Source organism: Equus asinus, chromosome 24, assembly GCF_041296235.1.
Source record: "Equus asinus isolate D_3611 breed Donkey chromosome 24, EquAss-T2T_v2, whole genome shotgun sequence".
Classification (NCBI taxonomy): domain Eukaryota; kingdom Metazoa; phylum Chordata; class Mammalia; order Perissodactyla; family Equidae; genus Equus; species Equus asinus.
Window position 1 is genome coordinate 43,558,964 of NC_091813.1, and position 143,728 is coordinate 43,702,691.

Genomic DNA, 143,728 nt, shown 5'->3' on the forward strand with positions numbered 1-143,728 from the left:
GTTTTATTGTTTTCCTAAGAAACCTATAGTTTTGTCTTCCCTCCCTCACTGGTTTCCTTCTCAAGCAAACCAACCTTAGCTCAGTATTCCTTCCCAACGTATTTTAATATTGTATTTGATTCTCCTGAGCGGTTCTTACTCTTTTTTTCCTGCTGAAAGGAAATAAACTCGGCAGCCCTGCTGAAGGGAAATGACTGGAGCCCAGGGTATGCTGTTCCCTGTACACTGAATAGCTCAGAAGGCTGTTCCCTAACCAGTGGGCTCCCTGGCTAGGCCTCGCCCCTCAGCCACATGGAGCCTCCTTGGCTTGTCGAGTCCAGTCAGCACCTGAGTGGGGCAGGCCCAGAACCCCAGAGCCATCCCCCAGTTGCATCCAGGGTGCACCCTACTGACATTATTGCGGGGGGGATACCTAGTAGTAACAGCATAGAGTGGTCTTTGCCTCAGTGATACAAATCTGGGGAGGCTTTTTTTTTTTTTTAGACCAAATTTTTTTTTTTTAAAGATTTTATTTTTTCCCTTTTTCTCCCCAAAGCCCCCCCGGTACATAGTTGTATATTCTTCGTTGTGGGTCCTTCTAGTTGTGGCATGTGGGATGCTGCCTCAGCGTGGTTTGATGAGCAGTGCCATGTCCGCGCCCAGGATTGGAACTAACGAAACACTGAGCCGCCTGCAGCAGAGCGCGCGAACTTAACCACTCAGCCACGAGGCCAGCCCCTGGGGAGGCATTTTTAACCAAGCAAATGTAGTAGTTGATACTCTCCCAGCCACTTCCAAAGGCTTTTCCAACTACAGTGTCAGGAAATACACACACACACACAAAACCCACATCTTTTACCTGCCTTCTTCACAAAGCGAATAACGTGCTTCGTAAAATATTTAAAATGCCTTAGGCAATGGAACTGTCTCTAGATTTTTTTAAAAGTGTTTAACAGACAGGCATAATTGGAAATGTTTGGAACGTGAACACACACACACTCACACACTCTAATTGGGAATTATGCAGAACGACATCATTATTTGCCACAACTGAAGCGAAGCTATGGCGATGGAATACCAGGTACGGTATCAACACAAATGTGAGGCGTTTGCATGAGAGTGACACACGTGGCCTGACTCTTCAAGGTGCGTTTAGAGGAAATGGCCTGGCATGTTTCACATTTGCTAAGCTAGTTAGCCGCCTGGTTTGACAAGATTTTTGAAAGGGGTGAAAATTAATTATAATTGCGGTACTGCCATAATAATTTGGTCGGCTAATTGCATTTCAGTGCAAAAAACAGGCAGGGAAGAATTTCCTCTCCAGATTAGTCTCTGATATGGCAGCATTCACTTTAAGAGTAATGAGATTTTTAAAAAGTCGAGCCTTAAATATCATGGCTTCAGCAATCTGTCCCGCTTAAAGTTTAATGCAAAATGAGATAGCACCTCTGTGAGACAGTTCCACAGGAACACGGATCCAGTTTTCTCTTAGACTTGAGATGGGGAAGTATCTCTCCCTTGAAAACTACTCAAAATATCTTCGATGTTGGAGTATGATTTTAATTTGGGGGCACCAAGGTTCAGGTTTTTGCGGTGAGGGAGCCATTAGTGAGGCTGGGTAGGAAGATCTGCAAGACTCTAAACAAGACACATGCTGGTGGAAGAGGCACCACAAGTTTTAGCATTTAGCAAAAATAGTGGCGTGAGAAACCTGGGCTGTCCTGCGGTTTTCTGGACCTCACTGTTTTCACACTGGCAGTTCTGACGACATAAAGTATCCATGGCTTTTTGAGTGAGATGATCTCATTCCAGACCAGCAGTGAGCACTTACAATTATCAAACTTTGACGGACAGAGTCCATTTATCACTTCAGAATCTTTTAGACTCTTTCCCAAGCCCTGATTCAGGGCCGTTTGGTGAGGGGCCAAAACCAGCAGACATTAAGCCCTTCCAACCAGACGACTCAGGCTCAGTTCTGTGGAAGGTTTAGGACTTTCTCCTCCTTTCCTTCTCTGTCATGCCTGAAGTCCAGCCACTATTTGTGTGTCTAAAAAGGCTTTTGCTGTGATGTGCTTTCTCAAATATTGCTCCTCAAAGCAGGTCTAACAGCAGGGTGTGAAATATTTATCATCTTCGTCTAAGTTCTAACTGACTTACAGAGGATCAATATGCAAATCTACCCAGGGCTGCCCTCGAGTTGGTACAGGTCGTGTCCTGCACAAGGGCACCCAGCTGAGGGGTGAGGGAGCTGAGTCCCACCCTGCTCCACTCACCAGCCGAGACCCCTGCTCAGGCTGCCTCCCGGAGGAAGGTGTGTGTATTCTAATCTGCATTTGGGCCAAGGGAGGCCCTGAGTTTCCTTTTGATCCTCACTCTCCCAGAGATCACAAAGGCTAGTATTCATCTCCTCACCTCCAACTCTATGGATGTTTTTTAAGGAAGAGGATATGCCCATGGCAAAGCTGAATTCATTTTGAAGATATGTTTCCTGATGAATGAGAGAGAAAGAAAAAAGGACAGAGGGAAAGAGAGAAAGGGAAAAGATAAAAAGAAGGGAGACAAGATTGCCCTTCTGCCTAGTGAATTGTGGATTCATCGTCCTTCCCTGGACACAGCTGCAGAGGGGTAGAAAATCAATTTTTTTCTATTACGCCATAGTGAGGAAGGAAAACCTATTTGTAAATTGAATTAAACCCAATAAGAGCATGTCTGTGTATTTGTTGAGGACTAGAAAAATTAACCACAGATACAACTACATAATCCAGCAATGTAACTAGAAATCAACACTCTCCCATTTCAAAGCTTAGTTGAGACATTTTTCTTCCTCTTTTTTAAAGAAAAACTCATGGATAAATGTCACCAAGACTCTTCAGCGTGCCAGCACATCGACACCTCAGTAAGGACTCTGGAAGGGAAGGAGCTCCAAAGTCCCATCTGGGAAGAATGTACTTCCAAATTCTTGCCTTAGCTGCATGTGCGTCTCAGTCAGTCAATAACGATTGGATATGAACTAGAACCTTCTAGAAGACAGTTTCTTCCCAAGTTGCAATCTGTGGTGCTGACTGTGGAATAAATTCCCTATGTCTGTGTGAGCTAGATCTTGTTCACAGAAACCCTAACCCAGCCACCGAGTACCGAACTACCAGGCTACTGCAGCGAGGGTCTCCAAAATTCATTAGCAGTCTGCCCTCTAGTGGGGCGACACAGTACTTCAGATAACTGAGAACAGAAAAGATTTTTCTTCTCTTTCAGAGAGCAAAAGAATTCAAGTTTTCCAGATAGTGCAAGGTGAGGCATTTGTCCTCAGAAGACAGCTTCCAGAGCTGAATCAAGCGAGGCTCACAATGATAGGTCCCCGGGTCAGCGGCACAGACAGGTGATGCTGCGGTGGGCGTCCCTGAGGAGCCTCAGAGACAAAGGGCCTTTTTGCATCTTCTCTCATCCTTCTCCTTGAGCGATAACAATCAGTTCCCCACTCTCTCGTTATAAAAATAGGACCCACTCTAAGAGCAACCAACCTATCTGGGATGTTAAAAACAATAGGGCTGGTGGGGGTTTTTTTTGCAATTTTTTGGCAAATCATTAACACAAAGGAGCCTTTCAAAAGGGCCATGTTGAATTTTTTTAAAGGCAAAGACGCACAAGTTTTATAAAAAGACCAAGTCTTTGTGGCTGTTATTTTTAAGAAGAGAATCTACTTTGAGATGGTGGCCGGGTGTGGGTAAGGCAGAAGATGATCTTGAGATCTCTTGTCTGGACTTTGCTTCAATCTTTCCAAAACCTTCAGAACTTGGCTTGCTTCAGCTTATCAATATGGTAGCAGAGTTTCAGCGCAGGTCCCAGCTTCAGGCCCAAGTATTTCATGATCATGTCGCTCTTCAGCAACAAGAGTGCGTTGCCATCAATCTCCTGGTGGAACAGGATCAGGAAAAAAAGAAAACCGGGAAGATGGTCAGAGCAATCGAATTGGGGCTATGGTTAAAGTGCGGTCAGGGGATGAGATAAGGAAATACGGATTTGCCATACATATTCTCTTAGTCCCAAGGCAAGAGCTTCTTGAAAAAATAAATTAAAGCAAACAAATGCTATGTGCTCCTCTTCCCATGATCTCCCTGGGGTCATTCGATACGCTGGATCTTTCCTATTCCTGCTCTCTCCTGATTGAAGGGACCAAACATAACCCCAGCCATGTTCCCAATATCCCTCATATGATGTTTATCTCCTCATCCAGTCTAGAGCTGAAGGAGCCAGAAGTGTCGATGGACCGAACGTTTGTGCCCCTGCCCCCAAATTCATGTGTTGAAATCCTAACCCCCAATGTGATGGCACTTGGAGGTGGGGACTTTGGGAGGTAATTAGGTCATGAGGGTAGAGCCCTTGTGAGTGGGATTTGCCCCCTTATACAATGAGAACATGGCAACCTAAAACCCAGAAGAGGGCTCTCACCAGAAGCAGAACATGCTGGCACCCTGATCGTGGAATTCCAGCCTCCAAAACTGAGAAATAAATTGCTGTTGTTCATAAGCTGGCCAGTCTGTGATACTTTGTTATAGCAGCCTGAACTGACTAAGATAAAGTGTCATCCATTAGACCCTGAAACGAGCGGTTTACCTTTCCATTCCAGGTGCTGGTATAAGGCCCTCACTTCCATCCATCACTCTAATCTGTTTCTTTTCTTGGTAAGCCCACCTACCTTTAGCTGACTACCCAATTACTAATTATGCGCTGTGAGAGATTTCACGTGTTTTTGGCCCTGTCGTACAACTAAATAATGCACCTGCCTCATCCCAGGGCTCAGCACAAAGAACTACTAAAGGAACGCCAGTGCCTTGAGGTCCTGGTATTCCGCCCGTTTGTCTCTGAGAATGGTAGCCCTCCAGAATGCAGGTGGGATTCATGAACCCAGTAAGGCTGGGTTTCCTTGTTCCCCTACACTGCTATTTTCAGGTTACCAAGGACAATGGGTAGAAATTTGGGGTTGCTCAGATAGGGAGAAGATGCATAGTTACGGGACTCATGTAACTGTGCAGGGGTCCCCAGCCCCTCTCTTTCATCTCTCCAGCCAGCCAGCATTGAGGAAGTACCCACTCTGTCATGCACTCTCCACGACCTTGGCAAAATGGCAGAGTGGGTGAATCTCACCTGTGGGCCTCATTGCCTAATGGTCTCTCTTCACCCCACCTCCTACACTTCCAGCGTCTCCTACCACTCTGGAAGAGAGCCAGACTCCTCCACCCAGATCTCTCTAAGCATAACCCATGCTGTGGTCCTTGCTCTCAAGGCCCCACTGCTAGGCGGGGTCAAATACATCCCCAATAAAATGTGAGGGTCGGGTTAGATGAGGATCCTCCCCAGATCTGAGCATACGATTTCGATGACAGAATCACCAAAGAAAATGAGAGAGAGAAAGGAAAAAAATAATGGTACCTATGGCAGGCAGAATCATGCTCCCTCTCATCCCCCTAGATGTCTACATCCGAATGCCTGAAACTTGTGACTACGTTAGGTTACCTGGCAAAGGGGAGTTAAGACTGCAGATAGAATTAAGGCTGCTACCAGCTGACTGTAAAATAGGGAGAGTATCCTGGATTCTTGGGTGGAGGGAGGGAGGACAATATGACCACAGGGTCCTTAAAAGTGGAAGAAAAAACCAGAAGACCCAAAGAGCTGGCAGCCTGAGAAGCACTCTGCCTGGTGTTATTGGCTCTGAGAATGCGGCTAGGGGGATAGGAGCTGAGAAATAAGAGTGGATTGAGATGCTGGAAAGGCAAGGAAACGAGCTCTCCCTGGAGTCTCCTCAGCCTTGCTGACACCTTGATCCTAGCCCAGTGAGACCCCCGCTCAGATTCTGACCCATTGACCTGTAAGATCATACGCTTGTATTGTTTTAAGCTCCTATGTTTGTGGTAACGTGTTATAGCAGCAATGGAAAACCAACATAGCAAGCTTGGCAGGTAAGGTATTAATTCCTACTTTTTTTTTCATTTACCGTCTTTGTATATTGCAGACTCTCCTAAATAATTACAAGAATATCTGCTAACTGAAGGTTCTCTATTAGCCAGGCCCCATGTTGAACACTTCATGTGCATTTTCTCATTTAAGCTTCAATGGCTGAGGAACAGGCACTATCAGTCTGCCTGGCATATTGTAGGTGTGCTATAGATGTTTGCTGAAGGCACAGACAGACGGATGGAGGTGCAGGAAAACAGGCACTCCTGATAAAGTTCAAAATGAGGAAAAAGATGGAACAAGTGTTCCTTAAAAACAAAAGTAAGTGGTCGTTCTGCTCTGAGAAGCCTGTGGTTCCGTCTGGCCTCCCTTGAGTGTGCCCCAGGACTTGGTTCAGACCCCCACCCCACCTGCACAGCCTGCAGCTCCCTCCTTCCATGCCTCCCCCTCCCCTACCGCCCCATCCGGGCCAGGCCCACCACCAAGCGCATACATGCTTTCTGAAGAGCTCCACATGAGGCCCCAGAGCCTGTGGGTCGGCGTCTTTCACGAACCAGACCACGTCCTCCACGGTCCAGGTGGAGGGGTTCCTGCTCCTCGGCTGCCTGGCGTCCTGCCCGTCTGGAGAAGGGCTTGAGGCTGGATGGGTGAGGACAGAGAGGGGAGCCATCAGACACTGGGAAAAGGGCCTCAGCGCCTACCTGGTGCTGCCTGCTCCCACCTGGCCCTCAAGTCCAAGATGGTGGCCTGAGTGACCTCCTGTGACAGAGGAAGGCTGTGAGTGGCTACTCTCATCAGGGGCCTGGAGCACGGGAGGCCACTCCTGGAGGCAGACCCTCCCCATCTATGCAAAAGCTCTCTGCTCTCCCAGGGAACGAAGCATTAGAAAACGGACCTCCCTCAACAGCTGAAATTCTGATTCACGCTAGAGTTTTAAAGACCCCTTTGCTGAGTTCTGTCTCAGTGCGTCCTGGGCCTCCTATAACCAGATACTTGGTGACCAGAGAAAGCTTGCTAAGATGAATGTCCAAACGGGTCTTTCTAGAGTTATGAGGCCAAAATGACTTCGAGTCCTTTCTGCCTCCACTGGCGTTACACTGAGACAATAAAGACGCGGCAGAATTGAGGTGCATTTTGGTCCTCCATCTGGGTCTCTGATGCCACGTCCTTGGATGCCCAGTCTGTGAGGGGTCCATTCCCTGCTCCGCATGTGCAGAAAGAAGCCCTCATCTCACTCACCACCCCTGGTACACACCGAGCGCCTCCACTGCCTCTGGTCTGGAGAGCACTTACTCCAATCTCCCCACTGGACAGCAAAGGGCCTAATCCTGTGCCTGATCCATAGCTTGTCCTTGAGAAATGATTGGTGCATGAGTTGCACTGTGGCATAAAGCGTTTCCCACACGGCAGATTAAAAGATGCCGGACAAGTGAGAGAGGAGGAGAGTAATGAATCAGATGCCCGGCAATATTTAGAGGTGACGTTTTTTTCTATGTCCCAAACTAACTCCTCCTCTTTCCCCAGAACCAGCTTCTCCTCCTCTCTCTCATGTTTCTGAAACCTCTGTGATGTCTCTACCTCCTGCGCCTGATTCGCTCCTCACATTCAAGTCTTCTGAAGCTCTTGGAAGGATGCCTCTCACACCGCTCTCCTCGTTTCCAGCTCTGCCCCAATCCGGGAACCTCTCTCCCAAAGCCCCGCAGTGGTTTTCTAATGGGTCTCCCAGCCTGGGCTCCTTTCCTTCTGGAGCAAAACTGCCACTGCCTCGTGCTCTCCCTCCACTCAGCTCCTCGTGGATGCCCCCTGCCTGTGCAATGAGTCCATAGCTCAATGTCAAGGACCCTTTTTCCTTCCTACATGGAGCCGAAGGGCTTTGAGACAAACCCTGAAGCTGCCCTTTGCTAGCGATTTGGCCATGACTCAGCTCATTAGCTGTAAAATGGCAATGCTCTCCACCTGGAAGGGCAGGTGTGAGGACGGAAATGGGCCTGGCCCTATGGCTGACCTGCATCAGGTGCTCCACAGAGGGAAGGAGGCACCTGGCACCCTGCCTGCCTCCCCTGCCCTGCTGCACAGCCCGATCTGGGCACACTGGTTGTGACCTGAGCACTGAATCTTAACCACTGGACCACCAGGGCTGGCTCTCTTCCTTTAGCTGTGCCTCTCTCTAGAAGGCGTTTACCCTTCCTCCTTTCCACAGAGGTTCCACTGGCTGTGAAAGCCCAGGTAGACCCCTTCACAGGCAGCATTTCTGTGTCCTGCCATCTGGATGCCACCTTCCTCTACCTTAAACCCCCAAATCTTTGTTCTTCCTTTAAGATGCTTCCTATGTTCCACATATTACAATTATGCATGTACTTGTCTGCAACCTCCAGCTGGATTTCAATTTCTTGAGGATTTTATGAATAGCAGCTGAGCACTGTCTAATACAGTGCCAGAAAGGTGAGAGGATGGCAAAAAAAGACCAGGCAGGGTTCTGTTCTGCTGTGCACAGGGTCGCTAGGAGTCGGAATGGACTCACCACGATCATTTTCGTCTGCCTCTCATTCATTCCACGAACATCTACTGAGCATCTCTCTGTACAGTGTACTGGGCAAAGTGGCGAAAAATGAGATCCTCTCATCACAAGGGTTATAATCATTGGCTCCTCCATGGCTCTAAGTAAATACGTTTGTAAATATGAGTTCGATAAATGCTAAATGAATCAATATGCTTTGCAGAAACAGTACAAATAACTTATGTATGGATAATTCTTAATCCCATTTTCAGGCCAGAAAAAGCCAAGGCTCTGAGCACCGAGGCAGCTTCCCTCCGGAATAATTCTGAGGTGGAAGTTGAGAAGCCGTCACTTCCTTTTCCCTTCTAGTCTCAGGGTGCAGCAGTTTTCTGCCATCTCTGTTTTCCTTTTTTTCAATGTGCTTGAGAATTGCACAGTTCTCCATTGGTGCTGAGAAAAGCACAGCCTTGCATTTCTGAGTCTGTCCTACATACATAATGGTTTGGTCGAGAATCGGATTTACTTTGCGATTTTCCCTGCCTCTTCCTTGTTGGACCTGGAGGGGTCCCCTGGGGTGGTTTGGCATGGGGCATTTTGCTGGGAAACTGTTAGGGCACCCTGTGGCCAGCTGAATGCTGATGCACGCCCATTAGAGATGATTTCACTGCATTTGAAGACATCTGCCCTCAACGTGCGGACGAGGAGTCACGGGAATCGCGTTCGCCTTTGGATTCCACTCCATCGGAGTGTCGGCGTTAATCAGGGTGATAATAGATGCTCTGATTACAAAGGCTGGAAGTCTTCAGTACTAGAATGATTTTAGAGTGATCAGAGCAGAGGTCAAATCTAATTTCCTGTGTTTGATGGGAAGGAAGAATACCAGACCGATTCGCAGCACCACCCACGGGAGTCCAAGTTCCCTCCAGCCAGGTCAAAGAAGTACTTTCCCATCAGCCACAATCATTTTGGGGCTGAGCAAGGGGGCTGCTGTGTCTTTATGCAGGAGCTCTCCGGGTGATGGCTGCGGAGGGAGACAGCCCAGTCGGGAAAGTGGCTTCGCTCCTGATGCCTGGTGCTTGCTCTGGGCATTTTTCACTTTTCCAGGACGGAGCAGCAGCAGCCGGGCTCGGCTCAAGAACCTCTCTGAGGGGGTCCTTTAGTCATACAAGACAGAGAGCTGCAGGGAGCCTGCCACGCCTCCATAGTGGCTCAAGATCCAAAGCACGTAAACTCGCTCTAGAAATGAGACTTTCCAGTGGCAGGTTTGTAAAGCCTTTGCAGTGGTCTGTGCTCACAAAGATAATAAAGACACTGGCCCCCTCCAGCTGCTGTGAAGGTGTCAGGAAGACACCTTCTGACACCACCAGGCCAGGCAGATGTGACTGGACAGCGGTAAGACATGATGGATGTGAAAAAATGTTGCTCCTAAAGGAACAGAGCATGCAAAGCGCTCGCCCAACGCCCTTCTGGGAAGGCGGTATTCTCGAGCATGGAGAACGTTGTGTATGGTCATATGTGTTCACCGGGCTGCCAGAGACATGTGAAAAGTGACACCCAGTTGTGAATGGATGTGTAATTAAAGAGAGTGGTTGTTGTTTCTAAAGCTGAACTCACATTCATCAAGAATAGGATGACTATGACTCAGTGTTTAAAGCAATCTGGGTCAATTTCACAGCACAGGTACTCGTACTGCCCTCCGTGAGTCTGTCTTGGTCTCACATACACCCACAAGCACACACATAATTTCCTTTGCTCGTTTGTAATTCAGAGACAACTTTTTAGCTAACAGCAGAGTTGTGTGGAAGAATGGAGTGAGCAATGAGCTGGGAGTCAGAAATCCCTCCCTGCCACCAGCTATGTGAGCATCTTTGTGCTTCTCCAGCGTGAAATAAGGCAGTTGGGAGGGGTCGCTAAGGTCCCGCCCTCCCGCCTGTGATGCTGGACGGTCCCTTCACACCACAGGCTGTCCTGTGCAACATGAAAGGAGTTACCTTCTCACACTGAGTCCGTGTGCAAAGCACACTGAACAAAAAGCCAACAGCCAGGCTTCTAGCCCCTTCTGGGCCCTGATCATGCTCTTTGGGCCTCGGTTTCTTTGTCTTGTTTCTCAGGAGTATTGAAGGAATCAAGTGACTATGTGGCTTTGGGCTGGAGCCTGACAATTGGCATCTAGAAGGGAAGCCCGTCAGCCTCCAAGAGTGACCCCTCCGTGTCCTTCATCAGGCCAACTGTAAGTCCCTCGCCCTCTCAGCCTCTCTGGCAGCTGGAGCTGCGTTGGGAGGGAATGGGCGTGAAGGCAAGGGGAGGGTAGATCTGTTCTCAGCTCCTCTGAGCGACCTGGTCCCTGCAGGATGTATCCATCCTAGAAACAAGGCCATATAGAGTGTGTGAGGTGCCCAGGCTTGCCCACAATCTGGGCAACATCAGATAGTTTGAAACAGTGTGTTTTTCATTATTTCTAGTCCAATAATTTTCAAGACACTAAGAGGTGAGAGAGATGGGAGATAGAAGAGAGCCTGACCAATCCTTAGATTTTATTCAGGTTTTTCTTTTATTCCTTCAAAGCTGACATGCCTGCATCAGAAGAAAGGATGTCTTTAGAGACAAGGAGAGACCACAGGCTTGAAATGAGGCCAGGCTGGGCTGGATTCCTTCTCTGCCACCAGAGACACTGTGAATTCTGGGCAGGCAATCTGACCTCTGCCAGGAAGCCTCCAGCCACCCCTTTCCCCACTGCGCCTGCTGAGCTTCGCCTTCCAGGTGGCGCCACTGTCACTTCTCTGGGAAGCCTTTCCTGACTTGTCAGAGTAGGCTCAGTGACTCCCTCCTTGAGGGAGGGGTTCTCAGATCTGATTCTCTCAAGGCATCCATTCTTTTCCTTTGGAGCAATAGTCATGGTTGTAAGTTTGTGCAATATCATTTGTTATTAACGTTCGTCTCTTTGGAATTACACACTGTGAGAGAACAGGGCCCACACCTCTCTTGCTCACAGCTCCATCCTTAGACCTGAGACGAGCCCCTAGCATATTGTGCTCAGTAGGTATCTGCTGGCACGGACTGACCCAAATCTCTCTGAATCTTAGTTGCCTCACCTGTCAAACACCTACCATGTTGGGAGGATTAAATGGAATCATGTGAAACATTAAACAGTAAGAATTAATCAAAAGGTGGTTGCTATTCTTCTTCTTCTTATCATACGTCATTCCATAATCACCAATACATTTATCTTCCTATATCCTGTGGCCATCAGCTCACTTCCCTGTTCAGAAATGTCTGGTTTCCACAGACTAAAGCCCAATATACATGACATGGACCCCAATCTCCCAACATGATTTCCCCCAGCATCCCTGCTCAACCTATTTTCTTTCCCCAGCATAAAGAAACCCTTGCCACACCTTTTCATTCCACCTGCCTCACAGACAGCACTGTCTCCATTCTTCTTTTTCTGGCTAAGAAGACTATCCATCACCCAATGCCATACCCTATAGAAGCAAAGTCCAACCCATGGGAAACACTTGGGTGGCAACGACAATGTCAGATTTACTTTGTATCTTGATTCTGAACCTTGGACCTGGTTGTGGTTGGGAATTCTACAGCACATCCTGTTAAATGCAAAAATCAGGAAGCTTTTGCTATCCAAAACCTCTTTATAGCTCTAGGTGATTATATCTTGAATGAGAGACAGGGAAGAGCTCTCGAATTTTCACCTGAGTATCAGCAAAAACCAGGGAAATGTGTCCTGTGAATACATCCCTTCAGACTCCACTGGCTGAGGCAGCAGGTACAACACATCAAGACAGCAGGAGGCCAGGGTAAGCATTCACAGAAGAGAAGGCTGAGAAGTTTGTCATGTCACTGACACCGCCCCTCCTTCCTGCAGCCTCATGCAGCTTTCTGGCTTCTGTGGTTTTAAACTATTTTGATTAGCGCCGTGGGGGAAAATCCATTTCTAGGTTCCTTCCAGGGTTTATGACTTGGGTCAAACCCTCTTAAAGAGGTATGGTTTCTTAATACCAACTGCTTTCACTTGGGATGCAATTTCAGAGCAATACTGAGCACTTCTTTGGGCGGAAGGAAAACTTAATAGCCCTCCAGAGGGTCCACAGCAGGCACCCTGACTGGCAGCCAGGTGACAAATGGGTAAGGAGGCCAGTGATTTTCTCTCCTACTCTAATATACTGCCGCTCAGTTCAGCGTGGTTTATCTCCACGACTTCCAAATGTATTTAACTGTGCAAACTTTGTTCAGGCAAAGCAGACAGAGAACCCCACCCTGCAAACGTGAAGAGGCCCTGCTTAAAGAGGGTGGGGCGTTGGGGTCCTGTCTGCTCCCATCCCCTCTTCCCCGTCTCCTAGAACTGCAGAGGGGCCCCTCAAAGCCCACTGAGCATAGTTTGAAAATCCCTGGGGTAGTTTTGAAAGACACAAGCTTTTGGGGCAATTGAAGTCAAATCCTGGACGAATACTTGACTGACCTTCTCTTGATCTTCACTTTCTTTATCTGTAAATTGAATATAATAATACCCCCTGTAATAATATACACCTACTATAATAATAAATTGTAAAGTATAACTCATATTATGTCATAAATAATGTGTGGAAAATGTCTGGCCCATAGTAGGTGCTTAATAAATAGCTATTTGATATATGCCTCAAACAAGCAGGCCCCTTTTCTGGGGCTGTGGAGGATTGAAACGTGAGCAACAGACCTCATGTAGCTGAGAGTCCAGCTCCTGCAATGGCCTAGGAGAGAGGATGCACTAGAGATGAGGAAACAAGTGCCATGGGAGGAAACAGGAGGGAATGAAACTTTCTAATGAGGAGGAGTGGTTGAGCCTGCCAGTGGTCTCCCCAATATCTTTTGTCCACTTCTTCCTTTGTAGTAGAATTCCTGATTTCCAGCTGGGATCATGGTTGGTTAGAACTGAAACCATATTTTCCAGCTTCCCTTGCAGCTAGTGGCCATGTGACTAAATTTCGGCCAATGGGATGTAAGCAGAAGTGGAAAATGATGCCAGCACTGCCCTCTGTCCTCTTATTCTCCCCACCCTCTTCTGCCATCTTGATGCTGAGAATGTGCCTGGTTGGCTGGCTCTCTCCAGTATCTGTGGTTCTGCTGAGCACCCTGAAGAGGGCCCTGACTGGTTAAAAGGAATCTTTGGAGCATTAAGGAGTCAATGCACCTATGAAGGGGGAATAGCTTCATTCTTCTTCAGTGTATCACAAAGGCTCAGCAATGAACTTCCACTGTTACATCCCTCAGCAGCTTTATTCCAAGAAGACTGAGTGGCTGTGTGATTCTGAACGTCCCACAGCCCTGTGGGGTCCTACTGGTTATGAACAACTCTCATTTTCAGGGTGTCAGGCAAAGTTCTCACTAATGTTTCTAATCTGTAAAGAGATAATCAGCATTCAGGATACAGTTAGGGGTTTGCTTAGAGTGGAAGGCAGCAGGCACTGGCGGGCTCTGTTTCTCTATCTCACCCCAGATCCCGAGAGGCAGAAGTCCTCAGCTAGTGGGGCTCTTCTGGGGTGCAACCAGGGCTCTGCCAGAGAGGGTTTTCTCAGAACTGGTTCCCAGTGAGGGTCTGGGCCTCCCGTTGGACAGATTACTCAGACAGTTGAACAGGGTCTAATTCTAAATAAGAGAACAAAGGGCTGGGGAGAAAATGAAAATGAGGGACAGGAGGGTTGCTGAATCTGGGATGGGAGGGCATCCCAGGGCTTCACTGGAAGGAGGCAGGAAGGACTGGGGAGGGGAGTGACCTTGAGACACCTTTGAAGGTCCTGGTTTCCCCCTCATCCAGGGGCACCAGATGGAGTGGGATGGAAAAGACAATTCTTCAGCAAGTGATATATGTCCTCTCCACCCAAATTGTGTCTTCCTCCTACTGCTTGAAACCCTACACTTAAGACACAGGGACGGTGAGTAAATATCTCCTTTTTGAAAAATGACAACACTCTTAGGATTGTGAGTCAACTGCATCAGTGTGGTGTCCTGTGATCACCACCCTGAGCAAATGGGAATTGGGCTGAGGAGAGGAGGTTGAGAGAAAGAGACATGTAAAGGGCAATGGGACGTGAGGATGAGAGTTTTGACAACCAGGGGCAACATGAGGACACTGGGCACTGTGGAGTGGGGTGGAGGGGCACAGAGATAATGAGCATTTATTGAACACCTACTATATGCCAGAAATTATGCTAACTTTGGCGATAAACCTAGGAAATAAATGCTGACCCCCATTTACTTTAAGATGTTGGTTTGTGCCAGATCTTGTTCCTTTCTCTTGTTCTTAGAAATCATATGGAACAATGTCTCTCCCCTCTGGAAAATGGGCTCTGCCCACTCACATCTTCCTCCTGGCCAATGGTCCTGGGTGACAACATTGGGGAGTGGTCTGCAGGGCATCTGTACACTTGGCAAGAGCCCCCATGCCAGAGGGAATCTGTGCCCTGCCCTCTAAGAACTGCCCGCCTTTCAAGGGGCTCCTGCTCACCTCTCCAGTCGCAGCCAGCAGAGGCTGGTCTGGGATGGGTGAGGCTCTTCTGGGGAGCGTGTGGGAGATCTTGGATCATACACAATAGCTCATCGCTGCAGCCTGTCAGGGCTACTGGTAGAGAGATCCGAGACTCAGAACAGAAATGTGGCCTGCCAAAGAAAACAGCCAGGCCACTGGCAGGCTGTGGAGGGGTAAGATGAAGACTCCTTGACTCCTTGGCCTAGGGCCTCCTTTCTTCTGCAGTTCTCAGGTACGGAGTTGATGGGCTGTGATCTGTTGAGGGGTGTGTTCACGTGACCTATGACTGCTAACATTCATTGAGCTCTTACTGTGTCCTAGGCCTTCTATTACATATGCATAGGAACACCTTTCAGCCTCCCAACAAACCTGTGAGGTCAGTGCTATTGCTATTATTCCAATTTTACAGGTGAGGAAACTGAGGCACAGAGAAGTTCAGGCTTACAAAAGGTCACACAGGCAGGAAGTGGCAGTTCCAGGATCTCAGCCCAGGCCATCTGGCTCCATAGTCCATGTGATCATCCACCATGCTCCACAGCTTCTATTCATTAACAAAATACTGAAGCTTGAAAATGATTTTTTTTGTAGGAAGATTTGCACTGACCTAACATCTGTTGCCGATCTTCCTCTGTTTTTGCTTGAGGAAGATGAGCCCTGAGCTAACATCTGTGCCAATCGTCCTCTATTTTGTATGTGGGATGCCACCACAGCATGGCTTGATGAGTGGTGTGTCTGTCTGTGCCCAGGATCTGAACCCGTACACCCCAGGCGGCTGAAGCAGAGCATGCCAGACTTCACCACTATGCCATGGGGCTGGCCCCGAAAGTGATTCTTTGAAAAAACATAAATTAGAATGGACGCCAAGCCATCCCTAGAATGGCATCACTTTCATACATCGGATCCCTCAACATATCTTTAATGGGTGAGACAGTGGCATTACAATCAGCGTTGTGGGAATTTTGCTTAACTCTGGTTCTGCCCAGTATTTGTATCCTGCGACTGTCACCCACTCTGCAAGAGAAAACTCTTCACCGACATCTGGTCTCCGTTTTCCTGGCACAGAGCTGGCCTACACCTCTCAGAACCCCTTAGAGTTAAGAGTGGCAGAATGGGCAGTTCTTGCTGATGAAATGGGAGCGGGCATGACGTGCATCACCTCCAGGCTCCAGGGCAGCACACATGCCTTCTGCACTCACTCGCTCTCTTTCTACCTGCTAGATGCCTGGGGCACGGAGGCCGTAGGGGATAGCAGAGCCACAAAATGGACAGAGCCTGGGTCCCTGCACTGGGACTAACTAAGAACACCCACCTTGACTCTTGAACAAAAAATAAACTTCAGTGGCATTTGAGCCACTGTATGTTTTGGAGTCTGCTTATTCCTAAAGCCTAGCCTAGTGTAACTCACCATTTTCTTTGCTTCTGGTCAAAAGTTGAAGTCAGCTGCCTTCAAGAACAACAAAATTCCATGAAGGAGCTTGTGGAAACTTCTAATTTCTCAGTGTTCCCATGTTCTAACAGCCACAGCTCCCCCCCCCCCCGGCCCCCTCCACATGCGGTGGTCCCAGGGGAGGGCAGGGGAGGTTAAGTCACCGGGAAGCCAGCAGGGAGGGGAGGTTAAGTCATGGGGAAGCGAGCGCATGCATTACATTACCGCATCTGTTTCCTTCTAAAGAGGTCCCGTTTCTCTTGGGGCTGGAGCCTGGGGGCCTCAGCCCAGGTGCTGAGGGGCCTCCAGAGGACATGGGGCTGGTACGAGGACCACCAGTGGTGGTGGCTGGGCCCCCAAGGTGGCCTTCTCCAGAGTTCTGTCTCTTGCAGTACAGCGAGGAGGAGGTGGGCAAGGAGCCCCTGTGGCTAAAGGCGGAGGTGGAGGGGTCCACGCTGTAGCGGTTCATGCTCACAGGGTTCACCAGGCACTCGTCAGTGTTGACTGTTTTTGCTAAGCAAGAAGGCAGGACAGAGAAACAGAGATCAGAGAGCAGTTCAAGACGCCACCTGGCGCTCAGTCTTGGCAAACTTTTCCCCAGCAGCACAGGTGCCACTGTCTGTGGGGAGGAGGAATGGACCCCATGGCACAATCCCAAATAGCTTACCTCTCAGCAGGCTGAGACACCTGCCTCACCAATTAAGCATATTATGTAGGGATTGGGAGAGGAGCTCCTCTGTGTTCAGAGGAAAAGTGATTGTCTTGGTTATTGATGACTTGGAAATAAAATTCAAACAAAGGTCTTTCTCCTTCCATGGCTCTGCCCCTCTGACAGTCTCTGCCAGCTTGTCTGAGTCTCCCTGCTCCCTCTTCTCTTGCCCACCACCACTGCCTCCCTCACCTGGCCTGGGATTCCTGGGAGAGATCCAGCAGGAGTCCCAGTGTCCCAGAGTTAGGAGAAGGATCTTTGGCCTGGGTGGTGATAAGGTGTGATGGTGCTTCCTCCCCCACACTATTAGTCCCAATACCCATGATGGCACTAACCTTCCACCAGCACTAATAAACTGGGGACACAAATGCTGATCTGCACAGCCCCATGCCCCTCCCCAAACCCTGCAGATGAGAGATAAAGAGCCAATCTAAACTGTAGTGGGAATAGAGGACCTGAAGAGTCTGTCAACCGCATCATCAGCTTCCACCAAGTAAATCAGGACTTTCTACACTTTTAAAGCTCAATCTTACAGCCTGTTGAACTTTGTCTGTAACTATACCTGTGGCCAAATGGTGTGGAGTGTTTTGTTTTATTTTTAAGGACAAAGTCTAGAGAAATTATGGGGATAGAAAGAGGAAGGAAAATATTGTAGTAATTCCTTCTCTCCAGTCCCTCCCACTCCAGACAAGATCATATCTGCCTACTCCCATCAATAATCATCTATATACTAGGCATGACCAAAAGCAGATCTTGATATCCCTCAAGAAAATGTACTAGAGTAACAAAAACCAATAGATCCTCCATGGTTAGCAATCAGGAAACAAAATTGAGGCCACAAGATCCAGATATCTTCTTCATGTATGGATTCCTCCCATAATATAGATATTGAAAGATTAAGACTTGATTTTATTAGAGGGGCTAGCAAGGCTTCTCACAGATGGGGATGCATATGGAGCTTGCCTGGAAATAAAAGCCATTACATATGGGATGCAGCAAAAGCAGTGCATAGAGAAAAATTTATAGCTGTAAATACTCATATTTAAAAATAAGAACGATCTCAAATTAACAACCTAATGTTCCACATTAAGATACTGGAGAATAAAGAGCAAACTCAACCTAAAACAAGCAGAAGGAAGGAAATATTAAAGATTAGAGCAGATATTAATTAAACAGGGACTAAAAAATCAATAGAGAAAATCAATGAAAGCAAAAGCTGGTTCTTTGAAAATATCAACAAAATTGACAAACTTTTAGCTACAAAGGCCAAGCAAAAAAAGAGAAGACTCAAATTACTAGAATCAGAAATGAAAGAGATGACATTATTACTAATCTTACAGAAATAAAATGGATTATTAAGGAATACTACGAACAATCATATGCCAATAAATTAGGTAACTTAGAAGAAATGGACAAACTGCCAAAACTGACTCAGAAAGAAATGGACAATCTGAGTAGACTTATAACAAGTACAGAAAATGGATTAGTAATTTAAAAAACTGCTCACAAAGAAATCCCCGGCCAGATGGCTTCATGAATGAATTCTACCAAGCATTTAAAGAAAAATTAAAACCAATTCTTAAAACTCTTCCAAAAAATAGAAGACAAGTGTTATGGACTGAATTTTGTTCCCCAGAATTCAAATGTTGAAGCCCTAATCTCCAGTATGACTATGTTTGGAGATATGGTCTATAAATGAGGTCTTAAGGGTAGGACCTTAACCGGATAGGACTGGTTAGGTAGACAGTACTGAGAAGAAGAGGAAGAGACACAAGAGTGCTCTTGCTCTCTCCACCACATACATGCACAGAGAAGAGGCCACGTGAGAACACAGTGAGAAAGTGGCTGTCCACAAGCCAGGAAGAGAGGTCTCACCAGAAACCAACCCTGACAGCACCTTGATCTTATACTTCTGGCCTCCAGAACTGTGAGAAAACAAATTTCTGTTGTTTAAGTCACCTGGTCTGTGGTATTCTGTTATGGTAGCCAAGCAAACTAATACAAGGAGGGAATCCTTCCCAACTCATTCTATAAGGCCGCTATCACCTTGATACCAAAACCAGGAAAAGACACTGCAAAAAAGGAAAACTACACATTAATATCTCTTATGAATATGGATGCAAAAATCCTCAACAAAATACCAGCAAACTGAATCCAGTAACATATAACATGATTTATACACCACGACCAAGTAGGATTTATCCCAGGAATGCAAGGTTGGTCTAACATTTAAAAATCGATTAATGTAATACACCAAATTGATAGAATAAAAAACAAAGATGGTAAATTATCTCAATAGATGCAGAAAAAGCATTTGACAAAATCCAACATCCTTTCCTGAAAAAAAAACACAACACATTATGAGTAGAAGGGAAGTTCCTCAACCTGAGAAAGGGAATCTGCAAAACACCTGCAGCTAACCTCGTAGTTAGTGGTGAAAGACTGGATGCTTTTCCTCCTAAGATAGGGAACAAGACAAGGATGGCTTATTCTCACCACTTCTATTTAACATTTTACTGGAACTTCCAGCCAAGTAAGAAAAAGAAAGAAAAGGCTCCTAGATTGAGAAGGAAGAAGTAAAACTATCTTTGTATGTAGAAAATCCTAAAGAATGCACAAAAACACTATTGGAACAAATAAACAAGTTCGGCAAGGTTGCAGCACACAAAATGAATATGCAAATATCAATTGTATTTCAGATTAAACAAGCTGAAAATGAAACTAAGAAAATTCCATTTACAATAGCATTAAAAAGAATAAAATACTAAGGAATAAATTTAACAAAAGAAGTGTAAAATATATTCTAATAACCACAAAGCATTGTTGAAAGAAATTAAAGAAGATCTAAATAAACGGGGGAAAAAAATCCCACGTTCATGAATCAGAAGACTTAATTATTGTTAAGATGGCAATATTCCCTAAATTAATCTACAGACTCAATGTAATTCTTGTCAGAATCTCAGCTGACTTCTTTGTAGAAATTGACAAGCTGATTCTAAAACTCATATGGACTTCAAGGGACCAAGAACAGCCAAAACAACCACGAGGAAAGAAGAACAAAGCAGAGGATTTACACTTCCCAATTTCAGAGTTTACTACAAAGCAATGGTAACAAAGACAGTGTGGTACTGACATAAAGATAGACATATAGATCAGTGGAATAGAATTGAGAGTCCAGAAATAAACCCATGTGTCTATGTTCAACTGATTTTCAACAAAGGTGCCAAGATCATTCAATGGGGAAAGGAATAGTCTTTTCAACAACTTGTTCTGGAACAAGTGGATAACCACACGCAAAACAATGAAGTTCGACCTTTACTTCACACCATACACAAAAAATTAACTCAAAAGGGATCAAAGACCTAAATGTAAGAGCAAAACTTATAAAACATAGTGGTAAACCTTCATGATTTGGATTTTGCAAGGTATTCTTGTGTTTGACACCAAAAGCATGAGCAACAAAAGAAAAAATAGGTAAATTGGCTTTATCAAAATTTAACACTTTTGTGCTTTGAAAGATACCATTAAGAAAGTGAAAAGATAATCCACAGAATGGGAGAAAATACTTTCAGATTATATATCTAATAAGGGACTTGTATCCAGAGCAACTCAACAATAAAAAGATGATCCAACTTAAAAATGGGCAAAGAACATGAATGGACCTTTCTCCAAAGAAGATATACAAATGGCCAATAAGCACATGAAAACATGTTCCACATCATTAGTCTCTGGGAAATGCAAATCAAAACCACAATAAGATACCACTTCACACTCATTAGGATGGTTATAATCAAAAAGTCACATAATAAAAAATGTTAGTGATGCTGTAGAGAAATCGGAATATTCACACACTCCTGGTTGAAATGTAAAATGGTGCACCCTCTTTGGAGAACAGTCTGGCTCTTCCTCAAATTGTTAAAAGTGAAGTTACCATATGACCCAGCAATTTCACTCCTAGGTTATACCCAAGAGAAATGAAAACATATGTCCACACAAAAATTTGTACATGAGTGTTTACAGAAGCATTATTCATAATAGCCAAAAGGTGGAAACAACCCAAATGTCTACCAACTGATGAGTGGATAAAGAAAATGTGGTATATCCATACAGTGGAATATTATTCAGGCATGAAAAGAAATAAAGTACTTATACTGCTACAGCATGAATGAGCCTTCAAATATCATGCTAAGTGAAAGAAGCTAGTCATGAAAGACCACGTATTAAGTGATTCTGTTTATATGAACTGTCCAGGATAGGCAAATCTATAGAGACAAAAAGTAAATTAGTGGTTGCTTAGGGCATGGGGGTTGGGAGGATAGAGGGTGTTAGCTAAAGGGTGTGTGGTTTTTGAGGTGTTGAAAATGTTCTAGAATTGTGGTGATGGTTGCACGTATCTGTGAATATACTAAAAATCATCGAATTGTCCACTTTAAATGGGTAAATTGTATGATATATGAGTTATATCTGAATAAGGCTGTTAAAAAAAGTCATTGCAGAAGCCCAGTGTTAGGCGTGAACACATTCTCTAGAGCTTTGTCCAGTCAAGTCTGACAAATCCTGCTTTGGCCAGTAGGACGCAAGTAAGCTGAGCAGCCTAAGGGAATGCATGCACTGTGCTCATGCTTTGTGGCCAACGGAGTGCAGCAAGATTCTTTAGGAACCTGGAACTCTGCACCTTGGCCTCATGGCCTCTACTGCATTTCTTCCCTCTGGGTCAGAAGACATCCCGGGGAAGATTCTAAAGAGGACCAGACTACAGACCTATATACTAGGCTGCTTCCTGAATAGAGGGAGAAAGAGGAAAACTAATATTTTTTGAGCACCTACTATGGGCCAGCACCATTCTAAGCCACTAAGCAGTAGGGCTGTCTTTATAGTCCTTCTATTGGAAAGTTCTCATAGCCTGGGATACTAATCCTTTTTGCGTTCCCAGGGGCAGGTGCTTTGGTATACGTGAGGAAGCTACTCACAGTGTCTGGCATACAGAAGGCACTCAATAAATATTTATTGAGTAGACATTTGGGCGAGTGTCAGCAGTGAGGCAGCTGTTAAACAGAATATGCATTAAAATCATTAAAATTCAAATTTAAAGGACCAAATATAAATTCTTCATGTAAATGCATGATAAACAGTGAAAAAAAAGATTTAACTAAAACGTTTATTCTTTTTATTCAATGTTTTAAATCCAAATTAAATATATCTGGGTAATCCTGACTGTCTAAGGTAGAAAATGCAGGTAATTCACCAACCTGCACTGTGGCTGGAAAATACAGATGCAGGGGAAAGATCGTTCTCCTTTGACGACATGTGGATATGGGAAACAAAGGATCATGGACTTAGTTTAAAAATTGCTGACAACCGTGGGTGAGATCAAAGGTAATGAAAGCCAGCTTCTGGGCTATGAGCCAAGTGAATTCATCGGAAAGTGAAAGCAACTTGAGAGAGCATCAGGCAACAGCCTCTACCCAACAAAGGATGCACGGGTGATTCCCAAGTCAGCCGGGTGGACAGCCATGGAGACAGATCACCAAGGCTCAGCCGTGGCTCTGCACAGCCTGGAGCTCCCAGGGAGCTTGCGCGTGAACAGCACGTTCAGGTGCACACACCAGGGTGCCGTTCAGAATTGATGAGATGCATCTGCTCAAACCCAATTAAAACAGCCTTTTCTCACCTTCTTAAATAGAGGTGCTGACACTTACATCATACCTGAGTGTAAAAATGACTGATACAAGGAAGGCCATCATCTTTCAACCACAGGACTGAGAAGGACCTTCCCAGAGCACCCAGCCCAGCATTTCCCCAAGTGTTACTCGTGTCCCACTGGTGGGATGGGGGGTGAGTTTAGGCGGTACTTTAGTGTGTTTGTTTCCTAAGGCTGCAGAAATTACTGCCAACTTCATGGCTTACAACAACAGAAAGGTATTCTCTCATAGTTCGAGAGGCTGGAAGTCTGCAACCAAGTTGTGGGCAGGGCCACGCTCTCTCTGAAGACTCCAGGGGAGGACACTTCCTTGCCTCTCCCTGGCTTCTGGTGGTAGCTGACAATCTTTGGCATTCCTTCGCTGTAGACGCATCACTCAATCTCTGCCCCTGTTGTCACATGGTGTTCTCCCTGTGTGTTTGTGTCTGTGTCCAAATTTCCCTCTTCTTAGAAGGACACCAGCCACTGGATTAAGACCCATAATCTAATATGATCTCATCTTAACTCAATTACACCTGCAAAGACCCTATTTCCAAAGAAGGTGCCACGCACAGTTCCCGAGGTTAAGACGTGAACATTTATCTTTTTTGGAAGACACGACAAAAAATGAACATTATATTTTTATAGTCTTATATTTGGTGTGCATCAATAAAATATAATTAGCTCACCACACTCTGATTTCACTGATATGCTGTCATTGCTTAAGAAGACTAAAGGCTAAAGATAAAAGAAATGAATCCGTTTAAAGGAATATCTTGCGTAAACACTTTTGGGGTATTAATATTGGGATGCATTGAGCTGGGCCCACGCCCTGTCTTCAGGCGGGATGGGAGCTAGAGAGGAAAATAAGGTAAATAACTGAGACTCTTATTTAAAAGCTTCCTCAAAGAGATTTTACAATCTCCCTCACAGTGATGTCATTGTGCTACAAATCTCATTGCCTGAAAGTTTGTCCTTGCATCTAACCTCAATTCCTTTAGCTTCAGTTTAAAAAAATGACTGCTGGGGCTGGGCCCGTGGTTGAGTAAAGTTCCACGCACTCTGCTTCGGTGGCCTGGGTTCGCGGGTTTGGATCCCAGGCGCAGACCTACTCTACTCATCAGCCATGCTGTGGATGTGTCCCATATACAAAGTAGAGAAAGATTGGCACAGATGTTAGCTCAGGGCTAATCTTCCTCAAGCCAACAAAAGAGGAGGATTGGCAACGGATGTTAGCTCAGGGTGCAAATCTTTCTCACCAAGAAAAAAAAAAAGACTGCTGCATGCATACCCCTTATATCATTCAAAACCATTAAGTAATCCAACATACAGGCAGATGAATTGTAGGTATGTAGAACTCCCTGTAGCTTAAGAATTTAATAAAGTGTGACACATGGATTGTTTGTTACCTAAACCCACTATTCAAAGTTGGTAAAAAGAAGGACCAAATCTGTACTTGGAGAGGGAACTACACTTTTCAAGCGGTTTTGTGGCTGACTGGTGAGTGAACACCAGATGGGGCCAGCAGACCTGGGATGGTCTGGCACAAGGGCCCTGCACGGATCCTGCACACAGGCTTGCAGGGAACCACAGGGCTGACTGCTTAAGACGTTCATGGCCCTTTTCTCCTGGATTCTTGGAAAATCCCTCTCCTCTGAGATGAGCTGTCTCATCACCTGGCACCTCTCATTAAACACGAGGACCCTTGGGGCCTGGCCCCATGGCCGAGTGGTTAAGTTCGAGCGCTCTGCTCCAGGCAGCCCAGTGTTTCATTGGTTCGAATCCTGGGCACAGACATGGCATTGCTCATCAAACCACGCTGAGGCAGCGTCCCACATGCCACAACTAGAAGGGCCCACAACGAAGAATATACGAGTATGTACCAGGGGGCTTTGGGGAGAAAAAGGAAAAAAATAAAATCTTCAAAAAAAAAACAAAAGAAAACCAGGAGGACCCAGCCCAGCCTCTACTCAAGGCCATTTAACCTCTGTGGGGTCACCAGCTCAGCCAAGTGGGGTAAACAAGAAACAGGTTATGCACTTCCTTTCTAAAATCCCCTGCCTCTGTCCAAGAGACCAAGGATGCCCCTCGTGAATCATTACATCTTTCCTTCAAAAAAAGGAATCAATCATCTGCTTTTGTATGATCACGTGAGCGTGCTTAAAGAGAAGGGCACGGGCACAAATGGCACATTCAAAGCAGCCTGCCACGTCTTCAGGGTTTCATGCCTTGGGAACTTTCAGGAGAGCCTGACATTTTTGTTTCCCCAATGCTAATGTTTGTGAACTATGGTTTCCTGAGCCGCTGTGTATAAAGCCTGTCCATTAGTGAGGCCAAAGAACACACTAGAAGAGTTCAAACCCACTCAGTCTTCAAGGGACACCTGTTTGCTTCCAAATCTGAACCGTGTCTAAGGCTCCCTGTTGGGGAACAAACTCCAGGGTCAGGAGCATGTGGGCTGCTCCCTCCTCCCTCACCCCTACAGAGGCCTCTGCAAAGCCTTCCAGCCCACCTGGTGCAACCCATTCCTGCTGCAGCTCTGGAGGGTCAGGCATGAGCACCTGGAATGCGGAGAACCTCCAGAGAGAAGCAGGAAGAGGCTGAGGGACAGGAAGAAGAAAGCCAAGAGCCATAGAGAGAAAGAGAAGGTCCCCAAGCAGCCAGAACAGCCGAGAGGAAAAAGGAGGCCGTGGGTATCAAGCTGTAGACACTCCAGAAGGAGTTTTGGTTCAGGCTGGTGTTGACCCCTTGTCATTTCGGACACAAGACCTAACTGTTAAGTGAACTTGGACCATTTATTTTATTAAGAAACAAAACTGGCACTTTACTTGGATTCTCTAAGCAAATGAAGCCCTGAAAATCAACAATGCCACCGTCTGCAAAATTATTCTCAGATAACACCTATTCATGCAAGAATAACCCCAGAATTCCAGAGCCCTGGACACTGCTCTTCCCCAGTGCTAAACAGTTGTCTCGTCCTCTCTCACACACACACTCACTCTCACACACACTCACATGCTTCACATGCACACCCAGTCTCACACACACCCATACTCACATATTCTCACACTCATTCTCATACTCCCATATGCTCACACTCACCCTCCACTCCCACCTTCTCTCCCCACTTCAGTCATAACCGCCCAACTGAAGGAGCAGCCGCACAGAGCGAGCCTTTCACAACCATCCTGCCACCTTCCCCCGGGCTGGGAGCCATGGCCTTTCTCAGGATCCATTGCCAGCAGGTCTGCCTGGCCCAGCAGGTCACACAGCCCTGCCCAGGCTGGCGAGAGGGTCAAACCACTGGAACAGTGTCCAGAGGGCTCCACGTGTGAACGGCCTGGCTGCTTAAAGAGACAGCAGCACTGCTGATGCCCAGTCCTGAAACCCAGGTTAGAAAAGGAGGTCATACAGTCAGCCGAGAACACCACCACTCGAATAGCTGTGGAACAACTATTCCCCGATGCTTCCCCAGGTACCCCCGCCTGAGGAGCACAGCCAGTCGGCTCTGGAATACAGAGAGAGACCTGCAAGGAGAGAAGCAGGAAGAGGAAGACGGGAGGGAGAAGGCCCCAGGAAACAAGAGCAGGGCCCCAGTGATCTGCCCCTCCCCTGCTCAGAGACGGTGACACAGGGGCATTGCATCCTACCTCGGGTGGCTGTGTCTCTGCCACCAGGCAGCCTCACGCACGCTCTTCTCCAGCACTGCTGGTGCCCAGCACGTGCTCAGTGCTGCGGGAGGCAGGCGGGACCTCTAAGGGACTCTTTGGGGGCAGAAACCAGGAGATTTCCTCTCTGCCCTCTTGCAGCCTCTCACGCGGCTTTCACTCTGGTGGAGGTTTACAGATTTTCTTTTCTCAGGCTCAGTCCCGCCCCTTGTTCTTGCTCAGATAAGCTCGTTGTGTTTTCCCTTAGGGCCCTCTGTAGCCTGCTGTCCCAGCCTTCCTGGTTCAAAGGGCACCAGGCCACACCACCTATGAGGCTGAGCATTTCATTCGCTTCAATTAAATTTTCCATTAACCTGGTCCTGGCCAGTATAGATTTTCTCTTCAAGCTTGTCTCTAAGTTCAGATCACTCAGCCCTCGGAGTCAACCTTATGACTCCCCTCTGGTCCATTTAAGGACATTTCTATTTTTTTCTCGCTTAATGAGATGCACAGAAACCAACCATAATTTTAATGTCTGACACCTGAACTTCTTTAGTCCCACGGGATGCTTCTGCTTTGCCTAAGACTTTGTTCTAAGTCAATGGGTTGATTTCCTCCTGTAGAAATTTGGCCCAAAGGCAATTTTGCCCAAACCAGCCGTTTGGAATAATGACCGTCCTTTCCGTCTGCAGAGGAGAGCAGGTTCCACAATTGCCCTCTGGACGGTTTTGCAGCGTTGCGAGCCACCGCCTCAAGGCTTACGGGAACTCCCAAGAGGTAGGGGAGGGCAGAGGTGGGGGGACCTTCCGGAGGCATGCTCTGTTCCCTCCACAGCCCCCACACCTTTTGGTCTTTTATAGAACTTTGCGGAAATTAAAAGTGGTCCTTAATCAGGAAAATGTTGGAGTCCCTGGAATAGAGGATGCCTTGTAAGTTTTGGCTCTAAAGGGACATCCTGACTTTCAGGAAGGCTCACGGTCCTCTCCAGGATTCCTCACACTAGAGAAGCAGGCTGCCATCTTGGGAGATGCTCTGTGGAAAGGACTATATGGCAAGGAACCAGCAGCTCCTGGGAAACTGAATCCTGCCAACACCTGAGCTAGGAACTGGATCCCTCGCTAGTTGAGCTTTGAGATGCTTGCAGCCTTATGAGAGACCTGGAGATAGGGGACCCAGCTAAGCTGCACCTGAACTCCTAGCTCAGAAACTGAGGGATGATAAATGTTATTTTAAGCCACCAAGTTTGGGGGTAATTTGCCACAGAGTAATAGATAACTAATACAGGTGGGAAAAGGAGATTATTTCATTCCCCTTGACTCTGTGTATCCAGATCGGAAGCTGTAATTATTAATTCCATAGCGGCCAGGATGTACCTGCTGTAGAATATCTGCCCATTTCTCTGCCAGGAAGTTTATGGGGTATTTTTCAGCAAAGAGTTTAATGCTTATTTATGAGACCCACAAACTGTCCACTAATAGGAGAGAGTTCACGAAGTTTACCTTAGAAGCTTCTTGGTTTCCTAAGTTGTTCTGGATCCTCTTGGCATGCTTTGCCATTTTAACCCTAGTTCTGATGCCTGGTCAGCAGGTGGTGGGATAGGTAACCTGCAGATATTACCTGAGGGCCCACTCCAGGCGCTCAGGGTGTCTGTCCAGGGGAGCAGCCCGAAGGGATGGATAGAGTCTCCAATTACAGCTACCGTGAGCCCTGGAGATTTGGGGATGGCTACATCTCATATGCTCGGCCCTTTGTTTCCAGCAGTCCTATGCTTTCTGTGTTCTGATGTATAGATCAGAGAGCTTGGTCACCATCTCCTTGGATCTCCTTAGAAGCCTGGCCCATCCCTCAGGCCATCTATTCTTCCATCATAGGTAGGAGGCTCTTTGGATGGGCCCACCAGAGACACAGAAGGCCTTACGCCGCTGACCTAGGAGTCCCCAGCATCATCTGGCTTGCTGGAGAGTGGCTCAAGGGGGCTTGATGGGTGGGGGTGTCACATAAAGGACAGTTAGCCTCGTGGAACAAAGGAGCAGATTTCTGGTAGATTTTTTACCTGAAGAGAGGGCACGGGGCAGTGGGAGGGGTGTCTTTCAGAGAATTCCTGAGACTAGCCTTGTAGGAAGAAAGAGTCCATATGGCCTCTTTTTTGTTTTTAAGTATTTTTTCAGCTAAGAGTCTTCACATGCCCCAGCTTTTTCTTTTTTTTAAAAAACAGCTTTATTGAGATATAATTTACATGCAGTGTAATTCACCTATTTAAAGTGTACAGTTCAATGGCTTTGACTATATTCACAGGTTTGTGCAGCCAGAGGCATGACTCTTAAACATGGCATATTCTTTTTTTGCTGGCTGAACAAGGTGTCACAAGTATATGTCTGGTTTGGGCTTTTTTTTTTCTGCTTTGCTTGTTGTGTTTTGTTTCAATTATTTTATTGAGATCAGAGAGGCACATATGTATGGTGATAGATAAAAATTAGACTACTGGTAGTGAGCATGATGAAGTCTACACAGAAACTGATAATAATGTACACCTGAAATTATACATGGCCTCTTTCTTTACAGGCTCTTTTCCCCTCCACACTCCCTCGCAGAAGGAGCTCTCCCAAATAGTAGAAAGCCTACTGGGGATTTACCATCATCATCATTCTTCTCCTCAAGTTTTGGGTGTTGACATCTTTAATACACAAAATGATTTTATTTCTGATCCTAGACAAGAAGGGTGTTGACATCTTGAATACACAAAATGATTTTATTTCTGATCCTAGACAAGAAGGGTGTCATCTTAAGTTCTTTTTGTTTCATTTTAATATAGACACTTTCTGTTAAAATATTATCAAATTGGTCAACATGATTCAATATTATGCTCTTTATCTCATATTTAAAGTACCTTGGGAGGTTCCAACAACTTAACTGGAACATTCATTCATTCATTCAAACCAATAATGATTAAATAGCTATCTTGTGCTCCCTCAATATCTACAGGACTTGAGAGAGACAATGCAAAGGGATCAGTAAATTACTGAACATTGTAAAAATCTATTTTAAATTCTACAAAACCTGTGGTTTTCTCTAGAGGTTATATTTTTCCCTTTTAGCTCAGCATTTTAAAATATCTGCAGATATTCTATTTTAATGAATGATATAATTGAAAATATAATAAATAGCACACAGGCAGAACTAAGATAGGAATCCTACACTGGGAACGCTCCGTGCTCCGTGCTGCAAGAGCTCTCGCTGGGCTTCTCCTGCACCTATCTGTCTGAAAATATATGAAAGCATTTGTATTTGCTGCAGAACTTGTGGACGCTTCTTTTAACCTTTCCATCAAAACTTTCTGTGAGGAATCTTAAGAATTGAACTTGACGCTGACACTGTGTTCTCCTTCCGAATGACCCCCTCTCCAACTCATGGTGTTCACATGGCCCATGACTGTGACAGGACAAACGTCGCTCCAAGATATTCCAGTCACTGGCCTGCACTGGGACACCGGCAGCTGCAAGGAGTCCAGAGTAACACGCCTTCCTTCATTTCTTTTTTCCCTTCCACCATTTTCGTATATTATTTTAAATGCTGGCTCAAACGAAGCCCAGTGTCATGGAGTAGGCTACTTTGCCTGGTTTTGTAGAGATGAGAAAGTTCTCCCGGTGTCTAGAATGACGGGCTCTGCCTGCCCCGTGGATATCATCCAGCAACAATGTAGCCCGAGAACAAGGACAAGGACAAAACACTCCTTGGGGCCGAGATGGGAGACCGAGAAGGAGAGAGAGAATCAGTCCACTCGGAATGCAGTTACCGCCTCCGCCTTGCTAACGGGGGTGGGGGTTTGTTTTGTTCCTTTACATCTTTGCTAGAAGTGACACAAGTGTACCACAAGCCACTTGTGAACATCCATTTTGTGCATTTGACTCAGAAGTCAGGCTTCTGAGCTGGGAAACAGGACACACACCCCACCCAGCAAGTGTTGGGTATTAGGGCCAAACCCACAGACCGGCTTGGGAGGAAAGGCAAAGGGTCAGGGAGGAGAAGACCTGGTCTCAGTTTCGTCCCCTCTGCTGCCTTTCTGTGTGACTCTGAACAAGTGGCCTCAGCTCTCTGGGCCTTAGCGCACCACAAATAGGGGAAGCTTAATAAATGTTTGCTGACTGACTGAATGATGTTTCTGTATAATGGAACTCATGCCATTTGATAAACTATTTCCTTTTGGAAATACACAATCTTTCAGAAAGATATTCTCTGTATAGTCATTCTCTGTAGAGCTATTACGTTAGACAAATTTGTAGTTCAACAAGGAAGAAGATTCGATTTCTAAATGCTGGGTATATAGGTTCAACCATAATGGAACACACCGTGAGCGTCTGTTACTCCAATCGTTTTCTGGTGTCTGGTCCAAAGACCACCAGCCAAGGAAGAAAACAAGCCTCAAGAACAAATGTCCTTCCTCATCTCCCACCCGCAGCCATCTGCGTACGAAAAAAGCTACTCATCAAAATAAACAATTTGTTCCCTTCATGTTAAACCTTCAAAAGGCAGGAAACCAATCACTAAATTAGATCTTGCAGAAGAGTTCAGCTATCACATTTGTGGTTTCCAAAGACTATCTCCCCTACACTTGGTGAGCAGACAATTTGTTCTGTCGCGTTGCGTTTACTGAATTGTCAGTAAATATTTACTGCAGATTCGTTGTATCTCAGGCTCTGCTGGCCACTGCGTGGCCTTGCCCCCAAGTCTGTCTAGCAGGGAGATGAGATCTGGACCCAGATTCTTGCAATATAAGGTCCAATTAAGCGCCATTGACGATGTACAAGCAAGGATTGGGAGAACAAATGGACACCTTGCAGGGATGCAGGGAAACTTACAGGGCGGCAGACACTCTGCCGCAGGTGGCGGCTGGGCCACACTGAGAAATTCGCCCATCTTCATTCTTTCCTTTCTTTCGCCCTCCTCCCCAGGACTGCCAACCTCCTCTTTCTTACCTGGTTTTGCACACATGCCACCTCACCTGACCACTCTGCCCCCTCCCGTCCCCTCCTCTCCTCCAGCACATGGACACCCCCACGGGACACTGGCTCATCTTAAGTCGCAACATTTGTACAGGGGAGGCATTGTCCTAGCACAAAGAAACTTACTCTGCTGAAAACCTAGAATAAACTTCCCTAAGGGAGCAGGACTCTGCCAGTGCACACTTAGTCACTCATTTGAAGTTTGGTCCCCAACCAACAGCAGCACCCATATCACCCAAGCACCTGTTAGAATGCAGACTCTCAGGCCCCACCTAGCCTCATGGAGCCAGAATCTGCATTTTAACAAGATGCCCAGGTGGTTCCTGACCACATTAAAGTTTGAGAAACACCGGCTAAAGCTTATTTATAATTGAGATTTTTTTTATTAACATTCAAAGGTAAGGTAAAATTCTCCCCGTGATCATCTCATGACTTCTGACATAACCACAAATGTTATCAAATCCGTATTTCTGCCTCCCTTCTCCTAAAGCACCAGGAGAGCTGCTCTGCTTCCTTAGACACAAACCACATGTGGCTGTTGGTTAACAGCATTGAAGGAAAACGACCGAAGTTCCTGATCCCAAGCCAAGAACTCCACCTTCCAGGCTGAATTCAGGCAGCGAGTAGGTCTGACGCCTGGTTTTCCCCGGACACTGGAGAAAGGGCATCCGGCTGGAGAGTTTATAGTTCAAAGGTCAGGGAAGAGAGTTGGAAGAAGCCCTCTCTCTGCTCTGATGAGAGCACCCCTGTCTTGGCATCCTCACCTTTACCACTAGGGGCGCCCTCACTGGGGTTCCTGGGGCACTTGGACCTCCTGCAGTCCAGGGCTGTCCTCTGCCACCTCCAGCCACGACTCTCAGCCTGGAAGGGACCAGAGAGGACATCTTGCTCCTACTGCTCTGGATTGTCAGAGTTCCCCCAATGGCCCTAACCAGTGGACACCTACACTTGTCACCAATGACGGGGAGATCACGACCCCCAAGCAGCCCCTTCTGCTTGTGAATGGCTTTGACTTTTCAAAGGTCTTTACAGTGTCACCTCCACCTGACTCCTGAGGGAACTATCTTCTGAGAGTTCCAGCTGGTTATTCAGCTGCCAAATTCTCTACCTGGGAGAGTAGTCCTTAAGTCCATGCTTCTCAAACTTTAATGTGTCTTCAAAACACCTGGGATCTGTTTTTAAGCTTATGGGAGGGCCACTGAGCTTTTGCCTTTCTCAGGTGATGACAATGCTCCTGACAAGAGTTTGAGTGGCAAGACCTCAGGTTTCATTAAATCTACCTTCAGGACCACAGAGTGCAAACCCACATGACCTGCTGTCATAAAGTGGAACAGAAAATCATGTCTTCTCCGAATCATCCATTTTTCAACCGCAAACATCATAGTTTATTTAATAGTTCCTTACGTGTCATGGCTTTGCATTTTCTTATCATGTCATGATCTATCTTCTGGAAGCACTCTAATGAGTGTTGGCAAACCCTCTAACTGTGTGGCACCCAGCCTAGAACACTCCAGCTTTGACTGAATGACCTTGGGACAGAGCAAGACCTGGTTCAAATGAGCTCACAGCTATAATCTTGTCTAGGAACAACCAAACAGGGTCCTATGGATGGATATGGGGCCTAACATCAACAGAGACCTCCATTCCTTCCCTCTTATAAATATACTTGCCTTTTCTTGACACAATGGTGAGAAAGTGAGTGATAAACTAATTCCTCATCTAAAGTAATAATAATCTGATGGATTACCCTCTAAGGGAGCTTTGACAAGGCAATGTCTTAATCTAAAGGCAAACTTCCTAATGTTATTTTAGGTCCCACGGCAGACCGGTGGGGAAGACACGTGGCAAGGGGGCCGCTCAGGGCATACATGCCATAGCTGCTTCCTCCACCCTCCCTGAGGCTCCCGGACACATCAAACATGCAGCTCTCAGTTCTGCCACACCCAGGACATGAGGAATAATTTCAATGTAGTTGGTTGATTTGGAGCAATTCATTTTTTCAAAGCAGCCGTGGGTTAGGGAAGAGCTCCCGAAGACAATGGGAGTCATTTCTTCCAAAGCCAAGCCAACTAGGAAGGAAACCAGCTTTCAGGTAGAAATCCCTGCCTCAGTCAAGGGAAGAAGTGAGGCAGCTATACTACTCCAGGGAAAAGACTGGAACTTCATTCAGCATGGTGAGTTTGAAGGGGAGAGAATAAAGTGGAAACCAAGGCAAGAGTTTTCTCAGTGATCACTTAAGGAAAGCTGAAGGGGGCTCAGGACAGGATGTTAAAATGAGACTATTTTAGTTTCAGTTTTGGCTGAGGCTGCAAAATAAGACACCCCATACCACAGTGAAGTGTGCAGACCTTGCAAAAACGAGATGCTGGAAAGCTGGGTTTACACCTATAGATGACCACCCTCGTCCAGCCTGCAAGAGAAATTGTAGAGGCTGAGAAACAGGCTGCCTAGAAGATGAATTATGGAGACAGCTGTCCAGTGTGTTCCCAAGGGCTTCCATGTGGCCATGTGAATAGCTTGATATTGGTCCCTGGAGCTTGAGAGACACAATGGATTATTGTTTGATTCCTGTGAGAAATCTAAAATTCTGGCTGCTCTGATGGCAGAACCAAGGGGAAGTGCCTGCAGGGATTGGCCTGCGCGCCCGGTTTGTTTAGGTAAAGGATGTGTGAGTGTTTCTCAGAGACCAGATGCAGGCCGTCAGAAGAGAGAGCTGAAGTGGGATCATCTTAGTTCCTTCTCAGAGGACTGTCTGGAGGCACAAAGGGGCCTCAGCAGAAAGAAGCTAGAGATTTACCCAAAGACGCCTTGAGGCTGTGGAAGGAATCCTAAGTGACCAGCCAGAGAAGAGTTACATTTGTCTGTGTCAACGAAAGTGCACATGAAAGATGGTAGAACACGAAAGGACCCATGTAAGAGCCCACAGGGTGAAGAACCAGCTTTAAACACCTGCCAGAACCAGGGAGCATGATGCCAACTCACAGCAGGATTAGTCAAATAAAAATCCTCCTAACTCTGACCTCTCCTCCTTTCCCGACTCTGATCGTGAAGGATTCTAAATCATTCTTAGCTAGGTATGAGAGGGGACAAAAACACAAGGCTGGGTGGGGGTAGGGGGTGGAGAGAAGCCGATCATGCTCTCCTTTACTGCTGCAGGCAACTGGCCTGAGGTAAGTCTGAGCTGGGAATGGGGAGTAGTTATACCATTTTTTTTTCCTGAGGAAGATTAACCCTGAGCTAACATCTTGTGCCAATCTTCCTCTATTTTGTATGTAGGAGGCTGCCACAGCATGGCTTGGCAAGTGGTGTGCATGTTGGCGCCTGGGATCCGAACCTGAGAACCCTGGGCCACTGAAGCAGAACACACAAACTTAACCACTACACCACTGGGCTGGCCCCAGGGAGTAGTCATTCCTTTGAGTGTAATTTAAGGTTTGATTATCACTGATCTGGACATATGAATTATTGACTAGAGAATGTTTTGTTACCTGAAAGGAGCCAGAAAAGTCGCAAGATTTGTCCTAAATTTCATCCATGGACAAGGAAGAAGTGGTCACAAAGGCTACATTTAAAGGAAAATGGGAGACATGAATTATGTGGCTTTATGATTATGTCCCATGGGTCACGCTTGTTCAATGGAACAATGATTCAAGGGTTTGCCAAGTGAAATCAGACCATTCTGCTATTCTCGTTGCAAGATTCACTAGAAGATACGTTAGCTTTAGAACACGTCTCTGAGTCAACTACGGTTTACAGGAGAGACCAGATTCACAGACTGTCAGACAAGAAGGAGCATTATATAGGAGCAACTCCAACCCCTCATTTAGGAAACTGAGGTCTGGAAAGATGAGAAAACTTTCCCAAACTCACATATATAGAGACATCAAAAAAAGCACAGAGGTATACAGCATCTGCTCACACAGACCGTATTTAATTTGGCACCTTTCTTTGTAAAGGCCAAATTCCTTCCTGTTTCCCAGCACTCAGAGAGGTTAAAGAAAAATTGTAGACAAGATTGTTGACAGTATCGGAGAAAATCTACGCTAAGAATCTAAGTTTATCCTGCCCTGCTGTCTTCCTGAGCTTAAGACATAGCCGCTCTAATTATACGTGTCCTTGTCTTGAACGCTCTGAGCCTGTCCGTGAGCACACACCTGCAAACAGATCAGTTTCTCATTATTTGTAATGGTCACTCAGCACCTCCAGAACTTTCCTAAGCTCGGGTATTTGTCTTATTCCAAGGCAGAGTCTCACACAGTGCTTGGAACAGAAGAGCGTCCATCAAATGTGTGCAGAATGATGTAATTTCTAGATTCCAGTTTCACTATCTGCGTGTTCTTTATATATCAACAACACTGCTTCTGGAGAAAGCAAACAGGCAACAGTTATGCTCATCCTTAGGAATCTGGAATCCAGAACCTGGAGTCAAGTTCAACTCTTTGCAAATCCGTAACTCAGGGCTGCCAAGTGGGGAAGGAGCACCTCCTGCTGGCGTCTAGCCCCTTGGGCAGACAAGGTTGCAACAAGTTTGCCCATGTGGCCTTGCTGCCCTTCCTGCCAGCCACTTTCCTATGCTGAGCTGTTCCGGGGCTGTTGGGACAAAAGGCGCTCAGCCCCTGGCTCACTTTCCAAGCTGTGATGAGAGAGAAATGATAACTCCTACTGGAAGACGTATTTGAGTCATGGCCCGGTCAAATTCCTGCCATAATAGACACCTTTTATGAACATGATAGGCACCTGAGGCCTCCAGGTAGGACCAACATAATTGGTTCCTTAGCCCTAGTTTTTCTAGGATTTCTTAGTTCCTTAGTTTCATAGTCCTTCAACTACTCAACAATGATGAATAAGTGCCCAAAAGTCTTAATTAGAGGAGAGTGAGGAAAATCTCTCATTTATACGTGATGTGGTCTCAGTGTCTAAATTCTAATAACACAGGCCTGAAAGCTGTAATGTCGGCTCTCAGTAGCTGGAGCAAGCTCTTCTCACCACAGCCCGGGTGGGAACGGTCTAGGTATCCTTGGTCTTGGCCAGCCCTGACTGCTCCCCGGGCACCCAGAGAGGCAGCCCAAGGGCCTCCAGCAGCTGAGCTCCCAGGAACTGTGGTGGCTCCCTCAGCAGCAGCTTCACCTGCCCGGGGAGGGCAGGGACACCTGAGACCACCTGCAGGCGTGGGAAGACAGACAGACAAACCCTACCTGGCTCCATCCTGCCTTCCTTGGTCTCCTGGGCTTCCTCGGAGGCACTGGAGCCCCTGGGGAAGGGCTGGTGGCTGAAGAGGTCATCACACAGGAGGCTTCGGCACAGCTTGGTGAGGAAGCGGAGGACATACCCGATGCTATTCACCACGGGCAGACTCCGCAGGTGCTGTTTCCCATCAAAGGATGCCGAGACTGGAAAACCACAGACAGCAACTCAGAGCAGGGCACTGGAGAGAGCCACAGTCCGTCAGCCCCAGGAAGGAGGTTTCTGTTTATTCACCTTTGTTTTGTTTTTCCCTAGGCTTTATTTGGATCTCACCTATTTTTTCACTAATGTCCTGTTTCTGTTCCAGTATCTCCTCTCAGAGACTGCTTGGCTTTAGCTGTCATGTCTCCTTAGTCTCCTCTGGGTTGTGACTGTTTCTTAGTCTTTCCTTGTTTTTCATGACCTTGACAGTTTTGAAGAGTACTTGTCAGGAATTTTGAAAAATGTCCCTCACTTTGGGTTTGTCTGATTTTTTTCTCATGCTTTGACTGGGATTCTAGGTTTTTTGGGAGGCAGACCACAGAGGTGAAGTGCCCTTCTCATCGTATCACATTACAGGTACATGATATCCATGTGACATCACTGGAAGATCTTTGGCCAAGATTGCGTTTGCTACATTTCTCCTCTGATTTCTCCATATTCTACTCCCTGGAAATAAATCACAAGGTACGGTCCACGCTCAAGGACAGTGGAGGGATTAAGCTTCACCTCCTGGAGATGGGAGAGTCTATATCATTTGGAATTCTTCTACGAGGAAGAACGGCCCATTCTCCTCCGTTTCTTTCTTCCTTTCTTTGATCATTTATTGATATCAGTACAGACTCAATATGTTTTTTTTGTACTGTGGGGTATCCAATAAGATCTTACTTATTTTGTTGCTCAAATTTTTCCAGCTTTTGCCTTTGGGGGCTTTCAGGTTGACTCCTGTGTCCCTATGACATGCCCCCAATTTTTTTCTTTTTAGCAACTCTTTGGTTACCGACACTTTAAGATACTCCAGCTTCATCTTGTATTTTCCCTGCCCCATCTCCAAAATCAGCCATTTGCCCAACAGCCCTGGTTCCTTTTATTGAAGAGTGATATTTAGAAACCGAGATTTGGGCACTGGATGTGCTCATTGCTACTGGGGTGTCAGTAGTTCTGGGCCCTTTCAGTGGAGAGAGCTAAGAAATGTATGTATGTATACTATCTCATTATAATTATTTCTCTATCTAGATCAATCTCTTTAAAATTAGATAGATCGATCTAGATCTATAGATATATTCAAATAAATCTGATTGTGTTCCGAGTTCTCCAACTCTAACCCAGCCTCACAGAGTCCAGGGTTCATTCTAGCTTTCTGAGGAAGAGTCTTTATAGAAGAACAAAAATTTCTCCACAGTGATGCTGTCAAACTCGATTTCTATAGGGTGACCCGAATTTAGAAGAAACACCAGTTTCTTCCAGCATGTTCCCTTCTATAATCCTCCTCACAGCCCTCTCTCGGCCCCTGAAGCTTACACACCTGCTCCGGTGTGAAGAACACACGAGGAGATCCCAAACAGGACATTCTGCTCCCACCTAGGCCTCTGCCTCATGGCGGCCACACCCAGGCGGCAGATGGTTTTTTTTACACTGTATCTCCCAAAGGCTAGCACATGGCAGGGGCTGGGGCAGGGGTGACCAGAGCTAGTTTTGATTTCAGAACTAAAAAAAGACAACACCCATTTTAATTAGGAATTGAAAGAATCCACTTTTGCGTAGCTCTTTAGAGTTTGGCAAGAGCTTTCCTAGCTATCCCCTCATTTAGGCCTCATGACCATCCTGCGAGGACAGTAGGCAAACAGTTACAACCCCATATGACAGATGAGGAAACTAAGAAGAGGGCCTGGAGTGGTTTTTCCAGCTCATATGGCCTCTCTGTGGCACTTGCCTGTTGTTTTAATACTCCAAGTGACTCTGATTGGGAGAGTCAGCAAACAGCTGGCGAGATGCTCACTAAATGGGTCCCTTTGGCCACTCAGACACTCTGGAAATTCCCTCTTAGTGTGGGCCCTGCTGCTTGCCTCCAATACCTTAAAAACTAGGTGTGATGGAGACTGAACCCACAGCAGGAGGGTCTGGGGCATCAGGCGTCCCGTAAATCATTGTGCACACATTCCAGGAGGTGCTCGGAGGATGACAGAAGTGGGAAAAGTCCGCTTCCTGAAGGCAGACATGGAGTTTGCGAGATCATAAAGTCCACCCCTCTGGGAGGGTGTGGCTGAGGCCAGGCACCCCAACAGATGTGCTGGGAATGGGTTCTGGGGTGCTGTGGTACTGTTTCCCTCAGCCCTTGGGGTGGCCCAAGGCCCAGCCATGGCAGTTTGGTTCCTCTAGCCAGTGGTGCCAGCACCAACGTCATCGTTTGCTATGCACTATGCCTTGGGAATGTATGGAAAGCGGTGCCCTAAGATCAGGTTCCAGGTGGAGAGTGGGAGAGTCTGCTTCTCCTCGAGTCCCTCCCTAAACACCTTGGTACCACCACAGCCTTGCTGAGCTTCCATATCAGTGTTAGCAACATGGAAGCCACATTGCCACCTTGCAACCTCAAGGAGGCACGAGGAGTCCCCTCAGTGCCACTGCATTCTCCAAGACAGTGAGGCCAAGCGCTCAGCTCTGGCCTTCCTGGGAATCCCTCAGCCAAGGGAAACTTGGCAGGGCCCCGCCCAGTCTTGTGTTGGTGCCAAGCACTGCAGAACGTCCTCCCCAGGGCCAAGGCTCCTGAGGTCACAGAAGGGCTGAGCAAGAGAGCAGGGAAAATGGGGTCAGCTCTCCCTGCTTAGGGGGCAGGACCATAAAGCACTCAGTTAGATGGGATTCGCTCAAGAGAGTGGGCACACAGTGCAGGAGGGGCTTTCTCTTATTGCCAGGTCTGTGTCTTGAGCCGTGTTATTTAGCAAGGAGAAGGAGAAGGTCTTTACCTCTGAGGGTAGCCCAGGACGGAGAACCCGGTTTCAGACAGAAAACAGGAGAAGAATGGCCATGGGGCTCTCGGAGGGCCAGAAACAGGACTCTCCTCCTGGCCTCTCTTGATGCATCGCTTCTTCCTCCTGCCTCTGTTCGCATCTGCTAAAGTCTCTTCAAAGTCACCCTGGGTCAGACATATGCCCCTCGGCCTTGCCAAGTTCTATTTTAATCAGTTACCAGCAAGTCAGACCCAGCTTCACGCTCACAGGGAGCTCCAGAAGGTGGGCTGAATCAATCAGAGCTGGGGAAGCCGTGTTGGACAACCTCCCCACCCCTAAGCCCTGGGCATCCGGAGTGAAATAAAATGCCCCTGCTTTAACTCTTCAGGACACAGCTGCATTAGAGGCCCCTCTCCTCTGAGGTTCTCATAGCTGGCCAGCAGGGGCACCAGTGCTGCACCGCCCCAGGGCTGGGGAACCTTCTCCCATGCCCATGTCCATGATGCTGCACCAGAGAAGACACCAGGCGGTCCCTTTGAGTCATGACATCTTGCAAAGGCCCGGTGCTCCAGGGCTTAAGGGCAGGTGGTGACCCCCATTGTGTAGAGAGTCTGGGGTATCACAGAACGAGCCTCTGCAGGCAAACACTTGAAAAGGACAGAGCTCCCAGCTCTGCCTTTCACTTGTGCTGACAACTTCCACTCCCTCTGGAAGCTGTTGGGTTGGGGCTGAAACTGGAGGAGGGCAGTGACGATGGGAGAAGAGATTAACCCTGAAGCCTCTTGTGAGACGCGGTTGGGCCCATGAGCTCTCCCCACTGCCCTGCATGGTGATAAGTGCTGTGAAAAAGGAATGAAGCAGAGTGAGGGGGAACAGATAGTGACTAGGGCTGATATTCAGACCCCGTGGCCAGGAAAGGGCTCTCCGATAATGTGGCATTTGAGTAGAAACCCGAAGGAAGTCCAAGAGCAAGTCACATGGACAGCTGGGGGAAGATCATTCCAGAAAGGGAGAACAGCACGTGCAAAGGCCCTCAGGCAGGAGTGTGGCTGGAGGATACAGGAAAAACAAGGAGGCCAGCATGGCCAGAGCAGAGCGGGGAACTCCAGAGAAGGGGCCAGGAGATCAAAGAGGTAGCCAGAGCCAGGTCACATGGGGCCTGTGGGCTCTTGTAAACATGTGGGCTTTTTCTCAGAGTGACATGGGAGCCACTGAGAGTTTAGGGCAGAGAAGGGGCATGATCTGACTTAGATTTTTAAAAAACCAGAGTGGCTGCTGGGTGGTGAGAGGTGGCTAGATTCTGGATGTATTTTGAAGTTAGAGCAGTAGGATTTACTGATGGGTTGGAGGTCGGATGTGGGAGAAAGAGAGGAGTTAAGAGTAAGGATTCAGAGGTCCATTCTTCTTGTCCAGGTCTGGGAGAGTCTTCTCCTCGAGCCCTGAGAGAGGCCTTCAGCACACAGGCTTATTTAAGGCCCCTGGAGCCCAGCAGATGGAGGACGGACCCTAGCCACACCACTGTCCCCCAAGCCTGAAGATGGCACTTTCCTCTTCAGCATCAAATGATTTGGTTATATCAGTTATGAAGATTGTACTTTTCCAATTTTAATCCATTAATATTAAAACCTATATTATTGCATTTTAAAACATTAATAAAAACTTGTATTGTGAGATGATCTTAAACTCATAATTCATAAGGAAGATTTGCCTATAGTTTTCTTTTATTTTTTATGTCAGGCATTGAGGTGTAATTTATAAACAATAAAATTTACTCTTTATGGGGTGTTGGGTTTATGAGTTTTGACAAATGTACACAGTCACGAAACCACAATCAAAATACAGAAACCACAGCCCTCCTAGTACAACCCGCCCCAGGGCCTTACCTGACACCATCTCACCACCATAGCCCTGCTTGACCAGGGAGAAGACCAGCTTCTGCTGGTGGGCGCAGTCGATGCACGCTTGCACGGCCTGCTGCAGGACCGCCGACGGCCTCTCGGGCCCGAAGTGCTCAGGGAGCTGCTGCACCTTCCTCCTCTCCAGGTACGGCCCTGCGTCGGCTTGCTTGTTGATGTAGAGGCAGACTGTGGAAGCAGAAACCCACAGAGCCCTCAGCATCGGGGACCCATCAGGCCAGGGCGCTACTCCTGTGTGCACGGGGGATGCCTCCGCCACGCCTCCTTGACCCCGGCCTTGGAAAGCTAAAAAGGCCACAAATGGGACCAATTCTTCCTAATTTAGGAAGTAAAAGAGGCCAAAGAGCCAATTACCTTGAACTGCCAGGGCTTGCTCTCAAGAGAGGCTCCTGGTCAGGAACAGATGGACAAGAGGGTCCTCTCTGATCCTCAAATCTGAATCGTAGACATTATGGAGGCCCATGTGGGCCATGTGCATAAATGTATGTCCATGCTGGGCATGCACACATACAAAATCCTCCCTCCTCCTTCAAAGGAGCTATTGAGCTACACAAAATATTGTCTATCTTGATCACACATTGTGTATCTCGATCAGACGATGCTGATTACTCCAAGGAGTATATATTCAATGAAATTCTGAAGACAGCGCTATTTACAATCTCAGAGATAACAAGCACTCAGCTGCCCATTTAGTTGAGCCCAACCAATGGTCCCCACACTTTCAAAGTAATATCCCCCATCGGTAAAACATTTTTGAGCACGCACCCCAAAATGTGTTTATTTATAGGTTATATGCATTCTTAACTATATTAATGTATTGCATACATTTTAAAATGTAACCAAAAAATACAAAGTTTTAAAGGATAAGATAAAAATAAATATCAGTGGTAGGTGATATTTTCTTCTGTACACTAACGGTTGCTCTTATGTCTTCCCCACCCCCACCCGGGGTATGAGCATCTTACCTTGGGGGCCACTAGTCCGAAGGAGTGTTGAAGAGGGGCTGTAAGAGGAGACCAATAGCACTTTGGAAGGATTAAATAGTAATGGCAAAGGTGAAGAAAATTAGTTTTTATTGAGCATCTACTACATTCCAGGCACTTTATGTACTTTATCTTGTTCGATTCTCAAGAGAAGCCTGGGAATTATTACTTCCTTTACTAATGAGGAAACTGAGGCTTAAAGTGGTTAGATGGATGCTCATAAAGTCTGTAATTAGTGATGCAACAGTGATTTGGACTCAAGTCTTTCTGATGTCAAGGCCTGTGCTCTTTTCACTCATGCCAGACAACTGAGGAAAATCTAATTAATAAGGGACCTTCACGCCAGGCACTGTGCTGGCCTACAGAGAAAATGGCAAACCAAATCTACATGGTCCCTGGCTTCTCAGAGCTTAGGGCCCTGGAGGGGAGGCAGACACACTCAGAGAATCACAGGATGTGATATGGGACCGTGGCTGTGAGAAACACTAGGGAGGTGCTGGGAGAGCCCGTCCTGGGGACCCTGGCAGGAAAGCCAGTGAAGGTTTTCTTCAGGGAGGGAGGACTGAGCTGACACACAAGGGAGGAGGGGGGTGACAAGAGGGGTGATCATTCCAGATGGAGGGAAGAGAATGTGCTAAGATCCTGTGGTGGGCCCTAGGGACTGAGAGGAGAGCAGCGAGCTGCAGGGCCTTGTTGGCTGTATTAACAAGTTTGGTCTTTACCTAAGAGCAATGAGAGGGGACTGAAGGGGTTTAAGTGGGACGACAGTAGGGGGTTGTTCGTGCTGAAGGAGGACCGTGTGCACGTGTGTGCATGTGTGAGAGAGACATCACCCGATTGCTGTTACTCTTATGAGGGAACTGTTGGCTGGTGGACGCCCCATGAGAGGGACTGGGCTGAGCCCGACTCTGACTGGATTGGAGGGCGCCAGGTGGGATTAAGGGAGATTAGGATCCTTAGGAGATCTGGAAGTCAAATACAGTGGTGGAAACTCTTCAAGGTGAGCAGGCTCTCTATTGGTGTAGAGGAAAGCTGGCTCTGACAAGAAAAATCTAGGCTGCCAACCACTCTTTCTAGTCCTACCCCAAAGCAACCAGCTGAACCTAAGATGCATTGAAAACCAAGTTTCATATAATCCAAGCTGTGAGACACCTACACTCATGTTCTCAGAGGATTTCGTCATCCTATCCGCTGTCCAGCTAACACACTAAATCCTTCATCTGAGCTATCACAGTGGCAGCTCTTTAGTTCACAAAGTGATGCTAGATGATGGGCAGGCCATCACAGCCTTGGAGTTCATTGCTTGACCTACCTGTAAGAGCCTGTGGGGCCCCCAAGCTGGGTATGGTGGCTGCATCCTGAGGGATGGAGCTGAGGTCGGGCTCTGGCGTACTCCGTGGAGGGGAGAGGGCTAAAGGAGTCATGAGAACCCGAGACTTGAGCTGCAAGAGAGAGCCCATTTGGTCAATGAAAATCTGGAAATGTTCTCTACACCTCCCCATCTTTCCTGCATGTCAGTTAACCACTGCTACTCTATCCTGCTTCCACACCTTTCTATTGGGCAGCTTTGGAGGCTGAACTTCAGATTCAAGTTCATGATCAAGGTTCATGTTTGGGGTCATACTCAGAGGTCAGGTCTGCACCCCACCCTTACAGTGGAGCCACCCAGGAAATGACTGTCAGGCAGTGGGTGTTGGAGCACATAGAGGTGGGAAGAGGTGAAGCCTGCAAGCCCTCAGCGTCAGGATGCAGGATAGGGGTCAATTTCCAGCCTGAGCCCCTGTGCTCCCTAGAATCCTGTGGACAGGGTTTTCCCCACAGCTACCCAGAGTCTGACCCCGAAGCTCTCCTCATTCTCTGAGCTTTCTGCTTGCAAAGATCACTGGATCCTGCTGGAAAAGAGCTCAGGAGCCATTCCTGCAGGGGCTGACATACTGTTTAGTGTTTATTTTCTATGTGGAGATTGTCAAAGGCAGCCTGAGTGTGGACATGATTGTCTGGTAAAAAGAAGCAGCCACCTTGAAGGTCTCACTTGAAATAATTAGTGAGGGGCTGAAAATTGCTGTGATGGAATAAGGCGGAGACAACTGGTTGATGATGTCAATACCAACAAGTCATTCTCCATACCAAGGTTTGATAGACAAGTTTCTAATCTTAGCTCTCCACCCCAAAATAATGAATAAATGAATTACTCCACCTCTTCACCACTGACCTTCGTCTGGACCCCACTCTAGACCAATTAAGCCAATCTCTGGGGGTAGGACCAAGGCATCAGTTTCTAAAGATATTCAGATGATTCCAATACACAGTTGATGTTGAGGACCACTGCTCAACAACAGTGCTTTTCAACTTTAAGTTGCAATCAATCACCCTGGGGGGTAGGGAGCGTCTCATTAAAATGCAAATTCTGATTCTGGAGGTCTGGGATGGGCCTGAGATTCTGCATTTATAGCAAGCTCCCAGGTGGTACTGATGCTGCTGGTCCATGGACCACACTTTGAGTAGCAAGGATGTAGGTTCTGTTGTTAATATACTTGCAGTCCCCATCCATATCCTAACTTGCTTTCACGGTTTTCAGGATAGAATAATAACAATAGTCACAGAGAAGTAGTATTCCTACTGCTGGTTATCCAAACATTCTACATTCTTTCATTCATTCATTCAACAAATATGTATTGAGAGCCCATTGCAGGGCAGACACCCTTCTAGCTGCTGGGATACAACAGGGAACAAAGCAGACAAACATCTTTGGCCTCGTGGAACTGACATTCTATTGGGTGGAAGCATACAATAAACAGAATAAATAAGTAAATGATGTAGAATGTTATAAGGTGATAAGAGAGCTGAGGGTGAAAATAGAGAAAGGGCAAGGGAAGCACAACTGAGGAGCTGTACTTTAGGTTGAAATTTTAAAATAGGATGGTTAGGGCATTTCTTGGGTGACATTGCACAAAGATTTGAAGGAGGTGTGAGAGCAAGTCATACCAGTGTCTATGGAAGAATATTCCAGTGAATGAGAATATCAAGTGCAAAGGTCCTGCGGCAGGAGCATGCCTGGAGTGTTTGTGCAACCGTCGGGAGCCCAGAGTGAGACTGGAGAAGTAATAAAGCCACAGGGCTTTGCAGGACACTGTAAGTTCTTGACTTTTACTCTGAGCTCTTTTGACCAGAGAAATTACAGGATCTGACTGATATTTTAAGAATCTTTCTGTTGAGAAACATTCTTAACTGTTGTGTTGAGAAGAGTTAGAAGGAGCGGAAGTGGGAGAAACACTAATCTAGAGGAGATAAGAGATGATGCTAGGTTGGATCATGGTGATAGAGTGGAGGTGATGAGAAGCAGACCGGTTCTGGACAGATCTTGAAGGTGAAACCTGCAGGAGTTACTGACACACTGGATGTGATGGGTGAGAGAAAGAAAGAAGTCGAAGATGACTCCAAGGGTTTGGGCTAGGAAGGCTGCAAGTGGATAAGGCTTTTTTGAGGAGGCAGTGAAGAGGGGTAGGGAAGACGAGGGGTTAGTTTGGGACATGTCAAGTTTAAGATGCCTATTAGACATCCAAGTGGAGATGTTAAGTAGGCAGGTGCATATAGTAGAGTATGGAGTTCTGGGGTAAAGTGTGAATGGAGATATAAATTTGGGAATCATCAATATAGAGTTGATATTTAAGGCCATGATAATGGATGTGATCATCAGAGAAGTGAGTGTAGATGGAGAAGAAAAGGATCCAAGCACTGAGCCTGTCAAGACTCCAACTGAAGAGACTGGAGAGATGAGGAGGAACCAGCAGAAGAAACCAGGAAAGAACATCCAGTGAGGTAGAAAGAAAACCGGGAGAGTGTGGCATCGCGGGAGCCAAAGGGAGAAAGAGTTTCAAGGAGGAGAGAGTGATCGGCCATGTCAAATGCTCTGCTCAGACAAGTAAGACTAGAAGCGGCCATAGTATTTAGTCTCCTTTCAACAAGAGAGGTTGAGGTACAGTGGGTGGGGTGGGAACCTGGTTGGAATAAACTAAAGAAACAATAGGAAGAGAGAGATTGGGATCAGGAGGTAAAGTCAACTCTTTCAGGGAGTTTTGTCATAAAGGGGAGCAGAGAATTAGCCATAGCAAGAGGCAAAAGTAAGATCAAAAGATTTTTGGCCCACAATGAGATATCATCTCACATCCATTAAGATGGCTACTATCAAAAAAAAAAAAAAGAAAGAAAGAAAGAAAGTAACAAATGTTAGTGAGGGTGTGGAGAAATTGGAATGCTTGCGCACTGTTATGGGAATACAAAATGGTGCAGCCGTTATGGAAAACAGTACGGAGGTTCCTCAAAAGACTAAAAATACAATTACCCTGCAATTCTACTTCTGGGTATATATCCAAAAGAATTGAAAGCAGGGTCTCCAAGGGATATTTGTATCCTCGTGTTCACGCAGCATTATTCACAATAGTCATTGTGGAAACAACCACAAATGTCCATCAAAAGATGAATAGATAAACAAAATGTGGTATATCCATACAAGGAAATATTATTCAGCCTTAAAATAAAGAAGAAAATTCTGAGACATACTACAACATAGATGAAACTTAAGGACATTATGCTAAGTGAAATAAGCCAGTCACAAGCAAACACTGTTTGATCCCACGTAGATAAATTCATAGAAACAGTAGAGGGGTGGTTGCCAGAGGTTGGAAGAAGGGGAGAGTGGGTAGTTGTAGTTTAACAGGTATAGAGTTCTGGTTTTGCAAGGTGAAAAAGTTCTGGAGATCGGATGAACAATAAGGTGACTATACTTAACACTGCTGAACTGCATACCTAGAAATGGTGGACAGTAAATTTTATGCTATGTCTTTTTTTTTTTTTAACCACAATTAAACATTTGAAAAAATTTTAAAGATTTTTTTTGTTTTTTGTTTTTTTTTAAGATGGGAGAAATAAGTGTTTTAATGCTGATGGAAATAATCCAGTAGAGAGGGGGAAGTTGGTGATACAGGAGAGTGCGTGGAGAACTGCTGGCATCAGCACTTTGAGTAGGTAAGAGGGGATGAGATTTAGTGAATAAGGAGGCTAGAGCCTTAGAGAGACATGCAGATCTTTCATCTACTGCAATAGGAAGGAAGGCGAAATATGAGTCTGGATGCTGGGAGGAGTGGATGTGGGGTGGCAGCCTGCAGAAGGTCTCTTCTGATGATGTCTACTATCTAGTGATGCAGGAAGCTGAGTGTGAGGATGGAGGAGGAAGGCGTGTTAATGAACTGGGAGGGTGGCAGAAGTCAGGGAATGGAGTGTGGCTGCTGAGCAGCATTGAAAGCGCAGTGAGATGAGTGGAAGTGAATTTAAAACGAGACCAGTGAAAAGAGAGCACCTTGGCTGCACAGGGATTTATGGGTGCACAATCTGGGGCTCTTGAGAGAGACCTTCTATCAATCAGAAGCTACAATTAGTAATAGAGACTTCATCTTATTCTGAGTTTAGCATTTGAAAAATTAAAGGGTCCTTCATGTATCAATACACGGCTAAATATTACAAAAATAATTTAAAATAAACCTCAGTGGTGGGAAGGAGTGGATCAGAAACCTGCTGTGACTCAGACACCGTGACTTTGGCGTGGTTTCCTCATCTGTCAAGTGTGACGAGGGCACTGCCCTGCCTGTTCTCCCAGGTCATGTACCAAGTGTCCCCCTGATGGTCTCCCTAGGAATGATATTCTGCTTTTCATGGCTTGTGAGGGAGAGGCTGGTCGTGACAGTCCCCAAGGACTGTGGCTATCGGGCTGTGGGCGAGTCTTCGCAAAATCCTCCTTTATAGGCTTAAAGCAGTCTGACTCCCAACATGCAGATAACAATGTTGGTGAGGAAAAAAACAGATATGTCAAAGTGTCATTTTTTTACCCTGTAGTCTTTAAGTAAATCCCACAAAGATCCTCATGGTCCTTCCCTAGAAAGATGATGATGATGATAGTGATGGCAGCTGGGACTTATGGTCAGGCACTGCTACTGTTCTCGTAAACTTCATAATGACGTGAACCTCTAATGCTTGCTCACTATTTTAATTTTTATTAGAGGGAGCTCTGTCCATTCAGCCCACCTCCAGTGAAGTCATATAATTACAATTGCCTGTTACATCCGCCCATCATTTCTGCCCAGGTGAAGCACTGAAAGGGATTAGAACAAGTCAGCTGGCTGCAGGGAAAAGCTTCTGCATCTATCCAACCTCTGAAACTGCTGGGACTTTCAAACAAAGAAGAAATCTCATGCAGTTGTGGGTGGTACATGACGTTTTAAAAATATCCTTTCGGTAAAACAATAAATCATCAGTAGGAGAACCCTTTGACTCAGCATTCTGAAACTTCTACCTCATTGCTCAATATAAACAATAAAAAATAACCTATCCTAGGGGGCAAGCCTGATGGCGTAGTGGTTAAGTTCACACACTCTTCTTTGGCAGCCCGGAGTTGGCAGGTTTGGATCCCAGGCATGGGCCTAGCACTGCTCATCAAGCCATGCTGTGGTGGCGTCCCATATACAAAATAAAGGAAGATTGGCACAGATGTTAGCTCAGGGACAATCTTCCTCAAGCAAAAAGAGGAAGATTGGCAACAGATGTTAGCTAAGGGCCAATCTTCCTTGCCAAAAAAAAAAAAAAACCACAAAAGTAACCTATCCTAGAAAAGGGAGTCATCCATGATTTTAGAAAGGTCCTAAAATAGATATGAGCCTACAGGCTAGGAACATCCATTTGGTGTGATGCAGGGCCTGGTCTGACAGACTGACCTCTCCCATGTGTGGAGTGAGGAGCTCCCTCTGTGCCCCAACCTATCCAAGCCATTCGCTGGCAGAGCATTTGTCTTCTTCATTGCTAGGTTAAAGAAAATTGTTTGTTTTGTTTTGTTTTTTAAATGAACAAAATAAAACAGAAGGCTCCTATCTTGCTATCTAATGCTATTCTTCAATAACAAGAACCAACGCTCCTTAGAGAAATGGCTGATTCTAGGACTAGGGCAGGAAATATATAAGGTGAGCCTGGAGCATCTTATTGTGCCAGAAAGTAAGAAAGTACTAAATAAACACACACACACACACATACACTCACACACATACAAAATGGTAGGGGTAGGTCATAGGGGCACAGGAGCCAACTGCAAGAGCTTCCAATGGCCAAATCTGGAGCGATGTGTGTGACAAATGAGGATAGCAGTGGTGGATTATAATTCAAAGTATACAATAAATATCCATGACTCCATACTGACATCAATGAATGACTGATACATACATGGAGGAAAATAGACATATGTCCCATGCATAAAAATTGCAAACAATTTATTGCAGAGCATAGCTCTCCACTCCCTAAGTGTGGGTTGCATATAATGACTTCCTTCCAAAGACGACAGTATGGAAATGGGGAAAAAAGTAACTTTACAGTGGAGAAACCTGACAAACAGCACCTCAACCACGTGATCAAGGTCACCATCCACAGTCACAGGCCACATCAATAGTACACACCTTTGATAGGATGTGCTGGGAAGGACACCTTACCTCCAGGATCTTATTCCCAAAAATGCAGAACCCTAGTCTAATCATGAGAAAAACATGAGACAAACCCAAATTGTAGAACATTTCACAAAATACTTGACGGATATTCCTCAAAACTGCCAACATCGTCAAAAACAAGGAAACTTTCACAGCCTAAGGAGACATGACAACTAAATGTAATGTGGCATCCTGGGTGGATCCTGGAGCAGAAGAGGGAAAAACTAATGAATCTGAATAAAATATAGACACTATTTAATAATAATGTATTACTATCGGTTCACTAGTTGTGACAAACGTACCATAATAATAGGGGAAACTAGGTGCTGGGTGTACGAGAACTCTCTGTTCTCGTACCTTTGCAACTCTTCTGTGAATCTAAAACTATTCTAAAATATAGTTTATTTTTAAAATATTGAACACACGATCAGGCAGAATAAACTGGGTAAAATGGAGAGGAAGGAGGGAAGAGGGGCCTCTTTCTTGGCAGCGTGAGACTGGAAGAAGATTTTCTGCCCAGGACGCCTTGCTCTGACACACAGGAGCTAATCCTTGGCCTTCAAAGCCAACAACTTTGTACGGATGCTGGCAAAGTTGGCACCTTTACCTGAAATTCAAAACCTCCATCAAATGGGTGTGGCTACTCGTTTTCCAGGGCACGGTTACCAATGGCTGCTGGAGGGGCTGTGCTTTGCCTGTTTAAGTATCGTGGTGGGATGAAGCAGAAGAGCAGAGAGTCGGTCCCTGCCAGCTGGAGTCTCAGCCAAAGGGGGCTGGGGAAGCTGGGATCCGCTCATCTTTTTTCCGTTTACGGATCCAAAATGAGGGCCTGGAGAGTTTCTGGTTCCAGCTGTCTTTCAGGGGAAGATCTTCCCTAAGACATTTGCTAGAGAATCACTGAAAAGAGTCGTTTGCAAACTGAGATGTGTGGCCAAGGGACACTAAAGGAGTAGGGGACAGTTGATGTAAAATTCAGGTATTTGTCTAGAAATATGTAAGTGGGGCAAAAACAGAGGTACTACCTAAAGAGTGTTTGATAGACCGACAGCAAGAGGTTGGTAATTGGAGGTAGAGAATGTGGTTGGGGGCTTACGAAGATGTGTGGAGGCTGCCTGCCCATCTGCAGAGGATGAACCAACAAAGCAAAATTTAAAAGTAGGTTTGGGGTGGCAGAGGGCACATGCGGTGGAACACTAGCTTTTGAATCCAGCTTGGCCACTCTCTAACCCCATCCTGAGTCCCTTACTTACGAGCCTGCCTCTCCTCATCTGTAAGGCAAGGCTAATAACACCCCTCGCAGGGATGCGGCAAGAATTAAATGTAAACGTTCAGCATAGGGCTAAGGCCAAGTGAGAACTCAATAAATGTTTATTATTATTGCTGTTAGTATTATTGTTGTTATTATTAGAAATTCCAGAAAAATGCAAATGAGTTTCAGGTTTCTAGTTCGTGCAGCCATGGTGAGGAGCGGGAGGGGTGAGGAGCCGGGGCGGGGGGAATTGCCCATCTTTTCGAGGACCCATTTGCATTTTCTGCGCTTGTCACTGGGATCACATCTTCACAAATCTTTGCAAACCTACCCTCCTACCTCCTACCTCGCAAATGATCCCCTCTGAGAAGTATGCTCTCAATGCATCTTGCAATGGCCCCTAAGTGTTGCTTAAGCAACAGCTGCCCTTTCCAAGTTGCACCAATTAAGTAAGTCTAAAAAGAAACAACATCACTCATTCCAGTAGGCGGTCATTTATTCAGCAAATACTTACTGAGTAGCTACTGTGTGCCAGGAACTGTTTGAGGTGCTGAGGATGCAGCTGTGAATGGGTGACATAAGGTCCCTGTTCTCAATGAACTAATATTGTAGTAGAAGCAGACAAATGATACACAACAAAAATGTCAAATTGTGATAAGTACTACTCCCAGAAGTAAAATATAGTGATGTGATGAAAGGGTACCACGTGACCAGGGTAGGCCTGTATGGAGGTGACTTTCACATTAGGATCTGAATTGCAAGAGGGAGCCTGTGGCGAGCGGGAGAGAACTTTCTAGGCAGACAGAGTGGCAATGTAAGCCTCCTATAGCTTGGCTTCTTCAAAGAACCAGGAAGGCAAGGTGGCCGGAATTGTGGGCGAGAAGTAAAATGCTGCAAGATGAGGTTAGCTGGGTGGTCAGGGGCAAATCATAAGGGCTTTCTATGTCAGTTTTGTGCACTGAATTGTGTCCCTCCCAAAAAGATATGTTCAAGTCCTAACCTCCACCACCTGTGACTGTGACTTGATTTGGACACAGAGTCTTTGCAGACGTAATCAAGTTAAGATGAAGCCATACTGGATTAGGGTGGGCCCTAAAGCCAACGACTGGTGTCCTTATAAGAAGGCGGAAATTTGACACAGATGCAAACAGGGAGAACACCATGGGACAATGGAGGCAGGGATTGGTATGGTGTGTCTACAGCCAAGGAACACCAAGGATTGTTTGCAACCACTAGAAGCCACAAGAGGCAAAAAAGGATCCTCCCCCAGTGCCATCAGAGAGAGCATGGTCCTGCCAACACCTTGATTCCGAACTTCTAGCCTCCAGAATCGTTGTTTTTAAACCACCCAGTTTCGGGTACTCTGTTACAGCAGCCCTAGGAAACAAATACAGTCAGATTAGGAGTTTGGATTTTATTCTAAGAGTTATGGAAACAGAAGATTTTAAGCAGGGAAAGACACAACCCAGTTTTTGTTTTATAAAGATAAACATGGCTGCTGTAGAGAATGGATGAGGGTAGGCAAAGTGGAGAAAAGAATGCTAGTAAGGAGGTTATCACATGGTCCAGGGAGAGACACTGTGGCTGAACGAGGGTGGACGGGAGGGAGGCAGAAAGAATTGGTTGGATTCAGGATGTACTTTGGAGATGGAATTAAGGTGATGGGTGAGAGAAAGTGTAAAATCAAGGATAACTTCTAGATTTATTCACATAAATTTTGTTTCGATAGTCTATTTTTACTACATTAGTTTTAAACATTAGCATCTTACTTGTTGTTGATTCAGTTAACTTTGGGGGAGCCATAATATTGGCTTTGTCTGTAAGTTTCCAAACATTCCTCTTCTAATACTCAAGCAGTCAACCCTCAGAATGGGACAGGAAAAGTTCTGTGCAGAACATGTGGGAGAGGATATGAAGAGAAGGAGAGCATCTGTATTTCCTCCTCTGGGAAATGGACACTTGGAACTGGCATGATTTCAGTCATCAACTATACATTGCTTGACGTACAGCAGGGAAAGGGCGAGAACACAGGACTGGGATTCTAATCCTGGTTCTGCCACCAACGCACATGGGACTGAGCAGCTCACTCAGTGCCACTGGGTTTCATCTTCCAAAGCCATTAAATCAGGTAGAGTTGTGGTTTCTAAGTTCTCTTCCAACTCATAATCGTGTATACACCTTGCATTAGACTACTTATGAAAACAATAAAGAATTTCAGACAAAACCAGTGTGAGTATCATATTCTGAGTGTTGATTAGAAGAAATGTGGCATCTTACATTTTTTGGAGTGCTGGGAATATGGAAAACTGAAAACAACAACAAACAACAGATAAAATGTAAGATTAGTTAAAGTCCAGAGTAACTGACAACACATGAAGAATAATCAGGCCAAAATACAGGTGAAATCTAGGCCTTGGGAATTGCTATGGAGCTCAGGGCTCACTCAAATGGCCACAACCACAGGGTAGAGGTGAGCCAGCTGTAAACTTGTCCTGCCCTGCCCCCCACCCACATCCGACTATAAGGAAAGTTGCCTTGACACTGGGGGAGGGAGTGTGCAGAATCCCCAAGAAGATATTGCCACAAGCCAGATCTCACACAGATTTGCAACTCAAATTCACGGAACTTGGACAATCAAGAAAACGTCAGGCTGTGAATTTAGTTAAAAAATGACCCAATCTGGCAGTGCCCCCAGGTACCTGGAAAAGCAAACACAAAACACCTGCAGAGAAAGGTCTCAAAAAAGTCCCAAAAGTAATTTTTCAAAGTTGATGAATAACACAGCCCCAAATACCCAACACACAAGGAAGCAAGGAACCAGAGCAAGAAGGAGCAATAAAAACACACGACAGTAAAACTCCTCAAATACTTAAGATAATTCAATTATCAATCAGGCTTAGAGTATAAAAACAACTGTGATACTATGTATAAAGGACAAGCTTGAAAATATCTCTGGAGAACAGAAAACTATAAAAACTAGCTATGGCAAATTTGAAAAAGAACCAAATTTAACTTCTATAGATGAAAAATATGATAACTAAAATTAAAGACTAAATGGACAGATTTAACAGCATATTAAATATAGCTAAAGAGAGAATTGGTGAGCTGGAAGATATGTCAGAGGAAATTATCCAAAAAATAGCATAGCGACAAATAGATGAAAACTATGGAGGAGAGATTAAAAGGCAGGGTGAATGTGAGAAGTTTTAACACTAGGCTTCCAGAAGAACAGGTTGTAGAGAATGGAACAGAGGCTATATTTGAAAGGATAATGGCTGAGAATGTTCCAGAGCTGATGAAAGATTCTAATCCACAGATTTAGGAAGCCCAACAAATTCTAAGTAGGATGAATAAAAAAGAAATCCCCAGGTAGACACAACAAAGCAAAATTATAGAACAGCAAAGACAAAGAAAAAAGTCTTAAAATTAGTTAAAAAATATTAAATGTTCCAAGGCACACTCAAATAAGCTAGATAGACAGCTGAGTCCTTGACAACAATGGACACGAGAAGACAAATGGAATAATATCTTCAATGTGCTGCAAGGAAATAACTGACAACCTAGACTTCTACACCCAGAAAAAAATTTTTTTTCCAGAAATGAAGGTGATATAAAGATACTTTCAGAAAATAAAAAGTAAGAGAATTCATCACTAGAGAACCTATATTAAAAAAACTTCTATGGGGGAAGACGTACTTCGGACAAATGGAAAGTAACCCCAGGTGGAAGATAAGCAAAAAGGAATGAAGAATTTTTAAAAAGTGCTAAACAAGCAGATGAATCTAAATGAAAATGACTCTATAAAACAATAATAATTATGTCTGGAGGGGTTAAAAAAGCAAAACAAAATTAAAATGTGTGACTACAATAATATACAAGTAGAGAGAGAAATGGATCTAATGTGTTCTAAGGTCCTTATATTACCCAGAAAGCAGTACGAGTAGAGAACTTTAGAAACTCTAGTAGGTAAGCATGCTGCAATTTCTGGAAGAATCAGTAATACAATAAAAAGAGTGCTTAAATTTCATTGAGTAGTAAAGAAAAAGATAAGTAATGAAAATAATCCAGAAGAAGGCAGGAAAGACAGGTAAAAGAAACCTAGAATGAGTAGGACCAACAGAATACACAAATTAAGAGAGAGTTAAACCCAAATGTATCAGTAATTTCCTTAAACATAAATGGACTAAATGTCTCTTTAAAAGACAAAGATTATTATACTGGGTGCTGTGGATTGAAATGTGTCCCCCAAAAGATGTTGGAGTCCTAACCCATAGCACGTGTGAGTATGACCTTATTTGGAAATAGGGTCTTTGCAGATGATCCAGTTAAGGTGAGGTCATTAGGATGGGCCCTAATTCAATATGATGGTGTCCTTATAAAAAGGGGGAATTTGGACACAGAGACAGACACTACAGAGGGAAGACAATATGAAGACACAGGAATAGAATGCCATCTATAAGCCAAGGAACGCCTGAGACCCCCTTCCTCAGGAACCCACCCTCCCTCACAGCCCTTAGAAGGAACCAACCCAGCCAAGACCTTCATCTCGGACTTCTAGCCTCCAGAACTGTGAGACAAGGAATTCATATCGTTTGAGCCGCCCAGTTTTTTGTATTTTGTTACAGCAGCCCTAGAAAATTAGTATACCAGATTTTTTTTTTTTGAATCGTGTCCTCCCTCCCTTCCTTCCCCTCCCCGCCCCTATTTGAGAAGGATAACTTTGTCTATAGCTTTCCTTGGGGGCACGTTCCCCCTTTAGACTCACACTCTTCCTTCATACAAAACTCCCTCAGGGTTCTGAGGAGATGGTGTGGGGAGCACAGTTACGGGAAATTGAATACCTCACCGTGTTTAACCTCAGACTTTAGTCTAAAAACTCGCCTGTTGGAAATGCAAATCAGCTCCAACAACAAGTTTGTAGCCAATGACCTAATTCCATTCCTAGCAGTCAGCTTGTTTCTGGGTCTGTCCATACTCTTTTCTCCCTGCACTTGCAGGAGAGATTAAACAGCCAAGGGATGGAGGGGCCAGTGTCGTTTGGCCTTGAGGCCTGCTTCGGCAACACACCCCTCTATCAAATCTGAGATCCTACTTAAACGATCTTTGCACTAATACTTCCCTAGGAAAACAAAATTACCCCAATGCAGTATACTGCCTGCATCACGATGAAGACAGAAGGGGGTGTTTGAGGTGGGAGGGGAATCATCCAGCTCTCTTGTGACTTTCAGAGGTGCAAATGGGGCGAGGACAGGATGAGAATGCTGGAGTTTTCTTCCACCAACTCTGTGTTGGGTTCAGATTCTCCTCTGGGCCCAGAGAGGCACTGAAACTGGTGAAGTGTAGCTGGAAAGGGATAGGGGGCTGCTTTGCGGGGGGTCAGGAAGAATGGCTTAATTTCCTCCCATTAGAGGGAAGCCAAGAGAGGAGACAATGAGGCCGGTACTCCATGGGTACCAGGAAAGAGAAGGAAGAAAAAGGAAAACAAAAAACACCATCACTGGCTAAAGTGGAATTCAGAGAAACAGATCTATCCCTGAGAATCATTTAATGGAATGCTGTCCACTATGCCTTGTGACCCCAACAATCTTTAGCAGAGACCACACATTGCAAGGAATGCTTGGTGTGACTGGGTTTCTTACAGAAACTGGCTGGGGGGCCAAGTTCTATACGTCAGCAGCCATGGGCTCAGCCCAGAAGATGAGAGATGGGACATGGGACATGGGACATCCGATTACAGGCATCCTGTGCACAGCAGAACTCAGAGCAGTGGGGAGCTGGAGCCTGCTGATACTGATCCACAAGGGATGATTAAATTTTCAGGAATATTGCAAGTTGTTTGTTAAACACAGAGATAATTAAAAATTAAAGTATATACACTTACAGAGTATTAATTAAATAAAATATACTAAAAACAAGGTAATAGACACTCAAAGCTCCTCGCTTTCTAGTTATTTAACTATGGCATCTGTATGGAAACACAGACGCCAGAGTGAACAGCCGCACATCTCTTCCCAACTCTGTGTTCAGGGCATCATCACATGGTACCTTGAAATTGGCCATGTCGAGAATATTTACACTTTGAAAATTAGCAAATGCTACAAGTTGGGGCTGGATTTACTATTTTGTTGACTTATAGACTTAAGACAGTGATGGAAAAAAATGTTAAAAACGCAAATTAAACTTAAAAATGCCTCTTGTCTATAGCCGTTATACCGTGAATTGAACAAAAATTGAAATATTTTTTGTTTTAACAAACTATTGTCCAATTCAGCAGAGAAGTCAATCACATCCTTGACAAATGAGCGAAGTTCCAACATACAATGCACTGTTTACATTTCTCTTACTTCTTAACATAAGCAAAAATATCAACTAACGTTCATGTCGGAGTTACATCAGAATGCTGTTGGGAGACATTTACCAGCATACCACTGCCCGGATCCACGGCTGAGCCTCCACCTTGAGCCCTGCTCCAGCCCTGGGTTAGGGAGTGGGGGCAACAGAGGATCACAGGAGAGACAATCCCTACTCTAGGTGCCACCCACTGTTCAGCCTGAGGGAACGGCCCTGCCCTGTGCCTGTGTAATCATTTTCCCCATGGGGCACAGGTGGCACACCATCAACAAAGGGGACCTTGAGAATAGGCACAGGAAGGGTTATCAGATACCCATTCTTCCCTCACATACTACTAAGCTTCATTTGATGTTTATAAATATGACTCTAAGGCAATAGAAGATCTGGATAAGCGAAGAACATTGAAGCCAACTCAACAGTTCTAACGAAAACACATTTTAGAAAGAGGCTTTAAACAAGTGTTGAAACAAGCAAATGAAACCCTTTCTACTTAAGTTTGAACATTCTCGTAATTGAGATTTTTGTGAGCTTAACTTCCTTATTACCCAATGCCAAGAACATATACTTTTTGGGGGTAAAAAGGATGACAGTAAGAAAGAGCGAACAAAACAAAATGTTGCATTTACCCATGTTTATTAGGGAATTACTTTCTTTATAAAGCGAATTTTCCAGTTAACAGAAGACTGTCCTTTAAGGACTTAGCAGAGACTGCTGGGCGTTCCCAAATATTCCTGCTCCCTTCTTTCTTTATTAATGGAATCCCTGAATTTTAATTGATTGCCTTGTCACTCAACACTACGTTTTCCTACTCCCTTGGAGCTAAGTGTGGCCAAGTGACCAAGTTCTGGCCAGTGAGATGCAAGAGTGAGGCATGTGTGCAACTTTGAGGGTTGGATCCTTAAACAGGAAAGACGTGCCCTCCACTACCTCTGTCCCCATTCTGCTGGCTGGACTAGTGGGATAGTGGGAACCAGAGGTTCCATTTTAGAGCATGAGGTAGAGACTTTGTGTTAAGGTGGCAGAGCAACAATATAGAAGGAACATGGGTCCCCAACTCCACGGAGCCCTTGTGTCAGCCCCAGATGGCCTTTCCAGACTTGAACATGTGAGAGAAAATAGTTTATATCTTCTTTAAGCCACTGTGACGTGGGCTTTGTTATAGCAGCTGAATCTGTATCCTGAATGATACAATGACCAACATTTTAGAAAATTTTAACCATTTGTTTTTAATATTTCAGGGATGATATTCTTTCTAGAATATGTTACACTTTTCTTAGCTCATTAAATGGAGCAGAGAGAATATAATTTACTCTTTTTTGAATCAGGAAGTATGATTACTATTCTGAACAATAATGCTAAGAGATTGCTGAGGTGTACAGGGCTGCTGGCCTGACAGTAAGCAGCCTCAGGCTGTGGGGCTTAGTCAATTCATGCCTAATGCCTGCAATTTCCCTGGCTGCCATCACTATCAAACTATCAAGGATCAGATAAGAAAATAAACATAAAGTGCTTAGGCCCAGAGCCTCAAATGTAGAAATGCTGAATAAATGCTGTGCATGACTATTACTGCTATTAGGATTAATTATTAGTATTACAGACAAATGACTATTTTTAAAAACCCAACACTTTATTCTTCCTGCTTAAATCATAAAGACACAGAAGCTGGAAATCCCACTATTTGAAGACATTATAATCAGCTGAGTCTACAGAATGGAAGGTAGCATTTCTCCTTGGTGTAGACCCTTTCTCTTTATTGCTTTAAAAAGATCACAATGGGGGCCGGCCCCATGGCTGAGTGGTTGAGTTCATGCACCCTGCTTTGGGGGCCCAGGGTTTTGCTGGTTTGGATCCTGGACGTGGACCTAGCACTGCTCATCAGGCCATGCTGAGGTGGCATCCCACATAGCAGAACCAGAAGGACCTACAACTAGAATATACAACTATGTACTGGGGGACTGCGGGGAGAAGGAAAAAAAACACATTGGCAACAGAGGTTAGTGCAGGGCCAATCTTTAAAACAAAAAAAAAGACTTCGATGGTCTTTTTAGCCATGAAATGTAAGGAAAATCTACCTGTTGACCTCTGAACTAAGGACGTAAACCAATAGCCGATGCTTCAAACTGAGATGTAAGTGTTCTGTTTGATAATGAAGAAGGCTGTTTTCACGGCAGCCAGAGCACAGCTCTTCAGAGAAAATAGGATGTTAAGAGGTTTTGGCTTCCTTTGACTGGGGCGAGAAGGGGGCAGTAAGGCCATAAAAAATCTCACAGGAGTGAGCAGGCCCCAGCTGCAGGCCTGGGCCGAGAGAGAGATGGCCAGGTGGACCCTGGGAAGAGGCATGACCTATGACCTCTGGAGCACTGACATCTGACTGGCACTCTTCTGCCTGTAGTTCACTCTGTTATTCTCAAGCCTCAGAGAAGGGGTTAAACGTCACAGCCTGTGCTTGTCGTGCTTGGGTCTTTAAGGGAGAGGTTTGTGCTCCTACTTGGACCAGAGAGTTTCCACGTATGCAGGGGCACAGGGATGACTGACAGAGCAGCTTGGGACAGCACCAGTCAGAAGTGACAAATGTCAACCAGCATAGACCTGTGATACAGTCAGCAAGGCCAGGAGACTCAGAATCTCCTGGGGAAGAGCCTGCCAAAAGCTCAAACACTCACTATTTTATTATGATAATATTGTTAGCACGAATATATCATAATAACATCATTTTCGACATAAAATTATATTGTCATTTATTATTTTATAATATTGATATTACTGTGCATTTTATTGTTCTGTATTATTAATATATCATATAATTATCATAATTACTATTATTATCCTCTCCGTGTCCAGCTGTGCGCACTCTTCTTCCCCAAAATGTCTTCCCCTTCAAATCTAAGGCTATTAAACTGCTATAATCGAGCTTGTGAGAAATGCATCTACAATCAAGGTAAATAAACTCTGAAGGAGGGCTTGGAAGCATTTCTTAGTCATAAAATACAAGACTTTTAAGACTAGACCAAGTAATATCTTATTTCCCTTGCTCAGGATTTTTTAACAACTTCTGGCTCCCCCACTGCGTCCCAGATAGTTAAAAACTGCCAAATTAGTGACCATTTGGTAAATGGAATGAAACCGTACACTTTCCTTGCTGGCTTCTCCACAATTAAAACCCTTTCATTAATGATAAAATGGGGCTTCAGGGTCTAAGAAATTGTCAAAATAAAACTGGAGAGACTTAACAGGTTGCCAACTTTATTTTGCCAAGTAAAGACATTTTTTTAAATTACCAAATCCTGACAACAGACGATATTTAATAAAATAAAATTTGACACCAAAATAGTAGGAAGCAGATATTTCAGAATAAAGGATGATCCTTTAAGTGAAATCATTTCAGCTTTGCGAAGACTTTCAAACAGTTCTTATTTTTCCTGTGTCATCATGAGTGGGTCGGAACGTCATGCAGACTGGCACCTGGTTTGGAGCCATTCTTCTCAGAAGCTAAGCCCCTGACTTGGGGAGCCACCTGGAAGCTGCTGGCCTGAAACAATTCCCACACATTTCCCCAAATATTTGGGAAGTAGACTCAGGAAGGGCTGTGGCCTGTTGTCCCCAGAAAAGAAACCCTTTTGGGCACGAGTATGAGACCTGCCCACTTTGTGCAGGGCCTGTGTCCTCAGCTGACCACCCCAAGGCTGTCTTCCTGCCCTGAGGTGTCTCCAAGTATTAGGAGCACTGAGAACCACCCTTCTGAGGAGACAGGAAAATTGCAAAGTCGAGTTCATTCCATGGAGTGAATTTCCATTTTTCCTGGCCCCAGAAATGCTGTGTCTGTTGGTAATTTTCATTCTTGGGTCACAGCTCCCAGGGGAGTAGGAGAAAGCCAAATAGGAGAGCGAAGTTTGCAGTGTGTTTCTTCAGACCCTGGATGTGCTCCCTAGCTCTATAAACAGAAGGGCTGCCCTGCTCCAGCCTTCCAGATGCAATTCCCAGACCCTGGCAACTACACAGGTAGCTGAGCAGGAGGACCTGCCCTGTGCCAGCTTCGGAGACACAATTCTGAAGCTGGTGTGCCCATGAGAAAAAGGAGGCTCTCTTTGTCAGAAAAAATAACTAGTGACAGAAGACTTTACCTCAGGAGATGGCTGAGTAAAAGCTTCTTTTACCAAAACCAATGACCCCCAAATAACTTTGAGTCACTTTCCCCCCCACCTACCATTTTTACTTTCCAGCAGTTGTAAGAATTGTGGAAAACCAAAGGGATAAAGGTTGAATTCATTACCAATTCTTCCGGAAGCTTTGTCTTTCTGCTGACCTGAAATAATTTCCACACATTTTCCTAAATATATGGGAGTTAATTGCCAATTTGCATTTTGGTTTGAGTATTCAGATCTAAAGGTGGAAACATAAGCTCTTTATTTCCAGAAAAACAAATGAAGGAAAATTTCTGTCGCTCATTTTCTAATGACCGAAAGGCTTTTGCAGAACAAGGTCAAGATTCTTTCTTCCCTAGCAGCCTCTTCAAAACCATCTGAGAGGATAAGCTCTCCCCTGGGTTCGGGTTGCTGTATATGATTGCAGTTACATCAGAGAACTTACTCTCCACCCCCCAGCCTCTCCAAATCATTAATTCTTAAAAGGGTCATGGGATTTAAATTTTGCCTAATATGCCTCCTTGTAGCCAAACTTGACGTCAGCATCTTTTATAAGCAGGAAACTATGAATTAACACCCTGAATTTTCATGACGAGTCCCCTTGTTGGGGCTGTGTTTGGGAAAACTTTGACAGTAGTCTCCTCACATTATTAATTTAAATGTCTCAGGAACATCATCTGCTTCTACTGAAATAAATGACAAATCAGTTCTGGAAAGTGGCTTCGAGAGCTGCTCTAGTAGGCACAGTTAGGGGAAAGCTCAGTATCTGAAACACTAATTCAGATGCGAGGCTTAATAATGTGTGTTTAGCTATGACCTTAAAATCTGCTCGCCTTACAACTTTCCCCATCTGGTGTAATTTGCTTTCTCCACTTGTAAAAATGCACACGATAGCAACAGCATGCATTGTGTGCCATGTTAGAATAATGAGGCCTCGGCCATCACATGCTCCATTGAGAGAAACTTATTCATCCTGTCTTTACCCAGCTCCCAACTTTTCATCACATTTTGCAGTGGGGTTCTGCCCAAACACCCGTGCCCCAGCCCAATACCACTTTGGAGAAAGGAGATGATGGAGCCGTACCTTGTACCCGGGTTTCCGCCCTCTTTTCTTTGGGATCTTCACTGCTGGTAAAGAACCAGCTGAAGCAGAATAAAGATTATGAACTGCCATCTTCATAGGTGTTGAGTGAAGTGGGGGTCGGCCTCGCTTCCTCCCCGGGATCCTCTGAGACTGCATGTCTGCTGGTGCCAGTCTTACAGAAGGAAGTGACAAATCGCTCACAGGCAGAAGAGGTGCTAAGAATTAGTCCAGACACAAAGCAAAACAAAAACAGAAGTGTTTGTTTGGTTTGCAAGGCAAACATGGATCTGGTTTGGTGACTTTGGCCATACCGACCCCTTGTTGGAGGAGAAGACCAAATGCGAGAGAACCAGGCACCACTACGAGCTTTTACGGTGCTGTTGGGCTCCTGGTACAGTTTCAAGGACAGCTAATTTCCATGGGGCTATGGTGAAAGTGGGGAAGATACTGGCGGGGTGAAGAAGACACTAGATTCCCGGCTCCAAACACAACTGATAGTGTCACCAGCAACAAGACAACTTTATCTATCTGTGTCCCAGTTAATTCAACTTTGAACTAATATAATAATAGTATTTAACACAACCATTCTCTCATATTTACTCCTATCCCTTTGGTTGGGTTATAAATTATGACCTTTTTTTCCATTGAAAGAAATTTAACAGTACAAATCAACTGTATTAAGGTGGATTATGTCCCTCTATCAAAATGGGGACAGAGATTTGCATACAGAGATGTTCATTTATCATGATTCAGAATTGCAAAAATAAAATGGATACAATCCAAATACCAAGCAATAGAGGAATAGTTAATATATCTACAGAATAAAACAATCAACTAATTAAAAGCCTTTAACAATACTCTTTTAATAACACGAGGATGAGTGAAAAAGCATCACATAAATTGCACATAAAAGTTATCTCAACTATGCAAAAACTTTATCCGGTGAAAAAGTGGAAGGAAACGTGCTAAAATGCCACCAATGGCATAGATGGTGAGACTCTGGGTAAGTGTTTACCATGAACAAATTCTTTCCCCCAAGCAGATACTATACTATCCCCCACATACTATAATATTATTAGCATTAAAAATTCTAATAATAAGGTTCTCAGGTAGAGTTGCCTAAATCTTGCAGCAAGAGGTGGGTGATCAGCCCCAACCCAGAGAACGTAGCAGTAGCATGAGTTCAGGGGTTGGATTTCCTGGAATGTTCATGAATGTGACAAATGGGACAGAACTTTAGACTTTAGTTCAGGGGTGATGTTAGGTGATACAACTCTGAGGATTAGTGGTACCTAACAGTGGAAATGAGAGGTTCTTGCTCAAAAGGCTGCAGAAAGAGTTGGGAAAGACGAAGAGGCAGTCCCTGCACCCTGGTCTGGGATGCACAGCAGGGACCAGATTGGTTTGCTCAGTAAAGAAAATATCAAATAGTGGAAATTCTTAAAATCATGACGGGGGAAATTTTGGGCATCCTCTATAGATGTAAGTTCACTTCATTAATTCTCCGAATATTAACAGTACTCTATCAATAGTCTTGATTGTTCTCGGAAATAGCATACCTAGTAAATAGAGTTTTAAAGCATAAATTTATTTATTGACTGCATTGTTAAATATTTCAGGTAGATTGACAAGCTGTTAGGTATCAATTTTCCCTGTTTTTGCCACTTTAAGAAAAATATTATATCTCACTGATTCTAAGATGTGTATTTCTCCACACATTAACGTCTCTGAAATCAGGATGTACTCTACAGCATTGTAAGGATGTCAGAATTCCATAGGGAGCATTTTTCTTTTCTTAGTGGTACATGAGATAATGATGTGTGATATAATCAAAGGCATCTGAGAGTCAAGGAATTATGGCCAACAAAGATAAGCCCACCAACATGTAAAGGAAGACGCACTCTGTTTCTAGACTTAGTGTCTGTGCTCCACAGTGCCATCAAATACCCAAAATAGTCATTTTCCAAACAGACGCTTCCAAAAACATTGGAAAACCACCAAAATTCATTCAACAACATTTCTGCTATGTGAAACTTGGTCTGAGTCCCATTTTGAACTATCATGGTCAAGTTTCTGCTTCTTCATTATTAGTTTATCTTTACAGACTTTGGAAACAGGAATTTTTCCTAATATAGGACATGTTTCTCTACCTTTCTACTTAGCCTCTAGTGAGGAAGGGGGTCAGCAATATATCCACTAACATCAAGATCAAAAGTCAACAAGAGCAGGGGTGGGGGGGGGCAGTTGGGGGACTAGCCTGGTTGCACAGCGGTTAAGTTCATGCACTCCACTTCAGTGGTCCGGGGTTGGCCAGTTCGGATCCCGGGCACCGACCTATGCACTGTTCATCAAGGCATGATGTGGCAGGCATCCCACATATAAAACAGAGGAAGATGGGCATAGATGTTAGCTCGGAGCCAATCTTCCTCAACAAAAACAGGAGGATTGGCTGCAGATGTCAGCTCAGGGCTAACCTTGTAAAAGAAAAAAAAAGTCAAGAAGGGGCCGCTCGGTGGCTTAGTGGTTAAGTTCACACGCTCTGCTTCTGCGGCCTGGGTTCGCAGCCCAGATCCCGGGTGTGGTGCTACACACCACTCATCAAACTATGCTGTGGTGGTATCCCACATACAAAAGATAGAGGAAGATTGAGACAGATGTTATCTCAGCAACAATCTTCCTCACAATCTTCCTCAAGCAAAAAGAGGAAGATTGGCAACAGGAGTTAGCTCAGGGCCAATCTTCCTCAACAACAACAACAACAAAAGTCAACAAGAGAAAACTCATGATCAGAGAAGACATTGCATCTCTTGGAATGGAAATGGGAGTCCTCTTGGAGGGTCAATTGGCTGCATTCCTTCACTGGTGAGTTGGGATACTCTGCTAACTGAGATACTCCCTCATGAAACTCTTCTTGTTGACTAGGTTTTGAACAATAAAGGGAGAGTAACAAATTAATTAGCACATTATCTGAAGGATTTGTATCCCTCAAAATTACGCTTAACTATCCCCAAATTTCTCAATATGTCAGAAAAAAATTCCTGGGAAAAGAAGTCATCTTTTAAACTGGATTCTTCTGTTGTTCTAATTCCCTCTCCCTACTGGTAGGAAACGCCAAGACTTGTGCTACTTCCCACTGCCTTCTGTAGAAGCACGTCCATCTTAGGAGTGTGAAGGACCTTCCCACATAACTAAATCTGATCAATGAATCTCACGCTAATGGAGCAACAATGAAGTGTTTTTGTACCAGAGCAGTCGGAGAGGTACTTGGAGATAGGAAGTTTCCTCGATTCATCACACCTGAATGATTACATATTTAACCCATTAATCAGGTAGGTGCTGTTCCCCAATTCCTTTGTCACAAATAATTACAATTTGAACACACAAGTAAATACAATTTTAAGTAATGAGACAGAGCACTTTTCAAAATTGAAGAGATTATTTTAACCACAAGGGAGTCTCAAAATCTCTTTTGGGATAATTTTAAAGAGTTGAGGAAAAGTACGTACAAAATGGTTCTTTCAATAACAGATCCAGACACTTTGGAAAAGATAGTCACAAAAGACCAAAGTCCCCAAAATCTCCCTTTCCAAAACTAAGACATGAAAAAAAGAAAGTGAAAATAGCAAAGATCAATACTGAAAACAAGGAAGGGTCTCCATCTCGGAATGCAGTGGAAACAAGAGAGACAGAATGTTTTTAGGGAGAACATAACTATAGAAGATAGACAGGGACAATTTATCAAATAGTTAAAGAAAAAGTCAAAGTTGATAGAAAAGGAAAATACTCAAAGATATACTAAGAAGCCATCAACAAGAATGAAGAGGCTCTCTGTGTCTTAAAAAAATTTCATTAAGAATGAACAACAACAAATCCTAATGAAAATAATACACACAAAGGCAAAGGGAAAAAAATTTATAAGCATTTGGGCAGAACAAATAGATCATGTACAATAGGAAAAATAAGCAAGCTAGTTCTCTTCAGCACCATTAGCCAGAAGATAACGGAATTACCGTGGTGGCCTTTTTTTCAGGTATTTATAGTTGCCACACTTCCTCCCACCACAGGGCCTTTGCATAAACCCCCTCTGTTTATTCCTCTCATTCTTCATCAGTTAGCTCAAGAAGCTTGCCCTGAGCTCTTGTTAGGATTTCCCAAGCTTAGAGTTCCTCAGCTGTGACTACTGCATGTGCAGCCTCCACTATAAAACCTGGACAAAGGAAGCAGATGGGAACACGAAGTCTACACCACCTGCTGTGCCTCTGCCCTAGGATCATCCCTTTTCTGCCAGCATCCATGACAGGGTGACAGGCTAACTTGTTTGCTTGCAGAGGATAAAATCTCAGACCCTTCTCTGTTCTTCATACAGATTTAGTAAGAAATGGAAAGACTTGTATGAAGAAAATAGCAGTTTTCAAAATTCTACTTATGCCCTAAAATAAAACTCAATAAATAAAAAGACTATTCTGTTATTGGATACATGGATGTTTTTAAAATATAATTTTCATCTAAATTATTTTATAAATTAAATGCAATCACATTAAAAATCCAAACTGACTTTAAGGAAAAAAAGGACAAGACAAAGGCCAGCGGAGGAGATGTGTCCACCTGGTTCATAAAATGTATCATAAACCTATAATAGTGGCAGCAGTATGGTACAGGAATAAGAAATCACATCAACGGAAAAGTTAGTCCAGAAATTAACATATAATAAGCTTTCATTTGTTTGAAATTTAAGATTATTTAGTATTAATGAGGAAAGCTCAACAAATGATTTGTGGACAACTGGCACTTAGAAATGAAAAAAATTTTAGGTATATTTCAGTAAAATAAATTCTAGAGTAGTCTAGAAAATTCTAAAATATAAAAAATAAAAGAAATATTAAGAATTACTGAAGACAAAATAGGTCAACTTTTTTTGAGTGTGTGTGAGGAAGATTAGCCCTGAGCTGACACATGTGCCAATCTTTCTCTGTTTTGTGTGGGATGCCGCCACAGTGTGGCCTGACAAGCAGTGCCGGGTCTGCACCTGGGATCTGAACCTGTGAACCCTGGGCCACCGAAGTGGAGCACAGGAACTTAACCACTATGCCACAAGGCTGGCCCCTGGGTCAACATTTTTATACTCTTGGGATGTATGATAGAAAACTCAGGAAGCACAAACGGAAAAACTGATAGACATGACTACCTAAAGCTCAAGTTTTCGTATAGCAAAAGTAAAATCACGAAAAAAGTTGAAAATGAATGAAAATCTATGGGAACTATTTACTACATATTGGACCAACAAAAGGTTAATACAAAGAATTCCTTCAAATTATTGAAATAAAAATGAAGACTAGAAAAATGGGCAAAGGATATAGACAGTTCACAAAAAAAAATTAAAAAGAGAGGAAGGAAGGAAAGAAAGAAGGGAGAAAGAGAAATAGTCAAATATCACGAGAAAAGATTCTAAACTTCTCTGGTAACCCCCCCCCCAAAATAGATTGAGATATCATTTTTTGCTTATTAGATCGATAAATGTGCATAACCCTGACATTGCATGTTGCTGAGGGCTAGAGGAATGGGCACTCCCATTTGCTCTTGCTAGGGGTGCAAATTGGCTAACCTTTCTGGAAGAAAATTTGAAAATCACTTAAAAACTTTACACATGCACACTTCGTAAACCACTATGTCACTGCTAAGGATAAATCCTAGGAAGATAATCTGGGAAGAACAGAAAGATATATGGCCAGGGGTATTATTTGCACGTTGTTTATAATAGTGAAATACTGAAAGTAATCAAAACGTCCCTCCAAACAGCCTTAGTTTACTAAATTATTTCACATTCATAAAGTGGAATACTTTGTAATTTTAAGTATGTGTGTGTATACACTTACATATATACATGCGTACACAAAGATTGCAAAATAGTATATATAGTAGGATTCTATTCATATATTTTTTACATATATACATAAAGATAAATCTGCATGTATTTAGGCATAGAAAGAAGTCTGGGGAAAATAATTATCAGATTATTTGAAGGTGGTTTCCTCTGGGCAGAAAGATATTGAGAGATGTTTTTGCTTTCTTCTTTGTACCATTTCACATTGTTTGAATTTTTAAACTATAGGTACAAAGAGAGTACAAAGAGAAAAACAAATGATGAGTGAATAACTCTCATTCTCTGGAAGTTTCTATTGGAAATTTGTGCTTCTTTAGATGGTCTTTTGTTTTCTTGTTATCTAATGGTTTTGGCTCCTGAACTACAGAACCTCACTGGCCACTGCTTTAACATCCCAAACAAACTGTAACAGAAAAGCAAAAAGGATTTTAACACACACACACACAAAAAAAGGTTGTTTCTGAGTTAAGAAGAATGTCCATAAACACAGTGGATAGGGGTGCTTCGCTGAACCCTGGAGAGAACCAGCTCACCCCCCTCACCCTTGGTAGCACCTCCCTCCAAGCACTTACACCACAGGACCAGGTGGCAGCTGAGTTACGGTCCTTACCCTCAAAATTTTCCCCCATCTCCAAAGACTTTCAAAGACCTCAAATGCTCTCTAAAGACATCCTAGCCATAGATATATAATTTGATACAACCAAATATATAAATCATTCGAGAACTGTCAAAATCCTGAGGTGTACATGATACCTCTGAATTTTCCTGCTATCAATTGCCAGCTTCGGGGAATGCAGACTGCCTCAGTTCAGGGCAGACTGGAAACCATCTTGGAGCCAAGAGCTTTAGTAAACATTAAAAGATTCTCTCCCTAGAACAGCCTAACCGTAAAGTCTCTAAATCTCCAAGTTGCAACCTTTAAGTGGTTGTCAAATCCTGGCTTGACATATTAAGTCAAGTGATTTGCTGCTGGTTTCCTCAGTCTCCCTCTTCTTATCAAAACAAGGCTTGGCTAGAAATATTACAACTGAAACCAAGAGAATCTAAGATCTGGTCTATGAATTTGGGGGTGACATTTTACCTGTTAGCCTCACAAATCTAATGCACATAAACCAAGGTCCTGGCTAATGGTGCTTCATCAAGATAAAGAGCAAAGGGATTGCCAAATCCAAAAGCATACACCAATTCCATGGGGCCACCAAATCACCTAACGCAATCCTGAGGCATGTATTCATGTATCCACTCCTTCCTTCATTCATTCATTTATCAGTTTCTCCAAGAAATATCTGTGGAATATGCAGTGAGTGTCAAATACTGCGTTTAGCCTCTTGGATTACAGATGAGAATAAGATGTTTTCTGACTATGAAGAAGCAGACAAGTAAAGAGGCAATAATATGTGATAGTATAACAAGTTTCATATGAAATGCTATGAAAACATGAAGAAGGAAAGAAATCAGCTGTTTCAACAGGGTTGGGAGGTATGGAGACAGGAAAAGCAAAAGAAGGTGACATCAGAGGTAGGATTTTCCCAGGCAGGGCAGAGCTAAACGCACAGAGCTGGCTCCAGAGCAGTTACATGCAGGGGCATTTGGTGATGAGCGGCAAAAGGGTGGGTCAGGGACTGGAAACAGGATCAATGGCTTTTCGCTGTTTCTAAAAACATTGAGACCAGGTAGTTACAAGGATCTCTAGATTCCTAATGGACTCTAAATTATTTCCTTCTATTAACTGCATGGAGTGGGTTGTTGACTTTGGTGTTATGCTCTTTCTCACTGTCATTTCAAAAGTACAACTGGAATCCTATTTTCTCTCGTTTTGGGGCACCATGTTGAATTCACTGTAAGCCAGTGGCTCTAGTGTCTTTCTTTTGCCAGCTGCCTCATACGCACCCAAATACCTACAGCTCCACAGGCTGCTTAGGTCTGTATGTGGGGTGGTTTCCAGTGATAAGGACGCATCTCGGCATTTATCTAAAATTGAGCCATTCTCCAATGTGGCCCAACCCCTCTTGCTCCAGAGACCTTTCCTTCTCCACACACTGATCTCCCACTTCTCTTAACTCCTTCACCACCCATTGCCTGTACCACCAGTCTCGGCACTGATTAAATGATGGTTTACGTAGTTTTCTCATTGTTTCATGCACACAAATGATTTCTGTACATTCCTGGAGACCAGGGGCGGTATTTCATTTGTCGCTCTGCTCTTCACAGCACCTGGTGCAATATTGCATGCTCAAAGTGCACCTGGCACCTGTGGCAACACCATTCACCATCGAGTCCACCATCTCACCTAGACCAATGGCCCACAGCCAGCGTCAGAGGTCTGCCTTCATATTTTTTAATTTTGGATAGAAATATATCAATATAATAGAAGACTTTGATGGTCAATGAAACTTTTAGACCGTAAGAAGAAGCGGGACAGCAATATAATTGGTTAAATAGAGAAAGTGCATTCCCTTAATATGCATTTTTCCCCAATTCTGATGCTAAAATTGGGCCAAGAGAAGCCAAAGGCAGCACTCATGTGTCCTCACTCCTGGCACTCGCATTTGCTCTCTGACACTGTTCTCCACTCTCAATAAAACCAGGACTCCTTAGAGATAGCTGATTCCCAAACTTGGGGGCAGAGAAATGTCAGGAATGTCTTATTATAACCAGAACAAGGATGATTTTAAGAATATCCAGAGTGGTACTAAAAGAACAAAGAAGCAAGTTGCAACAGTTTATGAATCAATAATAATAATAACAACAATAACAATGATAATATAGTGAACCGAAATAGTTATGAAAGGCTATGAGCTCCTTATGATACTCAGGAGACCAAACTAAGGTGCACCAAATTCTAGTTGTAATCATTTTAATACAACAGAAGGTGGGTAGAATAAAATGTAATTTATTTTTGTTGATTTTGGTAAGTCTGGGAGAGCTTATCTATTGGTATTTTGTTCCGTTAATTCCGTACTGATAGGCCCTGTCTCTAAATAGACGAGAGTGAGCTCAAAGAAATTATAAATAAGCCAGTTTGTCCTGGAAATATAGGAATTAACTAAGGAACAAAAAGGACTGGTTAGCTCCAGTTGTCCCACAAAATGACCAGGTAGAAAGCAGGTTCGAGAGAATGTTCAAAGGTGATGAGCCTGGCAAATGTCCTCAGGGGAGTTGTAATGTGCAGACTTCTTCCCTCAACCCCCGGACGTGGAACTTCTAGACGTGCCTAGTAAGTACATGGAGCCGAGACATAGGCACCTCCGTCTCCACAGGTAGAACTCTCAAGTCTGTTGTTGTGTAGGCTGTGGGGGGCTTCCTGCCCCCTTATAACGGGCCATCTGCAGTGAGGACAGACTCTAAAAGCCCGTCAAATCCGTTCCACCCTTGCGTAAACTTATAAAAGCCCTTCCCCCTCAACACAGGAGCCTTCCCTTCACCCAGTAAGCATGCAGAAGCCAGGATGATAAGGAGCCAAGATTTATGTATTTAAGGGGAAGGAGGAGAGGTACATAAAGCAAGAGTGGAGAATACGCACAATGAAGTGGAGGAAACACCATTCCAGCCTGCAGGACTTGGACAAACTTTAGAACATTTGAAAGCATGAGAGACAGGCACACCACAGAGGTGTGAATAATTCACTGGCTGGGCAGCTTCTCAGCTGTACCCTAAATCTGTCTATTTTCTGGGACCCACCAGTCCCCTCGGCTGGCACAGGAAGAAGAGAGAAGCTACCTATAGCTCCAGCACTGTCATCTGGGCCCCTGGCCCGGAGCTGTTCCTCAGAAGGTGAAGCGCAGAGAGTAGAGGAAAGCAGGTGCCAGGCCCAGGAGGGACTGGCTGCCACCTCCTCCTTTCAGGTGTCCATCCGTTTTTTTAAAAGTCAAGTCACCCACACTGACAGACCTTACCCTTCAGGTGACGTCCTTACAGAAGGCAGCCCTCTGGAGGTTCTGTGGGCTGGCCCTGGGCCTGTCTCCCTCAGCTCCATCCCTCGCCCTGCCCCTGGGATTCTCGGTATGAACGGGGGCTGACCCCCAAAGCTGTTTTCCAAGGTTGCTGTGACAGCTGGCTGCTGGCTGGGTTTGCCCAATGGGAGGTGCTGGTCTGAGTTTGGAGGATGGGAGTTGGTGTGGGTGAAGCCAGGGACCTATCACGCTCTCTTTTGGCTTTGCTGGGTCTCTGCGAGAAACTGCTTCTCCTCTGTGGCTCCAGCCCCCCCGGACAGGCCCACACGGGTGACCTGGCCCTGGCTTCTGTTACACCACCTCCTCCTGCTGTCCCTCTAACCTAGAAGTGGTTGCGACTGCAGAGACCGTGGCTAATTGTCCAGTCCTCTGTTTGGTCTGTCTCATCACTGTGTGACCATTTCCCTGAATTAAATACCCAGTGCCTTAAACACTAAAGAGCTTTCCTAGTTAGACCCCGACAGACAGACATGGAAAGGGACAGCATCTGTCTGCTCTTTAGGCAAGTCACCTAATGACCAGGTAGAATGGGAGCCTTGTAGGAAATCCTCTTTTAGGAATTTCCAGTCATTCCTACTATCTCAAAGGATGGAGTCTGTCTGTCTGTGGCCACACCTCAAGATGTACCTACGTGCAAACTCATGGGTTGTGAGAAGGATCCTGGCGGGGGGAGGAGCTAGGAAGCCTTCTGCCATGATGCAGTCAGCAGAATCACGGCTGAGAAAAACGAGACTGAATGATCTTCAAGGTGAATGTTGACGTTTACATAGTAGCAAATATAGTGTGCCATTATATGGTGGGTGAGGAAGATACACATACAAATATACACACGTATGCATGCATATATGCTTGTATAGGCACAAAACATCTCTGGAAGTGTTTAAAAATGGTAGCAATCATCTGTCAGAGGTGGAGGGCCTGGGTTTCTAGGGGCTGGAGAGGGAAAGGGGTTGTTCTCTGTACACTGTTTTCTACCTTTTGAATTTTGCGTGTATTAAAAAAATAAAAACAAACAAATAAATAAACTCAATTTACAATCTCTTGCTCTATTGAAGAATGAGTGAGTGCCTCTGCCACTTGCAGCAACTGATCAGCCAAGGCCAGCTGCACTAGCGTGTGGGAGGTGGGATGCGCTGGGTGCTCTGGACCCTGAAAGGACTGCAATTCACAAGCCAATACCTGGGTGCTACACTCATCATGTCCCGTGGTCGTGTGCACTTGCACTGACTGGGACTCCTAGGAACCTCAATGACTTGACTGACCGGACGGGCAACCGTTTCAGTGGGCGTTCATAGCAATGAGGCACAGTATTAGGTACTAGTGGAAATGACCCTGGACTGAGGGAGCTGGGTTCCAGTTCTGGCTCTACTCCTAATCATCTGAGAGATGGAGACAATTTACTTAACCTCTCTGGGCCTCTTCCTCCTCATCTGTGCAGATTTAGACGTCTAAACTCCCTATGGAGCACAGCTCTTGGATTTGTAGGTAAGGACACAACAAGCCTTTGTTTGATTCAGACAGTTTCTTGCTTAGACAGACAGCAAAAGCAAGAAGAGACGGAGTCTGCCATGTCCTTTGTCCTAAAAGACAACACAGAAACAAAAGGGGCCACGTGACTACAATAGAGAGGTGCGGTACTCTGTGGCTGAGGAGCCGTCATGCTGCAGCTGCACCCCAAGGGAGGGCAAGGAGAAAGCTCTGCATCTCTTCAGCCCCCGGGAGGCAATGAGAAATGGTCCTACAACAGCCTTCAGGGCAGATAGAAAGGTGAGTGGCAGATGGCCTTGTAGCAGCTCCTCACAAGCCTCCTGTGCTCCCATGACCCGGGAGGATCACAGGGATTCTGCCAAGACTGAGATCAACTGCGGGCAAGCCTCGCCTGTGTGCCTCCGTGGAGATGTGCAAGGTGGCTGGGGTGCAGGGGTGGAGCTGGTCCCCTACACAGGACAACAAAGGGAAAGTCAGAGCCTGGGGCACACGCTGGCCTGCCAGCTCCTCTCCACCTCACCCTCACCAGGTCCTTGCAACCTGGCACTTCCTGAGGGAGCCTGTGCACCCTCCCCCTTTGCTACTGACCCTAGAGGACATCCATACTGAGTGGTCTCCTGTGTGCAGCCCTGGAGTTTCCCCCCATTACCTACTCCTGGCTCATTCCAGGAGGCTTTCACTGACGTGAACATAATGATGAAACTGATCTGCTCCCAATCTGAAGGAAAGGTAGAAGGAGAATTCAAGGTAAGCGAGTGAGTCACAACAGGTCTCCTCAGAAGCCTGGCATTTGGTGCCCCATCAAAATTTTCTCTAAGGCTGCAGTCAGAGAATGGTGTTACTTGATCTTTGCTCAGCTTTTTGAGAGAGAAATCTATTCTCTCTCCAAAAGGCATCAGCTTCTGCCTGAAACGTGGGGCCTTTCTCCTTGGCTAGATGAAAAGGAATCTCCTGCAAAGGCTTGTGTTCCTCAAGGAGGTGCCCTTCCAGAGGCTTCTCCCCCACAGCTCTGCCTGGAAGGAACGTTTCTATTCTACAGTCTCCCCCGTGGCTGCGCCTGAAGGATTTCTATCACAGCACCTACTACCCGGCATTCCATTTACTTGTATCCTTGTCTATCTCTCCCAATGTACTTGAGCTCCTTGAATGAGATGCTATGTCTTGATCAATGTATCCTACCTAATTCAGCATCTGGCACATCTTAGGGATTTAACAAATGTTTATTGAATAAATAATGAATGAATGATCAGCAACCCAGCCCCTCTTCCAGGACTCCCCCCACTCCCCAGCACTGAGGCAGCAGGATCCAGCCAAGGGCACTTGCCACCACCAGGGTCAGAACTCCACCCCACGATAGCCCCTTTCCAACAACAAGGCCACCCCAGCAAAACACAGTGCCCCACCTGCTGTCAAGATGGGCCCTCACCTACTTCATCTCTATTAATTTTCATGACTCTGTGAGATAAGCATTGCTGTCCTTGGATTTATAGACAAGGAGCCGAAGCCCAGAGCGGTTGCATGAGATCATCCATTAGTGAGCAAAACTCCGATTCCACCCCAGGGCTCTTTGCGCAAATCCCTACAGCTGCCTCCCAGGTCAGCCCTGGATAGCATGCAGGGAGCTGCCAACGGAGCTGGTTAGGGGGACGGGCGGAAAACCTGACCCTTCAAGCCACATCATCACGTCTCTGTAGGATATAAGAGATGGCACTGACATTGAGTGGAAGCTTAGGTGGTATAAGGCAACCCAGTCAACTAACTGAGCATGTGATGACTGCATGGAGAGAAGAGCACACTTATTTAGTCATCTACGATGTACAGACTGATCCGAATAATTTTTTAAAGATTGTTAAAGAGTAGTTGCAGGTGGCAGTGAGGCAGCACTTGCTGGGAGACGCTTCTCTACTAGGAGGTGGAGCCAGCACTTTCTGTCACTCAGTCTCTGAACTCACATGGTGTTGTGTAAGGAAAGGCACTTTTTAGGGCAGCTACGAGTATTTCTTTTTTTGCAAACCACTATTTCCTGTTTTGTCCTCTATTTATACTTTACATTTAGTTTTGAGAAAGCATTGGTGGTTTGGTGTTTTGGTTGTTCCTAGCCAATCTTTATCTACAAAGCAAATTCTCTTTTCGATATGGTTTTTTGTAATATAAACCAACTGTAGACCCAGATTCTTTTAAAATACTTTGCTAAGAAACATTCTTAAAGCTTTAACAATAAAACAACATGATTCAAATACGACACATCACAACTCCCTAAGTCAATGCCTCACAGAGCAGGAATCCCTTCGCCAGTCTTGGGGATTTGTGAATTCCTCAAGGATTTCACACAGGGCTTCTTTAGGCAGCAACCTTTGCAACACAAATATTTTCACACAGATTTTCAGGCACATAGTTGTTCAGACTGAAGTCTAGACATGTGTAACTATGATATCTTCATTCTGATACCTTCTGCAAAACACTGATGTATCTAGGACACTGTTAGTGCTATATTATGTAATCAAATGTAGCAACTCAATGTTTGCCCTGGAAGAACTCACCGACTAAGAACTTTACACACCTTGGATCCGCGTACTCAGGATAGAGCGCTCAGCCAAAAACAAATATGAAAACAACCCAGGAACTAACACCTTCGCCTCTTGTGCAAGTCAAGGATCGACGCATTTAGAGGTGAAGGGCAAGAGTAAGTGCACGGTTATCTTGAAGGTGATTTTGTTCCTCTGTGTTTAGTAGCTGAAAGCTTTGTTTCCCCAAGAGACAAGAACCATATTTCTGTGGTTGAGGGGACAGTGGGAGGAGAAAGTGGTCAGGGGCCAGTGAGCAAGGATCAGGAGAGCTGACTTTGAGTCACAATGGGACGTAAGTAGAGAAGCAGTGTGACTCTTGCATCCTGACCTGTCATGCGGAGACACCAGTACTTGCCAGGGTCCCATCACCAGGCTGCCACGAGGATCTGATGAGAAATGACCATGAGATCCCATTATAATCTGTAAAGCCCTGTGTGATATAAATTACTGCTGTTCCCAGGCAAGAAATTCTTTTCTTTTGTTCCCTCTGCAAAGAATAGAGAGTCAATAGGAATTCTATCTCCTGACCAACTTGTTTGCACAGCCCCCAAAGACAACATACAACAAAATCATTTATTTTCATTTATCTCACTAAAGAAATACATCCAAATGCATCCAGAGACTGCCATGCTCCTCATCTCTTCCTGCAGAGCATCACACTGGTCCTGTCTCCCGTCTAGATGATACCTACCTCATGGGGATGAAGCTGCTACTGACACCCTAGCATCAGGAGGCTTCAGAGTTCTCTAAAAAGCTCTGAGACTGGGAGGAAAGGTGGGTCTGGTGCCTGGCACTGGTGCCATCCATCGTCTGTACATACAGTCACTGCACTGTCACCCCTTATTCCACAAAGAAAAATCACAGGGTCTTCAGGTATTAGGAGTGAAGACTCTCCCCGATCTGTGAACAGAATGAGTGGAGGGAAGGAGGGACTGGAGCAAGGAGTGCGGGAAAATTTTCCCCCAGGTTTTTTTCTCTAACTGAAAGGAAGGAAAATAACATGCAGTCCTAATTTGCTCCTGATCACCAAGGATCACAACGGCTTCTCAGTTGTCCTATTAGGTGTGGTCACAGCATCATCCCACCGGGAGCACGGTGGGCAGGTCACTATTCTTTGACCAATGTCCCCCGAGTGCCACCCTTACACTGCCTGTCGGCCCCTGCAAGCTTCACAGTACTACAGACCAGGGCCAAAAAGCAAATGCTTAGCCCTCAAAAGGGAAGCGTTGGCCCAAAATGGACTTTTCTCCCCTTAGCCAACCCTTCAATCATTCAACAAATAGTTTCTGGGCACCTACTGCACACCACACCCTGTGCAGAGCCCACTGGGACGTGAAGATGGACCCAAGTCCAAGATATCCCTTCCTTAGACACTCTCAGGAAGAGAGAAGAGAAATAGAGCACCTACGGGGCATCGTGTCCCTTCAAGTCCCCATCCATTCCCACCACACCCCCCCAAACACACACAAACATACAAATACACATGCACGGGGTCCTACTGGCAGGTTGCACAAGTGAATTTCTATGCCTGTGTTGTCAACACACAGCTTCTCAGTCTCAGTCTCCCAGGATGGCTCTGAGCCTGGTGACACTCACAAGACACCCAAAAAGGAGAAGCAGTCACAGCACACACTCAGTCCAGACAAGGAGGGGTGGCCAATAACCACGAAGACGGAGCCTCAGTAGACCAGGTCTGCCAGCCCACGGCAAAATGGCCAAGTTTATCTTCGGATCTTCCCCAAACAGCCCCTACTTTCCTCGGAGCACCCTACCCTTGGAAGGCAGGATTCCCAGTCCCTCCAGCCCTTGTCAGAGACTTCTCTCACCCTTGTGTCCCCTTGCTTAGGGTGCTGTCCCTGGTAGACAGTTACACACAGGGCCCAGCTTACAGGACCAACAAGGCAACAAATAGTGGATGAATAAATAAATGAACTAATGGAGCATGTATACATGCATATGTTACTTTGTTAACATGTCACTTCCAGCCTTTAAGGCAAGTACTATCACATACCCCCATTATACAGATGAAGAGTCTGTCAAATCTACACAGATGACAGCTCAGAAAGGCTCTGTGTCTTGTGAGAGGTGGCACTAACGCCCAGCCCAGCCTCCTTCCACCAGCACCTGGTTAACAAGATGTTGGCTACTGAGATCCAAGGGGTGTCATCTCCCAGGGCCTTTGTTTCTGGCTGGAGGTGGGGTGGGAGATGTTGCATTTTAAAAGCTGACTCCTCCAGACCAAAAAGTCTGACAGCCTTGCACGTACCCTGAGACAAGTTAAGGACATTACCACCCTATCTGGGCTGGGTGAAAGTTTACATGACTTCTTGAGGCCTTGTATACAGGGAATCCTCAGCAAATATGATTTGATTGACTCATAAAAAGAAAGGGAGGGAGGGGAGAGAGACAATGATAGAATTGTGGGCTTCCACTTCTTGATTGCTAAAGGAAAGGTCAAAAAAGAGACAAATAACAACTCATGTCTTGCTCCCTCTCTATTGGGTGAGCAGTCACAAACAGGGGCTTCCTGGACAATTTTCCAGATCTTCTCCCCTTCCAAAGGTCTCCTGAGGGCATGTAACAATAGTTGAATCAATTCTTAATTAGCTTTGAAAGCATGCCTTTGGAAAATCCACCTCTATATGAATATTTACTGAACATTTACTAGGTGCAAGTCATTTGTACTGGGCCCTGGGGATACCAAGGGGCACCAGGACAGGCGTGGAAGCAGAACAGCCAGGACGAGCCTTGCAAACTCACTGCAGGAGCAGGAAGAAAATCTCAGCAGAGGTCAAAATAGAGAAGGCGCTCAGCGTCACAGGAAGCACTAAAGAATACAGTGATGCATTGTTGGGTCAATTTTTATTTTTCAGAGCAAGAAGATTAAGGCTGGAATTAGCCTACTGCATAAAGTAGACTGGGGAGGTCGGAAGTGACAGCGAATGCCAGGACTGCTCAGGGACTGTTTATTTCTGTTTAGTACAGAAAGGGAAGGACCTCCAAGTGGAGGTGGCAGGACACATGATAAGAAGGGACAGCTGCCCAAGGTGGGGGCAGAGGTATTGACAGCTGCTCATCCCTTCGGTGAGCTCAAATCTCTGCAGGCTCAGACGAAACAGCTCCTCCAGCACAGCAGGAGTTTCCAGAGAGAGTCTAGGAGCTGCTGCTGGTAATCCCTGAGAAATTGTGCAAAGGAGAGAAGTGCTAGAAGAGAGAGTGGAAGGGCACATTTGATCCCAATTTTCAAAACAGACTGGATTCTGGATGTGAATAACCAGTTACAGAACTGATTGTTAAACACATCGGTGTGCTCTTATAAAAGAACGTGATAATCACTAATATGGGAACGTTGGTGTTCAAAAAGCAAATTCCTTTCAAGTTTTAGGCTTACCCTAACCAGATTTACTTGGGGTTGGGGGGGGATTAGGTTGGAAATTGGAGGAATGCTAGAACTATGGGCTGTCTTGATTACCGAAAAGTATTTGACAAAACTTCCCAAGATTATTTCAAAAATCAGATAATTATAAACGTGAGCAGAAGGATAACACTTTGGGGTAGAATCATAACTAATTAGATACCACTCAGGTCCCAAGTTGCATGACTAATGATAGTACCAATCTGCAGGTTGTCTCTAGTGACATGCCACAGGTCTCTAGTTTTAGTTATATTCTCCCTGATGGCATGGATGAAGGTTTAGAAGGTGGGTCTATCATATAAACAGATGACACAAGTCTGGGAGAGACAGCTAATGCTACAGATTACGGAAGTAAGATTCAAAGATTTTTAGTTGGGTAGAGCAAATTAATCAAATGAAATTTTTAAAAGATGAAATAGTTAAAGTATCATTCACAGATGTATAGGAGAAACTCGACAGGAGAGGCTCCCTTTGTGAAAAAGATCTAAGAATCTTAGTTAATGACAAGTCTTATTTAGACTATGGTGTGGGCCATTTCGTCAAAAAGCTCCTGGGAATACAGATTGTACAGTGTCCGGATCAAGGGAAACAATAACCCCATTGTCCGCAGAACATCTGGAGTTCTACACTTGTTTCTGGGGGCAAGAATTATTAAATATTGAATCCAGAAGGAAGAGAGACAGGCATATGGAAACTTTCCTTTGTGGAACAGTTGAAATAACTGAGGACATTTAGCCTGGAGAAGAGACAGATTATTCGAAATGGCACCACAAGGCAGAGCCAGGATATCATAGGCAGCCTCCATGATGCCCCCAGTGGTCTCCATCTCCTGTGTAGTCCACTCTCACACTGTGTCAAGAATTTGAATTAAATTGTTAATTAAAAGGATGGTTACTCAGAATTCTCGTTATCTAAGATCCAGTCTAACTCAAAAGCGGGAAAGCAAGAGTTAATGTGCTTCCTTCCATCAGCAGCAAGAACTGAATCAGATACTAGAATTACAGCCAGTGGGTATCTCTTCTATAGGGCGAGAAGCCCCTGCAGGCACAAGAAACACAAACCCAATATCTGGGAAACGCAGAGAACAAACAGGTACCTAACACAAGCCAAACAATTGTAGGACAGGACATTTGGGCTTCTCTTCATTGCTTCTAGGAGTGTGTCTTTCTCACTGTGAATAAGATGGCATCCCATTCTTTCTGCTTTCATCTCTTCTGTCACGTCTTTCCAGGATGAGGTGCACCTTTCTATCTGGGGCAAATCCCAAATTCTAAGGAGCCCAATTTAGTAAGGACGTTAGAGCTTATTAAAATAAGAAGGTCAGTAGAGGAAAAGAAAAAAATCTCTACATCCCAAACCTCCATCTCTTTGACTATGGTCTTGTTATCAATCTTTTGTTGTATTTCATAATAGATTTTCAATAAGAATCTTTGCTGCGAGACCTGAGGGGCAGAGGTAGTCAGATTAAGATGAACAAAGGTGTGATCATAGCAGGGTGACTGACACAAAGAAGATGCTCATAGATGTTTATTGAATTGGTCTGCACTGGATTGGATTGAATTGAACAGATTTATATTGAAGCTCTCAGGATGAGGCATTTAATAAACTTTCATCTAATTGAACTACCGGCAAAATAAATCATGGTAAATCCACATCCTGGAACACGGTACCATCTTTAGAAAGACTAATTCCCTGGTCTCAGAGCAGCCTAGAGGGGCACATTCAGCCTTCTCTCTGTGTGCTAACAGGGAAATGTCTCCAGGATTTATTGTTCCTTTGGAAAACCACGATAAGAAATAGCCGAAGAGTATGCATGGTCATCTCATTTGTAAGTTGTCCAAATTGTGTACAAGAAAAGGCCTTTTTTAGAGCACACTTTATTTAGTTTATTGATTAAAATCTATTTGAGTACACCAAACAGAGGGTTGAATACTTAAAACTCTATTCTTTGATAACCTAGTTGAGTACTGTTTTTGTTTTCTATCACTGTCATGATTAATTACCACAAACTTGGTGGTTTAGAACAACAGAAATTTGTTCTCTCACAGTGCAGGAGGCCAGAAGTGTGAAACCAGGGTGTCAAGAAGAGTTAGTTCCTTCTTGGGGCCCTCAGGGAGAATCTGTTTCATGCTTCTTTCCCAGCTTCTGGTGGTTGCCAGCAATCCTTGGCATTCCTTGGCCAGCAGCTACAGCACTCCCATCTCTTCCTCCATTGTCACGTGGCCTTCACCCCATCTCTGTCTCTATTTCTACATGGCCTTCTTAGAGTGACATTAGTCATTGGATTTACGACCCACCCCAATACAGTATGACATCCTCTCGACTAACTACAAATGCAAAGAACCTATTTGCAAATAAAGTCACATTCTGAGGTTCTGTATGGACATGAATTTGGGGGGAATGCTATTCAACCCAGTACAAGTAGTATGCATCAACCTTTCAACTGGGAGACATACTGCCTTTTAACTTATCAGCTGTAGTGATGTGTTAACTTGAATATGAATTTCTGTAGAAGTATTTTGCTATAATTTAAGGCATTTTTCTTCCTACGTCATCTGGGAAGATGAAGAAAATTTGATAGCCCTTTTTGTAATATTACCATGTTTCTTGTACTCTCAGGCTAATTTGTGCAAGTAAAGCTTTCCACTTAAATTTATATTTTCCAAGTCAAATGCCGTATGATCTCACTCATAAGTAGAAGATAAAAACAACAACAATCGCACAGAGACAGAGATTGGATTGGTGGTTACCAGACAGGAAGGGGGAGAGGGAGGCGGGAAAGGGGTGATTAGGCATGTGTGTGGTGATGGATTGTAATCCATGTTTGGGTGGTGAACGTGATGTAATCTACACAGAAATTGAAATATTATGATGTGCACCTGAAATTTATATAACGTTATAAACCAATGTTACTGCAATAAAAAAAGAGAAAGAAACAATCAACAAAATGTAAATGCAACCTATGAAATGGGAGAAAATATTTGCAAACCATATATTGAATAAGGGGTTAATATACAAAATATATAAGGAACTCATACAACTCAGTAGCCAAAACCACCCCCCTCCCCACAAACATTAAAATACGAGCAGAGAAGTTGGACAGACATTTTTCCAAAGAAGATATCCAAATGGCCAATAGGTACAAGAAGAGATGCTCAACATCACTAATCATTAGGAAAATGCAAATCAAACTTACAATGAGGTAACTTGTTACTTGTAACTTGTTAGAATGGCTGTCATCAAGAAGATAAGAGACAAGCGTTGGTGAGGATGTAGAGAAGAGCGAGCCCTGTGCACTGTTGGTAGGGATGTAAACTGATTCAGCCACAATGGAAGACAGTTTGGAGGTTCCTCAAAAAATTAAAAATAGAGCTACCATATGCTCCAGTAACCCCACTTCCTGTTACAGTTTCAAAGGAAGCAAAAACAGGATATTGAAAAGATATCTGCACTGACACGTTTACTGCAGCATTATTCACAATAGCCAAGCTGTGGAAACCACCTAAGTGTCCATTGATGGATGAATGGATAAAGAAGATGTGGTAAATATGCAATATATATATGTGGTATACACATATATGTATATACCAGGATGTTACTCAGCCATGAGAAGGAAGGAAATCCTGCCAGTTACAACAACATGAATGGACCTTGAGGGCATGATGCTTAGTGAGATAAGCCAGACAGAGACAAATACTGTATGATATCACTTACTTGTGGAATGTAAAAAAGCCAAACTCACAGACACAGAGAATAGAATGGTGGTTACCAGGGGCTGGGGGGTGGAGGAATTGGGGAAATATCATTCAAGGGTATCAACTTGCAATTAGAAGATGAGTAAGTTCTGGAGATCTAATGCACAGCACAGTGATTATAGACAACAATATTGTATTATATACTTCAAAATGGCTAGGAAACTAGATCTTAAACGTTCTCACCACAAAAAAGAAATCATAATTATATGATGTCATAGAGCTAAAAGCTACAATGGTAATCTTATTGCAATATATAAATAGGTCAAATCAACACATTGCACACTTTTAAAAAATCAAATGTAGAGCTACCGTGTAATCCAGCAATCCCATTCTGGGTATATATTCCAAGGAAATGAAATCAGGATCTTCAAGAAATAGCTGCACTCTCATGTTCATTACAGCATTCTTCACAATAGTTAAGACATGGAAACAACCTAAGGAGTCCACCAACAGAAAAATGGATATGGAGATGGAGTATATAACAAAATAAAATATTATTCAGCCATAATAAAGAAGAAAATCCTGCCTTTGGCAATAACGAGGATGGAGCTTGCGGGCATTGTTCTAGGTGAAATAAATCAGACAGAGAAAGACAAATACTGTATAATCTCACTTATATGTGGAATCTAAAAGAGCCAAATTCATAGAAACAGAGGGGAGAATGGGGTTGCCAGGGGCTGGGGGTAGGGAAAAAAAGGAGATGTTGGACAAAGGGCACAAGTTTCCAGTTAGAAGAGAAACAAATTCTGGGGATCTCATGTACAGCATGGTGACTATAGTTAACAATACTGTATTAAATACTTGAAAGTTGCTAAGAGAAAAATAAATTTATATTTTTCAAATAAAAATATTTGTTTTAATTGAGATATAATTTACATACACTGAAATGCACACGTCTTAAAGGTACAGTTTAATGAGTTTTGACGAATGTATATACCAATGTAACTCATACCCCAATCAAAATATAGAACTTTTTCATCACGTTAGAAAATTCCTCTATGCCTCTTTCCAGTCAGCCCCACTCCTCCAAAGGCAACCAGTATTCTATCACTGTACATTAGTTTAATCTGTTCTTGAGCTTCATATAAATGGAATCATACAATATGTGCTCTCTTGCATCTGGCTTCACTAGCTCATAAACATATTTTTGCATATATCAGTAGTTCATTTCTTTTTATTGCTGAGTACTATCCCATTGTATGAATACACCACAATCTGTTAATCCATTCATCTGTTGATAGACATTTGGATTGTTTCCAGTTTTAAGCTATTTTGAATAAATCTGCTAGAAACATTCATGTACAAGTGTTTTGTGGACATATGTTTTCATTTTCTTGGGTCAATACCTCAGAGCGGAATTGTTGGGCCATAAGGTAGGTTTGTGTTGAACTTTATAAGGAACTGCCAAACAATTTTCCAGTGGTTGTACCATCTTCACTCCAACAGCAATGTGAAAGAGGACCACTTGCTCCATATCCTCACCAATATTGATGCTGTCAGTATTTAATTTCAGCCACGCTAATGAGTGGAATTTAATCTGCATTTCCTCAGTGAGTAGAGACATGGGGCACCTTTATACATATATATTGACCCTTCGTGTATCTTCTGTTTAAAGTGCTTGTTCAAGTCTTTTGCTCAAATATTTATTGGATTGTCTGCCTTTTTTATTATTGAGCTGTAGGAGTTCTTTAAATATTTTGGATACAAGCTCCTTGTCAAATGTATGTACTGCAAAACTTCTCTCCCAGTCTGTGTCTTGCCTATACACTCTCTAAATCGTGTCTTTTAATGAGCAGAAGTTGTTTTATTTTTGATGAAGTCTAAAATAACATCCTTTTGTTATATGATTAATGGTTTCTGTGTCCTCTCCAAAAAAATTTTCCCACCCCGAGATCATGAATATATTCTCCTGTTTTCTTCTAATTCAGGAGCTTTGTGGCTTTAACTATTACAGTTTAAGGTCTATGATTCATCTCAAATTATTTATTCTGTTTGGTGAGAGATAAGGTTCACGATTCATTCTTCACGCACTCAGACATCCAGTTATCCCAACAACATTTGTTGAAAAGACTTTTCTCTCTCCATTGAATTGCTTGGTACTTTGTCAAAATCAATTAACCATATGAATTTGAGTACATTTCTGGACTATTTATTCTATTACATGACATATTTGTCTATCCTTAGGCCAATACCAAACTCTTTCGGTTACTGTAACGTTATAGTAAGTCTTAAAATCAGGCAATGTGAGTCCTCCAATTTTATTTTTCTTTTTCATGATTATTTTAGAATTTACATTTGAATTTCCATATAAGTGCAAAAAACTGTTAACATTTTGATCAGGAATGCACTGAATTCATAAATCAATTTGGAGAGAATTGAAATTTTACCACTGTTGTGTCTTATAATCCATACACATAGTATATCTCTCCACTTATTTTTAGCTTCTTTGGTTTTTCTCAGAAATGCTTTTGTAGTTTTTGATGCAGACATGATGCACATATTTTGTTAAACTTATCACTGAGTACATTTTGGGTTTTGATGCTATTGGAATGGTACTTTTACTTCCTGTTCCAATTGTTGCTTTTACATAGAAATATTATTGATTTTTGTGCATTAACTTTGTATTCTACTGGTAAACTACTATACTACTAAATGACCAGACCTGGTAAGATTTTCTGCAGATTCCTTTAGATTTTCTATATATGAAATCATATCTGTAAATTTAAAATTGTATTTCTTTCCAATCTTTTTCCCTTTATTTTTCTAAATTTCTTTTTCTTGCTTCGTTATAGTAGCTGGAACCTCCAAGATAATGCTGAACATAAATGGTGAAAGAGGATATCCTGGCTTCCTCCCGATCTTAGGGGGAAAGTTTTCAATATTTTATCTTTAAGTATCGTGTTATCTTTAGGTATTACAGATGCTCTTTATCGGATTGAGAAAGTTTCTTCTAATCCTACTTTCCCAACAGTTTTGTTTTGTTTTAATCATGAATGGGTGTTGAATTTTGTAAAATGCTTTGTCTCCGTCTATTGAGATAATCATATAATTTTTATCTTTTATTCTGCTATTGTGAGAGGTATCGGTTTACAATTTTCTTTTCTTACAATACCCTTGTCAAAGTTGATGACAGAATTATGCTGGCCCCAAAAAAGCAAGAGGAGTAGTATTCTCTCCTCTTCTATTTTCTCAAAGAACTTGTGTAAGACTGGCATTATTTCTCCTTTAAATATTTGATAGAATTCACCAGTGATGTCATCTGAGCCTGGACTTCTATTTGTAGGGAGATTTTTAATTATAAATTCAGTTTATTTAAAAGGCAGACAACTATTTTGGTTTTCTATTGCATCTTGTCTCAGATTTGGTAAGTTGTGTTTTTCATAGTTTGTTGAATGTATTAACACAAATTGTTCATAATGTTTCCTTACTATCATTTTAAAGTTTTTAGTGTTTGTAGAGATGGTCCTTCTTCCATTTGTGCATTGGTAATTTGCATTTTTCTTTCTTTTTCTTAATCAATCCTGTTAGGGACTATCGCTTTTATTAATCTTTTCAAAGGGTCAACATTTGACTTTGTTCATATTTCTCTTCTATCTGTTTTTCAGTCCCTTGATTAGTGCTTTTACCTTGATTGCTTCCTTTCCTCTACTTACTCTAGGTTTAATTTGCTATTCTTCTTCTAGCTTCTTAAGATGAAAGCTTAAACAATTGACTTTAGACTTTTCTTCCCTTTCTAATATGAATATTTGAAACCATAAATTCCTCTTTAAGAACTGTTTTAGCCACACTCAACAAACTTGAGTATGCTGGGTTTTTTCTTTTCTTCTTCCATCAGTTCAAAGTATTTTCTAATTTCCCTTATAATTTCTTCTTTAACTTAAGGGTTATTTGGCGGTGTGTTTTTCATTTTCACGTATTTGGGATTTTCCTGATATGTTTCTGTTATTGGCTTTTAAAATGTTCTGTATGATCTCAATCCTTTGCGATTTATTGAGACTTATTTATGGACCAGATTTTGGTCTATCTTGGTGAATATTCCATGTGTATTTGAAAAGAATGAGTATTCTGTGGTTGTAGGGTATAGTGTCTATAGATATTAATTAGGTTGAGTTGGTTGATAGTGCTGTTCAAATCCTCTGTATTCTTGTAATTTTTGCCTAGTTCTATCGGTTACTAAAAGTGCAGTATTAAAATCTGCAACTCTAATTGTGAATTTGTTATTTGTCTCTTTAGTTCTGAGAGATTTTGCTACTTGTGTTGTGAAGCTCTGTCATTATGGTGCAAACACATCTAAGATTTTAATGTCTTCTTGATGACTTGACACTTGTGTCCTTATGAGTGTCCCTTTTTATTTCTGATGAAACTGCTTGTCTTTAAGTCCACTTTGTAAGATCATATAGTTACTCCACCTTTCTCATGGTTAATGTTTGCATGGTTTATCTTTTATTGATCTTTTATTTGTAACTTATTTCAATTTTATATTTAAAATGTGTCTCTTGTAGCCAGCATAGTTAGGTTTTATTTTTGTTATCTAGCCTGACAATCATTACTTTTAAATTGAAGTGTTTGGTTCATTTGTATTTAATGTAATTATTTAAAGAGTTGACTTGCGGGGCTGGCCCGGTGGTGCAGCGGTTAAGTGTACACGTTCTGCTTCAGGGGCCTGGGGTTCGCCGGTTCGGATCCCGCATGTGGACATGGCACCACTTGGCAAAATGCCATGCTATGGTAGGCATCCCACATATAAATTAGAGGAAGATGGGAATGGATGTTAGCTCAGGGCCAGTAGAGGAAGATGGGCATGGATATTAGCTCAGGGCCAGTCTTCCTCAGCAAAAAGAGAAGGATTGGCAGTAGTTAGCTCAGGGCTAATTTTCCTCAAAAAAAAAAAAAAAGAGTTGACTTGCTATTTGAGTCTAACATCTTGCTATTTGTTTATCACTTGTCTTTTATTTCTCTTTTCCCAACTTCTTTTGTACTAATTGAGTTTTGTGTTTTTTTTAAGAATTTCATTTTATCTCAGCTTTTGGCTTTTTGGCTATACATCATTGCTTTCTTTCTTATGTGTGTTCAAGCTCACATATCCTTTGTTCTTCAGTGGCTAATCTGTTGTTAAGCCCATCCAGTGATTTTTTATGTCTTGTGTTTTATTTTTCAGTTCTAGAATTTCAATTTCCACTTGTTTTATTTTTAGAGTTTCTATATCTCTCCTGAAATATCCATCTCTTTTCCTTAAATTATTTAACATATTTATAATAGTTAGTTTAAAGTACTTATCTGATAGTTCCAATATGTGGGCCATCTGTGGATATGTTCTCATTGTCTGTATTTTTTCTCAATCATGAGTAACATTTTCCTGCTTCTTTACTTGTCTCTCTCTCTTTTTTAAAAAAATTGTGCTCCAGAAATTGTGTACAGAAAAATAGTGGAGAATGAAACATAATTTTTTGCTTAGTTTTGCTTATTTCCCAGAGTTTCAAACTCTTTCCTCTGTCAGGTGGCTGTTCAGGGTCGCCTAGAATCTAATTCAGCTGGTGCAGAACTGTAGTTTTATTCAGAGTGAGTTTACCTATGATTTGCCCAAATCCCAACCAGTTCCTTCTATTTTTTTGTTTACGTTTGAATTCTAAAACCAGGAGAATATTTGAAACTATATGCGTTTTCTCTTCTTTCCAGATCCTCTTCTACTGGTGCTGTCTCAGCAAAATTTGGAAAGAGGGAGATGAATTTATTGGGGTTTTTTGTTTGTTTTTTACATATGCATTTTTGCACCACATATTAATTTATTGCTTCTCAGCAACAAATCCATCTTTCTTTGCCCTATTCTATGATACTGGGGCTGGATTCTACAGACTACATTTCTCCCTTGCCAGTTGGCTTGATGTTAGACCCTGTCAACAGAGGGCATTGGAGAGACATTGCGAATCTGGAAGAGAAAGAAGGGACTTTTTCTTCTTCTAGTGTTTTGTTTTTCTACTTGGTGGCAAGTGGCTCAGTATGCAGGGGTCCTGGCAGTGTTTCCTAGAGAGGCGGATGGTTCTTTGGTTGAGCAGCAAGTGCTCTCCAACATGTGTCAACACACTGTCTCCACAGAAGTCTGAACCTCAGCCTTGCAGGGGCCCCTTCCTCTGGGTTTCTAAGTTCCTTCATTATTTACTTTTCCTTCAACTTTAAGGGTAGCTACTGCTCTCTGCAGTTACTAGAGTTCTCCTTTACCTCTTTCAGGAGTTAACCACCTTTTATGTAGTTAGCAATTCTTTATATTAAATCTTCCCTATTCAAATATCTGGTGTGGTTTGTGTCTTTGGACTGAACCCAAAGATCTTTCAGATCCCAATCCCTCCGAGCGGCACACACTATTATATAAAGCTCGACTGATTTCTCCTTGTAAATTTTCTGTCTTTTTCAGGTCCACTCCTCCATTCCAGACCCAAGTGATACTTTCATCGGTCCCCAGACAGCACTGTCTTTGTACACACTATTTTCAACTCCTGTAGTCCCTTCCTCACCTCCCTTCTCTGGCCTGGTGCACTAAAAGCCATCCTTTCAAATGGCTCCCAGGGCCACTCCTCCTTAGGGAAACTCCCCATTCCTACCTCTACCTATAGCTACCCACTCCCCAGGTATGAAAGCTGGAGTTCTCTGCTATATCTAGGAAGGGCTCCTTTCTGTCTGGAATATGGTTCATCAAGGTTTCTTTGCATATATCACTTTTTACTAGTTCCATTGAAAAGTACAGTTTTTATTGTTCTGGGTTATTCTTGTTGTTTCCCATGACCAAAAGTTTTTCCCATCCTTCTACATCCTAACTAGTTACATCCTAACTAGAAGCAGATGCCTCTAAGTATCCTTTCATATGCAAAGAAAATTTCTAGGAGGATATGCTATTACAGTGCTAAGAACTGAATAATATGGAATGGGAGCGAGCATATAAGAGGATGGAGAGAGATATTCTTACTTTTTACCATAATCTTCATTAATTAATTTATTTATTCAATATGTATTTATTGAGTACCTCATAAGTGCCAGTGTTCCAGGCACTAAGAATATAGTATGAATAACATCAAAAAGTCATGGAACTAATATTCTAGAAAATAAACAAATATGTAATAAGCCAGGTGATGATAAATGCTGTAAAACTAAATTAGATTAAGGGAGATAAAGCACGATGGCAGTGAGGGTGCTATTTTAAACTGACAATTGTCTGGGAAGGCTTCTTTCATTAGGGGATATCTGAGCAGAGACCTGAAGGAACTTGGAGAGTGAATCATAAGGATATGTGAGTGAAGAGCATTCCAGGCAGAGGAAACAGCAAGTGCAAGAGCCCTGTGGTGGCTGTGTACTTGGTATGTTAGAGAACAGCAAGGAGGCCAGAATATTGGGCATAGAGTGACTGAGGGGAGGTGGGGAGGGAGATGAAGTAAGGCAGAGAATGGGGGGCCCAGAGCATGTGGTGCCCTGTAGGCCACCTATGAGTATTAGCTCTTTCTCTGAGCCGAGCAGAGATGTGGTCTGACTCACATTTTAAAAGGCTCACTCTAGCTTCTGCGTGGAGAATGCAGCTACATAGATTCTGTACTAATTTACTAATTTTCATTCTAAACAGGAATATGTGTGTGTACAACTTATATAACTCAAAAACATAATTTAAAAATACATAAATAACCCCCAACTGCCTGCTACAAAATTAAGTCCTGGCAGAATGCCCATAGCTGCCTGAGGACAGTCCCGTGGGTAAGCCAGATGGGATCCACGGCTCCACTTCTCCATTTTCACTTCAGCCTTTTAGAGGCGGGATGCCCACAGGGGAGTCCAGAGGAGGTAGGAAGGAATGTGGGCCAGATTCAAATCGCAATATGTTGTTTAAGCATCCCAAGCAGATCTAACATTTGGAATCACAACACAATACTTTATGTTGTAGCCATGTATATGTGTATGTGTGTGCATATACATACACACACCCATTTAATTCTAAAAATTGGCTAACTCTCCAAACTTCTCCTGCTAATAGAGGATATTATCCAGGTGTCCCTTTTTTTCCCTTTATCCCTTGAAAGGAAGACATGTGGCAAAACTGTGGTTCTCAAGGCAGCCCAGAGCTGAGCTGGACACTCAGCCCTTTTCTGGAAGGAGGCCCTTCTCTCTCCGCAGCCTGAGGTGGGAGAGCCAGCACAGGCCATCCCGTGGGGTGGGGTGGGATGGGGGGTAGGACATAGTCTAGGAGTCAAGTTCATCTTTCCCCCTCATCCCATTTATGAATTCCTTCTACATTTGGCAGAGGAGCAGCACCGCATTCTTGCTGCCCCCACATGCCCTAGTTCCTGCTTACACACAGTGAAGGGTAGAAGCCTGCTCCTTTGCCGGACGTGACTGATTGTGAATTCTTCCTAATTGTGAGCTGAGCTCTGCCCCACAGAAACTTCTCTCCCTTGGCCTTACCTCTGTCCTCTGGATTCACATGGGGAAGGCCACTTTCCCCTCCACAGGGAAGAATAAGTCTTTAGGTTCCTAGAGGAGGATCAAGATGAGACTCGCACCTTCAGCCTCCTCTCACCTTACCTCTCTCCCATCCAGACCCAGTGCCTGCTCGCACTGGTCCACAGACAGCACTGTCTTGCACACGCTCTTCAGCCTCCTGGAATCCCTTCTCACCTCCCTCTTCGCCCTGGCACCCTCAAAGTCATCCTTCCAGTTGGCTCAGAGGGCATTTCCATGGCAAGACTCCCCACGTCTTCCAGCAGAGAGGGCCACTCCCTTCCTGCATTCCCATGGCACTTGTAGGAACTCCTCCTACAGCTCGCCTCTCAACGCACGGGGGGGTCATTATGTGCGACTTGCCTGGCTTACTTGTCTGCGCCCCCAATGACATTGAGAGCTCCTCTCAAGTGGGAATCACCTTTGGATCCCCAGGTCTTTCACTGGGATGAACATAGAGCTGATGCTGAGTAAGTATATGTTGAGGAGAGTAACTAATTGACTAATGAAATCAACCTGCGCATCTATCTCCATCTTTACATGACTAGAATCCCACATTGCTTTTTTTCCAAAAACAAAGATGAAAAAAGAAAAAGTCTTTTTTGGGGGTACTTTTCAGAACAACAGTCTCTACCCACCCCCTCCCCCAATCTCCCCAAGGACAGAGGCCCCTGCCTTTCCTCAAGCAGCTCATGGAGGAGAAAGGGAACAGGATTTACTGAGTGTCACCTGCCACATGCCAAGCCCTGCACAGTGCCTTCCATTGGTCACCTTGCTGAATTCTCATGATCTCATCATGAGGGCAGCCTCATTGTTCCCATTTTATAGATGAGGATCCTGGTGCTGTGTAAGTTGCCCAGAGTCTGTGACACCACAAAGGCAATGTGGAGATATGTGCTTGGCCCTAAAGCTCTCCTTTCCCACGGTGCAGCATACCTCTGAGCAGGAAAAACATGAGGAAGAAACAGAAATTAACAAGAGCGATAAGGGGAAAGTGAAGGCAGACAGAGACCATTCGGATAACAGAGAAAGAGAATGGTAGCTGGAGAAGGATATAAGGTCGAATAGAGGTTTCTTCTTTCCTTCCTCCTTCTTCTTCTTTCTCCTCTTCTTCCTTTCTCTTCCTCCTCCTTCCTTTTCCTCTTCCTTCTCCTCTTTTTCTCCTCTGTCTTTGTCTTCATCTTATCCCTCTTTTAAAGAGAGGAGCCTTAATTGTGTTTGTAGGCAGAGTGTAACAAGACAGAGGGGAAGGCTGAATGTTCAAGAGAAAGAGCTGAGTACATAAAGGTCTTCGAGAAGATGCTTGGGTTGGAGTTGGGACACAGGTAGACCAGTTAGCTTTGGGGTGGGGGAGGGGGCAGATTTTACTTCCTCAGATTCATCTGGAAGGAAAGGAGGGAGGCAGACGAACATTTTTAAGCAGCAGCTAGAGCCTGAGTGAGGGCTTTGAGCATGTCAGCTCAGTTCACCCTCACAGTCAGCCTGTGCTGCAGGTACTGCCGCCTGTCTTACAGGTGAGGAGGAGTGGGTGTAGGGAGAGAAGGGGTCAGTAGGCTTGAGGAGAGGGAGCAGTGGAGAGGGGAGGAGAAGTCCTGGAACCAGTGTTGAGGGTGCTACGATCAAAACCATATGGCCCCCCCAAAACCTAAAATACTTGCTATTTGGCCCTTTACAGAAAATATTTGCCGATCCATCGAGTACACCATCAGCTCCATGGAGGCTCAGAACATGTCTTATTTTTCTTTATATTCCAGGACAATACCTCAAATACAGGGATGTCACAGATATCAAGAAAATACGAATGAATGAGAAAACACCACATACCATCTTCCTCAACAGCATGATTTTTCTCACTCACTGTGAAGAAGATTGAGATTGTGGCCTTTTTAAAGCAGCACCTCCTGCCATTTTTATACCCTCACTTTTGAAAAGGTGAGGAATGGCAGCCACTGCAGGAATATTTAACATAGCACCTTGAAACTCTGACACTAAACTGGTTTTATGGGCTTTGATGTTTCTGTTAGACGAAAGCTGCCAAACTACTGTACAGTTGAAAAGCCTGGTTATGCCCAGACCCAGCAAAGCCACACTTTCAACTTGACTCTGTGTTCTTCTAAACTATAAATTTCCCAACTTAGCTCAGTGAAGAGTGACAGAAAGTTTCACATATGTGGTGAGCTATTTTATAGGCCCTTGGATCTAAGAGCTCATGGCAGCTATAATATTGGCAATGAGACCTGAGGAGAAATATAATAGTTCTGAAAGATAATATTCCTAATTATAATAAGAATAATAGCATTGAAACGGACAGACATTATTTGCATCATTGGGCCAGGACCAGCAGGGGATCAAAGAGTGTCAGAGCACAGAGATTCACGTAGAGAAGGCCACGGTTCTGAGTTCTTGATCTATATATCCCCTTCAGCCTCAGAAGAATGTCTAAGGATATGCTCCTTCTTTTCTTTCCTCATTGAATAAAATAGGATTTATCCCAGGGCCGGGTGACACCACAGAGTCCTATGCCTACCGCTTTCTCTACTTTCTCCAGGCAGCTTTCCGCTTAGAGGGCTCTTTCTCAGCTCAAGACGGACAGACAATCAAAGAGAGATTTTGTCCCTGATAGACACTGAACAGGGGCTCAGTTGACAATCCACGTGTTAAATGACTTAATCATATTAGCTTTGACTTATTGCATGTTCCTTGTGGGCCAGGCAACACACAAAGTGTTGGACCCATCTCAGCTCATTTGCTCCTCAGAGCCACCTGTGATATAAGTATTAGTGTCTGCATTTTAACGGTAGGAAAGCTGAGGCTCAGCAAGATGAAAAGTGGTGACTTAACCACACGGACAGTGGCAGGACCAGGATTCCAACCCCAGGCTGCCCGGACACCAAGGCTGCACCACACAGACTCATCTGTGAGTTTGCCCTAAGTGAGGAGAAGACACAATCACACACGCACACACACACACACACACACACACACACAGGAAATAGCTAAACCTCAACCTAACGGAGAAGAGCACTGAGGTGCAGACCTGAATGGCCCTCTAAGAATAAGTACAAGGGCTGGAGGAGGACAGGAAGGCTGCCTGGAGGAGGTGATCCTTGAAGAGCAGGAGACCCACGTCTGGCCCTTGTGGACACTCACCTGACTTTGTCCACCTGCACGGCCAGAGTAAGTTATTGCATGTGTCTCACCCATCAGAGAGGTTCAATAATTATTTGTCGAGTTCATTAATTAACTAATAAATGTAAGTAATACTACCAATTGTTTCTACTTTTCCACTAACAGAGTAGGACATAATAACCACCACCCAGGGCATAACCGGAAGGTTCTGCTTCTTAATGTTGGTCTCTGGTGGGTACGGCCTGCTCTGCACCTTGCCTCCCAGCACTGAGCACTGGGTCTCCAAAGGGCACTTGTGGCCCAGAACCATCACAGAAGGGGCTGGCTTTGAGTAGCAAGTCCCCATCCTGGCCTGGCAGTGGGCCCCTTACCTCCAATGAGTCCCACTGTCTCCCTCTGGAGTTCCCCACCCTCCAGCCCCAGGGCAAAAGGTGAAAGCAATGGGGACAGCGGTCCAGTGCTGACGGACTCTACCATTGCCAAGGCCACATCACTGATCTGAGGGCAGCTGCCATGTCTTTCTCCTGGTTCTTGGCTCTTTGCCCATGTGGTGCTGGTGGCTGGGCAGAGCTCTGAGCTCCAGCCCGTAAGAATCAATCAGCCTGTCTGGTGGCAAAGGGTCTGCTGCCTCCACCCTGGGGCTCAGGTGTTCCTGCGCAATAAATCCCTGGCAGCCGGGGAACGTGCAGCAGCAATGGCGACGGGGAGGAGGGAAATTCAAATGAGTCCTAGGGGATTGGAAAATTATTTGGTGAAATGTTCCTAAGCTTTTTCTACTTAATACCCATAAATTTCAGGGGCCATGTGCGGTAACAGCTTTTGATTTATGATGTCTTTATTCGTGCATTGTATTTAAGCCACATTACGGAAAGGTAGCGAGAGTAGAAAGAGCCTTTTAAAAATGCTTTGGGATCCATAATGGGGTCGAGCCGTTTCTGTCAATCTTTGCCACCACTTTGTTAAAACAAGGGCTGTGGGTGCTGACAGCTGAGTAGCTAATTGGAGTTGGATGCCAGCCCACCAGAAGTCCTCCTCTTCTTAGAAACTTTTCCTCCCCTCCCCCAACCCCCTGCCTCGGGTAAAACCTTCTAACGGCTGCTGAAGGCTGGGAGGAAAGCGTGCCTTGGGTAATCTTCGTGGGGCCGGTCTCACTCCACTGCCACAGCACAGAGATATTCCCAGGACTTCTAATTAAAATGCCTACAGTCAAACCGATATGCTCCTGTTTCATTGCCCAGGGCTTGCAAAGCTCCCTGCTGATGCTGAACACAAATGAACAAAACGCTGTGTCAGCCCTTCTTGTCCCATTACAATGTTATTGTCATGTTTATTAGCACATATTCCCCGTAGGACACTGGTTGAAATAGCTAAAAAGTGAGTTAAGCGCTCTCTTCAGCTAGACGCGGAAAATCCTTCGCCACTTCCCTGCCACACACGTAAACTTTGCAATTTGTGCTCACAGCAACAAGCCGCTGGTGTTCTCTGTTCTCATGCTGGATGGGGACAGTCTTTCAAACTGTAATTATCTTCCGTTCACGCTACTGTAAAATGACTAGGTTGCTGCCACCATTTTTATTTCAAAGAACGGTTCTATTATTCGTTTACGAAATTTAACATCCTCCAGCACTTCCGTGAATTAATTACAGATGGGGAGGAAAACAAACACAAACTTCACCCATCCTGTTGTTCTAAATCATATTAGCCCAATTGCTTGATACTCGGAGGGAAGTTTACTTCTGCACATCTCCCTCAGTTACTCCCCCCACTTTGCGTCTGTCTGGCTGCCTGCTTCCGCACTCATCTGTGGAAGACGTATTTTACCCGGAGTAACAGGAAAGTTGAAATGGAGGTAGAAAACAAAACACACCTTTGGAATGTTTTACAAGGAAGGAAAGATATGTTACTATTACAGTTTTGTTTTTGGCAACAATAGAGACGTACATCCTGATACCGTCCTTCTTCCTTCATACCTGCCAGAACATTCCCAAGTCATGCCGCAGGAGAAGGTTAAAGATCTAAATACCGTATATAAAGGCGGCACAGAGGAAGTCTGTGTGGAGGATCAGGCTCCGGGGAGTGACGTGTAAGTCATGTTTTGAAGGACACATAGAATTTCATCACCTGGAAAAGCGAGGGAAGAGAATTCCAGGATGCAAGAATCGAAAGTGAAAAGACACAGAGGCTTTGAGAATGTATGGGGAAGGGCAAAGGCTCATGTGGCCTTTTTCATATCAAATGTCAAAACATTTTTGTGTACGTTTATAATATGTGTAATGCATTAATATAGTAGTATGTATATAATCTATGAATATATATATATATATATATTGGGGATGTGCACTTGAGGAATTATCTGTGATGGGGGCCACAGTCCAAACATTTGGCAACCACTGACGTAAGCAATGGAATCTGTCTGAGATTTGTAAGCAGCTGAGCCACTAAAGTGGATGAATGTCTGACAAAGATAACCTTGGAGGAATGCGTGAGGGGGGTGAAGGGAGGGGGATGAAGAGGGGGGTGAAGGGAGGGGGGGCTGCAGGCAGAGAGGCTGGGCTGAAGGCCAAGGCTACGGTCCAGGTGCAGGGTGCTAACGAGGGCCTGAGCAAGGGAAAGGAGAGGGTGGAGGGAGAAAAGGGGGAAGTGCAGGAAACTCCTTTGGAAGTAGCATCAATTAGAACTTGAACTTGAGGAGAATTTGGGATTCTGAAACTGTCCTCTTGGATAGATGGGGAAGCAGTGATAGCTCTCATGAAGTCAGAATAAAGGAGAAGATGTGAGAAAGGGGACAAATGATGAGTCAGGCTTTGGAAATGTTGACTTTAGGGTGCCTGTGGAACATGTAGGTGGAGATCCATTAATACAGTTGAAATTCCAACCTGGATCTCGGGGAGCTAGCCAAGCAGGTCTTTGGGTACGTAACCCCCTATCCCCCTTTCTGTCCATATATCCTTAATCCATCCAGAAAACATGGGGAGCACCTCTCTATGCCAGTCCCCATGCTCACGTGGTGAGTGGGGAACGGGCAGTTAACCAGCAGAGGCCATTCCTGGGCTGACAAGGTGGAGCCCTGGTGCTGGCCCCTTTGGGCATTGGCATCTGTCCTGGAGGCTTACTCAACAATCTTGATGCCATTGCTCTCAGGCGAGGAACCCAAAGCCAAGGGCACTCATTCTCACTGTAGCCCTCCCCACACTGCTGCCACACCGGGACCCAGCATCCACTGGAAATCTTCAGTCAGGTGGCATTGGGTGGTATGTGGTTAAAGAAAGGCACCAACAAAGCCCCCAGGAAAACCACTGGCCTCAAGGAAAGACCGCTCTCCTGGTGCTTTCTCTCAATGCCTGGGACATCAACCAAAACTGTGACAGGCCAGTGTCAAACTCAATTCACACTCTCAAACATGAGTAAGGAGAGTGTTGGAGGTACATGTCATAAGCAATGTATTTTCAAACGTCTCCATGCTTGAGCATCCCATATTGCCCGCTCTCAGATCAGGGATTCTAGGAAAACTTTATGGGCCAGTTGACAATGGCTCTGGCCTAGGATTCAAGAATGAAAGATTTTTGTCCTAACCCTGCTGCTGTTACTGATCTTGAAGCAAGACATTTAACTTACGGCCTCTCGGTCTCCTTACAAAGAAGCTTGTTAACCACCTCGTGGGGATGCAATACGATGCATCCAACCATCCACCTTAAAATTCAGGGCGCAATAATTATTCATTTTCAACAAATTAATCTCTCAAGAACTAGAGGGAAGTCTCAGATTGAAGAGTTCAAGAAAAGCTAGTTAAACAGATGAAAGTGAGATTAGTAATTTTCACTCAAATAGAATCTGTATCTTCAAGACTCCCTCTTCCAACTGGTGCACAAAGCATCTTGGGATGTCTTCTGACCACTGGGTGGGGGGAGTGTTCTTATGTCCCACTGGGAGAGGCGGAAGGCACAGTGGGAGCTGTGTCAGCAAGCACAAGCTGGGGGACGCTAGACTAACTCTATCAAGACAACCCTCCTTGGTTAGTTTCATCAATTTTATGGACTTTGTGAACTTGCACTGTTGGGGGAGAAGGAGATAGGGGGAGGCTCCAGTTGCCACTTAAAAAGGATTTGGAAACACCAGACGACTTCCTCTGCCCCGAGGGGAGAGTTGGAACCTTTGGGAAGTACTTCCCTCGGCCATCTCGAGTGGGTACAGCAGAAATGTGACTGACCTAAAATTTGAAGAAATGTAGGTGTTTGCTAAGTCATGAGACCACTGTTAGGCACATTTGCCATTGAGAGTTTATAGGGAAATAGATGAAAACCGCCAGATGAAATCTTAAGATAAGCGCTGTTATGCACTGAATTGTGTACCCCCAAAATTGGTATGTTGAAGGGTTAACCCTCAATGTGACCATATTCAGAGACAGGGCCTTTAGAGGGGCAATTAAGGTTAAATGAGGTCATAAGGGTGGGGCCCTAATCCAATAGGACCAGTGTCCTTACAAGAAGAGAGAGAGGCACCCGGGTTGTGCCCACACACAGAGGAAAGGTCTTGTGAGAACACAGCAAGAAGGTAGCCATTTATAAGCCAAATAGAAAGCCCTCAGGAAAAACCAGTTTACTCCTTGATCTTGGACTTCTAGCCTCTAGAGCCATGAGAAAACAAACTTCTGTTCTTCAAGCTGCCCAGCCTCCGGTATTTTGTTATGGCGGCCCCAGCAGGCAAATACAGGCACTGTGAACACATTTTCGTCTTTAGCATGGGACAGAGATCACTGCCGTTTCCATCCTATAAATATGTAATTAAAATAAATGCATCTTGTTTTTGTGAACTTGTTTGTTTTCTTTATTGAATTTTGTGCTTCTTGTCATCCCTTGTATTACATCTGAATCAACCTACCCCGCTCCTCTCTCTAGTCCTACCATGACTCATCATTCCACGGGGTGGACACTTCCACCCCTCTCTCAGACAGCTGAAGATGGGAAGAGAGCAAGAACTGGTTACACTGATTTGCAGCACTTTGAGTAAGCTGAGGTTTGCCCAGAATGCCCAAATCAAAAGGCATCCGCCTAAAGAGAAAGACATGTCTTCTTCCATCCCAAGGAGGTGCCCATCACTGATTTTCTGTTCTGCAATGACAACTCAAGTCCAAGAGGCTAAAGAGAGAAAAGCACTGACCTAAAGATTTTTATCCTGCTTCTGGGGGTAGTTTGGACACAAATTCAGAGAGTGGACAGTGGGTAAGTGAAATTGATGGTGCCACATGGCATCACATAAACAAGTGGGGCCCAGGGCGGGCATGAAAATGTCCAGCTGCCTTCACGGCCATGAGGCATGGACCAATCATAGCTCCTATGATGTCATATCATATACATCACCTCTGAGCTCCTTGTCACTGCTGAACCAGACTTAACATTAAATAGTGAGACAGGGTGTCCAATGACCCTGACTTCCAGGGCAGACATTCTCTCACTAGAGGACCAAGCTTGCTGTGACATATGATCCTGTGTGGAAGCTGGCAGGGAGCCTGAACTGCAGCTGCAAAACTGTGGGTAGCCCAAGGCACTGGCAGTAAACATGGCGGCCAGCTGTGGGATGCTGGGAAATGGCCATTCCTGAGAGGGCAGCTGGAACATGAAGGGTGGCCCAAACTTCCCCAGAATGAGAGTCACCAACAGGGACATTCTCTAAAAGCTACTCTGAAAGTTGAAGGATGACTTTCCCAGGAGGCATTTTGGGAAGGACTCAGAGGATCCCAGTCCCTATGGATGAACTAAGCAACACCACCCAGGATTTCAGCTCCAAACCCTCGGACCAGAGACGGGGACAGCCTAAGGCTCAAAGCTGTGCTTACCAAACTTCATCCTTAGGTACAACCTTTGCATATTTGATATGTCTGAACATGTCCTGTGATGGTTAACTTTATGTGTCAACTTGACTAGACCATGGGGTGTCCAGATATTTGGTCAAACATTATTCTGAGTGTATCTGTGAGGAGTTTTTGGATGAGATTAATATTTGAGTCTGTAGAATGAGTAAAGCAGATTGCTCTCCCTAATTTGGGTGGGCCTCATCCAATCAGTTGAAGGCCTGAATAGAATAAAAAGGCTGAGTAAGAGGGAACTCCTCCTGTCTGATGGCCTTTGAGTTGGGACATCGGTTTTTTTCCTGCCTTTGAACTCGAACTGAAACATCAGCTCTTCTTGGGTCTGGAGTCTGCCAGCTTTTGGACTGGAACTACACCATCCACTCTCCTGGGTCTCCAGCTTGCTGACTATAGATCATGGGACTTCTCAGCCTCCACAATCATGTGAGCCAATTTCTTACAACAAATCTCTATCTATCATTTATCTATCAATCTATTTATCATTCATCTGTCTATCTTATTCGTTGTGTTTCTCTGGAGAACCCTGATTCATACACCTCCTGTACTGTAGTTACTTAATACTTACTAAATCTTTAAATGGCCTATCTAAATAAATAAATTTTTAAATGAAACTTTATGTCACATTCATAAACTCAAATCAAGTATTTTTTGTTAAAATTTTGAATATATAAACCAACTGTAAAATTAAACAGACACTTACTAAAATAATAGTCCCCCTGAAAACACACACTTCTGATGGTCACTGTATATAGAACAACTTCCGTCTCTCATTTCAATCCCAAGCAAATGAAAATCAACCGTATTTTATAGTGAATCTTACCTTCCTTTTCAAGTAGAAAATCCTTCTCTCATAGGCATCAAAAATAATCCTCGGTACACAATACAACAGAAAGAACGCCATGACTACATGTTCCACTTATCAGTTGCTACATTTAAAACTACTCCAAGCCTTGTGGCTTGTTATGTCTCACCATGTTGTGGGTCAGGAACTCAGGAACGGCTTGACTGGGCCGTTTGTCTCTGATCTCTGGGGTATCAGCTGGGAAGGCTGGGACGGGAGGATCCACTCCCAAGATGGTTTCTTCACCCACATGTCTAGCGGCTCCATGTTTCCTGCCTCCTTCTCCCTCCCTGCTGTCTCACCCTCCTGGGCATCTCACTACCCCACAGCCTTGGGGCAGTCGTACTTGTCATGTGGTGGCTCAGGGCTCCGAGAGCGAGCCTTCCAAGACCCCCAGGTGGAGCTGCAAGGCTCCTTATGTCAACCCTGGAATGTCACTTCTGCCACATCCTATGAGTCAAGCAAGTCACTTAGGATAGCCCAGAGTCAAGGAGAGGGGAATTAGACCCCACAGCTCCGTGGAAAGAACGTCAAAGCATCTGAGGCCATCTTTACTCCTCCTCCCCATTTTTACGTTCTGAATAACGAGAAAGTCCTCAGATACAGGATTTCCACATCCTGGATCAAAGCGTACCATCCAGAACTAATACAGGAGCCAGCTCACACTGGGGCAAAGGGATGGGTTTGGAGTCAGACACACCTGGCTTTGAGACCAGTTACACCACTTACTGGGCGACCTGGAGCCAGTTGCTTAAGCTCACTGAATCTCGGGGATTTTGTCTGTGAAGGGGAATAATGAGACGTCCCAGGGCTGTCATGTGGATACCTAGGACAAAGCCTGCACCACCACAGTCCTCAGAAAGCATTAATGCATTCAAGCAAAACCAGAGAACCGCGGGGACTTTACAAAGGTTTTTTAAAAAAATACTACGTTTATGATAAAACCTATGCATAATCTGAAGGAGAATGAGACATGATAGAAAGCGTCTTCTCTCAGCCTCAAGTTGCAAGTTTTTAGAGGAAATTCGCTAGCCAGCATCTTCCCAGCATGTCAAAGTTACCCCCCAAATTCCCGCCATGATATTTGAGATGGCTTTGTTCAGCAATCATGTAGGGAACCGGCCAACAGCACCATCTTCTTTCTAAACCATAATTATCAGGTGTTTGGGGGAGTAGGAGACAGGGAAATGCATGGTGGGTCAGCGTGCTCCGATCCACAGGTGCTCAGCAGTGGTAAGACCATCCCCCGCCGAGCAGCGCTTTGGAAATATGTTGGAGATGGTTTTATCTCGTACAATGTTGGGGTGGGGTGAGCATTACTGTATTCAGAGGGCAGAGATGGGGATGCTGGACCCTCGGAGCTGTCCCGCTAACAAGCGCTGTCTTGTCATATAGTTACGTAAGTGAAAACTCCATTTTTCTGAACCTAGAACTCACTTCTTTTTACACATAAACATAATGTATTTCTACTCAGCTGTCATATACACTTTATTTTCTAGGAATGCAGTTAGTATGCAAATCGAGGGAAGACAGTTCTCTGTTTTGGTCGGAATTCCAAGTATCGTTTACCATTTTGGAAAATCAAGCTGCCGGCCGCAGCACCAGCTCGTGTTAACTGAGTCCCCAGTACTGGTCCCCTGTTTGAGGCTGAAGTGGAAGTAGCAGATGTCAGGCACCTGGTCACTTCATTATGATGGCCACCAGAAGTAATTGTACACTACTTTGCCTTCAATCCTCTTTATATTTCGGTTACGGCTTTATACGGATTTTCTTAAATTATGGGCGTGGGTGGATTATATTCTCTGGGAATTTCACTTCGGGATTGTAAACAGGGCGTTAAAAAATATTTGCAATAAAAATGAGGGTTGAGTGTGACAAGACTGAGCGTCTGCTGCTTAAAAGAAGTTTGCTGTGGATCGAAAATGCGTTTCCAAGTGGAAACACCAGGGAATCATTTCCTTTCTGGAACCTGCTGGACCTGGGAACACCCCAGCCAGGCCGAACAGGAGCAGCTGGCTCTAAGGCATGAAAGAGCTCTTTCTCTTCAGCCCCCACAGGTGAAAAGACTTGAATGTCCCAATTGGCTTTCAAAACTGGAGAAGAAAAGACTCAGCAGACTTCCTATGGCCATGACCCTTGACAAGTTATTTAACGTAAGCCTCAGTTTACCCATCTGTGTAATGGAGATAAACATAGCCCTTCTCTTATTGACTTCCTAAGTGGATTAAACAAGATAAATAAGGTGAAGCATGTTGAGTGCCTTTCTTAGCATCCCTAAGCATACGATGCTCCATAAATGGGAAGGTACATTTATTACCATTCGTACAGCACTTTACAGTTTACAAAGCCCTTTTCCATATGCTGTTTCCATTGAACTTTATATACAATATCCCAAGTAACCTTCCCAGAAAATTCTGCAATATTATATCGTATGAGCTAATGAAGTAGGGTAACACCAAAGAGTGTGCATGCTCTTTCCACAATGCCATGCTGCCTCCACCATGCTGACAGTGTCATTCATTCAATCATTCACTCATGCATTCAACAAATATTTATTAAGCACTTGTCACATTCAAGAAGACACCGGGCCTCAGCAGTGGGGACTGACAAGGAATACCATCCCTGGTGAAAAGAGGAGGTTCAGGGAGGCCCAGCATTGCCACCGTACTTTCCCTGGGTCCTACTGGTAGCCATTAATCTGACTTTTCTCAGTCAGAATCCATGCTGATCCACTCATATTTGTTCTGTGCAGCCCTGAGGACAGAAGTACGCCCTCAGAGGAGGCAGAAGTTACTGAAGGAGGAAACTGGGGGCTATTCTGGAGGGGAAAATCCCCTTGCTAACACGTGGACATCTTGAGGCTGGAGGCTGCGCTGTCTGCATCCTTCAAAGACGCAAGGGAAACAGGGTGGGCCCCGTGGCCCAGTGGCTTGCCCTGGGAGAGAGCTCTTGAAAACCCATTCAATCTAGGAATCTGGGAATCACTTAGAGACCACCTCTCAAAGTACAGGTTTTGCTTTTAATTCTTCCCTTCAAATGTCAGATGTTTTCCCCCAAACTCATTATTTGGGTGATTATTGTAACCCTCCAGCTTCCACAGAGGGGTGAGCTGGCTGGAAAATGGTCTGGGACTTAAGTGGCTCCATGGTCCCAGCGTAAATTCTCCTTGTCCCATCCTAAATCTGTATTCTCAGGGATGAGAAAGAAAATCCCATGGAAACTGATAATCAGTCTACCAAGTACACAGCAGAGTACAGGAAATCTCGGCCAAAGGGTGCCCTGGTTTGCTTGACTTGTCCAGTAAGCCGTGGAACGCACCCTGTCCACTGTAAAATCTACAAGGACCAGCTATGTCTTTGGTCCCGTGGAAATTTTTTTCTTCAGGCATGAAAATGTCAAATATAGTCATAAAAATGGTGAGCTAACCTGTGCCCAGAAATACTTTTTTTTAATGATTACACTTCCAGTTTATTCCACCTTATTCTGGGTCTCCAGCCAATTAGTAAGAACTCAGCCCTTGACCTCAGCAGAGATTTGGGCTGATTCCCAAGAAATGTGTGTGAAACAAACTTTTCTGAATGTACTTTTTCCTTACTCTGCTATCAGAGAACTTTTAGTGCCTTTTTCTTTACTGAGTTCACACCAAATGACTTCTAACTAAAAGGGAGACAATAGAAAGAAAGGACCAGTCCTCTGTACCAACACATATCATCGGCCCCCACATGCTGTCACACACATCACACGCCAACTTGATTTTCTAACTTCAATTCCCTGGAGAGAGTTTATATTCACCTGGTCTCATTAAGGCAACATACAGTTGTAGAGCCTCTCACTGTGGGACCAATTAACCATTTCCACATCAGGCACCAACATCACCCCACCATACACTTTGCCCTCATTATTTACGTTAAGTACTTAATATTAATTATGTAACAAGCACTCAGAACAAGAGCTGTATTTCCATATTGTGGGTGGTGATTTCAGGCATTAGAACAAGTAGGGTTTTGTGTCTTTGGTTTTTTTTTTTATTGTTTCAATCCTTTGTAATTTATGCACCAAAATTTAAAGCTGTCTACAGCTTTCCATTTCCATTTGTAAATGAGGTTTTAAAAGTGATATAATTGGGGCCAGCCCAGTGGTGTAGTGGTTAAGTTCAAGTGCTCCACTTCAGCGGCCAGGGCTTTGTGGGTTCAGATCCTGGGTGCGGACCTACACACTGCTCATCTGGCCATGCTGTGGGAACATCCCACATACAAAATAGAGGAAGACTGGCACAGATGTTAGCTCAGGGCCAATCTTCCTCACAAAAAAATAAATACTCATTAAAAAGTAATATGCATCTCTTGGCATCTGAAAGGGAGAATTCCCAATATAAGAAGGAATGCACAGATGGCTATTGGATTGACCCTCAAATTTCATGGCAAGCTCCCCCAGCACAGGCAACAATGGCAACAGAGTGAACCAAACCAAGGATTAATGATTTCTGAAAAATGACAGAAATCTATTCCCACAGTAGAGTTCTTTACTGATCAATAAACCCAATGCCTCACACAACACTTTCGAGTTATTCTTTTTGGGATGAACAGCATATTTTAAGAGCTAATTATGTGACTAACCCTTGACATCACCATCATTTCCCAATAGAGTGGGCACTAAATCCTAAAGGACTGCGAAGGACTGTGGAGGAAAGAGGTCGGCCTCTTTCTTGGAAAGCTATAAAGAATGAAAATGATGCCTATTGGCTTGTAATAGCTTAGAAATGGTTAGTCCCAAAGGAATTGGTTAAGTTATACAACCTCCCAATCCCAGCTCCAAAACAAAAAGCGTGGATGCCCTGAAGTTGGTTTCCACCTTGTGTTTTTCTCTTCGGTTCTCCCTTTCTTCATTTATCAAGGCCTCAGTTGCTTGTCCAAACAGAAGTAAAACCCTAAGGCAGCCCCAGGCCAGCTTGAAGGCTGCATCCAAGGCAGACCCTCAGACATGGCCACTGAGAGTGTTAGCATCGGTCTGGTGGGAGGGCTCAGGGCCCGGCTGTGGACACGAGGGAAAAAGCACAGCCCTTGGTGTTCAGCCCTGGTTTTCTCATTAGAACAATGATCTCCCAGGATGACCTGTGGACAAATGGAAAACGGAAAACTGAAAAGCTTTTCTCCAATCCAAAAGAAAAGGACCCATAAGGTCTATAAGCTGACAGCCATGTACTACTGTTAGCTATTACTGAATCCTTTTTAGACCGCACCAGGGGATCTAGGAGGGAGAGTGATGGTCAGATCCTCATTGGAAAGGGACTAGAATAGGCTCTTTCCTCAGGGTTCTATCCCAGTACCTCTCTGTACAGTGCCATTTTCCCTTGGCTGGACTGGGACCCAACCAGGGGAATTCTTTGCTCTGCCCAGCTCAGCTTTTGTTCCCAAGTTCAGTACTCATCTTCATGAAAGGCTGCATATTTCTTTAGGATTACTTTCAAGCCATATGTTTCTGTTTTGAAAGAATTAGGGCTTTTGCTCTAGAAGGATCAGCACAGAGAGAGAAAAAGGGCAAAGGCTTTTGTTACTCCCAAAAGGTGAGTCACCATGATGGGGCTAACCCGACAGCATGGGCACCTTTCAAAGCATAGGATTGACACTAATTTTCCCTGGCATATTAATTTTGTCCTAACAGCCAACTCTACTCCTCTGCTTCTGTTTTGTGTGCCTTATGGAGAAAGTAAGGCCACCACTCCTCGCCCAGCCCCTTCTTCAAAGGGGTGGCACAGCCTGGCTGCAGGAGCGTGCAATCATTCTTGGAGATCAGCAACGCCAGGACCAAGTTCCATTTCTCTGATCAATAAATGCAGTTGCTGAAAAAGAAATGCACATCTGCCTCCCCACAAATAAAAATTTAGGTAGAACTGTCTGAATTGGTGGGAGGGGAAAGAGGAGCTTACATCATTCTGTGTCACCAGATTCTCAATAACACACAACTGGGCAAACAGGAACAACGACAATCCCAGGGAAGCCTGTGATGCGGATCTCAGAACATATCCCTGTTACTCCAGGGTGTCACCTAGACTCAGTGGAATGACTTTTCAACTTAACACAAAGTGAGAACTGTCACTGGAGAATAAATTCTCTCTGCCTTAAAAGAGCAGTCCACAAAGTAATCATTGCAAGGAGCAGAGGCGCTTTATCTTCTTAGTGGTGGCAAAGTGACTCTTCTGATTGGAAAGTGCTGATTTACTCCAGAACGCACCCATCCTGCTTGCTGCTCATCTCCATCCTACCCTCCCAAAGGCAGAGATATTCTTGACTGTGTCGGAACTGCCAACTTAACCCAGCAGGAAGCTTTGTCACCAGCATCCTGTCCCAGCCAGGTCTCTAGGCTGAGAGGAGCAAGAGCCCACCAATGCTAATGTGTGAGGAATCCAGAAGGAGGAGAGAGACGTCTGACTTCTGAAGGAGTGGTTGGTACCCATCATCCTTGCCTTCCAGCCACTGTGGCCAAATAGAAGCATCGCCATCAGGCTGCCCCTGAATGCTGCCCACCAGCGACCAGCAGCACTGGGGTGTGTGTGTGTGTGTGCGTGTGTGTGCATGCAGGCACGTGCATCTAAGAGGGTTCCTTGTGGAGCAGGCTGCTCTGAAATTCTCTATGCTCTGTACCTCTTCAGACATTAATACGTGTAGGTCAGAATAAGCCAGATTTCACACAGCCGTGAGCACGTCCGAAACGGCCCTTTCTGCCTGAAGCTCCTCTTCTTTGAATCTCAATCTAAATCTCGGCATCTGACAAGCGGCGGGTGAGAGTTTGCAGAAATATTAAGGAACGAACCTTTGCCAGAACTGAAACCGAGATGCGGGCAACAACAATGAAAAACACTTCGAACCTCGTGGGCTCGCAGCCAAAGCCTTGGAACTTGGTACGTGCGTACCAACAAGCGCAGGATTCGCCACAGCGATTTATAGCAGAGATTCTAGCCCAGATTTATAGCAGACTAGAGTGTGGCGCTCTTGCGAATGCAGAGGTTTGGGGTTGGGGGCGGGAGGAAGGTAGAAAAGGAAAATGAAGAAAGAGAAAGCAACAGATTCAAATGCAATCCAAACATTCCGAGCTGCCCTCTCAATCTCAGAAATTTTACAATAATTTGGGTGATCCTAATGGTCTTTGAACCACGTTGGAAAATGTCACAATAGACGTTTGAATTAAAATCCAGTAGGTTTGCCAAAAGACCAATTGTTAAAAATTGGCAGCATTCCACAGAATTTACTAGGCTGCATACTGCCCGGAGCTGAGAGAATTGTTAATTCCAAAGAAAGTTAATTATCACCTTATTGATAAAGGGATAATTTTTAAAGCTTGTGGTGTGGCTTTTGTGACTCATTAATTAAAATTTAGAGTAATTTACTAGACACAGTGGTGGCTTCTGTTACGTTACATATGTACCAAACCATTTGATTTTTCTCCCAGGGGCTGTTTTTAATCCCCCTCTTCTCTCCTCACCTGTCTGCCTTTGAAGGCAACAAAAACATTAAAAACGTGTAAATCTCAAACTAGGCTTTTGGGAGATCGCAGGATTAAGAAGTAAGATGTCCCTGGCGGCCCTTAAAGCTTCCTCCTCGCAATGTCCAATTTGCCCACTAAAATTAAGAAGCACGTGTGTTCACGCCTAAAGAGACTGCTTTCATAAACTTCATCTCTAAGATGTCAGACCGAGTTTTATGCTCTTTGATAGGTAGTAGAAGAGAGGCTTTCTGCACCTCCTTTCCCTCCTCTGCCACACCATGCCCGAAGAGCAGAAGGCTCAGTGGAGGGGAAGCGGCAGCGAAGGAAACTGGAGGAGCTTGGAATCTGAAGCCCCCAGCCTGACAAGGGGCAGTGTCGCCTCTGCTTTCTTCAGGACGTGTGGGTTGCCGTAAGCACTTCCCGGCCACTTGGCGTCAGTGTGATGCTGAGGCTTCCAGGGGTACAGACCCGCGAGGAACAGCGTCCCGCGGAGCTCCGCCGGGGGCCCCTGGGGAGGGTTCGAGCTTCCGCCCCCATCTCTGCCTAGACCCAACGCCCGTTTTAAGGTGTCAGAAGGGGCGAGTGTGTGTGTGATGTGTCCTCCTGCCACGGCACACTGTAAACAGACCTACAAAACACTCTAAAATCTAACTCCCCAGATGTTCGTAAAGGTTATCTCTCCCTGAGCATTCCTCATTTTGATTTAAGGGAACTTCAGTAACGTTTCCTTAGACTTGTGGACGAATTGGAGATCCAAAATTGAGACTAAAAAAATAAATAAAAACCACCACATTATGAAAGGTTTAACGCAATCTGCTCGTGATTTTCACATCATTCAAAGCCTAAAAAAATTTAAAATTCTGTCTTGGTACTTTGGGGCATCGCGTGAATTTTTATAATAGGCAAACATTATTTAACATTTAAAAAGTCTTGACTTTTTCGAATTTTCAGTGTGAAAGTTCTTACAGCAGGGTGACAGCCCTTGGGGCGGGCTTGCTTTCCAGCAGCTGGTCGGCTTGCCTTACCTGCTGCTGGAGGAAGCCGGCGACCCCAGCCCCCAGAAGCCAAGAACCAGAAAGTGAAACCACTTCTGCTGGTTTCACTTGCCTCGAAAACACACCACCAAAAACCAATAAATGACCGAAAGCAATTTACTCTCGTTTCTCTTCTTTCTATTACTGTTCATTTACCCTTTTTTTTTTTTTTGCAGCAAAATAAAAAGTAATTTTGGTGCCACGGGGAAGAAATTTAAACATATTAAACATAAAAGAACTGGGTTTTTGTGAGATTTACACTCTTCCTATAATTCCACAAATCAAGCAGACTGATACATTTGCTAAAATATGACAGAACCTCTCCACGTAACACAACTTAAAGAGCTAAAGAAAACACATTCATATTTTTAGAAATATCTGTCTCAAATAGCTTTTAAAAGTAAAGATTTTGAAGCCAACCAACAGCTTTCCTAAAACTGAAGGTTCTACATGAACATTTTGTTTGAGTTTAGATGATCACGACTACTTTTCCAGGTAATCTTTGCCCAGCTGCCGTTGCTCAAACACTCCCCTCATGTTTTCGGGCTCATGCTACCAAGAAGCGAAAAAAATACTCCACGCAGATACTGTTCCCCTAGGTAGCTTCCTTAACCACACTGTAAATTCCTTCTCAGTTATTTTTATGCTTTCACTCCAAAGATTTTATTTCATTTTTTTGTCTTGGGAAAAAAAGCAAGTACGTCTCTCACTCTTCAAAAATGGTTCCTTTGATTGAAAAAGAAGAAAACACACAGAATATACAACAAATATCTCGATTCCAGAGCACCTAGATTACTCTCTCCAGGACCACAGTGTCTGAGGCCAACCAAAAAGCCACTTTCTCAGAAAGCTGTTGACCGTCTAACCATCTGGAGAGCTGTCACAGAATCGAGAGACAACATCACGAGCCACCTTTTGTTACTATTAGAGAAAGAACTTTGACCCAGCCCCTCAACAACTCTGTCAAACGACTTACAGACAGCAGGCACCTCACCCTCATCCAATTTCTATCCTTCGCAGCAAGCAACTTGGAAAGGAAGCCTTGTGTCACCGGATTCAATCACTCAAGACCCCACCTGGGAAGTAGGTGACTGTATTTGAACTTGGAAAGACTGCTCCTGACACTCCATAGTCACCTGACTTTTTCCCCAAAACCAACCAACACCAGCAACTAGCAATACATCATATTCTCATCTGCCCCAGGAAATTAGGAAAAACCAGCACAAAGACACGTAAAGTATTCCACCTAGGATATTAAAAATAAAATTCAATTTAAAAAGCCACCTCGCATGTTCATAACACATCGATTTTAAAATTTAAATTTTAGGTAAGTATTTTTTATCCCATAACATACTGCAATTTTTTAAAATTAAAGAACAAAACAAAGCAAAGTGAAATCATCATGCCAAAAAAAGGAAAAAAGCTAACCAGTTATTAGAGTTCGCGTTTGGGGAAAAAAATAACTTTCTACATATTTAAATGCAGAGTTAAAGAGCAGTGAACATGTATATACCTAAAATTTATAAACTATGTAATTCTCTACTGCATCTCCCCCTCTGAGATCTGGTTGAAAGCAAACATTGTATTTTGAGTAGGAGGAACTTAAGTTTACCTGCCGGCCTCAGTGGTTTTACTTCAGGACACTCGTGCATTGCCGGAGACGGAGGCATGCAACCGAGAAAACCTGAAACAGGTAAGCTGTCATGCTGACAGTAAGAAGAGAAGGATCCCGTGTCGACGGCACACCCTGCGATTGTGCATCTCCCTTACCTACAGCTCGTTCACCAGAGCACTGATCTGGTTCTTTACCAGGCCGGGAATGTTGACTCAGAAGACAGATGACTTTCAGTACATGCAAACCGAGTATTGCAAAAGCTAATCTTCCACCCGTGTGTTAGGAGCTCACAGTTAGTCTCCAGCAGCCCTGCTCTCCGGCTGCAAACATCTCATTAGACTAATGCATTCAGCACAGGCAGAAAACTCGATTTACCATAGCTACAGCAATGAATTTCCATTACGATGACAGCTTCAACCACATCATGTCCGGAAAACCAGCCAACCACTGGCTTTTAAAGAACACACACATTTTACATGCAGAAAATGAGGCGTGCATGTGTGTGTGTGTGTGTGTGTGTGTGTGTGTGTGTGGTGTTTCCTTCCTCTTAGCAGCCTAACTGAGAGAAATGTGCACTGTAGCTTTTTGCCGACATGAGCTGCAAGGTAATGACACTTCTGCTTCTTTGGTAGTTACGTCCTTGTAATAACCTGAATTATGTCACAATTGTCAGAATGGGTGTTTCCAACATTTCGGTTTTCATTACCCCTCCTCTGTTGCCATGGAAACCAGACTGTAACATCACCCCTTTGTCCCAGTCCTGCAGCAGTGTGGGCCAGCACCGGGCTTATAAGACACTGGTGATCTGAAGGAGTGGATGTTTGACTTTGGACAAATAAAACAAAAAGAAATATTCCAACGACATCACGGTTAGGGAGAGACTGTGTGTTTACCAGAGGAGTGTGCCGACACAGGTGAACACGCCATGGTCATACGTGTTAACTATATAGCTGCATACCACATATGTGGTCAGTTCATTAGAACAGGGCCCTGACTTGGGCTCCAGGCCTGTGTGTGTGAGTGCAGATGAGTTTCTACACTCGTGAACACGGTGGGGGCCTGCATGGGGTGGAGCGGTCCTCACAGAGGAAAAAGGCTGCTATTCATCTTCCATGCCCTGCTGTGTGCTCTGTGGCAACTCAGTTTATACTGGTAAAGGGATTTCTTCTTTTTTTTTGTAAAGCTGAGCAGAGCTACCCACTGCCCGTTTCATTCACCACATTCAGGGGTATTGTCGTTGTTCTTACGTGCCATCAGGTGGGCTCTGTCCTCTGGAGACCCTGTGAATGCACGATGTCCACAATGCCTGTTCTCAACAGCCCTGCTCAGCGGTTGTAGATCATGCCTATAGCTTCCTTTATGGAGTCAAATCCATCTCATGTTTGGTCTTCCTCTTTTCCTGGGGTATGTGGGGTGTTATTCCCAAGTATTTCCTACAAGATGACACATCCATTCTACAAATGTGAGGCCACCCACAGGCGTACTCCTGGGGATGAACAACAAACAAATTGAGCCAGGACTAAACATCAACTAGGACTATTTAAGGAATAAGCCACAACTTGGACAGTTACTGAGAGTGAAAAAAAAGAAAGAGACTACAGCTTGAGGTTTTTCTGAATATATATGCAGAGTCACATTAGAAAGAAATAAGAAATCTCTCTCCTCAAATTATAAACATAGGAAAAAATTATATTTTTTTAAGTCAAAGCATTGTCCTTATTGAGCAAGAAGTAAATTCACTACTTTAGTTCATTTAATCCTCTAATTTTGTTGTTTTGTTTTGCGAGTGAAAAGGTAAATTTGGTAGTTTTACATTTTGGTCATTTAATACAAGTTGATTTTATTAAAGAAGGAGGAGGAGGAAGAGGAGAGAGGGAGATGAAGCGGAGAAGGAGGAAGGAAAACAGGGCCCAAAGGATGATTTCAGTTTGGCCAGCATCTCCGTCGCAGCTGCCACCGCGGTTGTATCTATGCCTGTGGCCTTGAACACAGTCCCACATTACACTCAGCAACGCCCCTCGAGTGTGTGAGATGCTAGACCAGTCTTCACTTTTAAATGTTTCTTCAGATAAATAAAACAAATCTTTCTTAAATAATCAAAATTATTTCCAAAATTCTGTAAAAGTAGGAAAAAAACTTGGCAGAATCTGCCCGAAAGAAAGGAGTTTTGGTTTTCCCACCCAGCTCTGTGAGAGTATGTGATTCTGATCCTCAGGGTCCACACTTCCTCACCTCCTCCCAGATGAACTATAGTTGTGGCCTATAGGAGTTCGCCTTAAGGAATTAAACCCATGTTTTAAAAAATCCTAAATGTTTTTAATTCCAAGAAAAATTTAAGTTAAACATGTAAGAGAAAAGAGATTTGCTGAGATGGCTGCATACAAGCTAAGGAGTCTGTTAGGAAGACAAGGGGCCCTTCTGAGCTAACATATCTCTATCTTGTACATTCCTGGACCACTATCAGGATGCTTAGGCTGTGCCACGTTGTTGATTTTCTTTGGTGCTGTGGTTACATTTCTGTCTCAGACCACAGGTAGCACGCTCCACTCTTTCCACACAATGCTACTGGGTTGGTGGTTAGCGAGAGGTAGCCAGAGGGAGCAGGTTAATTTGGGGGCATCCCAAATGCAAACCTACTTAAAGCAGTCTCTATCTGAAGAGTAATCCCTCCAGCAGCTGCTGGTAAAGAGTTGTGGTTCCAGCACACGCGTCAGGTCGGGAGGGCTGTGTCCTGAACAGAGGAGTCAGGGCTTCTGCACAAACAACCCTTGTTCTCATAATAGTAGCTAACATTTACTAGGGAAATACAATGTGCAATCCCTTTTCATGTCATCTCATTTTCAACGACCCTGTGAAGTAAGTGTTATGAGTACCATCCCAATTTTACAGATAAGGAAACCGAGACTCAGGGATGTTAAATAACTTGCCCAAGGTCACACAGCTCAGAAGTGTTGGATACCAGATTGACCCCAGCAGTCTGTCCCCAAAGACACAATAATTAATCATTCAGCTGCATGGCCTCGTGACACTGCCCCTTGTTCTAGCTCTGTCATTAACCCCACGACAGTGGTGAAATCACTGTCCTTCTATAACGTGGGGGCTGGGGACAGCAGACTGGATCATCTCTGTGGTCCCTATGGTTCTGATATTTTATAGTGCGATGAATTGCTTTACCTGCTAGGCTGCAACAGACCAATGCTGGGTTCGAGGAGAACTCACTGTGGTTGTGGCCATAGTCATGACTAGTAAGGGGCAACAAGCACTCTCTTTTCGGGTAGAGGTAGCGGGGAGAGAGCATAGAGAAGAAACAGGGAAGTTTTAAAAGCCAGGATTTCATCCTTAAAGTAACAAAGAGAACCAGTCTCCCACACTCAAGTGGCCCCACGACTTTGCTTCCTCATCATTCAACAGAGACTTTTCCTTAAGTGTTCCTGAAAATTTGAGAAGTTTCAGGGTCATGGAGGGTATGAGGCTTATGATCGCCATTTTGCCAAAGGAGAAATCGAGGCAGCAAATGGTTAAGCTGATTAGTTAGATAAGACAGGCAGAATAAAGAGTAGATGCCAGGCCCCTTGGCTCCCCCACCCCGTCACTGCTTCACCTCAAAGCCCTTCATGGGGCCAGCTCTTAGTTTAAACCACACAAGCAGGGATCTTTCCAGATTAAAAGCAAACCTGTTCTTCATAGTGAAGATAAGCAGGAAACAACTCAATGTCCAATACAAAGACATTACTTAAGTAAATCTATCATGTGTCCACATGGTAGAACATACAATGTAACTACCAAAAATGATGCCGTAGAAAACCATGGAATGGCATGAAAAGACTGTTCTCAATACATAGTTGCTAAAAAATTGCAGCTTACAAAATAATATGCAGAACAGGATCTTATTTCAAAATACTGGAGATATGTTAAAAGTAATGATCCCTTGGTGATAGAATTATGAGTAATTTTAATCTTTTTAATCTATGTTTTTAATATTTCTACAAAGGAAGACCTACTTTTTTGTGATAATAAAAAGTTGTATGAATGACTTGATTGATTAGTAACAATTTTTCGTTATCACATCTGCAAACATATTTGCTTATAATTCTCATAAATCTTAAGTCTCAAATTTCTTTTTCATCAACAAAATAAAAATAAAACCTTTGCCAGGTGGTTGTGGGCTACACTCAGCCCTGGCCTAAACCAGTGCTCAGTCTTAAAGATGGCCCCCAACTCGCTCAAGTCATCCTCTGGCCTCACCCTGATCTTCACCAGCACCTCTCATATTTGAGCCCACGTAGGGTCCTCAGCACAGCCAATACAATATCAGGGACAGACTCCCTTCCCTTGCCTACCCGAAGGCTCCCACAGTCTGTGGGGTCCTCTCAGAGCTGACGATACTCAGTCTTATTTTAGTAAAGCCATGTGCTAAAGACACAGGAGGTTGGGAAGGAGGAAAGGTGATCGAATGAAGTGAAAATCACTCCCATCCAAGGAAAGAGTGACTCATTCAGTCTCCTGGGCTTAAAACATGGTTCCTTTCAGGTGACACCTCCTCTCTTTGTGGCTCTGGGCCTGTGGCCTTGGCTGATATTCAGGGATTGACTTAGTGGAAATATTTGTCTCAGGGTCTGGCAGTTCTGGTGGTAGCAAGCCCAGAGACCCTCGTCCCAGGGGCAGCGTCTGGTAACAGGGTCTGTACAGTGAGGGCATGTGCTGACAGCCCGGAGAGCTGAGGGGGGACAAGAGCAGGGACTTTTTCTTCCGTCACTAGGCTGTAAATTTCAAGATGGCTGGGACCAATCTCGCTCTCCTCTGTATCCCCAGCATGTAACGCAGTGACTGGTCTGCGGGAGAAAATCAACAAATAATTATCGCTAAATAAAGAAAAGAAACTAGGGCTTAAAGAACATGACCTAATCTTAATCAATATGAGCACAGGCTTTTAGAGCTGATTCCTTTTCCCCGAAAAAGTGATTGACTTTAGATATTTGTTGTCAGAAAAAAAAAAAATCCTAATTTGTTAACATTGAAAGGATGGCTTTTCTTTCCTCTCTCTCTCCTTCTTTATGCTGTTAAAATATTCTCTCCTTGGGATCACTTCTGCTTTGAGCCATGTTTGCTTGAAACGAACACACTTTTATTCAAAATTCACACAGGTGATCTCCAAGCACTTTTGGTTATTAACTAGGTTTCCCTTTTCCTCCTAAAATATTTCTCCCAAGTTAAATGTGAAAAAAAGAGCCTTGGAGTGCTAGAAACTCCTGGAATTGGAGAACATAAGTGTCAGCCAGACATGTATGCGTGCTCGAAAGAGACAGAAAGACTTCAAATAAAGTAGAGAGTATACACAATTTCAGCTGATAACAGTTACTGCTTCTAGGCCCAACGTCTATAGAAAGATGTGTGTGTGTGTGTGTGCATGCACATGTGTAACAGAGGAGGGACATAGCAGGGGGTCCAGCTAAGAGAGACTCTACATTTTTTAAAATGTCACTTAGAAAATAGCCATTTGGGGGTTGCCTGCAGTTTCAGTTTATGGAATAAAGTCTTTGATCACCTGAGACTCCATCTCACTTTATTTGAGGGAAGATCTCCAAGAATACAACCATTGTCCTTGGGAAAAAACCTGAATCTGAATGCAGATGATGCAGTCTGAAATTCTTCATTCTCTTTAATAAAAAAGCAGCTGGTTAGGGAATAAAAACCAACTTGCTAATGAATTCCTCTTAAGGACAACCAGCTTTAGTGTGGACCATGTCTTTGATAAGCCCACTTGGGGTAGAAGTTGAAATAAAAAAAAACTGGGTCTGGGGCCCAGAGGAAGGAAGAGGGTAGTAAGTTTGCAAGTAACAGTAAAAACAACTCAAACTGGTTTAAAAATAAAGAGTACTGTGGCCGGCCCAGTGGTGCAGTGGTTAAGTTCATGTGCTCTGCTTCAGCGGTCCAGGGTTTGTGGGTTCGAATCTGGGGCACAGACCTAGTACCACTCGTCAAGCCACGCTGTGGTGGCGTCCCACATAAAATAGAGGAAAATTGGTAGGCATGTTAGCTCAGTGACAATCTTCCTCAAGCAAAAAGAGGAAGATTGGCAACAGATGTTAACTCAGGGCCAATCTTCCTCATACACAAAAATAAATAAATAAACTAAATAAAGAGCTTGGGAGTGAATTCAGCGAACTTTAAGTAAGGATGATCCAACAACTGAATGATGTCTTCAAAGACCTGGTCTGAATCTTCCTATGTCTGGCTTCCCTCATGGCCACAACATGGCTGCCAGTTGCTTCCAGATCACATAGTTCCCCACCCACATCCAGCACAAGGGAGAGCTTCTCCAGGTAGCTTCCGTAGAGGAGCAAGGAAGATTCTTGCCAACATCCCTCTCATTTCATTGGCTGGAATTGGGCCATGCCCCATCCCTGAACAAATGACTGCCACCAGGATATGCTGCTTGGCTTAAGTCCACCTTTGAACTGGGTGTGAAGGTGGAGGTGCTCCGCTTTCCTCAAGGCACAGGAGCTGCCTGGGAGGGATGGATACCTGAGTAATTGCAATTGTGGCACTGTTACTTAGCAAAAGGGAAGAGGAATGGGTGCTAGGGAATCAAAATCAGCAAGAAGAGACTGACTAGTTGAAGGTGGGGAGGGGGCGATCTTGGAGAAAAAGAGAAGAGTGCAGGGAGAGGGGACGGCAGGAAGCTGTGTGCTGCGCATGTGACCTGCATCCCCATCACGCTCACAGACACCCATTTTCAGGAAAAACCACAGAAATTGTGAAGTGCTTGATGTGGTTGAATTTCTTATAGCAACTGGTGAAGACGCTGAGTTTTGCATCCTGGTTCGATGCAGGTGAAACCAAGACAGCACGGGGAAGCCGGGGGCCAAGACTAAAGGGATTCAGAATCTGTTAAGTCTGGGGAAGTAGGCAGCCGTGTGGGGAGGACTCTGGACTTCCCTGGGATGTGAAAATCTGGAATTGAAGGGGGCAGAAAGGCAGCCAGCTAACAAGGGACTACAGCCATGTAAGTTGGGTGTATATTTAGCTGTATTGTGTCTTTTAATAAAGGGGAGGAATCTTCTGGACAGGAAGACTTGACTAGAATTGGTACTCTCAAGATGGGTTATTTAAGACTGAATACCTCACGCTTTGAGAGAAGTGTTGTGGACTTCTGGGATTATCTTATCTGCCTGTGTGCTTCACCCCTCAGGTGCACACACACTGTATGTGTGTGCGTGTGTGTGTGTGTGTGTATGTGTGTGTTTTGTGGAGTGGGAGTTAAGAGCCAGGCCCTGCCTGAAAGGAATTGGTGGGAGGATCCATTCTGTCCTCTTGAACCATGTGGGGGCTGCAGGCAAGCCTTGGGAAAACGGCAAGGTGGGACCTGAAGGAGCTGGTGAGCAGGCGCCATATGGCCTGGGGTTTAGGGGATGCTGTGGGGACTCAGGGCCTGCCTGCTTTCAGCAGCAACAGGACATGGCAGCACCATCTTGGAATGGGCTCTCTACTGACCTTCCAGTGTCTGAGACCAGGAATGACCTCTTTGGACTAAGCACAAAACCCAGAGAGTTTGGGGAACTCTCCAGAGAGGGACGCCTGGCTTCCCCCAGTTTGTGGAAAGGGGTCCAGCCCACAGTCATATTCATATGAACACTAAAGAGATGTGAATAGCAAAACCTAAAACGAAAAAGAAAATTTAACAAGAAACGTACATGTGTTATGTGAAGGTCAGTGGCTCAGAGCAGGGATTCTGGCTTGACCACATCTGTGATCTTGGTCAAGAAACCCAACCCCTCTGTGCTTAAGCTTCTCATCTGTAAAATGGGGATAGTTATACTGTTGTGAGGATTAAATGAGTATAGATATAATGTCAAGCTGTTAGAATAGCGCCTGGCCTGTATGTACATTAGGTGCCATAACAAGGAATAGGGAATCTAAATGCTATAAATACACCATGAGAAACAGAGGGAGAGAGGGATAAGAGCAACAAAATCATAGAAGCTGCAAAGCAGATGGACAAGAGGGAACTGACCTGGAGGACCCAAGAAATCTGACCCTTTATGCTGAAGTGGGGGTCCCAGGAAGCACTCAGTTCACCCCAGGGGGCCCAGAAAGGCTCTGCAACTGGAGGCCTCAGGAATCTCCCAAAGTGGAAGTGAGGGGGAACTAAGAACAAGAAGAGTAGACCCCCTCCCTACCCTCAAGCTGCTGCCGGTGGCCCCTCAACCCTGACCGAACAAAGTTCACTCTGTTCCCAAGAATGCAGACACAGCGGAGGGCAGAGATGCTGCCCTGAAACAGGATTCAGAGAAAGTCCACACCCTTAAGGGCAAGACCCACAGCGCCCGCCCCCAGCAGCTGCCAGACTGGTAGCAGCCAGGCTTATACCCCGAGACAGGACATCAGATGATTCCTCTGGGGAAACTGACCAGCCCCGGAGGAAAGATCTACACACACTGACAGAAGGCGTTCACATGGGACAGCCCAGCAAGATCTCCCTCCAGTGACACCCACCCATGACAAGCCCGCCCATTCACAGAGCTTCTCGTCACATTGTAAGGGCCTCCCTAAATTTGAGCCTCTGGCATGAAAGTCAGAGACCAAAACCAACAAACAGAAAGAAAAAGGAATCTGGAGAAGACAGACAAAATTCAAGGAGGGAAAAAACACTTTAAAAATTATGATTAATGTCCTGGAAGATATAATATAATAAATTGCATCAATAACATGAGAATGGGTTGCTATAAAAAAAAAAGGACATTAAAAGGATAAAAGAGAGACCTTTGGAATTAAAAATGTGAGAGCATAGATGGAAAATTTAATAGAAAGATTAGAAGATATTTGTCAAAGAAACGTCCAAGACAGTCGAGAAAAAGCTAAAAGAAGGAGAATAGAAGGAATTCGGAGGATCAGCATAGGAAATGCTTGGCAGGTGGATGCCCCTTAAGAGGTCCACAGATGTGAGACACATGTCCCTCCAGGCTTCCCCCTCCTAAAAGTTTATTTCAGCTAGTCTTTGGTTGTATTTTGATGTCTTCTTGGGGAAATAAGGGTTTAGAGCTTCCTAGTCTGCTGTTTTACTGACGTGAATAATCTGAAGGAAGTTTTGATGGCAGCAATTTTGTTCCTCTGCTTTAAGATGTATTTTAGAAGCATGGAATGAATTTCTTAAAACAAATTTATACACCGTGCTAAGAAAGCATCCTGTTCTGGAAAATTATGTTAATTGGAATATTATTGCTCTCTCACTTGAAAACACTTTAGTAGGGGAAGTGCTGTGAAGACGTACAGTTGGGTCTGGAGCTGACACAGGGACCAATCCTGCAGGTCAGAGGAGCAATCTCCCCTACTCTCAGAGCGTTATCCCTCACCCACCCAGAGGCCACATCACCAACATCCTAACTGATAAAACTCCACTTTGGGTACCACGGACCTAAAAGCCAATTTCTAGTTACTGAATCTCTAACTAACCACATCATAAGACCTATGGACTTTCCAACTCAGTGCTTACCAACAACGTGGGGTACCCTCACTGCCTCCGGACCTCCCAGGCAGCACCCTGGCCACGGCATCCATCATCACACACCTCCTCAGTCAGGGACGGGAGTAGCTCTCCCAATAATACCTTTGATTCCCAGACAGGTGTGGGGACTCCTCATTCAGGTATCTGTTACTCAATATTCTAATACAACCAATTCATATAAAACAAAGCATAATACACATTGCGTTACATAAGCTCCCACTTTCTCAAAAAAAGGAGAAGAACCAGGACCACATATCCCAGGGCTCACTAAGAATCTGCCTAAATTTAGCCATTTCCTTATATGCATGTCTTGCTAAATCCTATATATTGGTGAAGTTGTCTGACATATAAATGCCACATTCTTCCCTGACAACATCACATACTCCTCCCTTTTCAGCTGGGATTTGATCTAAGGCCATGAAGTTTTGGAGTACTGAAGTTCTAAAAGCCATCATTCTTACAGTGATATATTTCCAAACTCTCATATGGCCTTCAGTCCTCCATACACTGGGAATTGTATATTTAAACACTGTCCTGAAGCTTATCCTGGGTTCTTGACTCCTATTCTTGATCTTCCTCCCCACTCCCATCTCTTAGGGAGCCATCAAATATCCATACATGTCTCACATATCCAGGAGGTAGAGTGGGGAGCAGACAACCATTTTTTACCCATTATCAGAGCCCATTTTGTGGGTTCTGCTTTGAGACGCAATAGTAGACCATTAGGAAGCATCATGATGGTCTGAGAACTGTGCCCGCCTGCTTCCACCTGGGCTTATGAAACATGTATACCCTGAACAAGGGAGTAGCCCTATAGAAGTGGGCGTCTTGGGGTGTTTAGGGGTTAGATTGCCAATCATGAGTTCTGAGTACCCATTTTCTGAGCATTGTGGTCCCCAACCCCAGATGCCCAGAAGTTAGTAGACCTCATGTGCTCCCACCCACACTCCATGAATTCAGGGTTTTGGTCCCACTCTCCTCCATAATGTCAAGTGCTTTTCCTGGCATTTTCTCTTCCTTTATAATATTTATCAGGTTTACCACTGGGTCCCCCCAAAGCTACTGATAGCCTGTGGCTCTTTATCTGTTTAAAACCAGACACTATGATAGCCCATCCTTCAGGGATTTTTGAGCGAGGGGTCTACTCTGTATCAGGGGCCCTGACTGCCCTAGGGTGCCAGAACACTGCCTAGGAGAGCTGTGATTACACTATCTCTCAAGTTGCTGCTGGCTCCCGACAGTGGCATAGCACAGTGCTAGGGCGAGTTGATTGGCTTAAATCCTATTCCAATTGGTATCATAACCCAACACGTTCCAGAATAACATCAGCAACATTAAGAGGGCAGCAGGAGACTCCTTAAGTTTCTCCCCACAAGTAACAGGGCAGGGTTAGCACTGGTTCACCATCACCTGGGCAGAGCTTGTGGCCTTCTAGAGTCCCAGAGGTGACCACTCAGCCTTCCTTTCTCCCCAGGCAACAAAAACCAGGGGTGAAAGGAAACATGATGTCAGGTTCCGGCTCATCTTCAATTCTTCCCCTGTGTCCTCTAAGGTTTAGTTCAGGAGTGTCTGAAGATGGACAGCTCGTCACAGTGCAGTTGATAGGAGCAATTCATTCCAGAAGAAAGGTGAGGGGAAATTCCAGAATGACAGAGATGCAATGGACCTAGACAGTTGCCCATCCTGGAGGGATGTCTCCAGGGGAAAAAATAAATCTAGGACATAATAAAGGTGTTACAGAGCTGGTTGGTGGGTGATTTTGGGATAAATTTGTGAAAGGTACTTGGAAGATCAAGCAAAAAATAAAGAGAGAGAGAAAATTACTAACTTTAAAAAAAGAGAGAGAGAATGAAAGAAAAGAAGGAAAATATAACCATAGTACATGATATGGCTCAATTCAAAATAATTGATACATTTTCAAAACAATGTTAACAGGAAGTATTGATTTCACCAAAAATTATGCTATAACTTTATTGGGAAGATGGAGGAAGGAAAGGTAGGATGAGGTTTTCAAGCTAAACTCTCATTCTTCCAAAGTAGGAAATCAACAGACTATGTCTAAAATAAAAATAATCAAGAAATGGCAATATATGCAAGTTAGTTAGAAATTTAAAGCCAAATGCCAGAAGAACCAGCTAACACACTGGTTGTCATTGGAGAGTGTGGACAAGGGAAGAGGGGACAACTATTTTTTATATAAATCTTATAGAATTATTTGCCTTTTTAGATCAGATAGTTAGACAACTTTGATTTTAAAAAAGTAGTAAATAAAAAATTTTAAGCATGCTCATTAAGAAATTTAAAGATAGTGAAAAATGGAAAAGAAGAAAATCATTGATCTTCTACCACTGAGAGCGGAGGAGCTCACAAATACTATGAACGTGATATTTTTTTTACCTAAGGAGAGTTGTGATTTTAAAAAACGTGTAAAAAAATTCAATTGCAAATTAAAATAAACATTGTAGACATAACTTTTAAAAATTTAAGTCTAATTTGACTGCTTTTTTGCTCATAATAAAACATTTCCATGTTCCTACACATTCTTAATGAAAACACTTAACAATTGCTCTTTAGTTGGATATTAGAATTTTTTCTTGGAGAGATTTGATGTAGATAATGTACCATGTAGAGGCTAGAACAGCACCTGCCACATAGTAAGCGCTCAATAAATTCAGAGATCAATGAACTCTGAATGAGTGGGAGAGAGTTCCTTGAAAACAGAGACTGTGTCATATTTATTACTGGGTCCTGGTTTGGGATAAATAATGTGACCCACTTTGTGCTAGTGCACACCTGCCATAGACAGGAATTTTATAATTAATATGGCACCTTTTGAGCTACCTACAGTATCAGATGCTCACAGATTCCTGACTTCTGAATGTCCTTCTACTAACTCATGATGGCTGAAATGACCGTAAATCTTTACCCATTCATTCATTCAACAAATACCTGACAAATGCCTTCTGTCCTAGGCTCAGCTTAAGAAGCAGACCAAATTCCGTACCCTCGTGGAGCTTACTTTCTACTGTAGGAAGACAGACAAAAAGCAAAATAAATAGGTAAAAAAGCAAAATAAATAGGACAATGTACATTGCCCATGTTAAATGGTGTTGAGGGCTAAGGAGAAAAGTTTAAGCAGGAAAGGAGGATGGAGAGTGTCAGGATTGTCGGGAGGGGGAGGGGATTTTCATTAACAGTAGAGTAGGAGGAAAATCTCCTGGAGGTAGATGCGCCTTAAGACCTGAAGGCAGTGAGGGCGGGAGCCGGCTGAGCCTCAGCTCCTCCACTGCAATACATTGCGGAAAGAGGGTGAGTGGGGTGGCAGCCTACTCTGGGGGACCCCCCCCCTCACCCACTTCACGTTGGCAGAGCAGTCTTGGGTGAGTCACCTAATCTCTTTCTGGGCCCTGAGGAGTGGGAACAATGACGGTTAACTCATGGAATGGACATGATTCAAGACATTGAATTCTTTGCTCTCTTCTCTGACTCTTGTGACGTTGTCAGAGAAACATCAGTCCCCATCTATCTGTTCAACCCCCAAACACCATCTCCCTCCCATCACCCATTATATCACATCCTATGATATAAAGTGAAGGGCCATCCATATTGACCAACATCAGTAATTTATAAATAGTTTCAAGTGCAGAGTTGTAGTCATCACCTTCCCAATAGGGCAAGATTCTTTTCTTTTTTTCTTTTTCCTCCCCAAGTCCCCCCAGTACATAGTTGTATATTCTAGTTGTAGGTCCTTCTAGTTATGGCATGTGGGATGCCCCCTTAGCGTGTCCTAAAGAGTGGTGCCATGTCTGCATCCATGATCCGAACCAGCAAAACCCTGGGCCGCCAACGCAGAGTGCGCGAACTTAACCACTCGGCCACGGGGCTGGCCCCAATTCTTTTCATTTTTATTCTAAAATGGTCTCAAATTGTAAATCAGCCAACTAACACTTATCCAGAGCTATTGTATGCCAGACACCATGCTAGGCATGGAGGAAACAAATACAGCCCCTTCCATCATGGACTCATGGCCAAAGTCACCAGAAAAAACACTGTTTTACATCTGAGCTCCAAGGGCAGAGTGTCAGGATGCAAATCTTTTCTCTGTCACTTATTAGGTAAGTAACATTTGGCAGATTACTTAACCTCTGCGTGCTTCGGTTTCCACATGCGTAAAATGGGAGTAAAAACATTTTACTTGTAAGGATTACATAAACTAATAAAGTGCTTACAATACCTGAATGGCATAAGCACTCAACAGATTTTAGCTTTTAAAATGACATAGATAGTTTATAGTATGGGGGGTTTTTTTGATGAGGAGGATTGGCCCTGAGCTAACATCTGCTGCCAATCTTCCTCTTTTTGTTTGAGGAATATTGTTGCTAAGGTAACATCTGTGCCAATCTTCTTCTATTTTTTGTATGTGGGATGCCGCCACAGCATGGTTTAGCGAGCAATGTGTAGGTCCATGCTCAGAATCCGAACCCATGAGGCTGCCAAAGTGGAACATGTGAACTTAACCGCTATGCCACTGGGTCAGGCTTCATGGTATTTTTTAAAATATTCATAACCTCTAGTTTTTACAGAGGTCCTGGATGTGAAAGAGCTAACACTCACAAGTCTGACCTGTGTAATTGAATGAATTCCTCCACCTCCACATATCTCTCTTTGCATCTACTGATGTACATAGGGACTTAAGACTCTGCTAGGGGGTGGTAGGATGGTTTTTCTTTCTTTCTTTCTTTCTTTCTTTTTTATTTCATTAATTTAAGGTCTTTATTATTTTTTCCTTCTGCTTGCTTTGGGTTTAATTGCTCTTCTTTTCCTAGTTTTTTAGAGTAGAAGCTTAGATTATTGATTGAAGACATGACTTCTTTTCTAATATAAGCATTTTAATACTATAAATTTTCCTCTAAGCACTGCTTTAGCTGCAACCCACAGATTAGATATAATGCATTTTCATTTTTATGTTTTTCAAAGTATTTTCAAATTTGCCTTGAGGCTTTCTTTTTGGCCCATGGCTTATATAGAAGCGTGTTGTTTAATATCTGAATATTTGGGGATTTTCCAGATATCTTGTTATTGATTTCTAGTTTAATTTCATTATGTTCCAAAAACATGCTTTGTGAAATTTTCTTTTCTTTTTTTTTTTAACTTTCCACCTGCCGTCCACCCCTGGACACATCAGGGGCACCCTGCAAGTTCTCTGGGCAACACCACCACCCAACAGCAGGGCACGTGCCCCAGAAAGCCACTCTTGCCTAAAGGCTTCAGATTCAGTTGCTGGGAAGAGATTTCTGATTTTTAAAGTGTGTTAAGGCTTTCTTTATGGGCCAGCATACGGTCTATCTTGGTAAATATTCTGTGTGAAATTGAAAAGAATGCGTCTTCTGCTGTTGGGTATTCTATAAATGTCAATTAAGTCAAGTTGGCTAATAATATTATTCAGATCTTCTATGCCTTTACTGATTTTGTCTACTTTTTCTATCAACCATTGAAGCCTCTGTCTATAATTGTGGACTTATCTCTTTCTCCTTCCAGTTCTAGCAGTTTTTGCTTCATGTCTTTTTAAGCGCTGATGTTAGGTATGTACATATTTAAGATTGTCATGTCTTCTTGGACAATTGATCCTTTTATCATTATGTAATGTCACTATTTATCCTTGATAATATTCCTTATTCTGAAGTCTACCTTTTCAGATATTTACATATTTCAGACATCGATATAGCTACTCCAGCTTTCTTTAGTTTTTGCATGGTTTTTACTTTTCACCCTTTTACTCATAATGCATCTATGGGTTTTTTTTCTTGGTTTTGTTTTCATTTTTGTTTTTTTTGAGGAAGATTAGCCCTGAGCTAACATCTGCTGCCAATCCTCTTTTTGCTGAGGAACACTGGCCCTGAGCTAACATCCATGCCCATCTTCCTCTGCTTTATATGTGGGATGCCTACCACAGCATGGCTTGGCAAGTGGTGCCATATCCACACCTGCGATCCGAACGGGCAAACCCCAGGCTGCTGAAGTGGAATGTGTGCACTTAACCGCTGTGCCACCAGGCCGGCCCCTGTATCTATGTTTGTATATTTAAAGTGAGACAATATCAAATAGTTTAATATATATGCATTTGAAACACCAGGAGGAGAAGAGAGACGTAATGGAGCAGAAGAAATATTGGAAGAACTAATGGCTGAGACTTTTCCAAAACTCATGAGAGATACCAAACCACAGATCCAAGAAGCTCAGAAACATCAAGTAGAAAATAAAAACAAACAAACAAAAATATCACACTTAAATATATCATTTTCAAAGTCCTTAAAATAAAAGATGAAGAGGAAATCTTGCAGGAAGCCAGAGGAGAAAGCATATTACATTCCCTGGGGAAGGCAGGAGAAGTCAGAAATATCATTCTAGTACCCCTCTAGAAGGTCATCAATCCAAAACTTTTTTTAAAAAACAATCTGGAATTTGCTTTACCAAACTTATAGCAAACTGTTTTGCAGCCATCTTAAAACTTTCAGTGGCATGCCCTTTGACCTCCTGATATTCCAAATCACAGAGAATTGCCTTCTTCACAGTAACACAGGAAAACAAACCTCCCCACATGAATACACTTCTGTCACTCATCAACTTCATCAACCTGGCTGCTCTGCCCACAGACCGTGCTAGTGACTTCTGTGCTGTTATCCCCACGGGCCCCACGGTAAGGGATTGTAGAAGAGCTGTACACCCATAGGCACATTCAACTTTGGGGAATAAGGAGGCTGAACACGTTGCTACATGGGGATCACCCACCCAAACTTCCTGAAACAGGCTAGAGTGGGCGGAAAGGGGACGTAACCACACCCTGCCTTCACAAGAATCAGAGAGACCACTAATGAAGAGATTGGCAGGTATGGCACCAGGGCTCATGGCACAGGGCTGCTGGCAATGTCCTCTGGACCACCTTTGGCACCTATGCCCTGGTTTCTCTACCCCAAGAGAGAGAAAAAAGCCAAAGCAACCACAACCACAAAAACCAAAAAAGTCAAATAAAAAAATAATAGCAAACTGAGTAGGGGAAACTATCAAGAATATGGTATCGGAATGAAATGAGTATGCGTTTGCTAAAGAAAAGCTAGATGTAAGATGGTAGACAGAGAGAAATCGAAAATAAAATGTAAACCATGACACAGAATCATTAAATGATGGGAAACAGATGGGAAGGTGCGTAAGGTGGAGGAAAGGAAATGAAGAGACTGACAGAAAAAAAGCACATGCTGGCTGTGAGAGGGTGAGTGGGTCTTCTGGAGCAGGGTTGACTCACAAAAGAGTGATAGAATACATGTCGTAGAAGGATACCAAGGGCGGAAGGTGGGAAAAAGGCTGTTGGTGCCTGTGTGCACACGTGATTAAATTAAATATTGTTCTGCAAGTTCTTTTTACCTTAAACATATTGAGAAAAAATTATTAATGTGCTCATGATGTATCAAGCAGCTGATGACTGAAATGATTTGCAGGTACTGATTAGCGGCCACAAGCCTCAAATGTCCTCAAAGGTGGGCAGAAAGGTGGTGAGCCCCTCGCTGCTCCAGCAGCTTCCAACCAGATCAAGACTTCCTCACTTTGCCAAGTTTTATTTTTAAGGACAGAATCCACTTCATTTCCGAAACAAATACCTCCAGAGCCCCAGATTGCACTGACGGCCACAGCAGGCAGTTGACTCCCTGCAGCCCATTCTCCATCCCATTTGTTCACATGCCAAATTTTGCACTTCCAACACACTATGTATTTTAGGGAGACTAAAGAATCACATCCCCAAAGTAGTGACACAAAGGATCTCACCTTCGCAAAAAGGACACATCTGAAATTAGGCTTGGGGGTCAAAAGATGGTCCTGATGCAGCAGGAGGTGACAGCCCTGACTACTAAGTTCTCATTGCTGGAGCCTGGAGACCCTCCCAGGGGGACGGGGAAAGGCGGGAGATGGCACGTGCTGTTGGCCTGTTTTCACACTGGACCTAGCAGCTACTGGAAAGGTGGTGGTTCTCTAGAAATTACAGAATGAGTGACTGGATTTTTTTTTCCCCACGAACCAATGGAGGAACTGGGATGTTCCTCCCTTGCTTGTATGATTTCCTGTTACTGATTAGAATATTACAATTTTATGACAATGATAAGGTGACCAAAGTCTGAATTTGAAACTCTTCAGTGACTATGCTCCCCTGGAAGGAAATAGGCAGGAATATTTTTTTGACTCCTCAGATCTCAACTATGTATGACAGAACAGAGTTGCATTAGAGTTTTATTGTCCTAGTAAGGGGTACGGTGTGGGGAGGCAGGGTTTTATGAGACCCGAATTACTATGAACATTTACTACAGGTGTTGTTAAAGTTTTACCTCAAGTCCTCAAATGCCTGGCCCTTGCTTTTCTTTCCTGGACCAATTCCCAGCTCCCCAGTGAACTCAGGTGCCACACATTAGACAAATCTGTGGAGAACGCTCTGCTCAAGGTTCTGCTCTCCTCTGCGGTGAGAGGAGACAAGTGGGCTTCTGCCTTGGGGAAAAGAAGGCCCCTCCCTGGGGGAACATCTCCATCATGGAAAGGCTCACTGTGGAGAGGAAAGCACCTCTCCTACCAGGAGTTCAGCGGGCCCCTCAGACAGAGCTTAGGTGTTCAACAGGAACAGCAAGCTTTCCCCTGAAGCTACCGCTTCCCGGGTCCTAGAAGCTTCCTGACCAAAGCCCCAGCCTGGCAGCCAAGGCCCCATCTATTGAGGAGCTGATGGCACCCCTTGAAGAGTCACCTCTCAGCTACCAATGAATTGTACCTTCACTCATCAGGGTTTCCTTTGTGTTCTGGGTTGAACTGTGTCCCCTTAAAAAAGATATGTTGAAATCCTAGTACCTCAGGACATGACATTATTTGAGATAGGGTCTTCACGGAGGTAATCAGGTTAAAGTGAGTCATTAGTGGCTCTAATCCAATATGACTTGTGTCCTTATAAAAGGGAGAAAATTGGACACAGAGACAGACGTGCCTAGAGAGAAGACAATGTGAAGAGACACAGGGAGAAGATGTCGTCTACAAGCCAAGGAGAGATCCTGGAACAGATCCTTTCCTCACAGCCCTCAGAAGGAACCAACCCTGCCGACACCTTGATTTTGGATGTCTAGCCTCAGAAGAGTGAGACAATAAATTTCTTCTGGCTAAGCCGCCCCGTCTGTGGTATTTGTTACAGCAGCGCCAGCAAACTGAGACACTTGGCTTCCTCTCCTCCAAAGCGAAGCAGGTCCGGACCAAGGGGGAGCATCTACATCTGAGTCAGTCATATTTTTAATGGGATTCCACAGCGCAGTGAGAGAAATGAGCTCAACAAGGACCAAACAGTGTTACTAGGAATACTATAAGGGGATTGAGTCCCTGAACCCCAAATCTAACAGTAAAGGACACACAGACTGTGCACATGTGTGTGTGTGTCCCCGGTAGGATAGCAGATGTGAAATGGTTACCCAGAAGTGAGGTCCCCAGGAAGCTCCCACAGGCCGTGTTCAGAATGATATAGGTGATATCATGACTTCTGTATTTCTGCCCCACAGCAAAGCTCCTGTTCAGCTTGGACTCCAGTCAGAAAGCAAACCTGCCTGCCTAAATAGCAAAATATAGATTTTCCCATAAAAATAAATTACTATAAAAATATCGAGTTCCTCAAAAGGAAAGCTTCCACAGACATAAAGGATAGCAGCTTCAGCTGAATGCCGTGATGAAAATGATCAGTTGCTTCTTTTCAAAGTCTGTTAAGAAAGCTGACGGCTTGGGGGAAAAAAGTCATGGGCAAGGTTGTGTTTGAGTTTAACTGAAAAAAACAGAGAAGTAGGATTTTTTTTTTAACTGGCTGGGTTTTTATAAATGAGATTTAAAATGTCTAGATGGAAAGATATTCAAAAGACCAAACAGAAACAAATATTTTTCATAGTGAGAGTTTCACAGATTCTTTTATTCCCACACATTTCCCCTCCTCCCTCTACAGAAATTCATTCCTGGCTAGAGTTGCCAGAAAAAATACAGGACACTCAGTCAAATTTTAATTTCAGATAAACAAGAAATATATATATATATATATATATATATATAATGCATATACATACACATATATATTATATATACATACATATAATTTTTTGAAATATAAGTATTCCCAAATATTGCACAGAACACACTTATACTAAAAAACAATTTGCTGTTTATCTGACATTCAAATTTACATGCGCATCTTTTTTTTTATGTACCTTATTTTATTTATTTATTTATTTCGAAGAAGATTAGCCCTGAGCTAACATCCACTGCTAATCCTCCTCTTCTTGCTGAGGAAGACTGGCCCTGAGCTAACATCCATGCCCATCTTCTTCTACTTTATATGTGGGACTCCTGCTACAGCATGGCTTGCCAAGTGGTGCCATGTCTGCACCCAGGATCTGAACCGGCCAACCCTAGGCCACCGAAGCGGAACGTGGGAACTTAAGGCTGTGCCAACGGGCTGGTCCCAAGCATCCTTTTTTGTGTGTCCTAATCTGGCAACCCTGTTCCTGGCCCCAAAGCAAGTGCCCAGACAGCTGGGGTGGGATGTGGAGCGATGATTAAACTGATCGAGGGCTAGGCTGTATTTCCCCCTGCTCTAGGCTCACTGGTCACCCACTGAGGCGAGGACCCAGCCGTCCTTCTCCCCCACGTGGGGGTCAGCTGGCTAGAGCCGGGGGCCGCGGGGGGGAGCCCCTTAGGAGGGAGGGCGCCAACCCTGTCCGCTCGAGAGACCGACACCTGAAGCGGCAGGGACTCCCTTGCGTCTGGGGTCCGAAGAGAAGCATCTCGGCCCCGAGGCTGGGCAAAGGGGACATGGTCGGGACTCGGGGTCGGGGAAGCGCGGATGCCCGAGGCCGCCCTGAGCTCGGGAGCGCCGGGGCCTGGCCCGGGGCCGAGGGTCGCCGGCGGGGCGGGGGACCGCAGCAGCGCTCCAGCCAGCCGGTCGGGCGCGGGCTCCAGGAAGAGGCGCGGGACATCCCAGCGCCCCGCAGGCCCGGCCGGGCCCTCCTCGGCCCCCTCGCGCCCCCTGGCGGCCCCCGCCGGACACGCGGCTCACCCGCTCCTCCCGTCCCGCAGTGAATCTGGGCACCCGAGACCCAGAACGGCGCTGCGGGGGCGGGAGTCCCAGGGGAGCTCATGCTACCCGGGACAGGGAGGAAGAAAGCGACCTCTTTGAGTGTCTTCACGGACAGAGGAATCACAGCTGTGACTCCCCCAAAGCATCTCTCTGGTAGTAGGACTGAGCCGCTGGTTGAATGTCCCCAGGGAAGATCCCCACTGCCCGCGGGAGCATCTTGCCCATCTCTTCTGCAGGCGTTAGGTAGCTTAAGGCTTTGCTGGCCCACCGGGAAGACCACCTCGAGTACGTGTGATAGGGGAATTCCATCTTTTCAAATATAAAACTTGCCAAACTGTAGGAAGAATGTACGTAGACCCCTTCCTCACTCAGAATCAATATTCTCAGGTTCTTGCTGCTAACTCAAAATAAAAAGATCAAGGTCTTGGGTCTTTTACGTTATTCACACAATTATTCCATCTTCTCTCTCTCTCCCACAATGCTGTGGGGACGTTCTCTGGACCAACAGAAGAATGAAGTGCCAGGTGTTCTGGGTGAAAACCAAGGGCAAGAGGTGTCTCTCGCCCTCCCCCTCTACCCCAAGCAAGTTAACTTTGCAGGCACTGTCAAAGTCTTCGTGATGGTTAATTTTATGTGTCAGTTTGGCTGGGCCAAGGTACTCTGGGATTTAGTCAAACACTGGTTTGGATGTTGCCATGAAGGTATCTTTTAGATGAGATTAACATTGAAATCAGTAAACTCTGAGTAAAGCAGATTACCCTCCATAATGGGGGTGGGTCTTGTCCAATCAGGTGAAGGCCTCAAAAGGAAAAAGACTGACTTCCACCAAGGAAGAGGGAATTCTGCTTCCAGATTGCCTTCAGACTCCTGACTGCAACCTCTTTCCTGGGTCTCCAAGTCCACTGCGCCCTCTGGAGAGTTTGGACTTGCTAGCCTCCAGAATCGTGTGAACCAGTTACTTAAAATATCTACCTCTCTTGATAGATAGATGGATAGATTCTCTATATATCTCTGGATATAGGTTTATTAATAGGATGTATAGATATAGGTTTATTAATAGGATATATAGCTATAGAAATAGCCTATTGGTTCTGTTTCTCTGGAGAACTCTGACGAATTCAGTATCTGCAGAGCCTGGTACCCTGCTCAGTCCAGACCCACCCCTCTCACCTGCTCCAGAACTAGACTCCAGCAATAGCTCTCTCTCCTGCCTGGTCAGTTTTTCCTCTCCAGTGGATGATATCCTTCTACGTGAAACATAGTGTTATTTCTCTCATCTTAAAAAAAGATCTTGATTTCCATTCTCTTCCAGCTGCTACCTAGTTTCTTTGGTCCTCTTTGCAACAGCATTCCTCTAAAGAGTCGTGCCCGCTCTCTATCTCCCATTCTCTCCTTTCATTCTCTTTGTTCATATTTTTGTTGTGAAATATAACACATATACAAAAAGGATGGGGGGGCTAAAAACAGAAGCCTACAGCTTAATGATTTATCCAAAACAAATCCCCCTGCTACCACCACCCACGTCAAGAGAGAGCACCTTAGAGCCAGCCCTGATGGCCTAGTGGTTACGGTTTGCCGCTCTCACCACTTCGGCAGCCCAGGTTCGGTTCTGAGGGGTGGAACCACACCGCTGGTCAGTCAGTAGCCATGCTGTGGCAGCAGCTCACACAGAAGAACTAGAAGGACTTACAACTAGAATACACAACTATGTACTGGAGCTTTGGGGAGAAAACAAACAAACAAACAGGAAGATTGGCCACAGAGGTTAGCTCAGGGCGAATCTTTCCCAGCAAGAAGGAGCACAGAAGCCTTCCTCATGCCCCCTCCCTCTTCCTACTCCTATCTGCCCCCAAAGGTAACCACCAGCCTGACTTTTGCAGTAATCCCTTCCTTGGTTTACTTCACTGTGTTACCAGCAGGGTGTGCCTCTCTAAACACTGTACTTGAATTTTACCTGCTTTTTGAACTTTACATAATAGGATAACAAAAAATGTCTTCTGTGGCTCGTTTCTTTCACTCAATATCATGCTGGTAAAATTCACCCCTGTTGACATATGTAACTGCATCTCATTTGTTTTTATTACTTTATAGAATCCCGTTGTGTTAGTTATCTTTTGCTATGTAACAAATTACACAAGACTTAGCAGTTTAACACTAACATCTATCGTATCACCTGTGTTCTGAGAGTCAGGAATCATTTGTGACTTAGCTAGGTGGTCTGGCTTAGGGTCTCTCATGTAGCTGCAGTTAAGCTGTTGCCTGAGGCTGTAATCTCTGACAACATAAGCAAGGCTGGAGGATCCACTTCCAAACTCGCTCACACGGCTATAGACAGGAGACTAGTTCCTCACCACGTGGGCCTCTCCATAGGGCTCCACGTGACACAGATTCCCCAGAGCAAATAGTCCAAGAGAAAAAACATGAGTGAGACAGCTCCCAAGATGGAAGCCACAGTGTCTTTTATGACCTAATCTCAGAAGGGGCACAGCGTCACTGCTGCTGTGTGCTGTTGATCATACAGACCAACCCTGGTCCAATGTGGGAGGGGACCACCCAGGGTGTGAGTACCAGGATGCAGGGATCATCGGGGACCATCTTGGACGCTGCCTACTGCAACTGTTACATAAGCAGAGAACCATTTACTTATCCATTCTATTACAAATCAGCACTTGGGTTGTTTCTAGTTTGGGGCTGTTATGAATATAGCTTCTATGAACATTCTTGCCCATGTCCTTTGGTGCCTATGTGCAAGCATTTCTGTTGAGTAAATACCTAGAAGTGTAATTGCTAGGTCACTGCCTATGCATAACTTCAACTTTAGTAACTAATGGAAAATTGTTTTTCAAAGTAATCTACAAATTTACACTCTTACCAGGCGTATATGAGTTTTCCAGTTGCTATGTGTCCTCAACACCCCTTGGTGTTGTCCATCTCTTCAACTTCTGCTATTCTGGTGAGCTTGTCGTGATATCTCATTGTGGTTTTAGTTTGATTTCCCTGATGGATAAAGAGCTTGAACATCTTCTCATGTATTTTTTTTTTGGCCCTGAGGATATAGTGTTTTGTGAAGAGTAGCAGACATGGAGACATGGCACTCAGATCCTCTTTCGAGGAAGGACTTGTTGCCAAGCGTCAGGGAGTGTGGTCAGCAGACAGTCTCAGCCAGCAGCTCCTTCAGAGTCTGTCTCAACTGCAGAAAACCACCTTGTTCAAGATCACACTCTTGCTAGGGAGCCCAAGCGATGTCTGAGCAAGGTGGGACTAAACAGCATAAGGACACTGAGGTCCCAGCCTGACATGGGACACGGTAATGAGCACTGTTCACTTCTGAGCCCCCTGCCAGGTTAGCCCAGGCTTGGCTAGGCCTACATCGAAGTTCGACTCCTTTCTCTGCCCAGTCCTGCTTCTTCCCTCATTTTATTCGCAATAAACTTCTCGATTCTTAACGAACATCTTGTACCACAAACTCCCTCTCAGGGTCTGCTTCTGAAGAACCAGGTCTCAGACATGAAGTGCCTTTTTAAGCCTATGGCTCACTTTCCTATTGAGTTGTCCGTTTTGTTTTGTTTTTTCTTACCAATTTGTAGCAGTGTTTTGTTTCGCGTGGATGTAAGTCCTTTGTCAATTACATGTCTGGCAAATATCTTCTCCCACTCTGGCGCTTGCCTTCTTCATTTCTTTATTGTGTCTTTTGAAGAACAGAAGTCCTCCATTTGGATGTAATTGAATTTCTCAATTTTTTTTCTTTTTAGACAAGCTCTTTGTATCCTACCCTAATGTCATGAACATATTCTCCTATATTATATTCTAAAAGCTTTTATTGTTTTGCTTTTCAAATTTGGACTTACAAGCCACCTGGAATTAATTATTATATAAGGCAGGAGATGGGAGCCATACATCACTTTTTTTTCCCAAATGGATATCCCATTGTCCCAGCACCATATTTTGAAAATGCCTTCCTTTTCCCCACTGTTCCCCCAACTTGTCACACGTATGAAGTGTGTGAGTCTATCCACATGTGTGGGTCTGTTTCTGGGTTTCCATTCTGCATCATTGGCCTCTTTGTCTGCTCTTGTCCCAACACTACGCTGTCATAAGAGAAGGCTGTGGGCCTTCTCTTTCAGGCCCGTTTGGAATGGGGTTCTTGTCTCCAATTGTTCCACTGAAACTGTTCGTATGAAGATCGGCAACCCTTCCTCTTAGCTAAATCTAATGGCCAGTTCTGAGTCCTTATCTCAGGTGCCTTCTCGGCAGCAGTTGACACTGCTGATACCACTTCTCCTTGACACAGTGTCTTCGGGGCACCACACTCTTGATTGCCTGCCTTCCCCACTGTGTGCTCCTTCTGTCTTCTCCACCATTTCCTCCTCCTTGCCCCAGCCTGATGATGTTAATCCCCCTCAGCACTCAGCCCAATCTCCACTCATTTCCTTGGTGATCTCAGTCAGCATGTAAACGCCATTTAACTCCAAATTTCTATTTCTAGCAGGACCTTGTTCTCACACTCCAGATTCCTACATCCAGCTGCCTACGTAGCTTTTCCATTTGAAGAATCTCAAACTCACATATCCAAGACAGAACTTCTCATCTTTCCCTGCAGTCTGTTCCACACCTTACCTTTACCTTCTCAGCTGATGGCAACTCCGTCCTTCTAGTTGCTGAGGCACAAAACCTTAGAAGAATCCTTACTTCTCTCTCTCATAATGGCACATCCAATTCATGAGGAACTCCTGCTGGGCTTATTTTCAAAACGTGCACATCCCAAATCCAAACACTGCACCCCACCTCCACGGCTGCCACTCCATCGGAGCCTCCGTACAGACAACGGATTAGCATCCATTGTCTTACACCATATGTAAAAATTTCAGGGAAATTTCTGCAATAACCTTCTAATTGGTCTTCCTGCCTCAACTACTCTCTCCTAGTCTTTTTTTTTCAACCCAACAGCCAGAGGGATCCTTTTAAGACATAAGGCAGATCCCGTCACTCCTCTCCTCAAAACCCTGCAGTGGCTCCCACTTCACTCAGAGTAGAAGCCAAAGTCCTTACAAGGACTACAGGCCCTGCCTGCTGCCCTTTCCGTTCTCTCTCTAAGCTCGTCTCCCGCTGCTGCCCCCTCACTCACTCACTCGGCTCCAGCCACGGGCCTCCTTCAGGTTCTCCTCCCGTGCCAGGCCGCTCCTGTCTTCCAGCCTGTGTGTTAGCTTTGCCCTCTGTACTGAACACTCTTCCTCAGATACCTCCATGGCTAACTTCTTCACTCCTTCAAGCCTTGGCCCCAGTGTCAGCTTTGAGATGAGATCCTTCTTGACCACAGAAAATTGAAACCTGCTCTCCTCCTGCCTTCTTTATCTTTCTCTGCTCTTTCTTTTTTCTGTCACGCTTATCACCTTCAAATATGCTAATTATTTATCTATTATGTTTACTGTTCATTCTCTTTGCCCCCTTCTAGAATGTATGGCAGGGAACTTTATCTGTTTTTCCGTTTTGTTCTCTTCGTACTGCAAGCGCCTAGAACAGTAGACAATAGTCTACTGTCGGCTTCGTTCTCTGCCCCTCCCTGCAGCCTCAGGCTCCAGGACCCACAGCAGCAGCTGCCCTGAGAGGAACCTCAGTGCTGGGGCTTCCTGTTGTAGCTCTGCTGTCGGAAGCAGTGTGGTGCAAGGAAATACATATGAGCTGTGGGATACAACGTAGCACCTTCTGGGGGAAGGGACCTGGGTCCCAGCTCCTGTCCCCAGCTGTGACAAGTCACATCTCTTCTCTGGGCCTTCATTTCTCTCTCTCTCTCCCTAACTTCAGTGCCTGGCCCTCTGCAGGTACAACTGGGAGTGCAAATTACTTCAAATCAGAGCTGCAGAGAGGGCACCTTGCAAGGTCTCAGCACTTACACACATGCTGTCGTTAACCTCCCACCGTAATGCCACCCCGTGGAGGAAGCTCCAAGACTACAGTCCAGGGATTTTGTTTCCATCCCTACATTCCAGCTCTGCTTCTATTAGGCTGTGGAGGGGTTGAGGGGCAAGGACTTGGTTCAATCAGATTATAAGTATCCTAGTACCAAATGCAAAGAAAACTTTACAATTCATACTGAGATGGAGGAAGGTTTTTTTTTGTAAGATTTTTTTTTTCTTGCTCTAAAAATTATTCTTTTTAACTCACTGAAACGTTCACAATTCTATTCAAAACTCAGTTTCAGTATTATGGAACCTAAACTCCCGTTTGAAATGTGCTGCTCCTGAAGTGTCACTCCTGACATTTAGCGAGACACCCTGTCATTAAGTCAGCAGACTTGAAGGATGTGGGGGTTTTCAGTGTATCAAGAAATAATGCTGTGAATCATAACACTGCAGTCTCATCTCCAAGTCTCAAAAGCACTTTGCTGAAAATCACATTAATCCTTATAATTTCCATGATAATAGGCCCAGATCAGTGTTTGGTGAGCAGGGGTGGGGTAGGAGGGGCAAAATCCCCTTGGGATCGTGGGAAGAAGATAGTTAATCTTCTGCAGAGTTCTGAACCAGGAGTCAGCTGTGAAGAGAGCTCTAACTCCATGACCCTTGGAAGGGGTGCCTTGCCTCCCTTCAACTTGGGGCACCTCTCCTGGTCCCCCGCTTTTCTCTCTCTCTCATATGTGTTATGTCAAGAAGAGGAATTGTAGGCTTTTGGAGAAATCTGAAAGGTGACGTACAGCATAGCCAGTGACTAGAGTCCCAAGAATGCAGCAGAGAATCAAGAAATAAAAAAGCTGGAGAAACTTTGGATGTGATTATAAAGTAGGTAGACTAATTTCACAAAGATATAGATGCAGACGAATGCATATAAATGAGGGAGACTGTAGTTATCCCAGTAGTATTATTGGATGTCTCCTAGGGAATCCTCAGATGCAGTTTAAATATCACGGTGTTTTAAGTCTTTCATTGAATTTTAGACACATGCCTAATTTTTGATCAAAGTATCTATCACAAAGTTGATTACCCTCTCTATTCCTCTGCATCATCCCTAAGTGCATTTTCACAGTCACAACAAAAATGAACCTTCCCTCAGAGGATGATCAGGTGCCAGCAGGACTGCTCAGAAGAATATTTCAGACGTTTCTCAATGATTCCAACGACTCCTTGGGCTTGGGCAGCATCTTAGGAAAAAGGAAACCACTGAGGAAACGGCAGCTATTCTACAAACACTCAGACTCACTTGGAAGCAAACATTGTTGGGAAGAGTGTGGGGCTTGTTTCTTTTCGGTGGTTGGTGGGGAGACAGGTCTTGGATTGAGGTTTTGGGGAGAGGTGCAGAAGGCAATAATCAAAATCTTCTACGGTTACAACATACATTAGATATAGCATTCATTTTTTAGACACTTCCATTGTCACCCTGGACTGGGTTCAACTTGAAAAATTCTGGATATTTTTTAGTTGGTGCACAGGTTGAGTGAACAATCTTCAGTGGTAACATAAAACTATATTTGACAATAAGATAAAACATTGGCAAAAGGTTTAAATGCACATTATTCTCAAGGAAGATGACCTCACTGGTCCTAATTTTCACTAAATAGAACTCGTTACCTTTGAAAATAGAGGGACTCTATATTTTTAGTTCCAACTTTTGGGAGTTTTCCACGGATATCTCATGTTTCTGCAGATCTTGTGAGAAGAGGCACACAGTTTTTGTTCCAGACGATCTTTTTATGTTTGTATAGGGAACAGCCTTGGCAGAGAGAGTATCTCCCTCTTGGACAGCCTGCTTGCACACCCTTTAAAAGATTTGGTTTCCTGAGCTTGAAATTCCTCAGCTGTGACACACACACTGCATGTGCAGCATCCACCTGGGCTACTCAGCATCACCCCCATGGAACTTGGGGGGTGAGAGGAGCAGACGGGGAACAGGAAGGTTTTGCAGCCCGCAGTGCCTCTGATCTGGGCGTCTCCTGTCTTCTGCCAGCATCTGTGACACTGCGGCAGGTTCACTTGCTCGCTTGCACACAGAGGAGACATCTCAGACCCTTCACATTTCTTGACACTAACCATCCAAAAAATTTATATTTTGTAGAATAAAAGGATTTCTTTGTCCTGACTTTCCACCTCTCTCAAACTAATCTAATACAATGCTAGCACAACGAATAAATACAGATTGTCTTCTGGAGTTTGTTGCAAAGGGACTTACTGTCTTCAGCCAGAAAATCGAGAAGCAAATTTAATGTATTAAAGGATAGACGTAAGAAAAGACAAAGGTTAGATAGGAATAAAAAAGACTAAAGGGGAAGGAGGCAATCCTAGAAGGTGGAGATAGAAATACATTACAAAGAACATCTTTAATTTTGGTTTATAGTCCCATAAGCTAACCCACTGTTGGCTAAAGAAAATTATAGCCCTATCGCCCTCTACCGGAACAAGGCTTGGAAACCACAGGAAAATAGTTCGAAGTTGCCCTTCATGGAATCTGCTCACACCTGTGCTACCCATTGCTGCCGTGATCCAGATTAACTTAAAGTGTAAAGCTCAGGTGCTCAGAAAGGCAGGAGGAACACAGCTCCCTTTGCATACCCAGCCTGACAGGTTAATGCTGAACCATTCAGTGCTGAAAAGAGAGTGGACAGCCCTTCCCACACTCACCTTCAATATGTAGCAGCCACTGATTGCAGGGACCACTAATAGCCATAGCCTTTGCTGGAGGTCCCAGCAAGTCGCCCCTAGCACTTCTGCCCTCACCCACCCCACTTCCATTCCTTGGACAATAGCTGCTTAGAACTCTCCCCTTATCTACTAACCCCATCACCAAGCTTACTCAGGTCCGTCTCAGAAAGTATCACTTTGTCCTGGGGGCTTCAGTAGGGCTGGACAGTGAGTGCTAACCTTTCGACTCCAGCAGAGTAACATCACCTTGCAAACTCAAATGGTGAGTGCCAAGGTCCAAACTTTCATTTTAGCTTAAATGTCACCCTATCAAAATCTCAAAGCAGCATATCCAAATGTTTTCATCATGCATTGAAATCAGGAGAAAATATATAATGCACCAATTAATGTATTATTTATTTATAAATTATAGAAGTGTACAGTTGTACATTATGTACATTATAAAACACACAAAAATATAAATTTAAAAGGATGAGATTAAATACAAATAACCATCTTAATATTTTCCCAATGGATTGATCATCTGCATACCCTTGGGATGTACACACCCCCACCTGAAACCACGGCCCAACAGCATGCCAATGATTGCTATATTTGGAGTTTTAGGTCAGGTTACAGAAAAATGTACAAGATCACAGCTTTTAAGTTTTGCAAAACAGCCCTAGCATCAAGTTTAAATGTGTGAAGATGCTTGATGCTAATTAAGACATATTTGGACTAATCACTACACAGCTGGTAAAATGTCACATTATGGTTCACTGATAGCTGTTTCACTTTAAGGCAGACTAAACAGGGGATTTCATGGAGTAAGGATATTTGGGGATAAAAATGCTTTAAAGAAACACTTAAAAATAAAGAATGAGAACTTGCCTATTTTTTTAAAAAGCCAACAAAGAGCTAGCACCTAAAAAAAATTCCTCTGCCTACAGTGGACTTAAAAAAAAAAAAGAAACACTCCAAACAATGGCCACCAGCCAATGAAAATGGATTAAAATGGATTGCCATACATCTGCCTGCCCTAATACCAGTGAATCTTTAAGAACATAGATTCTTTGATTTTTATAGCCCCAGGATCCAATCATAGACCCAGGCACACAGAAACTCAGTAAATATGTGATGAATGATAAACAACCCCTCAAAAAATATGTAAAGTGTCAAATAACATTTGAAATAAGAATTGTCGCTAAAGAACACTCCAGTTTCTGGTTTTGATTGACTGACCCAAATGACTGCATGAACGTTGTGGTCAAAAATAATCTGCTCAGAGAGCCTCATTACATTCCTCAGCGTGCTCCCTCCACTTCTCCACATCAGTCCTTTGGCTTCCAGTCCCCCTGCTTCCACCCAGGGCCCGTGCTTCCCACCACAGTGGAACAGTACAGCCAGCCAGCCTGTCCTTCTCCACCACTCAGTGCAAGCGGGGAGAAACAGAACAGAGCATCGTTCTTTACAATCCTCAGAGAGAACCCTTATTCAATGTGACCCTTTATTTTTTAAAAATATTCATGAAAATTTAAAAAAATTTTAAAAAGGACAGGAACATCTGACTTTGAGATTGAGATATGCACATGGAAAACCCCGTGGGGCCTCAATCAAGTTCTGTAACACTAAAATTTCTAACTGCTAGGCTTTCCATTGTGGTCTCCTCATGGAAGAGTATCTTTCGTTTTAGGTACTTCACCAATTGAGAGAGAGAAAAATACTGCACAATTTAAGTAACAATTTCATAATCAGTTTTACTCTGTATACAACCCACTGAATATTTTCATCTATTCTGGTGACAAAAATGTCACTGTTTCTTGATAGGAACCAAACTGCAAATATGCTCAGTTTCCATTAGATTAAGTGCAAACCAGGTTAAATTAGTTGTTAAATCCCAATCAAGACAAAGGAAGGAGGGATGCAGACCTCAGAGACTCGCAGGAGAGACGAGAATCATAAACCGAAGGCTCAGATCTTCCACCACATGGAGTCTACCTGAGGACTCATCAGAGGAAAATGTGTTATTTGGTGGGGCGAGTACATGGACGTCACACAAAGGGCAAAGGAAACAGACGAGCGGGGTTTTCTAATGTCAAGGTGATAGTGTTTTTTTTAAGCACTGTGGTGAGTTAGTGAGTTGTGAAATCCTCTCCAAAGTC

General features: G+C 44.3%; 1 protein-coding gene across 8 annotated transcripts; it reads right to left on the reverse strand.

The window, feature by feature from the left end:
• Nucleotides 1-489: 489 nt before the first annotated feature.
• SCML4 (Scm polycomb group protein like 4) lies at nt 490-112,751 on the reverse strand. Of its 8 annotated transcripts, XR_011497643.1 has the most exons (10): nt 112,477-112,667; nt 112,319-112,390; nt 62,821-63,035; nt 43,787-43,916; nt 41,459-41,659; nt 36,600-36,794; nt 16,594-16,881; nt 15,388-15,483; nt 6,422-6,567; nt 2,655-3,888 (listed from the first exon to the last, which is right to left on the reverse strand). XR_011497643.1 is itself a non-coding variant. In XM_070496169.1 (9 exons), the coding sequence occupies exons 2-9, from the start codon at nt 112,374-112,376 to the stop codon at nt 3,763-3,765; spliced, it is 1,359 nt and encodes a 452-aa protein (XP_070352270.1). In that variant the 5' UTR covers nt 112,377-112,390; nt 112,477-112,667; the 3' UTR covers nt 490-3,762. The 8 variants fall into 8 exon arrangements, 6 of the variants coding, with proteins under 6 accessions (XP_070352270.1, XP_070352272.1, XP_014723849.2 ...); XM_070496169.1 differs by lacking the exon at nt 15,388-15,483 and having other exon boundaries at nt 490-3,888; XM_070496171.1 differs by lacking the exons at nt 15,388-15,483; nt 112,319-112,390 and adding an exon at nt 42,457-42,494 and having other exon boundaries at nt 490-3,888; nt 112,477-112,623.
• Nucleotides 112,752-143,728: the final 30,977 nt, after the last annotated feature.

Excerpts from the sequence above, each read along its gene's own strand:
- SCML4 (XM_070496169.1), bottom strand. The coding sequence starts at position 112,376 with ATGCCTCCGTCTCCGGCAATGCACGAGTGTCCTGAAGTAAAACCACTG. Across the intron at positions 63,036-112,318 it reads AAAACCACTGAGGCCGGCAG|CACCTCTTCTGCCTGTGAGC; the intron begins GTAAACTTAAGT and ends ACTAATTCTTAG. Across the intron at positions 6,568-16,593 it reads TTTAGAAGGAAACAGATGCG|CCTCAAGCCCTTCTCCAGAC; the intron begins GTAATGTAATGC and ends TCACCCATCCAG.